This window comes from Pseudophryne corroboree, chromosome 10 (genome assembly GCF_028390025.1).
Source record: "Pseudophryne corroboree isolate aPseCor3 chromosome 10, aPseCor3.hap2, whole genome shotgun sequence".
NCBI classification, from domain to species: domain Eukaryota; kingdom Metazoa; phylum Chordata; class Amphibia; order Anura; family Myobatrachidae; genus Pseudophryne; species Pseudophryne corroboree.
The window spans coordinates 358,218,665-358,362,843 of NC_086453.1; the positions used below are offsets into that span (position 1 = coordinate 358,218,665).

Below are 144,179 nucleotides of genomic sequence, written 5' to 3' on the forward strand. Positions count from 1 at the left end.
ACACAGGCCATGGCGTCTGCTGCAGCCGGGGAGCAGGGAGCGGGGTGCGGGTAGGTGGCGGTGCCTACGGGGTGACTGCGGCCGTGCCCCCAGGCCGAATTTTCCCGGGCGCAGGCACTGCTTGCCCGCACATAGGACCGCTCCTGTACATAGCTGTAGGACACTGCATGCAAATACTGATAGTACAAAGGAGCAGATAACTGTCCGATATTATTATTATACTCACATAATAGCTCTCAAATTACCCCACAGGGCATGTGTAATGTGATTAGATCTAAGCTCTGTTTTTCTAACACAGGTCTGTGACATCTGTTAATAAAAACCAGAATCTCACTGATTGTGAATTCAGCTACAGGACATTCAATACAAGTACTGTCAGTATAAAGGGGTATAAAACTGCCCTGTGTTATTACTACACTTATGTTATAAGCTTTAAAACTGCCCCATATACTATATATATGAGGGATGTGGAATGCGACATGGGCATCAGCATAACATAGTGTCAAAGTCGAAAAATATCGCTATTCACTAATGGCTTATACTAACCCCAATGTGCACGACCGCTGCCCGTGCATGCAGTCTGCCGTACGTGCACATGTCAGCAAATTGCATACACTCGCTCCGGCGATTACGCGCGTGACATGCGTATTTACGATAGAGTTTATGAGCTTATAGCGGGCGACTAATTTATAGCATAGTTAACCCATATAGCGTGTTTTATAGGTAATAGTCCCCTTAATAATTTCTGCGAGTATGTTTAGCGAAAATGGTTCATGGACTTGGAAATTCCTCTTTTCATGATACAAAGGGTCTGACAAATGTTGAACAGTGGTATCTTGTACCTAACTGAAGAGTATTTTATTAGAAACAATCCGGTGTTGGTTAGGTAGAGATTAATCGCTCCTGCGTATAGTTATGTCTATGAGTAGTTTATGGACATTTACTGTATTTGCGGTTCATTATCCATGCGGCGGGAATCCTGAGAATACCTCCCATCTGAGCGGTTTGAAATAGTCACAGCCCACCTGTTCAAATCCACCTATGACCATTTGTTATAGTGCAGAGAGACATTCCTGTGTCCAATGAACAAAGAGATTGTAGGGCCCATTGAATTGTACAGTATGTTGTGTATATAAAGACCCCCATAGCCAGACCAGCCTCACTTCTCTCCATAAAGGTTTTCCCTGTGATGACTGAGAGCTGGTTTCCAGATTGCGCCTGCGAGTCATTCCCATGTGTGTAAGTTCTCTGTGGCCATTTCGTTACTCTGTATGTATGCAATTGTTCTCTTGTAGCTAACCTATAAGTGTTTGCCATTTATTACCTTTCTGTTTATTTGTATTTGCAATCGTTTGCTATTGTGTATATTTCTGTTTAGATATTTCTGTTTAGTTATTAATGTTAGGACTGTAGTGTATCAGCTGTAAACTGTACTTTTCCCTTTTACTCACTAAAATCATCTAGTAAAGGTGTTGGAACCTTAGCAAGGAGTGTGTGTTTTACTAGTTATTATATAGGGTTTCTGAGCATCTTAATCGCTCCAACAGCTTTCATATGATAAGGGTTAATCAGCGTTACATTGTGGTAATATTACAGTAATAAGGTTTACAGCATAAGCATACCCTTACAGTGTGTTGGTAACAAGGTTCTGTGCGTAATTCAGTGAGCGTCTGCACCGCTCGTGTCCCGCTCTCGCAGTACAGCGTCTGCTACGCTAATTGAATACCATTACGGCACCTCGTGCGCCTATTGCGTACATGGGGGTATATTTACTAAGGTCCCGATTTTGACCGAGATGCCATTTTTTCTTCAAAGTGTCATCTCGGTCATTTACTAATCTCAAATCACGGCAGTGATGAGGGCATTCGTATTTTTTTGGAAGTCCAATTAAAAAAATACGAATGAATACACCATCAGTCAAATACGCCAGCAAATTAGTAAAACTCGGTCATTTACTAAAAAGTGCAAATCTCAAAATAGCCAAACACTGCCGTGAAAAATTACAATTCGTAAAAAAGTGCTAAAAAAAACCAGACCTGCTTTTTTGAGCCATGATTGTATAGGCATGCACGGATCCATGAGATCCATGCATGTATATCAGTGGGAACGGGTGGGAAAGTGTTAATTTTCCCCCAAAAAATTGCGTGGGGTCCCCCCCTCCTAAGCATAACCAGCCTCGGGCTCTTTGAGCCGATCCTGGTTGCAGAAATATGGGGAAAAAATTGACAGGGGTTCCCCCATATTTAAGCAACCAGCATCTGGCTCTGTGCCTGGTCCTGGTTCCTAAAATACGGGGGACAAAAAGCGTTGGGGTCCCCCCTATTTTTGAAACCAGCACCGGGCTCCACTAGCTGGACAGATAATGCCACAGCCGGGGGTCACTTTTATACAGTGCCCTGCAGCCGTGGCATCAAATATCCAACTAGTCACCCCTGGCCGGGGTACCCTGGGGGAGTGGGGACCCCTTCAATCAAGGGGTCCCTCCCTGCCACCCAAGGGCCAGGGGTGAAGCCCGAGGCTGTCCCCCCCATCCAATGGGCTGCGGATGGGGGGCTGATAGCCTTTGTTTGAAGTAATGAATATTGTTTTTAGTAGCAGTACTACAAGGCCCAGCAAGCCTCCCCCGCAAGCTGGTACTTGGAGAACCACAAGTACCAGCCTGCGGCGGAAAAACGGGACCGCTGGTACCTGCAGTACTACTACCAAAAAAATACCACAATAAAGACAGAACATACACACCGTGAACGTATAACTTTAATACATACATACATACCAACATACATACATACTTACCTTATGTTCACACGAGGGTCGGTCCTCTTCTCCAGTAGAATCCATGGGGTACTTGTTGAAAAAATTATACTCACAAAATCCAGTGTAGATCGGTCCTCTTCAAATCCATTTGTAATCCACGTACTTCAGAAAATAAAAAAACGAATACCCGACCACGAACTGAAAGGGGCCCCATGTTTTCACATGGGACCCCTTTCCACGAATGCCAGGAACCCCTCTGACTTAAGTCCAAGAGGGTTCCATCAGCCAATCAGGGAGCGCCACGTTGTGGCACCCTCCTGATCGGCTGTGTGCTCCTGTGCTGACTGACATGCGGCACACGGCAGTGTTACAATGTAGCGCCTATGCGCTACATTGTAACCAATGTTGGGAACTTTGTGGCCAGCGGGTGACCGAGAGTAAATGTAGACGGGCAGCGGGGTGACTAGGAGGGATGGAAGCGGCGTCTAACTTTGGACGGGTACCGTGGGGAATAGCGGTGGGGGGGGAGGGTGTCAGCGTTGCAGATGTTCAGCAGGGTGCCCAGGTGTGCTTGCAGACATGGGTGGGGTGTTTCTTGAAGGGTGTGACTGTGCTACCAGAGCTGGGAGCAGTGCCAGGGCGTTGTGTTACTTGTAGTGCCACGGTGAAACATGGAGCGCGTAATGTAGTGGGGTGTATAGCTAGGCGTGTAAATGTAGACGGGCAGCGGGGTGACTAGGGGGGATGGAGGCGGCGTCTAACTTTGGACGGGTATCGTGGGGAATAGCGGGGTGGGGGAGGGTGTCAGCGTTGCAGATGTTCAGCAGGGTGCCCAGGTGTGCTTGCAGACATGGGTGGGGTGTTTCTTGAAGGGTGTGACTGTGCTACCAGAGCGGGGAGCAGTGCCAGGGCGTTGTGTAACTTGTAGTGCCACGGTGAAACATGGGGCGCGTAATGTAGTGGGGTGTATAGCTAGGCGTGTAAATGTAGACGGGCAGCGGGGTGACTAGGGGGGATGGAGGCGGCGTCTAACTGTGGATGGGTATCGTGGGGAATAGCGGGGGGGGGAGGGTGTCAGCGTTGCAGATGTTCAGCAGGGTGCCCAGGTGTGCTTGCAGACATGGGTGGGGTGTTTCTTGAAGGGTGTGACTGTGCTACCAGAGCGGGGACCAGTGCCAGTTGTGTTACTTGTAGTGCCACGGTGAAACATGGGGCGCGTGATGTAGTGGGGTGTATAGCTAGGCGTGTAAATGTAGACGGGCAGCGGGGTGACTAGGGGGGATGGAGGCGGCGTCTAACTTTGGACGGGTATCTTGGGGAATAGCGGTGGGGGGGGAGGGTGTCAGCGTTGCAGATGTTCAGCAGGGTGCCCAGGTGTGCTTGCAGACATGGGTGGGGTGTTACTTGAAGGGTGTGACTGTGCTACCAGAGCGGGGAGCAGTGCCAGGGCGTTGAGTTACTTGTAGTGCCACGGTGAAACATGGGGCGTGTAATGTAGTGGGGTGTATAGCTAGGCGTGTAAATGTAGACGGGCAGCGGGGTGACTAGGGGGGATGGAGGCGGCGTCTAACTTTGGACGGGTATCGTGGGGAATAGCGGGGAGGGGGAGGGTGTCAGCGTTGCAGATGTGCATCCGGGTGCCCAGGTGTGCTGGCAGACATGGGTGGGGTGTTTCTTAAAGGGTGTGACTGTGCTACCAGAGCGGGGAGCAGTGCCAGGGCGTTGTGTTACTTGTAGTGCCACGGTGAAACATGGGGCGCGTAATGTAGTGGGGTGTATAGCTAGGCGTGTAAATGTAGACGGGCAGCGGGGTGACTAGGGGGGATGGAGGCGGCGTCTAACTTTGGACGGGTATCGTGGGGAATAGCGGGGGGGGGGAGGGTGTCAGCGTTGCAGATGTGCAGCAGGTCAGGGTATTGTGTATGTCAGGCATGTCCAAACTGCGGCACTCCAGGTGTGGAGAAACTACACATCCCAGCATGCACTGAAACTATATTGGCCTATATTTATATGTAGATATCTTAGATATATTATCTGACAAAGTAATTAGTGTCGATCTTACTTTTGTCGATCTTGTGTATGTCGACCTATTACCTGTCGAGCCTTTTAAGTGTCGATCTAAGTTTTGTTGCCCTTAGTTTTGTCGATCTTGTGTATGTCGACCTATTACCTTTCAAGCCTTTTAAGTGTCGATTTAAGTTTTGTCGCCCTTAGTTTTGTCGATCTTGTGTATGTCGACATATTACCTGTCGAGCCTTTTGAGTGTCGATCTAAGTTTTGTCTACCAAATGAGCGGTCGGTCTAACAAGTTTCGAACCAAAAGATGTTCGAACTAATGGCAGTCGGCCTATTTAATGTCGAACTAGTTACTGTCGGTCTAACGCAGTTGTCGAACAAACTACTGTCGATCTTAATCCATGTCTAAGTAAACTATTCGATAAAGTAGCTGTCGATCATTTGTTATGGTCGAACAAATACATGTCGAACTAAAAATACTGCCAATATACAGACAGTCGATGAGTTGTATTGTTCGAACTATCGTGGTCGATCAAAACATTGTCGCACAAACGGATGCCGATAAAACGAACCACACGCCTTTTATTTTGATTGGCTTTTTCCATGGCATATAATGGAACGTTTCGGGTGTTGGAATTGGTGGCTTCATGCTAATGAACTAATGCGACCATGTTGCGTGTGGATGCGATCACGGGGAAGAGGTCCTTGCTATGCAGACTGCACCGGTCCAAAAGGGACCAATTGGGTCAGGGTCGTTGGGTCACAATGGTGCCCTCAGGTAATGACCAGGTATGTCCGGTGGCTTTGGTCAACATGTATGTGGAAGTGCGGCCATCCTATGGGGGTCATGGCTTCTACATGTGAATGGTTTGCCACTGACCAAATATCAGTTTGGCTGGATGCTCCGGCGCTGTCTGGCTGATTTGGAGTTTTCTCCCAGGGATTTCGGCACACATCCGTTTAGTATTGGGGCTGCCACCTCTGCTGCATTTGCGGGCCGCTCTGTGGATAAAATTAAGGCTTTGGGATGATGGCGGGCAGTAATAAGTAGTGATGAGCGGGTTCGGTTCCTCGGGATCCGAACTTCCCCGAACTTCACCCATTTTACACGGTTCCGAGGTAGACTCGGATCTACCCGCCTTGCTCTGTTAACCAGAACACCCCCGAACGTCATTATCCCGCTGTCGGATTCTCGTGAGATTCGTATTCTATATTAGAAGCCGCGCGTCGCTGCCATTTTCACTTATGCATTGCAGATGATAGTGAGAGGATGTGCAGCGTTCTCTCAGTTTCTGTGTTCAGTGTGCTGCAAATATCTGTGCTTAGTGTGCATGCAAATATCTGTCCTCAGTGTGCTGAAAATATCTACATTCTCTGCCTGAAAAACGCTCCATATCTGTGCTGCATTGTAGTATATAGTAGGAGGACATTGCAGAATTTTGCTGACCACCAGTATATATATAGCAGTACGATACAGTAGTCCACTGCTCTACCTACCTCTGTATCGTCAAGTATACTACCCATCCATACCTGTGCTGTACTGCTTTTTAGTTGTGCGCAGTATATATATAGTAGGAGGACAGTGCAGAATTTGGCTGACCACCAGTGTATATATAGCAGTACGGTATAGTAGTCCACTACTCTACCTACCTCTGTGTCATCAAGTATACTATCCATCTATAGCTGTGCTGCATTTTAGTTGTGTGCAGTATAGATATAGTAGGAGGACAGTGCAGAATTTTGCTGACCACCAGTATATATATAGCAGTACGGTACAGTAGTCCACTGCTCTACCTACCTCTGTGTCGTCAAGTATACTATCAATCCATACCTGTGCTGTGCTGCATTTTAGTTGTGCACAATATAAATATAGTAGGAGGACAGTGCAGAATTTGGCTGACCACCAGTGTATATATAGCAGTACGGTATAGTAGTCCACTACTCTACCTACCTCTGTGTCATCAAGTATACTATCCATCTATAGCTGTGCTGCATTTTAGTTGTGTGCAGTTTATATATAGTAGGAGGACAGTGCAGAATTTGGCTGACCACCAGTGTATATATAGCAGTACGGTATAGTAGTCCACTACTCTACCTACCTCTGTGTCATCAAGTATACTATCCATCTATAGCTGTGCTGCATTTTAGTTGTGTGCAGTATATATATAGTAGGAGGACAGTGCAGAATTTTGCTGACCACCAGTATATATATATAGCAGTACGGTACAGTAGCCCATTGCTCTTGATATATATTACTGGCATATAATTCCACACATTAAAAAATGGAGAACAAAAATGTGGAGGGTAAAATAGAGAAAGATAAAGATCCACATCCAACTTGTGCTGAAGCTGCTGCCACTAGTCATTGCCGAGACAATGAAATGCCATCAACGTCGTCTGCCAAGGCCGATGCCCAATGTCATAGTAGAGAGCATGTAAAATTCAAAAAACAAAAGTTCAGTAAAATGACCCAAAAATCTAAATTAAAAGCGTCTGATGAGAAGCGTAAACTTGTCAATATGTCATTTACGACACGGAGTGGCAAGGAACGGCTAAGGCCCTGTCCTCTGTTAATGGCTAGTGGTTCAGATTCACATAAGGATGGAAGCACTTATCCTCTTGCTAGAAAAATGAAAAGACTTAAGCTGGCAAAAGCACAGCAAAGTACTGTGCGTTCTTCTAAATCACAAATCCCCAAGGAGAGTCCAATTGTGTCGGTTGCGATGCCTGACCTTCCCAACACTGGACGGGAAGAGGTGGCTCTTTCCACCATTTGCACGCCCACTGCAAGTGCTGGAAGGAGCACCCACAGTCCAGTTCCTGATAGTCAAATTGAAGATGTCACTGTTGAAGTACACCAGGATGAGGATATGGGTGTTGCTGGCGCTGAGGGGGAAATTGACAAGGAGGATTCTGATGGTGAGGTGTTTTGTTTAAATCAGGTACCCGGGGAGACACCTGTTGTCCGTGGGATGAATATGGCCATTGACATGCCTGGTCAAATTACAAAAAAAAACCCACCTCTTCGGTGTAAAATTATTTTAACAGAAATGCGGAGAACAGGTGTCAAGCCATGTGTTGCCTTTGTCAAGCTGTAATAAGTAGTGGTAAGGACGTTAACCACCTAGGAACATCCTCCCTTATATGTCACCTGGAGTGCACTCATCAGAAGTCATTTATAAGTTCAAAAATTATGGGTGACAGCGGAAGCAGTCCACTCACAACTAAATCCCTTCCTCTTGTAACCAAGCTCGCGCAAACCACACCACCAACTCCTTCAGTGTCAATTTCCTCCTTAGACAGGAAAGCCAATAGTCCTGCAGGCCATGTCACTGGCAAGTCTGACGAGTCGTCTCCTGCCTGGGATTCCTCTGATGCATCCTTGAGTGTAACGCCTACTGCTGCTGGCGCTGCTGCTGTTGTTGCTGCTGGGAGTTGATTGTCATCCCAGAGGAGAAGTCGTAAGACCACTTGTACTACTTTCAGTAAGCAATTGACTGTCCAACAGTCCTTTGCGAGGCAGATGAAATATTACAGCAGTCATACTGCTGCAAAGCAGATAACTCAGGACTTGGCAGCTGTGGTGGTGATAAATGTGTTCCCGGTATCCACCGTTAATTCACAGGGAATTAGAGAATTTATTGAGTTAGTGTGTCCCTGGAATCAAATACCATTTAAGTTCCACTTCTCTAGGCAGGCGATACCGAGAGTGTACACAGACCTCAGAAAAAGAGTCACCAGTGTCCTAAAAAATGCAGTTGTACCCAATGTCCACTTAACCACAGACATGTGGACAAATGGAGCAGGGCAGAAACAGGACTATATGACTGTGACAGCCCACTGGGTAGATGTATAGCCTCCCAAGCAAGAACAGCAGTGGCGACACCAGTAGCAGCATCTCGCAAATGCCAACTTGTTTCCAAGCAGGCTACGCTTTGTATCTCCACTTTCCATAAGAGGCACACAGCTGACAACCTGTTACGGAAACTGAGGAACATCATCGCAGAATGGCTTACCCCAATTGGACTCTCCTGGGGATTTGTGACATCGGACAACGCCACCAATATTGTGCGTGCATTACATGTGGGCAAATTCCAGCATGTCCCATGTTTTACACACACATTGAATTTGGTGGTGCAGAATTATTTAAAAAACGACAGGGGCGTGCAAGAGATGCTGTCGGTGGCCCGAAGAATTGCGGGTCACTTTTGGCATTCAGCCACCGCATGCTGAAGACTGGAGCATCAGCAAACACTCCTGAACCTGCCCTGCCATCATCTGAAGGAAAAGGTGGTAACGAGGTAGAATTCAACCCTTTATATGCCTCAGAGGATGGAGGAGCAGCAAAAGGCCAGTCAAGCCTATACATCTACCTACGATATAGGCAAAGGAGGGGCAATGCACCTGACTCAAGTGCAGTGGAGAATGATTTTAACATTGTGCAAGGTTCTGCAACCCTTTGAACTTGCCACACGTGAAGTCAGTTTAGACACTGCCAGCCTGAGTCAGGTCATTCGCCTCATCAGGCTTTTGCAGAAGAAGTTGGAGAGATTGAAGGAGGAGCTAAAACAGAGCGATTACGCTAGGCATGTGGGACTTGTGGATGGAGCACTTAATTCGCTTAACCAGGATTCACGGGTGGTCAATCTGTTGAAATCAGAGCACTACATTTTGGCCACCATGCTCGATCCTAGATTTAAAACCTACTTTGTATCTCTCTTTCCGGCAGACACAAGTCTGTAGAGGTTCAAAGACCTGCTGGTGAGAAAATTGTTAAGTCAAGCAGAACGTGACCCGTCAACAGCTCCTCCTTCACATTCTCCCGCAACTGGGGCAGCGAGGAAAAGGCTAATAATTCCGAGCCCACCCACTGGTGGTGATGCAGGGCAGTCTGGAGCAAGTGCTGACATCTCCTCCGGACTGAAGGACCTGCCAACGATTACTGACATGTAGTCTACTGTCACTGCATATGATTCTGTCACCATTGAAAGAATGGTGGAGGATTATATGAGTGACCGCATCCAAGTAGGCACGTCAGACAGTACGTACGTACGTACGTACGTACGTACGTACGTACGTACGCAGTCCGTACGCAGGAAAAAGAGGCAATTTGGAGGCCATTGCACAAACTGGCTTTATTTTACCTAAGTTGCCCCCCCCTCCAGTGTGTACTTCGAAAGAGTGTTCAGTGCAACCGCTTACCTTGTCAGCAATCGGCGTATGAGGTTAGTTCCAGAAAATGTGGAGAAGATAATGTTTATCAAAATGAATTATAATCAATTACTCCGTGGAGACATTCACCAGCAATTGCCTCCAGAAAGTACACAGGGACCTGAGATGGTGGATTTCAGTGGGGACGAATTAAGAATATGTGAGGAGGGGGATGTACACAGTGAAAGTGGTGAGGAATTGGAGGATGAGGAGGAGGTGGACATCTTGCCTCTGTAGAGCCAGTTTGTGCAAGGAGAGATTGATTGCTTCTTTTTTGGTGGGGGCCCAAACCGAGTCATTTCAGTCACAGTCGTGTGACAGACCCTGTCACTGAAATGATGGGTTCTTTAAAGTGTGCATGTCCTGTTTATACAACATAAGGGTGGGTAGGAGGGCACAAGGACAATTCCATCTTGCACCTTATTTTTCTTTCATTGATCTTTACATCATGTGCTGTTTGGGGACTATTTTTTGAAGTGCCATCCTGTCTGACACTGCAGTGCCACTCCTATATGAGCCAGGTGTTTGTGTCGGCCACTTGGGTCGCTTAGCTTAGCCATCCAGCGACCTTGGTGCACCTCTTTTTTTCTTTGCATCATGTGCTGTTTGGGGACTATTTTTTAAATCTGCCATCCTGTCTGACACTGCAGTGCCACTCCTAGATGGGCCAGGTGTTTGTGTCAGCCACTTGGTTCGCTTAGCTTAGTCATCCAGCGACCTCTGTGCATATTTTAGGACTAAAAATAATATTGTGAGTTGTGAGGTGTTCAGAATAGACTGGAAATGAGTGGAAATTATGGTTATTGAGGTTAGTAATACTATGTGATCAAAATGACCCCCAACTTCTATGATTTAAGCTGTTTTTGAGGTTTTTTTTGTAAAAAAACACCCGAATTCAAAACACACCCGAATCTGACAAACAAAATTCAGGGAGGTTTTGCCAAAACACGTCCGAATCCAAAACACGGCTGTGGAACCGAATCCAAAACCAAAACACAAAACCAAAAAAATTTCAGGAGCACATCACTATTTATAAGTGTTACATTCGGCCACTCTCTCAGTAGTTGTGCTGTTTTATGTTCATTCTGGTTAATGTTTTGTTACTTGGTTTGACCTTGTTTCATCTGTGGTGTTCACGTTTTGTTAATCTTCCCCTGTCCTCCCTACTCAGGGATTAGCTACTCGCCACTGTTGGCAGTGGGGGTCTGGAGTTCTTTAACAATTTTTTACTTGTTCTGACGGACTGAATTTGGTCTACTAAGTTTTATTTCAGCTAATTGACTTTTTAATTATAAGTTCCTCAGCAGGTTTAAAAGTTTCACCTCCAGCTGAGTTCACCTGTGTCTTCCCATCCTCCCCCCCCCCCTATTTTTTATTTTGTCATTGCTCTTCCTCCTGTTTCTTTTTGTCGCTTCTATTTGTCTGAAGCTTGTTTTTTATGGAAATTTCCATCTCACTATTTTTCTTTTGGCAGATCCTCTATTAATGTTTTTGCATGCCTTTCCGTTGCCTAAGCTCTGACCTCTATTTTTACGCCAATTCCCCCTCCCCCCCTCAATTATAGGTGTGGTAACTGATGTTTTGGAGGTCTGGGTGGTTGGACACTCCTTTGTGTTTTGGGCAGCTGAATTTATGCTTTCAGATGGGGCTCCATCTTTGGTTGGTCATGCAGGTGTCCGTTGGATTGGTGTGCGGGGTATGTTGTGGTAGGATTTGAAGCCCAAGCTGCTTAATCAGGTCTGGCATTTTGGGTTACCTAGGATTTTGGTGATTCATATTGGTGGTAATGATTTAGGGAAGGTGTCCTTTTTATAGCTGCCCTTTGACATCATACATGACATACTGCGCATTATGAGGGCTTGGCCATCCTGTACGGTGATTTGGACTGAGATCGTGCCACGATTGTTTTGGTGTGGAGTGGTAGACTGCAGGACTTTAGATGAGGCTAGAAAGAAGGTGAATTCAGCAGTGTCCAAGGTGGTGACAGTCAATGGTGGGTTTGTGGCTAGGCATTCCAGGATCAGGTTTAGGTATTTTTACCTGTTTAGGAGGGATGGGGTGCATCTTACTGAGGAAGGCTTATCTATCTTTGTTGAGGATCTGTTTTTGATGGTTGTCGGTTTGGTTTAGGGGTATGGTGGCGATGCGTGGTTTCTGTTGTCGGAACCTCGTTTGTTGGTGGGAAAGAATGGATTATTACCTGTTGTTGGTTGAGTTTGATAATTGTTTTGGGTGCACTCACCTTCGATGACTGTTATAACATCTGGTGGATCACCTAAAGGGGGGAAGCCTCACCACCCACACGGGTGGGTAGTCAAGTGAAGGATGAGTGGATACCTTTGTTTGGTGTTTTAGTGTTGTTACTTGGCTGGGTTTGTATTGAGCATTTGGTGTGGACTGTTACTGCCGTTCTTTCTTGCCACCATACTCTTAATTTCTTTACCCTCCTTTATTAGATATATTTAGTTTAATACTTATAAATAAATAGCCGTCAAGTTTGTATGCCAAATTCAAATCTCTGGGGGGTCATTCCAACCTGATCGCATGCTAGGATTTTTTGCTGTGGTGCGATCAGGTCAAAACTCGGCAAGGTGCATCGTATGGGTACAAAGCTGATCATTGCTGAGCAATGAAGTTAACAAAAAATACATTTGCACAGCCAATCCCAAAGAGATTGACAGGAAGAGGGCGTTTGTGTGTGCCAGCTGACCATTTTCTGGTAGTGTTTGGAAAAACGCAGGCTTGTCCAAGCGTTTACGGGGTGGGTGTCTGACGTCAATTCCGGACACAAACAGGCTGAAGTAATCACAGCGGCTGAGTAAGTTCAAACCTACTCAGAAACTGCACAAAACTTTTTTGTAGTGCTCGGCTGCACAAGCGTTCACACACTTGCAAAGCTAAAATACACTCCCTCATAGGCGGCGACTATATGATCGCAGCGCTGCAAAAAGTAGCTAGCGAGAGATCAACTCGGAATGACCCCCTGAGTCTTTATTTTAGATGTTAAGTATAATTGTTGTCACTGTTAAGTTTAACTGTACGGCTCTCAGCTGTTAAGGAGTTTATTATATGTGGGTTATTGTAGTAACTACGAGTCAGCTGAGCTTATGACAACAATGGTCCCTGGTGGGTGACAGAACCACTCACAGATCACACATGAATCTCAGACTCTTTAATAACACAGTAAACAGCAAGAGATAATTAATTACTTTATCTGTTGATCAGGTTTTAACATCAGCTCAATATAAATGTACAGTAATATATGTGTTTATTTATTATTAAGGTTTATCATTTGCACATTGTCAGGAAGATCTGGTGTATTTATGTCTATTTGTATCTCAGACTTACAGTAGGGGCTGATCTGAGTCACACGCTGCGGCAGCTTCTGTTGGTGTAGTTGTGTCTGTGTCTATATGATAATGCGGGTAATAGCCCTTCCCCTGGTGTACAATCTGCGTCTGACTGTGCCAGGACTGAGACGCTGACCTCCAGCCTCTGTAGACACTGTAACACCGCTCAGTACATCATTACATGTCACCATCAGTCACACCATAGACACTTACCCCAGCCCATGCTAGGTGTGAGCGTCTAAACGTCTCTATACACAGCCACTTCACCAACATACAGATATGTCCTCATACACCTTTCCTATATCCTGCCATGTATATTATGGTTTGGCATGCCATAGAGTCAGAGATTAGCCATGCTTTATTATGCTACTTTATACATATTCTATTATGGGAAACAATTTTTTTTAAATCCATCCACTCGCTGCACTTAGAAAAAACTTAGCAATGGTATATATAGAAAAGGTGTAAGTGGCCACATCTGTACCTGCAACACTTCCATGACACTCACACACATACCACCCAACATTCTCCATGGTGAAGTAGGGACTCCTGCGCCCAAAAAGGGGATATGGACTTGGAAAAAAGGGGGCATGGCTTCACAGGAATGATATGATTGTGATCCACGCCCCCTGTTTTCAAACCCACACCCCGCACACCCTGCACCCATATAATTATACTTATCACTCTGCTTTCCCAGCACTGGCTGCAGAGCTGCAAAAATCACAGGGAAAGTGTCCACCATGGCCATTATCCTTGTGATTTACGCATCTGCAGTACAGATTTTCCCTGGGAACAAGGTGCAGGTGCCAAGTTCTCAGAGAACTGCACATGCAGAGCAAACTGTGACATGAAGCCAGAGTCTACTGCACTGCCGGAGAGGCGTTGAACCATACAGAAACTGTATATAGGCCCACTCCTCTCTGAAACCACACCTGGGAACACCTAATACATATTCATTACACTTCTATGTGCGTGTGTCAAAAATACTTAATCTCTGTACAAACACAATCAGGATGTATGCACAGTGCAATTCAGACACATGTGCAGTATAAGGAAAATGCTCAACTGCACCAGACACAGCATGTGACTCAGAATCAGGCCCTTATTACTCTCTATGAGCTGCAATAAACATAAATGCCTCATAGTCCATGAGGTCACTATCTGCTGTTTTTTTATGGACTGCACAATGATCAATAACAAACCCTTCATCAGTGAGAACTTTTCTTGCAAATTTCTCATCATATCTGAACATATGTATCTTGTCCTGCCCAACCATCATATAAGTTGTATTTAAAATCCCAAACAATATCAGGTGTCCTTCTGGTTTTAGTAGCTTCACAAATTTTCTGAAATTATTTATATAATCATCTTGGTCTTTGCTGATGAAATCCAAGAGAGCTGTACTGATAACACAGTCTGCTGGTGGGAGCACCTCCGGGTCTGTGAGATTCTCATTGTCAATGTCACATTTCATGATGTTTGTTATTGCCGTCTTCAATGTCATGTCTTTGTCCTGACACTGGTCACTGAAATATACAAACACAATAAGGTTCACTGGGATCTAGGACTAGCCATGCCACCACATGAGAAATAGGATATAGTTTTATATGGAGACTCAATGGGTTGGTAGGTATAATTTAGGAAGGCATTGTTTGTTTTCTAGAAGTTTTCCTCGAAAATGTTAGAGATTGGTCATTATTGTACATTTTCAATCAGACTCCCCTTTAATCTTTCAGGAGCATTTTATATGGCAGTGGTGGGAAACAGGTGGCCATTGGATACCACTATCGGGTACACTCAGCTACTACCTACTTTATTCTCTGCTTAATACACAGCTACAATAAATCATAAAGCAGAGAATAAGACTGAAGATGATCAGATTATCAGATTTCTTTTTTGCTTATCCTCATACAATATAAGTAGTATATGTGGATCTTAGAGCATTTGTGCCACTTTTGTGTTAGAGGAAGCATTTAGTGACATGTACAATTATGATTGGCATGTGGGCTGGTGTGGGGGTTGTAGGCACCCTAGGCAAAATTTTACATCACTGCCCTAATTTCCCAATACACTCCTTCAAAACATTTCCATAAAACCACACTTGGTCTATGACAATTTGGACACAGTCATTTTGCACATCCATTTATCAACTCACCCTCACAGTACCCATTAAAACATTTGTCCACACTGTCAGCACTACCTATCCTCCTGCTACCCAGCACCTACTAATCCAATCACCCTGAGAACTCATTAAGCCCTCTCACAGCACAAATTACCTCCTACCCCACACCCTCCCAGCACATATTAATCATTACACTCCAAGCACTCATTAACCCCTCTCACAGCAAAAATTATCCCCCCCTCCCTTCCCGGAACCTATTTATCCTTTCACGCTCAACACCCATTAACTCTGTCACCCAGCACTTATTAATCCATTCACCCCAGCACTCATTAACTCCCCTTCTCACAGTACCCATTAACCTCAATCACACACAAAGAACCCATTAAAGGTTCCCTTACTTTCCTGGCTCTTGCTGCTCATTCACCTCCTCATTCCTGTATAGCCTGTGGGGCAGAGTTTGCATAATTGGCTGTGCCAGAGGGAAGGGGAGGAAAGGGGGAAAAAGCCTATTCTGCTGGTATTCCGGCACCATCAATTCACTGCCTGTTGGGATTCCGGTGTCGGTATTGTAATCGCTGGGATCCGGACAGGTGGGTTTTTTGCCTCTCTTTTTGAGGTAACGGTAACAGCTTCAGGCGGCATTTCCCACATAATGGGGGGTTACTAATTCTGCCTAATATCTACTTTGGAAATGCATAAATCCTATTTATTTCATTCTGTGTTATAGATTTGATTCAGGAATAATATCATTTTTGGATACAGTCATAGTGAATGGAGAAATAACTAGAATATAATAAAATACATGATATAGGGCCTAATTCAGTAAGGATAGCAAATTGTAATAATCAGCAGAATTTGCTATCCTTTTTCTAGCATACTGACCGGAGCCCCCCCCCCCCCCCACCACCCGCCCCCTTCAACAAGCAGAAATTGTGAGTGATCGCAATATCTGCTTGTTAGCAGAAATACTCAAAGCCTCTGCTGATGCAGCTTATCTGTGACTGCAGGAGACCTGCCACCTTCTCCCTGATCACAGCAACTGTGTGTGACGTCATGCAGCTGCTGTGATCACGTCCATGACACGCCCATGTTTGTCTGACTCCGCCCCGTTTCCGCCGCACCACCCTGCAACACTCCGTCTCCTCCATGGAAACGGAGCGTTGCCCGCCCCGCCGCCCAGCGACCGCCTCTACCTGATTAACAGGCAGAAGCAACTGCATTTTCTGCAGCCCCCCACAAAAAGTGTGGGTGCATGCGCAGGACGGGTACTTTGCATGCGTCCACGGGGCAGTCGTAAAAATTCCGATTGAATCGCAATTTGCAATCCAACCTGAAATAGGCAAAAAATAACAAGTGTGATTTACCTTACCTGCTGAAATTACATAACTACAGTATCTGCGTTATTTTATAGACATATAGAAACATAGAATGTGACGGCAGATAAGAAGCATTTGGCCAATCTCGTCTACCCATGTGTATACACACACACACACACACACACACACACACACACACACACACACACACAAAGGGCCATGGTGGAAATCAAACCCACAACCTACTGCCCAAATTAATTGATTAACAATATCTTATTAGACAGCTGAGGTATGTTATGAACCACAAGATTAGTAGAGTCTTCCATTCAGACAAATTAATTTAAAGTAAAGCACTGCGCTTCTTGTAAACTACAATACACATATAATAAAGTGGCTGCATGCTCAGCAGTAAACATTGGGAGACCTTTACTTTATAAAATATACCTGTACATTTATTTTAAACATACATATTAAAATACAAAGAAATAACACAATAAAATACAAATATAATTGCATGAGACTTGTTCATTATGTGTCCCTGGTGACTTCTAGGACATATACAGTTCATCAATGGTCCTTAATGCTCCCTTGTGTTGTTAATTTATGATAGCAATATACTGTGGAACTGTTGTTTTAATATCTTTTTTGCAGTGGGGTACACTGATATTCCACAGTGAATAACATTGGGATGTATAGTTGGATCTTGATCCGAGGCACCAACAGGCTAAAGCCTTGACTGTTCCCAGGATGCATTACACTGCCTCCTCTGTAGCCCCGCCTCCAGGCACTGGAGCTCAGTTTGTAAGTTGGTGCCTGCAGCTAACAGGTGGTGCTGCGCTAGGCAGTCCTATGCAGTGACCCCACTATAACCACCATGGCAAGGAGCACAGGTCGAGTTTACTAAAAATCCATTTAACATAGACTCCATTATACCTGGTGGTGAGGACCAGCAGGGGGATAAGGCGCTGACCTGTAGCCCCTCCCCCAGCTCCGGGTGCCATCTACTGCTGGTGTTCCCACCCTGGAGCTGAATTTCTCTCTCTCGCCCACTCCCTATCAGCGTTTGGGCACCATTTCATAGAGCTGCCCTGATCCTTGGGACTGCTTGGCACTGTCTCCTTTGTGAAGCCACCTGCGTTATCAGCGCTGTGCATTTACAGACACTTAAGTATTTTACATGTCATTTTAGACAGTGTTAGTTAAGAACAAGTGTACTGCCATAGGAATATATAGTACAAGTATTGTGTGATATACATACAGTGGTCACTGTGCATTGTTATATCTATAGTCATATATATATATATATATATATATATATATATATATATATAATTTACTAGTCCAGTGCAGTTTATTGTTTATCTGTAATACTTCTGTATTGTACTTGTGACTGAATGTGCCTGTAGCTGCAGTGTGGTTTCTATCCGTGTATCCCACTACTTGCTATCACTATAGTTCTACACCCTGGGGAGCTAAGTGAGTCCGGGTCTCATTAATATATATAGTGCTACAAAGCATATACTGTTTAGTATTTTTCACTGTGTATTTCAGTCATCCCATACCGCTCAAATCCTCTGTGTGCTGTATTTGTTGACACATAACTAAGGGGGTTATTTGCAGGTATTATATTTGTCTGGCTATATTGTGCTGCTACGCTCTAAGGCTACATTCACTATAATGTCTGCCTTACAGGGCAGGGAATCCACAGATGCTCCTGCATCAGGCAGTGTTGGCACCACTGATTTACCTGAGGGGGAAATAGCTGAAGGTTCAGACACTGAGTGCTGTACATCTCCCAGTCAACCCGCTGCACCTGTGGTCAACGAAGACCCACCTTGGGCAACATTTTCAAGTTTGCTAAATACACTTGTGACACTTGGCAGGGGTACCAAGGAGGGATTGCACAACCAAGTGTAGGGGGTGGAGTGGTGGTGCCGGTACCCCTGCCACAGAAAGGCAGGGGATACTATTCAACCCTGTTTCTAGTTCCGAAACCAAATGGGTCTTTCCGGCCGGTACTCAACCTCAAATTTAAGAACAAGTTTGTGAGACTGTCCAAATTCTGTATGAAAACTCTGCACTCCATAATACTGGCCATGGAACCCGAGGATTGTATTGTATGCCTGGACATACAGGATGCTTATCTGCATATTCCTATTCCCATATCGCATCAGCAGTATCTGCGGTTTGCTAATGGCAACCTACATTATCAATTCCAGGCCCTGCCATTTTGACTGGCTTCGGCCCCTCGGATTCTCACCAAGGTTACGGCCGTAATGACGGCTCTTCTCTGCTGTCAGGGAATCAGTATCCTGCCATATCTGGATGACTTGTTGATCCTGGCGAACTCCCAAGATGTCCTCCTCAGCCATCTGGATCTGACGGTCAAATTCCAACAAGCTCACAGGTGGCCCATCAACTGGAATAAATCCTCACTGTTTCCTGCTCGAAGCATGGTGCACCTGGGAACACTGTTGGACAAACACAGTCAGAGACTGTTTCTGTCTACAGAAAAAGTCCTGAACCTTCATGACAGGATCAGATACTTCCTATCTTGCCAAAGAGTGTCTGCGATGCAAGTACTAGGCCTCATGGTGTCGGCTTTCGACATGGTGGAGTACGCTCAGTTTCATTCCCACCCTCTGCAGTGGTTAACTCTTTGCAAGTGGGATGGCCTGCCTCACTGGATCAGGTCTCACATGATCTCCCTAACTACAGAAGTTCATCTGTCAATGAGCTGGTGGCTACAGGACCAATAGTTGAGCAGGGGCCGTCCTTTCTGGATTTCCAACTGGGTCCTCCTGACAACAGATGCCAGTCTGAGAGGTTGGGGTGCGATATTGGAGCCACACTCTCTACAGGATCTGTGGACCAGTAAGGAATCTCTCCTCCAGATAAACATTCTGGAAGTGTGGGCAGTGTTCAATACGTTGACACTTGCCCTGCCTCTGATTCAGAACTGGCCTGTTCAAGTATAATCAAACAATGCCACTACAGTGGCATACATAAATAATCAAGGCAGCACTCATAGTCGCATGGCAATGATGGAAGTGTCAAAAATACTTCAATGGGCAGAACGCCATCTGCCAGCAATATCGGCAGTGTTTATTCTGGGAGTCCTCAACTGGGAAGTGGATTTCCTTAGTCGTCAGGACATACACGCCGAAGAGAGGAGTCTTCATCAGGAAGTCTTTCAACTCCTAGTGGACAAGTGGGGTCTACCAGATGTAGACCTCATGGTGTCTCAACACAATCACAAGGTTCGGGTCTTCGGATCAAGGACAAGGGATCCTCAAGCAGCGTTAGCCCTTCTCCTGTCATGAGAACGTGGGTCTATGTAACTACCATCAACCATCTCCCTAACCTGCTACTACATTGGACTGGTTAACGAAACTGAGATCCAGTGCCTGGAGGCGGGGCTATAGAGAAGGTGGTGCAATGCATCCTGGGAACAGTCAAAGCTTTAGCCTGTTTGTGCCTCGGATAAAGATCCAACTCTACACCCCAATGTTATTCCTTGTGGAAACTAGTGTACCTTGCAGAAAGAGATTTAATCTCCTTTTGCAACTAAGTAGCATTTTTGTTGAACTAGAATTTACAAATAAATGAATTACCCCACTGCACCCACAGGCTTTTACTGGTAACAATGTTCTGCTTAGTCAATGCTGGATGCCGGCGTCCCGGCTAAGTTCAGACACAGAATACTGATTACCGTAGCATGGACGCTTTAATAGTTACCCCTGCACACGTGTAGTGATCCTTCCACTGCGATCAAGCCCCCATTCCTCTTCTCTCGGTGGTGAGGCTATCACCGCACTGGGCAGGTAACAGCGCTGGTAAGCATTTAGTTCTATTTGTTTAGCTGCTGGATGTTTGTCGCTGCCAGTGCAGACCACAGTGCCGGGGTAGTTTCAGTCACTTACAGCAGCGTATCTCCCTGTGCTGATGATGCAGTAGAGGTAAGCCAGTGACTGATAGTGTCAACGCGTTTCATCCCACAATGCACTGGGACTTTCTCAAGACTGCAGACTCCTTGGTCCTTTACTCTTTTATACCTGTGACTCCTCATTAATTAATCCCAGATGTATCAACTGATGAGTCTCCATACGTATGTTATCAACATTCATGGATTTCAAAACTAATAAGACTAATACAACATTCATATAAAATCCTCATGGAAATTCTATACCAATAGAATAAAAAATATATCTACTTCAGTAAAAGTCTCCCAACTGTAACAAATGACCTTATTAATTGCTTGCTAGCACCTTTCAATTTATATTCACAAACAGTGTTATTTCCTCTGTGATTTCCAAGAGCTCTTAATTCAAGGTCCCAATATACCATATGCTAGTCCATATACATCCTATATTATCACACATATATTAAAAAATCTCTTAGGAATTTAACATTATAAATATAAGAACACATACCTTATGTGTAATAATTAAAGTCCTCCATTTAGAATGCTAATTTTCCACATAAATAGAAGGGTCTAACTACATCCACAGAAAAAGCTACTAGTTTTTTCAAAGGATATTTTCAACTATTTTACATTATTTTCCCCCTCCTTAGTTTCCCCCCACCCTCAATGAAATCCCCGGTTTGTATATTTAACCTATTATAATGGTTTAGTGGGATAAAAGTATAGAACATCCTGTACCTTTTCCAATATCGTCTTCATCCTATATCCATATTAAACATAATAAGTTACATTGGGTCTCATAGGAGATGGCACATACTTAATTAACAATCTGAATGTGTATAATCTAATGCCTCATTGAGGCCTTTAGGAGTGAGAGTCTCTAGTTTAAAAATCTAAGATGATTCCCCTATACAGAGCTGTCTAAACTTATTACCTCTCCTTTTTGTGTTATTTTTTTCTACTGCCAGAATTCTCTGAACCTGCTCTTAATAGTTCCAGTGGTTTTCCCTACATATTGTAGGAGCAGGGACCCTGGAGAACATACACACAGTAACTATATTCACATTTCATAAATTGTTTCATTTTAAATGTTTCCTCAGTCACACTGGATTTATACTAGTTGATTTATTTACCATAAATTTGTAAGTAAAGCAGAATTATTTATTGCATTAATAGCTACCTACAAATTAATGTGCTAGCCAATTACCTGGACCTCCTTCCTCTATACCAATCTGAGTTTTCAACATACTTGGGTTTAAAATAACATTCTTCAATATAGGATCCTAATCCAATACTGTGAAGTTATCACTAACAATCTTTTTGATTTTCCATAATTTGATGTTATATTTAGATGAAAATATAATATTTTCAGATATCAACCTATTTTTTATTGGCTTTTTCATGTCAACAGCTAAATTCCCCGTCTTTACGTTGCTCAAGCTCTCCCCTTCCACTGTAGTTTTAGCTGTCTTTTCTACACAATTTTCTAGCATAATCGCTCGCATTATTAAGGAGTTTATCCAGATATCCTCTCCCTTCGAAGTGTAACAGCATTATCCCTATTTGGGAAAAAAGTCCTCATCACAAGCACAATTTTGCCATAGGTGCACTATTTATTTTTTGGGGATATTCCTAAACCATGGTCTATGAGGACTGCTAGTATAATGTAGATAGGTAGAGGCACACATGGGCATCATATAATCTATAGAAAATTTACACCATCCCTGGCAGAAAAAGCAACATCCAGAAAGACTACAGTGTCAAAACAAAATGTGTGAGTAAATTGCAAATTAAAATCATTAGTGTTTAAATAATTAACAAATTCCAGTGCTGTGTTGACCCCCCTTCCAAATTATAAAGAAACCATCTATAAAATGGCCATAGAGGACCAGATCATCTCTATATGGACCACTCCATGTAAATTGTTCCTCGAAGCGGCCCATATAGAGATTTGCAAAACTTGGTGCAAATCTGGTTCCCATGGCCATCCCCAGTGTCTGTAAATAATGTGTGATTAAACAAAAATAATTATGTGTTAATATACATAATATTGCATCATTTACAATGTCTTGTCTCTCTCTTGTTATATCCATGCACCATTTAAATAATATTTTATCATCTCAATTCCTACTTCATGTGGAATATTTCTAGATAGGGCTTGGATGTCGAGTGTAAAATATGCCCAACCCTCCATCCAACAAATTTCAGAGACTTTCTGCAGGATATGCTTGTTTTTTTTTAATGTGAGACTTTAGTTTGGTGATGTGGATCTGCAAGTGGGCATCTACAAATTGTGATAAATTAGAAGTGAGGGACCCAATTCCAGAAATAATGGGATGACCAGGTGGTGCACTAAGTTATTTGTGAATTTTATACAAATGATAATAAAATGGGAGTGATAGGATAGGGACACACTAAAAAATTTAATTCTTCCTCTGCTATTTCATCCTCTGCCCGGGCCTAAAATAGTAAGCCATTATATTCAATTTGATAAGGGGAGGTAGGATCACTGGATAACTGTTTATAGTGATCACTGTTATGTAGCTGCCTTTCTGCTACTATAATATAATTAATGCGATCTTGTATAATGATTCCCCCACTCCCTTATCAGCTGGTTTGATGACCAGCAAATTGATATTTTTACTTTCCCTTAGTGCCTGTCTCTGTTGTTTAGATAATTTCTGCCTAAAAGCTAGTGGATAGTCAATGCCAGATTTAGGTTCACATGGGCCTGCAACTGAAATTTATGAAATACCTATTGTGTGCTGACGCAGCGGATGTGGCTAGTGATGTGGGGGGCATGACCAGTGGTGTGGGGGTGGGGCCTGCTTCATGGTTTGTATCTAGAGCGTTCCTTTAATTGCCCTGCATCCTACTCACTTTACTTATACAGATGTAGCAATGGTCATCCATTCTGCAGCTCGGCATATTTGCAGCAATCAAGTGTTCCCACAACTAGGACGCATGTGTGCTTCTAAGAACAAGCACCCATAGGAATACATGAGCAGTGTACTAAGCTGCAGCTCAGCATGGCGTGTGTGCCCATGTGGCCGAGCTGCAGGATGGATGAGTGTGGCTACATCTGTATCTACAGTGTTATATGAAAGTCTACAAACAAAAAAAAACATACTTAACATGACTGTAAAGTAAAAATGGTGCTTAGTGATTATATGAATTTGAAACCTCTCTACTAAAGATCATATGGGTCACTAATACCCCTTTCACACCACTTGAGATGGGTCGCACCCAGGAGCCTGATATGGGAGCTCCCAGGTTATGCCCTCCCTTAGGCACCTCGCTGCTACTGTTTGCCATTCGGCATATTGCTGGGTTTGTGATGTCAGCGGTAATGCGGTGGGGGAGGCACATGGAGATCACATGATTTCCAAGCACAACCCGTACAAAGACACACATTAAATGGGAAACCGGGTAGCATCAACCCGGCTCCCATTCACACTGCACAGTGAGCCGAGTTGAACACGAGGTCAACCCTGCTCACTACCAGTACCGGTAATACCATCTAGATTTTTCCCTTTCAGACCACACATGAACACATGTTACGTGCGCTGATGTGCCAATAACCCGTGTTCATAGCAGTATCCGTTCACATGGTCGACCATGTTATGGTCGACAGTCATTAGGTCGACCACTATTGGTCGACATTGACATGGTCGACATGGACACATGGTCGACACATGAAAATGGTAGACACATGAAAGGTCAACACATGAAAAGGTCGACATGAGTTTTTTAACTTTTTTTTCTTTTGGGGAACTTTTCCATACTTTTTGATCCATGTGGACTACGATTGGAACGGTAATCTGTGCCGAGCGAAGCGGTGGAGAGCGAAGCGAGCCATGCGAGGGGATGTGGTGCACTAATTGGGGTTCCCAGTCACTTTGCTCAAAAAACGACACCAAAAAAAGTTAAAAAATTCATGTCGACATTTTCATGTGTCGACTTTTACTGTGTCGACAATGTTCATGTGTCCATCTGTCCATGTCGACCATGTCAATGTCGACCAATAGTGGTCAACCTAATGGTTCATACCGGAACCATTCATAGCTGGTGGTCTGAAAGGGGTAGAAGCAATATCATGAAGGTGACATCTCTATATACAGTACTGTATATAAAAAAGAGAGCCCTAACCTTATTAATAGCTATACAAAGAAGATACTAGAGCTAGAACCGATAGTGAGAATTTTTTTTAAAAAGCCACTATGTACAAAACTACATGTCACCACTTTGTCATGTGGTATCTTGGTGGTGTAATCTGGTAACGTGAATCCATTACCCCATCTTTCCTCAATTCATAATCAAACACCCATTAGCACATTCATCCACCCACCATATAAGCTCCCACAAAGCTCCCCTCACACAGTACCACCCAAACTACATTCAAACTGCACCCATACTACTCTCACACAGCGGAACCCTTACTATGTCACACAGCACCCACACTATGCTCACACAGCATCACCAATACTACTCTCACACAGCTTCACCCATACAACTCTCACACAGCTTCACCCATACATCTCTCAAACAGCTGTACCCATACTATACAGATATATTTAATTGCCTGCGCTAAGGGATTAAGCTGCTTTCTTAGAATAGATTTTTGTGGTGTTTAAAAGAAAGCGCTAGGGATGTTAAATTAAAAAATTGCACATAATGATTAATAAAAATGTTGATGTGAGAGTAAATGTGAAGCGGTACCTGTAAAAAGAAAGAAAAAATTGTTATTGATAAAATGTTTACACTCTTTTGAGTGAATGTGGAAGAGGAGATTGCCGGCAACACTTTATTACTGCTGAATGTCCATGAATTCCTACCTTTCCCTGTGCTAGACTTCGGTGCCGTGGAGAGCACTGATTGCAGGGACCGCTGGGTGCCAATTCAGAAGCCACTGGACGCCGCTGTGAGCACTACGGCTCTGTTGTTGTTCGTCCGCGGCTGTTGGTATTTGATGGTGCTAGCGGTACTTCCGAGTGCCGCTGAGTCCAGGGCTGGCAATGTTAGCGTGTCCTGCTGTGTGTTCCGAGATGCGCTCCGGCGTGATGTTAGTGGCAGCTTAAGTTGCAGCGGGTTCTGTTTGTGTTGCGGCTGTTGATGGATTTTCCTCTTTGGAGTGTAAATAATGATCACCAACGCGTTTCATGCACTTAAGCTGCCACTAACATCACGCCGGAGCGCATCTCGGACGAACAACAACAGAGCCGTAGTGCTCACAGCGGCATCCAGCGGCTTCTGAATTGGCACCCAGCGGTCCCTGCAATCAGTGCTCTCCACGGCACCGAAGTCTAGCACAGGGAAAGGTAGGAATTCATGGACATTCAGCAGTAATAAAGTGTTGCCGGCAATCTCCTCTTCCACATTCACTCAAAAGAGTGTAAACATTTTATCAATAACAATTTTTTCTTTCTTTTTTACAGGTACCGCTTCACATTTACTCTCACATCAACATTTTTATTAATCATTATGTGCAATTTTTTAATGTACCCATACTATGTCACACATCAACCATACTACACTCATACAGCAACACTCATGCTACTCTCACAGCACCCATACTCTGCTCATATAGCACCCATAAAACATTCACACAGCAGTACCCATACTACGTCACACACCACCCATACTGCACTCACACATCGGCACCCATACTACTTAACACAGTGGTAACCATACTACACTCACACATCAGCACCCAAACTGCGCTCACACAGCAGCACCCATACTACTCTCACAGAGTGGCACCCACACTACGATCACACAGCGGCACCCACGCTATGCTCACACAGCGGCAATCACACTACGCTCACAGAGCATCACCCATACTACTCTCAAACAGCGGCGCGCATACTACACTCACACAGAAGCTCCCATACTGCACTCAGACAGAAGCACCCGTACTACTCTCAAACAGCAGCACCAATAATATGTCACACAGCGGCGCCTATACTATGCTCACAAAGCAGAACCCATACTACACTCACACAGTGGTGCCTATACTACGTCTCATAGCACCCATATTACGCTTACACATTGGAAGCCCTACTACTTAACACAGTGGCACCCATACTGCAGTCACATATCGGAACCCATACTACTTTACACAGTGGCACCCATACTACACTCACACAGCAGTACCCATACTTTGTCACACACCACCCATTCTACACTCACACAGCGGCACCCATACTATTTCACACAGTGGCACCCACACTAAACGCACATAGCAGCACCCATACTAATCTCACACAGCAGCACCCATAGTACTTCACACAGCAGCACCCATAAAACTCTCAAACAGCAGCTCTCATACTACATTACACAGCGGCACCCATACTACGCTCACACAGCATCACCCATACTATGCTCACATAGCGTCACCCATACTACACTCACACGGCAGCACCCATACTACTCTCACACAGCAGCACCCATACTACTTCACACAGCAGCACCCATACTACTCTCACACAGCAGCACCCATAGTACTTCACACAGCAGCACCCATACTACGTCACACAGCACCCATAATAGGATCACACAGCGAGACACGAAATACGCTCACACAGCAGCACCCATAATACGCTCACACAGAGGCACCCATACTACATCACACACCACCCATACTACGCTCAAACAGCAGCAGCCATACTACTTCACACAGTGGCACCCATACTATTCTCAAACAGCAGCACCAATACTACTTAACACAGTGGCACCCATACTATACTCACACAGCAGCACCCATACTATGTCACACACCACCCATACTACACTCATAGAGTGGCATCCATACTACTTCACACAGTGGCACTCATACTATTCTCACACAGTAGCAGCCATAAAACTCTCAAACAGCAGCACGCATACTACATTACACAGCGGCACCCATACTACGCTCACACAGCATCACCCATACTATGCTCACATAGCGTCACCGATACTACACTCACACACCAACACCCATACTACTCTCACACAGCAGCACCCATACTACTTCACACAGCAGCACCCATACTTCACTCACACAGCAGCACCCATACTACTCTCACACTGCGGCACCCATACTACTTCACACATTGGCACCCATACTACACTCACACAGTGGCACCCATACTACTCGCACACAGCAGAACCCATATTATTTCACACAGCAGCACCCATACTACACTCACACAGCAGCACCCACACTATACTTACACAGAGGCACCCATACTATTTCACACAGTGGAACCAATACTACTTAACACAGTGGCACCCATACTACACTCACACAGCAGCACCCATACTATGTCACACCCCACCCATACTACACTCACAGAGCGGCATCCATACTACTTCACACAGTGGCACTCATACTACTCTCACACAGTTGCACCCATACTACTCTCACACAGCGGCATCCATACTACTTCACACATTGGCACCCATACTACACTCACACAGCAGCACCCATACTATGTCACACACCACCCATACTACACTCATAGAGTGGCATCCATACTACTTCACACAGTGGCACTCATACTATTCTCACACAGCAGCACCCATACTACTTCACACAGCAGCAGCCATACTACTCTCACACAGCAGCACCCATAGTACTTCACACAGCAGCACCCATACTACGTCACACAGCACCCATAATAGGATCACACAGCGAGACACGAACTACGCTCACACAGCAGCACCCATAATACGCTCACACAGAGGCACCCATACTACATCACACACCACCCATACTACGCTCAAACAGCAGCAGCCATACTACTTCACACAGTGGCACCCATACTATTCTCACACAGCAGCACCCATACTATGTCACACACCACCCATACTACACTCACAGAGCAGCACCCATACTACTTCAAACAGCGGCACCCATGCTACGCTCACACAGTAGCACCCATAAAACTCTCAAACAGCAGCACTCATACTACATCACACAGCAGCACCCATACTACGCTCACACAGTGGCACCCATACTATGCTCACATAGCGTCACCCATACTACACTCAGACAGCAACACCCATACTACTCTCACACAGCAGCACCCATACTACTTCACACAGCAGCACCCATACTTCACTCACACAGCAGCACCCATACTACTCTCACACAGCGGCACCCATACTACTTCACACATTGGCACCCATACTACACTCACACAGTGGCACCCATACTACTCGCACACAGCAGAACCCATACTATTTCACACAGCAGCACCCATACAACACTCACACAGCAGCACCCACACTATGCTTACACAGTGGCACCCATACTATTCTCACACAGTGGCACCAATACTACTTAATACAGTGGCATCCATACTACACTCACACAGCAGCACCCATACTATGTCACACCCCACCCATACTACACTCACAGAGCGGCATCCATACTACTTCACACAGTGGCACTCATACAACTCTCACACAGTTGCACCCATACTACTCTCACACAACGGCACCCATACTACTTCACACATTGGCACCCATACTACACTCACACAGCAGCACCCATACTATATCACACAGCACCCATACCACACTCACAGAGCGGCATCCATACTACTTCACACAGTGGCACTCATACTATTCTCACACAGCTGCACCCATACTACTCTCACACAGTTGCACCCACACTACGCCCACACAGTTGCACCCATACTACTTCACACAGTGGCACCCATACTATTCTTAAACAGCAGCACCCATACAACATCACACAGCGACACCCATACTACTCTCAAACAGTGGCACCCATACTATGCTCACACAGAGGCACCCACACTACTCTTACACAGCACCCATACTATGCTCACACAGCAGGACCCATACTACTCTCACACAGCAGGACCCATACTACTCTCACACAGCAGGACCCATACTACTCTCACACAGCAGGACCTACACTACTCTCACACAGCAGGACCCATACTACTCTCACACAGCAGGACCCATACTACTCTCACACAGCAGAACCCATACTACTCTCACACAGTGGCACACATACTACTCTCACACAGTAGCACCCCTACTACACTCGCATTTCGGCACCCACACTATGCTCACACAGTGGCACACATACTACACAGCACCAATACTGTGCTCACAGCCCCCATTAACTAGCACCTAGCACTCAGTAACCTAACAATTTCTACATCCCAATGCACATTAACACATTCACCCCATACACCTCACACCCCTATACAAACACACACCTCGCACCCCCATACAAACACACACCCCACACCCCCATACACACACTTCATCCCCCCCAACACACATGACTCACAGACACACCCTTATTCAGTAACTTTTTGTGCCTCACAGGAGCTCCTGGCCCATCTGGTGCTGCAGTGCAATGGAAATCTGATGCAAGGCAAGATCATAGAAATTCTGTTCTTCTAAAACCGCAAGGTCTTGCGATAACCCTACTCAGCCCTTACATTATACAATTATTAAGGAGACAACATGTACAAAATAAAGGAAAAGAACTCTGTACAACAAATGCGCATCTTGTAAATAATCCCAAAATGTGGAAAATTAATAGATCAAAATTAAGGTTGACTAATTGGAGCCATTAATTTGAGCCCCAAATATGAAATAATTGAGAAGAACCTCTCTCTAATGCTGGGTACACAGTGTACACTAGATGATATATCTACTATAGATGAGTGGGTCCAGACAGGGCACCCCTGGAATTTTATGGCAGACATATAGACATAGGTGTGTTTAGAAAATCTAATTTTCTCCGGCAGTTGTAGGATATGTTGAAATGTCACGTTCCACTGGATTATGATTCTGTCTCTTTTGAGTCTTCTGAGTTTGTCTGACTTTGGCCACAAATGTGGTCTCTTCCCACTTTATTGGAAAACACTTTGTCAAATTTGGAATTTCCATTTCTACCTTTGCGGCTATATATTCTCACAAATCTGGTTATGATGTTAAAGCTTGTTTCATATTCTGTACTAGGCTTTAATTTAAACTTTAAACCTAGGATCAAGTTCAGCAGAACCCCTGCAATTATTCGGCAGTACCTCAGGACTTATACAACAGATAGCCAGCACACCTATATTTTTACACCATACAGGACTGGGCTGCAGTAATCTATTACTTTTGCAGCCCCCCTATATTTTTACAACATACAGGATAGGGACACAGCGTTACTTTATGTTTACAGCGCTCGACAGGGAGACAGCATTCCTTTATTTTTACAGCACCGCTATATTTTTACAGAATGCAGGACAGGGCCATGGTGTTCCTTTATATCTATAGCACCACTATATATTTACAGCATACAGGACAGGGCCGCAGTGTTCCTTTATTTTTACAGCACCCCTGTATTTTTACATCATACAGGAAAGAGCCTGAGCACCCCAGGATTTTTACAGCACTCCTGTATTTTTACAGCATACAGGACAGGGCCACAGCATCTGTGTATTTTTACAGCACCGCTGTATTGTTACAGCATAAGAGACAGGGCCACAGCACCCCTATATTTTTACAGCATACAGGACAGGGACACAGCACCCCTGTATATTTATGGTACTCGACAGGGCCACAATGACCCTTTATTTTTACAGCACACAGAACATATTCCCTGTAGAGCACAGGCCTGCAACACTCCTGTACAGCACCCCAAACAGCACAGGACACACCAGATCAGCAACCCTGTACAGCACAGGACAGCAGCACCACTAACAGCACAGTATAGCAGCACAGAACACCACACCAGAACAGCACAGGACAGCAGCACCACTAATAGCACAGTACATCAGCACAGGACACCACCCCAGAAGAGCACAGGACAACAGGACCTATGTACACCACCCACAGACAGACGTCTGCCTTGCTCACTCTCCAAGTCCAGAGTAAAAATAGCAGCAACATGTGGCTCCTTATATGGAATCCAAAACCCATGAGAATCCAAAAGCGGGATGATGACATTTTGCCTTGTACTGGTATCCAAGTGTAGCGGGAAGTCCCAAGCTGGACTGAGATCTGTGCTCAGATCCAGAAGTCTGGGGGGTTTGGATCTCGGAGATCCGAACCCGCTCATCCCTAGTCTTAACAAACATAACTGAGTTTAAATATTTTCACTATCCGCAACTTCTATGACTTTATTAATCAAGGTTTCATCAACATTTCTTACTTCGGCATTTTCCACCAGTTGTATCTTCCATAATCTTGTAGACCTGAGCATAGCCATGTAGAGATTCCCCTGGTTGTTGTTTCCTCACATCAAATTTCATTTTTACATAAGAAATGGTACTACTATCGAAGGTTCTGCTAAACTCTGCAGAATTTGATCAATATTCTTTTGTTCTTCTTGTGGCCATGAATTAACTTCTCGTAATGCATATCCCTTTAGTTGTCCAATTAGAATCATCACTTGCTGACCACCTATTTAGGGGTAGAGATGAAACATACATGTCATGATCCGGGTAACTAGACGCCGTTTCTTACCGGTTAGGTGCCTCCTGAGGTTGGCTCATTGAGCCAGGGCCGGGCTGTAGTTATGTTTTGCCTGCAGCGCTGGTTTTAGCGGGCCTCCTCAGTGTTTGCACTTGCGGTGGTGCGGTGCTCTCAGTCCTGTCGCTGCTGTCACTGCCGCGCCTGTGGTCTCTGACTGGATGAGCGTCCTCCGTGTGCTCCGGCCACCGCTTCCATCCCTGTGGCTGCTGGGCGCGTGGACTTCTGCTGTTGCAGCCTCCGCCATTATTGTCTCACACATGGGTTCTAAGTTCCTATTTCCCCTTCTGCATTTAGTCTATGGGCACAGCCATGATGGATTTGGATCACATGTTATAATTTCACATATTCACAGTGCTGACAGAACCGGAGCCTAATTGTCCACCAATCCCTACTCACCTGCAGGTATAAATATCCTGTCTCAGCACCTAGAGGGTTGGCAGTGCTTCAATTGTCTCCAGCATTTCCATTGTGCAGTCCTCTGTGGATTATCTTGTGGACTCTTTCTGCATTAGCCTGACTCCCTGGTGGTTTCCCTCTGCGGTGCTATTCCAGTCTCCTGTGTTTATGTCCTTCGGTGCAACCTGCCTTCATTGTTCCCGCACCCAGCATTAACTATATTACATGTTATGGCTTCCCAGCAGCCACTGCCCAGTAGTTTACAGTGTTCCTGTGAATCCCAGCTTTATATACAGTTTCCAGCGAACCCCAGCTTCATCTACAGTTTCCAGCAAACCCCAGCTTTATCTACAGTTTTCCAGTGAATCCCAGCTTCATCTACAGTTTTCAGTGAACCCCAGCTTCATCTACAGTTTCCAGCGAACCCCAGATTCATCTACAGTTTCCAGGGAACCTCAGCTTCATCTGCAGTTTTCCAGCAAACCTCAGCTTCATCTGCAGTTTTCCAGTGAACCCCAGATTCATCTACAGTTTTCCAGTGAACCCCAGCTTCATCTACAGTTTCCAGTGAACCCCAGCTTCATCTACAGTTTCCAGTGAACCCCAGCTACATCTACAGTTTCCAGCGAACCCCAGCTTCAACTACAGATTTCCAGCAAACCCCAGCTTCATCTACAGTTTCCAGCGAACCCCAGCTTCATCTACAGTTTTCCAGCGAACCTCAGCTTCATCTGCAGTTTTCCAGCAAACCTCAGCTTCATCTACAGTTTTCCAGTGAACCCCAGCTTCATCTACAGTTTTCCAGTGAACCCCAGCTTCATCTACAGTTTCCAGTGAACCCCAGCTTCATCTACAGTTTCCAGTGAACCCCAGCTTCATCTACAGTTTCCAGTGAACCCCAGCTTCATCTACAGTTTTCCAGCGAACCCCAGCTTCATCTACAGTTTCCAGCGAACCCCAGCTTCATCTACAGTTTTCCAGTGAATCCCAGCTTCATCTACAGTTTCCAGCGGACCCCAGCTTCATCTACAGTTTCCAGCGAACCTCAGCTTCATCTGCAGTTTTCCAGCAAACCCCAGCTTCATCTACAGTTTCCAGCGAACCCCAGCTTCATCTACAGTTTCCAGCGAACCCCAGCTTCATCTACAGTTTTCCAGTGAACCCCAGCTTCATCTACAGTTTCCAGCGAAACCAAGCTTCATCTACAGTTTCCAGCAAACACCAGCTTCATCTACAGTTTCCAGCAAACCCCAGCTTCATCTACAGTTACCCCCGACCCTTATTATTATTTACAGTTTCACCTGCGATCCCCAGCATCACTTACAACTTCACTCATTATTCCCAACAGCACATTATACCTCAATTGGGCTCCCAGGAATTATACTGAACTTTTCATTTACAGTCTGGATACTGGTCTTTACCAGTCGTTCTCTATATTACCTCCTGTGATTTTTTTTTGTTGATTTGCACATTATATGAATTTTTATTTAATAAAACCTGTGAAAGACATTTCCAGTTGTCATGATCACACTTTCAGACATTAATTGCTACTGTCTAGTGCATGTCTAGGAGTTTACTCACACCTCCCAAATTCCGGTATCCATCAGCCCCTACAACTGAGGCTTCCAGATACTGTCACGGGCCCTCAGTTGTGACAATACTTTTCAATTTGTTCTTGATCTCAGAGAGTTGCCGTCAGAATCTAGATCCTCTCCTGTGTAGATTAGGAGCCATAGGGCCCCAAAGTAATAGAGTAGCATTATAGGGTTCAGTTGAGGCATCAAGGGAATGTTTTGTCTTTAACTGTTAGCTGAATCCCCAGACGTAGAACTAAGGTTAGATGTACCTCCTGCCGGCTGCTGGTCCTCTGACATGTTGTCTGATATTAAATGTTCTTAACACTAGTTACTGGATCCTGTTCCTTGTGATGCCAAATTTGAATTATCACACTCAGGTAGGTACTAGAGGTAGCTGTTGGAAGGTAAGTATGTTTTTATAAGTTGCAGGTAAGTACTCAGGCTCTATAGAAGTACCTTGTCTCTTCTTGACTCTACAGATCTCTTTAAGACTCCATTCTTCCCATAGGGGCAAGGATGGTTTCCACAATAAGGACTTCTTGGAATATTTTGCTACGCAGTGTATTTATTAACTGACATCCTCAACCAAGGACTACACAACATAAAGTACTTGCAATAGCAATATGTCTATTAAACAGAATTACATTACACCAATGCAGTAAAGTTAGCCCACGCAAAATCAATAAATAAGATTTATTGTTCCGCAACTCTTTGTCACTGTGTCTTCTTTTACCTGGTTCTACTAGAGCACAGGTTCTCAAACTCGGTCCTCAGGACCCCACACAGTGAATGTTTTGCAGGTCTCCTCACAGAATCGCAAGTGAAATAATTTGCTCCACCTGTGGACCTCTTAAAATGTGTCAGTAAATAATGAATACAACTGTGCACTTGCTGGGTTACCTGCAAAACATGCACTGTGTGGGGTAATGAGGACCCAGTTTACAGACCTAAGTGCTAGAGTATATCAGGCATAAAGGGTTTGTGCAATATCTTTTAGATTAACACATTGCCATACCCTCAACCATATTTATCATACAATGCTTGTTTTGGTCACCACAACAATTTACACTGACTTAGATGTCTATATAATTATTCATGTTCACAGTACAATACCAATATCACAGTCCATCGGGGTACTCCTTCTCTCTTGTTGGTGCACATGTGAAGAATCTTTTGGAAGTTATGTCTCTAGTAAATTAATCTTGTTTTCCTCTGAAACAGTAGCTTGTTACAAGGCTCCAGAGGGTTAAACAAAACTAACTAGGCTTCCTCAATCTCACTTCACTTGTATAAATCCACAGGGATTGAAGGGGTTAATACATTCTGGCAATAATAGCAGATGTATCAATATAACCCTGCTTTATCTCTGCCTATTCACTGAAAGAGTAGAAAAGGGAACAGTAAAATATAGGTCTCCTGACTAACACCGGTAATGTTATGCACACCAGTGCCTGCAGGAATGTACTGGTGTCTGAACTGTTATGCACACCAGTGCCTGCAGGAATGTACTGGTGTCTGAACTGTTATGCACACCAGTGCCTGCAGGAATGTACTGGTATCTGAATGGATAGGGATGCAAAACAAATGAACTCACAGACAGACTGGGGAATATGACATTACGTACACAGAAGGTGATAGGGTAACGAAATAAACACAAGGTGAACAGAGAAGCCCAGAGGCTAAGAAACTGGGTGTCTCCCTAGTATTAGGAATGCTTAGATGGAAAAAGCAAGATGTTGTGTTTTAATACGTAGAGAACCCGAAATGCTGTTGCTAAGGGTACAGCAAAACCCTAAAGGGTTACCAACGGGTGTGGCAGTAAACTCCTTGGTCAGAGATGGAATGATAGACACAAGGAGAGTCTCCACAATCCTAATCCTCACTTGCAGTGCACAGGTTCAGCTTACTGCCACCAAGCTGACACCTGAACACCTTGCACAGTGAGAAAGGATTTAGGCAGGCAAGTCTGAGAATACAGCCGCAAACTTGCTAAGTTCACAGAGTAGCAAAAGAACCCCAGCAAGTTAAACGACTGACTCCTGTCTTACTGCTAGGTCTGGATTGGCAGAGTGTAGCACCAAATCCCCAGGCCTATTTGCAGTAAGCAACAACAAATACAAAGCTACACAGTACTGGCTAACTTTGAGGAACTAACTAACCAACAAAGATTCAGCAGCATCTGCTTAACCTGAGAAGAGGGTTTATAAAGCAGGTGCTGTCCACGCCCCACTCAGACCTCACAGACTGTGAGCACAAAAACCAGCACCGGATCCCCTGCCGTGCACAGAGCCTATAATCACTGCACAGCAAAAGACCCGAACCGGAGTATCAGCTGCGCTCAGGTTACTCCGCTAGTACTTGTCTCCTGGTTGCCATGACGACGTGGCAGCACAGGGCAGGAGACCCTAACAGGTAAGTGCAACTCCTCACAGGAGTATTTGAAGATGAATGGTTTATTAAGAGTTCAGTGCCTATTATCATCAACTTTTTAATCCTGACTGACTCATGAGGTAAATAAGCAGGTGGAAGAAGAAGCTGGCGGTAAATGACAGATAAGAATCATATCTGTTAGTGCTGGCTGCTGAGGAAATAGTTTGGGAATTTGCAGACAATAAATCTTTTATAGCCTGTAGTCTGTTAATTACTTCTTCTGTAATCTTTCTGCCCTTACTGTCTCTGTGCTGTTATTGTGAACTGGAGATAGTGTATCACATTACTACAGCCTAGTTATTAGATGAGAATACTGTCTGCAATAGTACTAGTGCTGACTAAGATAGCTTTATAACATAATAGGTATTAGAACACTGTCTATCTCCTCAATTAAGCTGTGCAGGTGTGGTGTGTGGTGCTTATTGTACTATCTCTACTGTGTACGGAGGGGCCGGGTTGCTGTGAGGCGGTTGTTAGAAGGGGAAGGTGGGGTTCTGTGACAGGCAGTAATTTGCCCAGATTTCTCTGTCCCTGTCGGCGGGGGTGGCGCATGCACAGCACGACATTGGGGTATTTTTGTTACGAAAAATACCCTGATGTTGCTGCGGAGTGTAATCGCAGGGACAGAGCTTACTCACAAGCTTTGTCCCTACATGCAATAATTGATAGATCCCTGCAATGTAATCAATTATCGCAGTGTGAGTTTGGGTGATTTTATCACATGACATCCACACCCAAGAATGCAGATGGTGATAAATAGGCCCCTTAGTCCTCCCTGCATATATCCTTAATTTTCCTTCCCAAAGCTGTCTCTCATTACCCTCTCTATAACTCTCGGTCTCAGTCAGTTCCTTCCATATAACACGGAGCCTCTTAAAGCACTCACTGACCCCCCAGCTCACCCACTGACCCCCTTCCCCACAGTCCACTGACTTACTGCACAGCGCACACTGGCCTCCCTGTACCAACAACAGCACTCACTGTCCACCTCAGATACACCCTCACTGTCCCCTTACAGCATTCACTTTCTCCATCACAGTCTACTATGTGTTACCCTTGTGCCTTTCATAGTTCACCTCACAGCCCTCCCCTTTCCTCTACTATCCACTTGACCCCGACCCCTCAATGGCCCTCATTCCGAGTTGTTCGCAGCTGTTTACTGCATCGCAATCGGCGAAAATTTGCAAATGCGTGTGCGTGGGTTCCACATTGCGCATGCGCAAAGGCAGCATTACGACGCTTGTGCAAAAATACAAACTGACTTTTAGTACATAATACTCTACCGAAAAGAGGGTGTGATGGAGGAGGTGCAGAGGCTTGCCTTCGCAATCTAATGAAATGGGCATGAAAGTACGTGGCTAGTGTGGGAGTATGCAAATGGCAGTAGGCGTGTTTTGTGCAAAAATGCGTAGCAGATGCTTATAAGTACACAACAAATGTTTGCTAGTTGAACGCAGCTGAGGAGTAAGTCTGCAGCTACTCAGCCCTTGCGAACTACTGCTACAAGTGTGTCTGCCCAATTTAGCAGTTATTTGGCAAGTTAATTCACCTGTTGAGCCATTACTTGCCAAACACTGCAGTTACAAATGACTGTTGTCAGCAATTGTTTTTACACATCCCAATTTAACATTTGCCATGTCTAAATCTGACACACTCACAAATAATGTATTTTTGTATTGTTGTTGCAAATAATTTGATGTTACCAGCATGTTTTTAAAAGTTTTACCCTTCATCAAGTGTGAATAAACCAACTTATAAACTACATCAGCTAAATGGCAACATGCCATGTTTTCTGCTTTGCCATCTTCCTTTGTACATACCAAACAACATGAGCCACATAATGCAGCCTACACTTAATGTTACTTAATAACACACACTTATTTTAGTTTTGGAACATGTGACACTTTGTAATACTATGGCATGTTGATCTAGTAACCCCAGTTGTTTTCAAATGTTGTTTTTACTTCTTGGCACAATTAAGTGTTGTGAAAGGCCTAAATATAGTAAATTTGAGTTTACAATGTTTTTAAGAATATTCTATGTCTATCTTGTCAATATGCAATTTACTGTTCACATTTTTCAATAGTGCATAACCTTAAAAAAAAAAACCACAAGCATTTTTTTGCAAATTTTGCTTTACAGAAAGTATATATAGAGCAGCTTTCCGTCAAAGTGACAGGTACCACACACCCTTTCTCCTGGGGCACGCCCCTTTAATATTAAATTATAGTGTTTGATATCACTTTTATATAAAATTTGCTATAAAATTTATAGAGTTCGATATTAAACTTTACTAAAAGATAATGGCTTTGAAAAGGATATCACTTAACAACAGTCTAGATAATAACTTTGAAGTTGTAGCACATCATAGAAAATCTGACAGATAATCAGCAATTTATTATATTAAATACACCACTGTTAATATTAACTTCAGCACAACAGTTAAAAATTAATGTCATGTCACGCAATTTATTAGATGTACAGAAACAGATGGTTTCACACATTCCAACAGCTAAAAAAAAAAAGAATGGGTTCTGACATTCCATTGTCACACACGGTACTGATTTTAAAGTGTATTGATTATAATGACCGTGACCATGCATTCTTAGATGTACGGAAACACAAATGGTTTCACACATTCCTGATTTAAAAGCGTATTGATTGTAATGACCGTGACCATGTGTTCTTAATTTTAATGACCGTGGCCATGCATGATTAATGATGACAGAGCAAATTTCAAAATATGCCTGACGGACGCCAAGCATGTAACAAAAACATCTGGTTATTATTCATGTACACAATGTGTTTATCTCTGCAAAAGAACATTAGTACCACCTACAGGTCTATGTATTGCCTCAAAATTACATCTTAATTTGAAACAGGGCTGTAACACGTTATGATGTGATTTTATATATATATATATATATATATATATATACATACACAGTAGAAAAACCACAGCACTCACCACACCAGAAGCGGGGCACAGCTATGCACTTACCACTCACAGGGTGGGGTGCATGTAACACTGCACTCTCCACCACATAAGCAGGGTACACAGCTGTACTTACCACTTACAGGGCAGGATGCATGTAGCCCATGACCACATCGCTCTAATAAATACAAACAAGAAACCCCGCACTCACAGACTCTGTGATACTGTAGGACCTGCATGAAGGTGGGGTACCTTGAAAATTGGTATGCAGGCTTCCGTGCATTGGCCAATCCACCAACTAAACCCCCATCATTTATTTATTGAAGTGTTGAGGATAAGTGAGTTTACTTTGGTGAGTGCTGGGTTTCTTGTTTGTATATATATATATATATATATATATATATTCCTCCAACTCCAGCACTCCGCTGACATAAATCACATACTGCACCCGGTGCCTTCCACATGTAAGCTTGCACGGCTCCACGTAATATATCCCTCCAAAGGCGGCACTCAAAGGTTCAAAAAAATGACACAAGTCGGCTATTTTTAAGGCAACGTTTCAGCGCCATTCAGCGCTTTTATCAGATGAGTGGATCAGTGCGCTCGTCAATCTTACGTAATATCTCACTGTAAAAAGTGCAATCTGCAGTCCAGAATAAATAGGTCAAATGACCAGTCCAATAAGTTAGTTTTGTTCAACTAGTTCAAGGTATGGTTAGTCAAAAAGTCCACACTCTCCCCGTTTTAACGGGTGGCTGCTCAGTTCTTCAAAATGTGCCACTAGGTATTCGTGACCCAAACGGAAATCTGTAAGTAGAGGAAGAAACAACAGAGCGCCTATAGTGTAGTATCCTTTAGTAAAATTTTTTGTCACATGCAAGAATAATATTGCGTACCGGATTACGGCTTGACACAATGCCTGTCGATCCCCTGGTCTTTTGAGTCCAATCTTCTGTCGGAGTCTATATAGAGTCAGGAGACAAGGAATCGCTATATAGCGTAGTAATTTTACTCAGTTAGTGTGGTCAAGTTTAGTATGTCACATAAGCTTATATGCGTACCAGATACAGCAATGATTCATGCATATCAGTATTGGTGTATACTATCTTGGTCCTTCTCAGAGTGATGTTTTCATAGGATAGCCTTAGGACAATATATCAAAGCTTCAGTCACCACTTCATGTAAAGAAACTGATTTATTAAGTGAACAAAAAAAGGTATATAAGAAATAAATAAATAAATAAATAAGTAAATAGCTTAGCTTAATTGACAAAAATGTCAGCTGGGGTAGATCAGCTAATCAGCAGGTGACTCTCCCAATCGGTCAGCAAAATCAGCAAGTCAGTCTCAACGCGTTTCGCCCATTTTGGGGCTTCATCAGGAGATTCTATTATTCTCTATTGAGGTCCTATTTATACCTGTGTCAATGAGCCATGTATTATGCTAATTACTTCCGGTTCGCGTCATCGGCGAAACCGGAAGTACTCTATATTGATACCAAAGTCATAAAATAGTGTCGTGGGTGATTATTATTGGCTACCTTGTAACCACAGCTTAAGTTATGCTGAGAGTATGTAAACCAGAACCCCTGTTTTCTAACACAGGGGTCTGTTTACATTCTGTTCCGTTCGGCGTCTGACTTCCGGCGGAAGTGCGTCTCCGCCGGAAGTGACGTTCCGCGATCGTCCATATCCGCCCTTACATTGCCCTGCAGTCGTATGTGGCAGGGACCAGTAGAAGGGAGATGACCCTGCCGCATGGCTCATTAGCATATGTAAACATTACATGTGTTTCTTTTGCGAGGACGGCTCTTGTTGTTATAACTGGTTTGACAGATCTTTTGGCAGTAGATTAATAGTATAGGAACAACAGGGAGTATAGACAAAGGTATGAATTAATAGATGTAGCAAGTTATAAAAATAAATTATAAAATATATATATGCAAATTAAGTATAAATACATGTAAAATACAAGTCATAGATAATAAAAACATTACTAAAAAACAATAGTGGGGGAGGCATCAATATGTGTATACCGCATATGTATAGCCGGCGCATGACCCCAGGAATTATTGGTAATAATTTTCTGCTGACATCGGGAATACGACAATGCACAAAGCCATAATAAAAAAGAACATAATAAAGAGTGTATGCATAAAAGTTGAAAAAGAACAGTAATAAAAGGACAAGCATAATGGTTAGAAACATCCATTCTATCTATGTGTAGCTGGGGTTTAAAAACGAATAAAATAGCTATTATTTATAAAAATGGTGCTATTTCATAGCCTTCGTTGTGTCCATTGGGAGTCATAGTGTTCAGGGTAAAAATCCAGTACATCTCACGTTGTGAGAGTTTTTTTAGGAGGTCACCACCGCGTGGTCCTAATTTCACGTGTTCTATTGCTTTGAAGGTGAAGGTATCTGTATTTGAGCCGTGTGCCATAGCAAAGTGTCTAGAGAGAGGATGACTCTCAATTTTGTTTTTGATATTCCTCACGTGCTCTTGGATTCGTAATTTTAGTGTTCTTTTAGTCTTCCCTATATATTGCAAATGGCATCCACATTCAATCATGTATATCACAGACGATGTATTGCAGTTGATGAAATCCCTCATTTTGAACTCCTTCGTGTTGTTATTATTGTGGAAAATTCTCCGACTTGGATGAACAAATTTGCACATATTGCAGTGCCCGCATTTGTACATGCCCGTACATTTCGGAAGGCCTGTGGGAATGCTACGTGTGCACCTTAGCATACTTGGTGCTAGAATTTCTTTCAGGTTTTGTGCTTTTCTGAAAATAATTTCTGGACGTTCAGGGAGCAGTTCTTTGAGTACTGGATCCATTTTTAAAATATGCCAGTGTTTAGAAAGCACTTTCCGAATTTTTGTTTCTTCACTGTTATATTTAGTGATGAAAGGGGCACACATTTTCTTCTTATCACCCTTCAATGTCTCCTTTGGTTTTAAAATTTCCTCTCTGTTTAGTTTCGCACCTCTTTCGACCGCTTCATTAATAATATGATCCGGATATCCTCTTTTTTTAAATCGTTTAGCGTAGATTCGGGACTGTTCCGTGAAGGTCTCAGCCGTACTACAATTTCTTCTGATCCTGTACATCTGTGAGTAGGGGATGTTATTTTTCCACTTATGGGTATGACCACTCCTATAGTGTAGATAACTATTCGTATCTACAGGTTTGATGACGTTCTTAGTAATTATCTTATCTCCATCGTACGATAGTACTAGATCTAGAAATTCTACTTCAGTTTTGTTGGTGGTACAGGTGAATTTCAGGTTAAAATCATTATTATGGATATATTTCATAAATTCACTGAAATTCTCCTCTTCTCCATTCCAAATTAGAATGATATCGTCAATATACCGTTTATAAAATCGGATATTATTCTTGAACTGGCCATTTCCATAAATAAATTCCTTCTCCCACATTCCCATCAGAATATTCGCATAACTTGGCGCAAAAACCGTACCCATGGCTGTGCCACGGGTCTGAAGGTAAAATGTGTCCATGAATTTGAAATAATTATGTTTTAAAATGAACTCAATAAGGGTGCAAATAAAATCACGATGTTCCCTTGTAATATTTATATCTGTCTCAAGAATTTCACGGCAAGCTGCCAGTCCTTTTTCATGTGTAATGCTTGTATAAAGCGATTGTACGTCAATCGTAGTCCAGAGAAAGTCCTTTTCCCACTTTAAATCTTTTAGAAAATTTAACACGCTCGTTGTGTCCTTCAAGAAGGAAGATAAATTCTGGACATGTGGTTTTAGAAACACATCGACGTATTCGGATAGATGTGCGGTTAGTGAATCTATCCCTGCTATAATAGGCCTGCCTGGTGGTGATGTTAAGCTCTTATGGATCTTAGGGAGGTGGTACATGATTGGGATGATTGGATTGTTATTCAGGAGGTATTGAAATTCATCTTTCGAGATTATATTTTTATAGAATGCTGGGGTCAGTACTTCTCTGAGTTTCTCGATGAATTCCTCCGTTGGATCCTTCGGTTGTAGTTTGTATGAAGAAGTATCGTTTAATAAACGTTGTGCTTCCTTGATGTAGGTTTCCTTATCCTGTATTACCAAACCTCCCCCTTTATCAGCTGGTCTCAAGACAATGGTTTCGATCTCCCTCAACTCTTTCAGAGCATGTTTCTCATGATTGGTCAGGTTGTATTTCTTTACATTAAATTCCTCCCCATCAATCAAATCCTTTTTAACCAAATCATAAAAAATATTGATATGCGAACCCTTAGACTCTAGAGGGTAAAATTTTGATGGGGGTTTAAGGCCTGATTTGGTAGGATTATAGTTCGCAAGGATAGCATTGTCTCTTCTTGCAAAATGTCTCTTGAGGGTTAGATTCCGCACATACTTGTTTAGATCAATGAACATTTGAAATTTGTCCGGTTTGTGTGTGGGAGCAAATGTGATGCCCTTACTAAGTAGGGATATTTGTGGTTGAGTTAAATTGTGGGAAGAAAGATTGAAAATGCCTTTGTCTTTAGGATCGGTTAACGGGAGTTTCTTTTTCTGGGGTTTTCTTCTTCCTCCTCTCTTTCCCCTTCTTGTAACCTTCTTTTTAATGGAGACGCATGGTGGATATTTTCTTTGATCTTTTCTTGGTATTCCTTGTCTCTGTGTAGTTTTGCTTGTCTGTGGCCTAAAAAACTGTCCTCATGAACTTCTTCGTGTGCTGTACTAGTTGAGGGACGGTCAAGGATTGTATAGCGGTTTCCTCCTCTATATGAATTTTGTCTCGGACGGGATCCTTTGAAAGAAGTGGATCTATGTCTTTGTTCAGTCCGATTCCAACTTTGGTCCTTCGATCTACTTTGTAGTCTGCCTCTTCCCCTGTCTTGAGCTGTGTTCCTGGTCCATTTCTTTACTTTATCGTTTTCATAATCCCTTTTGTCTCTTAGGAATTTATGTTCTTTGTTTTTGATCACCTCTTCCTCAATTTTTTCCAATTTTTTGTTCAGGACTTTTTCATTAATCTTGAATTCCTCCTTATCCTTATGTTTGCTCAAATTGCTGTCTTTGTTTTTCAGCAGTTCCTCTATGTCCGCAAGATCTGTCTTCTTTTCTTTAACAATTAATTTCATAAGGTTAATCGAGCAGTCATGGAGGATTTTATCCCATTCTTCCATAAATGCCTGTCTGTCAGTACCGAATGTGGGATTCTTAAGGAGCCTAAGGCCTCTTGGAATTCTGTCTACTTTGAGGTAGTGTTCCAGCCCTTTAATATCCCACCATATTTTTATTTCTTTTATCAAAGTTTTTTCTATGTCCCAAAAAAGGGAATCTATATTGTCAGTTACCACCACCCTGTTTATGGATTTTTCCTCATTAAACACCTGTTGGCATAAATCGGACCTTTTTTTGTTTAACCCACACAAACGTAGCATTTTCCTAATATACAGTAAGATTAGTCCAAAGAAATTGACAGCTGCTCTAATCACAAATACCAAGAGTAGCAACAAATATTTACAGATGAGTGGATCAGTGCGCTCGTCAATCTTACGTAATATCTCACTGTAAAAAGTGCAATCTGCAGTCCAGAATAAATAGGTCAAATGACCAGTCCAATAAGTTAGTTTTGTTCAACTAGTTCAAGGTATGGTTAGTCAAAAAGTCCACACTCTCCCCGTTTTAACGGGTGGCTGCTCAGTTCTTCAAAATGTGCCACTAGGTATTCGTGACCCAAACGGAAATCTGTAAGTAGAGGAAGAAACAACAGAGCGCCTATAGTGTAGTATCCTTTAGTAAAATTTTTTGTCACACGCAAGAATAATATTGCGTACCGGATTACGGCTTGACACAATGCCTGTCGATCCCCTGGTCTTTTGAGTCCAATCTTCTGTCGGAGTCTATATAGAGTCAGGAGACAAGGAATCGCTATATAGCGTAGTAATTTTACTCAGTTAGTGTGGTCAAGTTTAGTATGTCACATAAGCTTATATGCGTACCAGATACAGCAATGATTCATGCATATCAGTATTGGTGTATACTATCTTGGTCCTTCTCAGAGTGATGTTTTCATAGGATAGCCTTAGGACAATATATCAAAGCTTCAGTCACCACTTCATGTAAAGAAACTGATTTATTAAGTGAACAAAAAAAGGTATATAAGAAATAAATAAATAAATAAGTAAATAGCTTAGCTTAATTGACAAAAATGTCAGCTGGGGTAGATCAGCTAATCAGCAGGTGACTCTCCCAATCGGTCAGCAAAATCAGCAAGTCAGTCTCAACGCGTTTCGCCCGTTTTGGGGCTTCATCAGGAGATTCTATTATTCTCTATTGAGGTCCTATTTATACCTGTGTCAATGAGCCATGTATTATGCTAATTACTTCCGGTTCGCGTCATCGGCGAAACCGGAAGTACTCTATATTGATACCAAAGTCATAAAATAGTGTCGTGGGTGATTATTATTGGCTACCTTGTAACCACAGCTTAAGTTATGCTGAGAGTATGTAAACCAGAACCCCTGTTTTCTAACACAGGGGTCTGTTTACATTCTGTTCCGTTCGGCGTCTGACTTCCGGCGGAAGTGCGTCTCCGCCGGAAGCGACGTTCCGCGATCGTCCGTATCCGCCCTTACATTGCCCTGCAGTCGTATGTGGCAGGGACCAGTAGAAGGGAGATGACCCTGCCGCATGGCTCATTAGCATATGTAAACATTACATGTGTTTCTTTTGCGAGGACGGCTCTTGTTGTTATAACTGGTTTGACAGATCTTTTGGCAGTAGATTAATAGTATAGGAACAACAGGGAGTATAGACAAAGGTATGAATTAATAGATGTAGCAAGTTATAAAAATAAATTATAAAATATATATATGCAAATTAAGTATAAATACATGTAAAATACAAGTCATAGATAATAAAAACATTACTAAAAAACAATAGTGGGGGAGGCATCAATATGTGTATACCGCATATGTATAGCCGGCGCATGACCCCAGGAATTATTGGTAATAATTTTCTGCTGACATCGGGAATACGACAATGCACAAAGCCATAATAAAAAAGAACATAATAAAGAGTGTATGCATAAAAGTTGAAAAAGAACAGTAATAAAAGGACAAGCATAATGGTTAGAAACATCCATTCTATCTATGTGTAGCTGGGGTTTAAAAACGAATAAAATAGCTATTATTTATAAAAATGGTGCTATTTCATAGCCTTCGTTGTGTCCATTGGGAGTCATAGTGTTCAGGGTAAAAATCCAGTACATCTCACGTTGTGAGAGTTTTTTTAGGAGGTCACCACCGCGTGGTCCTAATTTCACGTGTTCTATTGCTTTGAAGGTGAAGGTATCTGTATTTGAGCTGTGTGCCATAGCAAAGTGTCTAGAGAGAGGATGACTCTCAATTTTGTTTTTGATATTCCTCACGTGCTCTTGGATTCGTCGTTTTAGTGTTCTTTTAGTCTTCCCTATATATTTCAAATGGCATCCACATTCAATCATGTATATCACAGACGATGTATTGCAGTTGATGAAATCCCTCATTTTGAACTCCTTCGTGTTGTTATTATTGTGGAAAATTCTCCGACTTGGATGAACAAATTTGCACATATTGCAGTGCCCGCATTTGTACATGCCCGTACATTTCGGAAGGCCTGTGGGAATGCTACGTGTGCACCTTAGCATACTTGGTGCTAGAATTTCTTTCAGGTTTTGTGCTTTTCTGAAAATAATTTCTGGACGTTCAGGGAGCAGTTCTTTGAGTACTGGATCCATTTTTAAAATATGCCAGTGTTTAGAAAGCACTTTCCGAATTTTTGTTTCTTCACTGTTATATTTAGTGATGAAAGGGGCACACATTTTCTTCTTATCACCCTTCAATGTCTCCTTTGGTTTTAAAATTTCCTCTCTGTTTAGTTTCGCACCTCTTTCGACCGCTTCATTAATAATATGATCCGGATATCCTCTTTCTTTAAATCGTTTAGCGTAGATTCGGGACTGTTCCGTGAAGGTCTCAGCCGTACTACAATTTCTTCTGATCCTGTACATCTGTGAGTAGGGGATGTTATTTTTCCACTTATGGGTATGACCACTCCTATAGTGTAGATAACTATTCGTCTCTACAGGTTTGATGAAGTTCTTAGTAATTATCTTATCTCCATCGTGCGATAGTACTAGATCTAGAAATTCTACTTCAGTTTTGTTGGTGGTACAGGTGAATTTCAGGTTAAAATCATTATTATGGATATATTTCATAAATTCACTGAAATTCTCCTCTTCTCCATTCCAAATTAGAATGATATCGTCAATATACCGTTTATAAAATCGGATATTATTCTTGAACTGGCCATTTCCATAAATAAATTCCTTCTCCCACATTCCCATCAGAATATTCGCATAACTTGGCGCAAAAACCGTACCCATGGCTGTGCCACAGGTCTGAAGGTAAAATGTGTCCATGAATTTGAAATAATTATGTTTTAAAATGAACTCAATAAGGGTGCAAATAAAATCACGATGTTCCCTTGTAATATTTATATCTGTCTCAAGAATTTCACGGCAAGCTGCCAGTCCTTTTTCATGTGTAATGCTTGTATAAAGCGATTGTACGTCAATCGTAGTCCAGAGAAAGTCCTTTTCCCACTTTAAATCTTTTAGAAAATTTAACACGCTCGTTGTGTCCTTCAAGAAGGAAGATAAATTCTGGACATGTGGTTTTAGAAACACATCGACGTATTCGGATAGATGTGCGGTTAGTGAATCTATCCCTGCTATAATAGGCCTGCCTGGTGGTGATGTTAAGCTCTTATGGATCTTAGGGAGGTGGTACATGATTGGGATGATTGGATTGTTATTCAGGAGGTATTGAAATTCATCTTTCGAGATTATATTTTTATAGAATGCTGGGGTCAGTACTTCTCTGAGTTTCTCGATGAATTCCTCCATTGGATCCTTCGGTTGTAGTTTGTATGAAGAAGTATCGTTTAATAAACGTTGTGCTTCCTTGATGTAGGTTTCCTTATCCTGTATTACCAAACCTCCCCCTTTATCAGCTGGTCTCAAGACAATGGTTTCGATCTCCCTCAACTCTTTCAGAGCATGTTTCTCATGATTGGTCAGGTTGTATTTCTTTACATTAAATTCCTCCCCATCAATCAAATCCTTTTTAACCAAATCATAAAAAATATTGATATGCGAACCCTTAGACTCTAGAGGGTAAAATTTTGATGGGGGTTTAAGGCCTGATTTGGTAGGATTATAGTTCGCAAGGATAGCATTGTCTCTTCTTGCAAAATGTCTCTTGTGGGTTAGATTCCGCACATACTTGTTTAGATCAATGAACATTTGAAATTTGTCCGGTTTGTGTGTGGGAGCAAATGTGATGCCCTTACTAAGTAGGGATATTTGTGGTTGAGTTAAATTGTGGTAAGAAACCAAAACCAAAGGAGACATTGAAGGGTGATAAGAAGAAAATGTGTGCCCCTTTCATCACTAAATATAACAGTGAAGAAACAAAAATTCGGAAAGTGCTTTCTAAACACTGGCATATTTTAAAAATGTATCCAGTACTCAAAGAACTGCTCCCTGAACGTCCAGAAATTATTTTCAGAAAAGCACAAAACCTGAAAGAAATTCTAGCACCAAGTATGCTAAGGTGCACACGTAGCATTCCCACAGGCCTTCCGAAATGTACGGGCATGTACAAATGCGGGCACTGCAATATGTGCAAATTTGTTCATCCAAGTCAGAGAATTTTCCACAATAATAACAACACGAAGGAGTTCAAAATGAGGGATTTCATCAACTGCAATACATCGTCTGTGATATACATGATTGAATGTGGATGCCATTTGAAATATATAGGGAAGACTAAAAGAACACTAAAACTACGAATCCAAGAGCACGTGAGGAATATCAAAATCAAAATTGAGAGTCATCCTCTCTCTAGACACTTTGCTATGGCACACGGCTCAAATACAGATACCTTCACCTTCAAAGCAATAGAACACGTGAAATTAGGACCACGCGGTGGTGACCTCCTAAAAAAACTCTCACAACGTGAGATGTACTGGATTTTTACCCTGAACACTATGACTCCCAATGGACACAACGAAGGCTATGAAATAGCACCATTTTTATAAATAATAGCTATTTTATTCGTTTTTAAACCCCAGCTACACATAGATAGAATGGATGTTTCTAACCATTATGCTTGTCCTTTTATTACTGTTCTTTTTCAACTTTTATGCATACACTCTTTATTATGTTCTTTTTTATTATGGCTTTGTGCATTGTCGTATTCCCGATGTCAGCAGAAAATTATTACCAATAATTCCTGGGGTCATGCGCCGGCTATACATATGCGGTATACACATATTGATGCCTCCCCCACTATTGTTTTTTAGTAATGTTTTTATTATCTATGACTTGTATTTTACATGTATTTATACTTAATTTGCATATATATATTTTATAATTTATTTTTATAACTTGCTACATCTATTAATTCATACCTTTGTCTATACTCCCTGTTGTTCCTATACTATTAATCTACTGCCAAAAGATCTGTCAAACCAGTTATAACAACAAGAGCCGTCCTCGCAAAAGAAACACATGTAATGTTTACATATGCTAATGAGCCATGCGGCAGGGTCATCTCCCTTCTACTGGTCCCTGCCACATACGACTGCAGGGCAATGTAAGGGCGGATACGGACGATCGCGGAACGTCACTTCCGGCGGAGACGCACTTCCGCCGGAAGTCAGACGCCGAACGGAACAGAATGTAAACAGACCCCTGTGTTAGAAAACAGGGGTTCTGGTTTACATACTCTCAGCATAACTTAAGCTGTGGTTACAAGGTAGCCAATAATAATCACCCACGACACTATTTTATGACTTTGGTATCAATATAGAGTACTTCCGGTTTCGCCGATGACGCGAACCGGAAGTAATTAGCATAATACATGGCTCATTGACACAGGTATAAATAGGACCTCAATAGAGAATAATAGAATCTCCTGATGAAGCCCCAAAACGGGCGAAACGCGTTGAGACTGACTTGCTGATTTTGCTGACCGATTGGGAGAGTCACCTGCTGATTAGCTGATCTACCCCAGCTGACATTTTTGTCAATTAAGCTAAGCTATTTACTTATTTATTTATTTATTTCTTATATACCTTTTTTTGTTCACTTAATAAATCAGTTTCTTTACATGAAGTGGTGACTGAAGCTTTGATATATTGTCCTAAGGCTATCCTATGAAAACATCACTCTGAGAAGGACCAAGATAGTATACACCAATACTGATATGCATGAATCATTGCTGTATCTGGTACGCATATAAGCTTATGTGACATACTAAACTTGACCACACTAACTGAGTAAAATTACTACGCTATATAGCGATTCCTTGTCTCCTGACTCTATATAGACTCCGACAGAAGATTGGACTCAAAAGACCAGGGGATCGACAGGCATTGTGTCAAGCCGTAATCCGGTACGCAATATTATTCTTGCGTGTGACAAAAAATTTTACTAAAGGATACTACACTATAGGCGCTCTGTTGTTTCTTCCTCTACTTACAGATTTCCGTTTGGGTCACGAATACCTAGTGGCACATTTTGAAGAACTGAGCAGCCACCCGTTAAAACGGGGAGAGTGTGGACTTTTTGACTAACCATACCTTGAACTAGTTGAACAAAACTAACTTATTGGACTGGTCATTTGACCTATTTATTCTGGACTGCAGATTGCACTTTTTACAGTGAGATATTACGTAAGATTGACGAGCGCACTGATCCACTCATCTGTAAATATTTGTTGCTACTCTTGGTATTTGTGATTAGAGCAGCTGTCAATTTCTTTGGACTAATCTTACTGTATATTAGGAAAATGCTACGTTTGTGTGGGTTAAACAAAAAAAGGTCCGATTTATGCCAACAGGTGTTTAATGAGGAAAAATCCATAAACAGGGTGGTGGTAACTGACAATATAGATTCCCTTTTTTGGGACATAGAAAAAACTTTGATAAAAGAAATAAAAATATGGTGGGATATTAAAGGGCTGGAACACTACCTCAAAGTAGACAGAATTCCAAGAGGCCTTAGGCTCCTTAAGAATCCCACATTCGGTACTGACAGACAGGCATTTATGGAAGAATGGGATAAAATCCTCCATGACTGCTCGATTAACCTTATGAAATTAATTGTTAAAGAAAAGAAGACAGATCTTGCGGACATAGAGGAACTGCTGAAAAACAAAGACAGCAATTTGAGCAAACATAAGGATAAGGAGGAATTCAAGATTAATGAAAAAGTCCTGAACAAAAAATTGGAAAAAATTGAGGAAGAGGTGATCAAAAACAAAGAACATAAATTCCTAAGAGACAAAAGGGATTATGAAAACGATAAAGTAAAGAAATGGACCAGGAACACAGCTCAAGACAGGGGAACAGGCAGACTACAAAGTAGATCGAAGGACCAAAGTTGGAATCGGACTGAACAAAGACATAGATCCACTTCTTTCAAAGGATCCCGTCCGAGACAAAATTCATATAGAGGAGGAAACCGCTATACAATCCTTGACCGTCCCTCAACTAGTACAGCACAAGAAGAAGTTCATGAGGACAGTTTTTTAGGCCACAGACAAGCAAAACTACACAGAGACAAGGAATACCAAGAAAAGATCAAAGAAAATATCCACCATGCGTCTCCATTAAAAAGAAGGTTACAAGAAGGGGAAAGAGAGGAGGAAGAAGAAAACCCCAGAAAAAGAAACTCCCGTTAACCGATCCTAAAGACAAAGGCATTTTCAATCTTTCTTCCCACAATTTAACTCAACCACAAATATCCCTACTTAGTAAGGGCATCACATTTGCTCCCACACACAAACCGGACAAATTTCAAATGTTCATTGATCTAAACAAGTATGTGCGGAATCTAACCCTCAAGAGACATTTTGCAAGAAGAGACAATGCTATCCTTGCGAACTATAATCCTACCAAATCAGGCCTTAAACCCCCATCAAAATTTTACCCTCTAGAGTCTAAGGGTTCGCATATCAATATTTTTTATGATTTGGTTAAAAAGGATTTGATTGATGGGGAGGAATTTAATGTAAAGAAATACAACCTGACCAATCATGAGAAACATGCTCTGAAAGAGTTGAGGGAGATCGAAACCATTGTCTTGAGACCAGCTGATAAAGGGGGAGGTTTGGTAATACAGGATAAGGAAACCTACATCAAGGAAGCACAACGTTTATTAAACGATACTTCTTCATACAAACTACAACCGAAGGATCCAACGGAGGAATTCATCGAGAAACTCAGAGAAGTACTGACCCCAGCATTCTATAAAAATATAATCTCAAAAGATGAATTTCAATACCTCCTGAATAACAATCCAATCATCCCAATCATGTACCACCTCCCTAAGATCCATAAGAGCTTAACATCACCACCAGGCAGGCCTATTATAGCAAGGATAGATTCACTAACCGCACATCTATCCGAATACGTCGATGTGTTTCTAAAACCACATGTCCAGAATTTATCTTCCTTCTTGAAGGACACAACGAGCGTGTTAAATTTTCTAAAAGATTTAAAGTGGGAAAAGGACTTTCTCTGGACTACGATTGACGTACAATCGCTTTATACAAGCATTACACATGAAAAAGGACTGGCAGCTTGCCGTGAAATTCTTGAGACAGATATAAATATTACAAGGGAACATCGTGATTTTATTTGCACCCTTATTGAGTTCATTTTAAAACATAATTATTTCAAATTCATGGACACATTTTACCTTCAGACCCGTGGCACAGCCATGGGTACGGTTTTTGCGCCAAGTTATGCGAATATTCTGATGGGAATGTGGGAGAAGGAATTTATTTATGGAAATGGCCAGTTCAAGAATAATATCCAATTTTATAAACGGTATATTGACGATATCATTCTAATTTGGAATGGAGAAGAGGAGAATTTCAGTGAATTTATGAAATATATCCATAATAATGATTTTAACCTGAAATTCACCTGTACCACCAACAAAACTGAAGTAGAATTTCTAGATCTAGTACTATCGCACGATGGAGATAAGATAATTACTAAGAACTTCATCAAACCTGTAGATACGAATAGTTATCTACACTATAGGAGTGGTCATACCCATAAGTGGAAAAATAACATCCCCTACTCACAGATGTACAGGATCAGAAGAAATTGTAGTACGGCTGAGACCTTCACGGAACAGTCCCGAATCTACGCTAAACGATTTAAAGAAAGAGGATATCCGGATCATATTATTAATGAAGCGGTCGAAAGAGGTGCGAAACTAAACAGAGAGGAAATTTTAAAACCAAAGGAGACATTGAAGGGTGATAAGAAGAAAATGTGTGCCCCTTTCATCACTAAATATAACAGTGAAGAAACAAAAATTCGGAAAGTGCTTTCTAAACACTGGCATATTTTAAAAATGGATCCAGTACTCAAAGAACTGCTCCCTGAACGTCCAGAAATTATTTTCAGAAAAGCACAAAACCTGAAAGAAATTCTAGCACCAAGTATGCTAAGGTGCACACGTAGCATTCCCACAGGCCTTCCGAAATGTACGGGCATGTACAAATGCGGGCACTGCAATATGTGCAAATTTGTTCATCCAAGTCGGAGAATTTTCCACAATAATAACAACACGAAGGAGTTCAAAATGAGGGATTTCATCAACTGCAATACATCGTCTGTGATATACATGATTGAATGTGGATGCCATTTGAAATATATAGGGAAGACTAAAAGAACACTAAAACTACGAATCCAAGAGCATGTGAGGAATATCAAAAACAAAATTGAGAGTCATCCTCTCTCTAGACACTTTGCTATGGCACACGGCTCAAATACAGATACCTTCACCTTCAAAGCAATAGAACACGTGAAATTAGGACCACGCGGTGGTGACCTCCTAAAAAAACTCTCACAACGTGAGATGTACTGGATTTTTACCCTGAACACTATGACTCCCAATGGACACAACGAAGGCTATGAAATAGCACCATTTTTATAAATAATAGCTATTTTATTCGTTTTTAAACCCCAGCTACACATAGATAGAATGGATGTTTCTAACCATTATGCTTGTCCTTTTATTACTGTTCTTTTTCAACTTTTATGCATACACTCTTTATTATGTTCTTTTTTATTATGGCTTTGTGCATTGTCGTATTCCCGATGTCAGCAGAAAATTATTACCAATAATTCCTGGGGTCATGCGCCGGCTATACATATGCGGTATACACATATTGATGCCTCCCCCACTATTGTTTTTTAGTAATGTTTTTATTATCTATGACTTGTATTTTACATGTATTTATACTTAATTTGCATATATATATTTTATAATTTATTTTTATAACTTGCTACATCTATTAATTCATACCTTTGTCTATACTCCCTGTTGTTCCTATACTATTAATCTACTGCCAAAAGATCTGTCAAACCAGTTATAACAACAAGAGCTGTCCTCGCAAAAGAAACACATGTAATGTTTACATATGCTAATGAGCCATGCGGCAGGGTCATCTCCCTTCTACTGGTCCCTGCCACATACGACTGCAGGGCAATGTAAGGGCGGATACGGACGATCGCGGAACGTCACTTCCGGCGGAGACGCACTTCCGCCGGAAGTCAGACGCCGAACGGAACAGAATGTAAACAGACCCCTGTGTTAGAAAACAGGGGTTCTGGTTTACATACTCTCAGCATAACTTAAGCTGTGGTTACAAGGTAGCCAATAATAATCACCCACGACACTATTTTATGACTTTGGTATCAATATAGAGTATATCCGGTTTCGCCGATGACGCGAACCGGAAGTAATTAGCATAATACATGGCTCATTGACACAGGTATAAATAGGACCTCAATAGAGAATAATAGAATCTCCTGATGAAGCCCCAAAACGGGCGAAACGCGTTGAGACTGACTTGCTGATTTTGCTGACCGATTGGGAGAGTCACCTGCTGATTAGCTGATCTACCCCAGCTGACATTTTTGTCAATTAAGCTAAGCTATTTACTTATTTATTTATTTATTTCTTATATACCTTTTTTTGTTCACTTAATAAATCAGTTTCTTTACATGAAGTGGTGACTGAAGCTTTGATATATTGTCCTAAGGCTATCCTATGAAAACATCACTCTGAGAAGGACCAAGATAGTATACACCAATACTGATATGCATGAATCATTGCTGTATCTGGTACGCATATAAGCTTATGTGACATACTAAACTTGACCACACTAACTGAGTAAAATTACTACGCTATATAGCGATTCCTTGTCTCCTGACTCTATATAGACTCCGACAGAAGATTGGACTCAAAAGACCAGGGGATCGACAGGCATTGTGTCAAGCCGTAATCCGGTACGCAATATTATTCTTGCGTGTGACAAAATTTTTTACTAAAGGATACTACACTATAGGCGCTCTGTTGTTTCTTCCTCTACTTACATATATCTTTTTTTATTTAAAAAAACACAATAGTTTAAAAATAATCAGAAAAGACTTTATTGAACATGCGCACTCACGCACACAAGGGATTCTATGTGGTACAATGCATCGCTAAGCAGCAACATGAATGTAGGAATACAGGGTATAAGAAGGGGTAAAAACATAGCAAACATTACACATATGAGTTCATACTGCGCTTTGCAACTGTACAATAGACTCAAATTATTAGACATATTATGCATGTATGCCTAAAAACGAAGGATGCAATGCCAGCCATCCACTGTCAACTAGAACTCATGCAATACATATAATACAGAATGGTAAATTATAAGTATTTGGTATATTTTTGAAGTGCGGAGTACAACGTTTAAGAATCCGCTAACAGATTATATTTTCATTGTAACTGAAAATAAGTATCAAACTTAATAAATTATACATCCAAAGTGTATATTTTTAAAATCCCCACCCCCACCTCTTGGAAATGTGGAACGGCATATCACAGGTTGGTTGGGGCCAGTTGGCTCATAGACATGACTATAAGAATGAGTCACAGCTTTGAAGTTGGACACAGCACTGAGAAGGATTTCCAACTGAAGTTACATTGCTATTCACACACACAACATCATGGTAAGTTTTATTATTATTATTACTCTAACTGGTCTGTGATGTGGGCAATGCCTTGTAATTATTATTATTATTATTATTATTATTATCATTATTATTGATCTAATGCTTGGGTTGTGAGGTGAGTAAAATTATTATTATTATTATTATTATTATTATTATTATTATTATTATTATGGATCTAATGCTTGGGTTATAAGGTGAGTAAAATTATTATTATTATTATTATTATTATTATTATTATGGCATTAATGCTTGGGTTGTGCTGTATATCGTTTGAAGACAGATGCTATAGGTTGTTTTATATTATACAAACGTTATATTTTTATTATTACTCTAAATGGTCTGTGATGTGTGCAATGCCTTGTAATTATTATTATTATTATTATTATTATTATTATTATGGATCTAATGCTTGGGTTGTGAGGGAGGTAAAATTATTATTATTATTATTATTATTATTATGGATCTAATGCTTGGGTTGTGAGGAGAGTAAAATTATAATTATTATTATCATTATGGCGCTAATGCTTGGGTTGTGCTGTATTTCGTTTGAAGACAGACACTATAGGCTGTTTTATATTATACAAACGTTATATTTTAAAGATATTTTAACTTATTTACATTTTAATCTAGTTTAAAAGAACACTGGTATTAAAATTTTAAAATAAATTATTTATATATATATATATATATATATATATATATATTGGCTCACGCCGTATCATATTTTACAAATATGGTTGTGAGGTAGGCATAATTGTTTGTAGCTTACTGATGGATGATTAAATATGTGGTAATAGTGCCATCTAGCGGCGCATTTTGGAAATGCATTTAAATATATATATATATATATATATATATAAACTTGGGTAGACCTAATGAAGGTGCTAAGTATGGAGCTCAAATTCAAGACGTACTCCCTGTTAGATGGAGTACAAAAGTGCAGATAAAAGAAAAGGGGGTGTCTTAAGGGAGCTTAATCAAGGTATTATCTTCCAGGATTTGAACACAGTTCACTTAAAAAACTCCAATTTATTTGTATAAAAGTGTTAGTGAATCACATTGAATAACAAATGGCTGACATATTTAAAATACAGACATCAGATATAAAACAATATAATGTGGACAGTTTGTTAATCCGAAGATGCTCTCTTAATTAATATATATCCGATGCTCTCATATCCGAACCAAAACCCTAAATGCATTTAAATATATAAATATATATATATACCCACACACACACACACAATTTAATGTTATTGTATTATTTCATGTATATCGTTTGAAGACAGATGCTTTAGTCAGCCTCATATTATACAAACATTATATTTTAAAGACGTTTTAACGTATCTACATTTAATATAGTTTAAAAGAACATGGGTATTAATCATATCTCATTTTCATTATTGGTTTAGCGACAGATAATGCAGAACATCACCAACAAAGATAACGATATGTGCACATCCGTCTCCGAAGATGATGTTTTACCAGGTTATCAAATGAACCATGGTTAGCTATGTCTATAAAAACCATTGACACGCTTTTATTTATTTTTAAAAGTTTAAATAGTACGAACTTATATCCAAAGCCTACAAATTTGTTCATTTTTACTTATTTTTAAAAGTTTAAATAGTATGAGCGTACAACAAGTTGGATAAAAAAATTGTTAATGGATTTATTAAAAATTTAATTACTCACAATGAAACTACAGATGCCACAAACACAGAGAGTTTCGATGATGTTGGAGGAAATCCATTTGGTTCGTATTACAATGTCGGGCCTGATCTTACTTCGATGCTGGGATTTCCGGAGTCCTGTGAGTAGCATGTAGCAACCAAAATAAATTAAAAATAAACCTTGTACCATTGTGCTAATTTGTTGCTACCTGTACACACTTTATGTTCTCAATAATGCAGATCTATTTCATCTTATTGCAATTTTTTTACCGTATGTATTAATTATTATTATTTAATTATTATTTTTTATATTTTTTTCACCGGCTGAAGATTCCACAATAATGGATAACGCGATGACAGACAGAATTCTTCGTGATATATTGGAAATACCTACACCATCAATCTTTGAGTCTGCAACAAGCTGTCACAACGCAGCTATACAGACCGGCAATGCGGCTGATGAGCGACCGTTTTTTCACCGATCGACAGGGGGCCGGGCTCAAACATTCGAAAATAAACCAGGTGTGTAATCAAACACAGTTATATGGTATATTGTTATGCAGTGACTTAAATGCTGATTTACGTGTATCTGTGTTTATATTTATTTTATAATATATGTATTACATATAATGCTGTAGCAAGACGATATGATCCAACGATACCAGGAGGCCATGATACAGTCGCGCAAATACACAGACCTAGTACGAGCAGGGAAACAACATTTCACATAACCATTGCTGAAACGGAGAACCAGCAATTCGCAAAGCCGTCAATCATACATAACCGCCTAAAGGAGAATGGTAGGCCATCGGTTATGGGGATGCATCACGGCTGTATCAACCTGAACAAACGCAGTCTGGCTCGACCAAGAACGAAGGAGAGAGGTCATAATTCAGCATTTACCGATCTTAAAAGAAAATGGTTGTATTCCGAAAATTATATGCCGCAATGAAGAAGGATTGCATTACAAACTGTATCAAGCGTAATTAACGAGGTCGATGTAACATCAAAACACACATCATTTGCAGACCGGGATGTCGCTGGTAATACAAAGACTGTAAAGGTTAAGAGGGCATCGCGCCTCTCAAGAATGAAAGTTAAGCAAATGTCGCAATCCGATGTAATCATAATTCCTGATACACAGATTATCGCTGAAACAGAAACACGACACATACTGTAGTTGGTAGTGGTGTGTTATCAAAAATTGACTCAAGAAGTAATGTTAAGCATTTGTCGCAATCCGGTGTAATCATAATTCCTGATACACAGGATTGCTCTGAAACAGAAACAAGACACATCGCTGGTAATGATGAGTTATCAAATATTTGTGAAATAAATGCTCAAGAATTTATTAATCCCTGTGTAGAGTCAATAACTCAAGAACAGCAGAATAGTTCTGATGAATTGTTATTAGCAGTTGCAGGAATTCCGGGTAATACTAACACTGATGATTGTGTAACAACAAAGCCCAATAATTTTACAACGTACGCCATGGCAAATGCATCGGCAGATGCGTATATGCTCCGGCGCACGGGATAGCGTCCGACATAGTTGATGGAAGTCAAAATACAGAACAAGTAGGTGAAGACGCTGAAATACAATTTTACGCGTTGATGAGTAAGATACGGGGAGATGTTGAGAACTTGGGTGTAAAAGCCGGGTATTTGTTAAAATACATTAAAGGTGTGAGCCACGGTGTTAAATGTAAACAAGACATTGTTAAAGATGTTGTTGAGACGTATATGAATGTCATGTCAAAATACATAGATCGGTCATTTAAGACAACTGAGTTTATTAAAGCCAACATACATCATTTTGCAGAAATAATAGAAACTGAATCGTGACTAGACATGTTAGGCAATGGTTTGAAACATGTTTTAAATTTAAATGCTTGTAAAAAAAACCACACGATTTAAACCTTGTGTAACATACAAAATCTCACAGTTATTCCGACGTGCAAAGGTGAAACAGGCTGTAACAACATTAACCAGATAGAGAAAGCGCAAGCGGCACAGGGAACGGGTGGTAGGCCGTGGGCCGAGTGCGGAGTTTGTAGACTTAGAACATTCAACAACCCGGGAACATGTGGTAGGTGGGGAGCAGAGCGCGAGGCATGTAGATTTAGAACAATTTCCACCCCAAGCATTACCGATTGACGAATCACAACATGACAATATTGAGCGCATTGCAAACCCCTTATATAATGAGGCACGCGGGGTTGAGTCACCCGGTGATGATGAAGGGCGGCAGCATGGATACTTAGAAGCAATTAACAGTTATGAACGACAACGACCAAATTTCAGAGCTATGGAGTACCACAACCACTATCGGTTTGTTAATTTGGACAGGGTTACATCATTTGTAGAGGGAGTTTACGCCATTCACACGGCTATACAGGCCATGCTCAATGTCGTCCTTGCTGGCGTGGATCCTTCAAACCGCGTTCAGCTTAGATTGGAGGGGGGTGGGTTACACACTGCCATCTATTCGCACCGTAAGCCGCAAGAAACATTAGATGCTGCCAGTTTTTTTTAACCAGATTACAAACGCGCTTCAAAGTAACGCTGAATTCTTATTATCCACAGGTTTAAGGTTTGTGATCCGTGATTTATGAACAGGTTGGGCGGGATTTTGGCAGGCAGAAGCTTACGCCGCCCACCATATAGTTTATTAATTGACAAGCGTAAAAGACACTTGTATGATTTCAGAAATATCGGTAATAACCTGTGTTTGGCCGCTAGCGTCTGTAAACTTCTGGATTAAGGTAACAACGCCAATGACCATGTAATACAGGAGAGAGCGATCCAACTACATAAAGCTTGTATCTGCTGATTGATAAAGCGGTCAGCTTTAGTGATGTTGTATTTTTTGAAAATTACTTACACGTTACAGTTAAGGTCCTTTATTACAATCAAGGGTATTGGAAATATTACTGCACGGACAGCCCTTACAAAGACACGCTGTTTGTGTTATATCACGATTGTCACTTTTATGGGCAACTCGATATCAAAGCGTTTCTTGGTGCCCAAAATTATTGCAGCCGTTGTCATAGCGCTTACCATCATAGAAATAATCACGATTATATTTTCTTTTGTAAGGCTTGTCACAGGCTGGATTGTATTGACAACGGTGTGACTGCGTTATGGTGTTCAGTGTGTAGGGTATTTTGTCGATCAAACTAATGTTTAGAGCTACACAAAGCTTTAGCTTTTGATCGCAAGATATCCTGTCTTGAACATGTATATTGTGAAAAGTGTTGTCTCTACCGGCGAACAGACCATAACTGTTGAGACCTAAAGTGTCCCATCTGTAAGGTGTCCGTTGATGGGTTTTCGACCCATTTGTGTTATATACAAACCATCAAGCCGGAAGAGCCCACAAAGAAATACATCTTTTATGATTTTGAGTGTATGTAGGAGACAAGGGTGCACATACCAAACTACTGTTAAGCTCTAACATTAACGGGGGAGAAAGACTGGGAGTTTAAGGGTGTTGCGTGTATCGATTATTTTGTGAAGACGTTCATGAAACCAAAATTTGCGCATTACACATTCATAGACCATAATGAATGTTGTTATGATGTGTATTTTGTGCTGCTCCAGCTGATTAAAGAGAAATTAAAGATGGATTTATTATTTAGAGGTAGCAACATAATGTGCATCACTGTAAAAGATTTGAAGATAAGGTTTATCGACTCTTTAAATTTTTTACCCATGCGGCTTAGCAAGTTACCAAAGGCGATGGGGTTTGACGGTACCAAAGGTTATTTCCCACATTTTTTTTAACACCGCTGATAACCAAAATTACATAGGTGCCATGCCCTCAATAGAGTATTTTGGGGCACAATACATGATGAAAGATGAGTTGTCTGATTTTACAGATTTGTACAATGCCAGTTTACACAAGCCATTTAACTCTCAAAAAGTGCTCGTATGATACTGTAAAGATGATGTGAAAATATTACAAAAAGCTTGTGGTGCTTTCAGGTCAGCTGTTACAGCCATGACAGAACAGGAATTTCTAATAACAAAGGAGAAAAATGAGGTTGTGGTTAAACGGTACATCAAAGCTTTTCAACTAGTCACGTTGACATCCATCTGCATGGCCATGTACCGTTGTAAATTTTTACATGAAAAGACACTGGCCCTTGTACCGGGTGATAACTATCAGAAGACTCAGAAGCGTTACTCAACGCCTGCAAATACAGTGGTTAATGTACATAGAGCACAAAGAAGGTGTGAGTATAAGACACGCTTTACAAGGGGACGAGAAGTAAGTTAGTAAATACAGCCTGGATGGTTACGCCGTGATTAACGGCGCACCCACAGCTTTTTAATTCCAAGGTTGTTTTTATCACGGCTGTGGTGCTTGTTACAACGCCAGTGATGAAAACAAACGGACTAAAATGACCTAAGGTCAACTGCGACACAAGATGCAGGTGAAGTTGCATTACCTTAAACGATGTGGATTTCAGATACATGAAATCTGGGGTTGTGAATGGGTGGCTATGCTAGAGTCTGATGAGGATCTACAGGATTTACTTAAGTGTAAAGAGATACTCGAACTCTTGGAACCACGTGATGCTCTTTATGGCGGACGCACGAACGCCATAAAGCTGTATCACAAAACAGCTTGTGATTAAAAAATTCACTATTATGACTTTACCAGCCTGTATCCTTTTGTCAACAAAACCAAAATGTATCCTATACAACACCCGTGCATCATTTATATGGATTTTGGTGATGTCACAAAGTATTTCGGATTTGCCCGGGTTAAAGTTTACCCGCCTTGTGGTATATTCTTTCTGGTTCTGCCGGTTAAAATGGGCGGTAAGTTAATGTTTCCATTATGTCGCACATGCGCCAAGTCTGGACAGACTGAGCCGTGCTTTCATGATTCAGAAAAACGGGAGCTCGTCGGTATTTGGTGTACCGTGGAACTAAATTTGGTTGTAGAAATGGGGTACAGACTGTGTAAACTCTATGAGGTGTGGCATTTTGATGAGAGATCTGACAATTTGTTTTCAGGTTACATTAAAACGCACCTCAGGGATAAACAAGAGGCCTCTGGTTATCCCGAATGGTGTACAGACTCCATGAAATGTAAAGAGTATTTAGACGCCTATCAAAAAAATGAAGATGTGTCTTTACATCCCGATCACATAGAAATTAACCCCGCCAAAAGACAAATTTCAAAATTGTTTTTAAATTCCTTATGGGGTAAATTTGGCCAACGTAGCAACATGCCCAATACGTGTCTAGTGACCGATCCCGACAAGCTTTTTGAATACGCGTTCTTATCATATTATGATGTGTCCGCTTTGGACTTTGTTGATGATGATACCGTTATGGTAAATTGGAGGTATGCCAAAGACTATTACACCAAGGGAGCAATTTCAAATGTAACTATAGCCATCTTTACAACTGCTTATGCTTGTGTTGAACTGTACAAACTATTGGATAGATTACAAGATAGATTTCTGTATCACGACACAGATTCTGTAATTTTTGTCAGTAGACCCGGTGACTGGAACCCACCAGTGTGTGATTATCTAGGCGAGTTGACTAGTGAGCAGAATTTGTCTAAGCCGGTTCCAAGTCATACGGCTATCGACTAAACAACGAAAAGACCTGTTTAAAAGTTAAAGGTATAACGCTCAATGTTGATAATGCGCAGCACGTTAACTTTGAAAGCCTGAAAGAACTGGTCTTAGATTATCCTTTAAACCCCGAAGGCGACGACCAGAGAAAGGTTGTGATCTGTCAACCCGGAATAGTACGTGTGAAAAAGTGCTGGCAGATAGAGACGCATACTTTGCAGAAGACGCAAAGGTGTGTTTATACTAAACGGTCTCTAACTGACAACTTCACAACACTGCCGTTCAGCTATTAAGATGGACACCAGATTTCAGCACCCTTTCTTCTGTATTTTAGCGGGACCGTCTAATTCGGGTAAAAGTTATTTTGTGAAAACGCTGTTGCAGCACGCTGCAACACATATGACTCATGTACCTGATAATGTTGTTTGGTTTTACACCTGTTGGCAGCCTATATACGACCAACTTCTGCGTGATTACCCCGGTACGCGTTTTATAGTGGGTTTACCAGAGTCTTTTAGCGATGATCAACGTTTTCCCCCTGATAAGATTAATTTAACAGTGATTGATGATCTGATGGACGACGCTAGTAATAATTCTGAGGTTGAGAAAGATTTCACAAAGTATGTACACCATCGTAATCTCAGTATCCTGTACCTTGTCCAAAACATATTTTGTCAAGTTAAAAAGAGCAGGACTATACATTTAAACATAAAATATATGGTCCTGTTCAAAAACCCCAGGGATAAAATGCAGGTGGGCATTCTGGCTAGACAAATGTACCAATCGAAACATTGTTATTTTCTCAAATCCTATGAATCTGTGACGGAGATCCCTCATGGGTATTTACTGGTTGATTTAAGAAACAATGCTCTTGACGATTACCGTTTACGAAGCGACTTATTCCCATCAGACACACCTGGCACTTTTGTCATTAAGAAGCGCGGTTCTATAAAGCTATAACCGTACAATCTTTAGTCATTTGTTGTCATTCTAACAATGGTGTACATCGGGATGGATAAGACGTAATTGGGCACTTTTAAAAATGTTTATTAAAGCAACCACAACCCAAAGAAACGCTATTTTATCCAATGCTTCAAACGATTTAGTCATGGCTATTTGTGAGATAGCGCTCAACACGCTTAAAGGTAAAATACCGCTGTCTCAACAAAAGTGGAACTATCTTAAAAAGAAGCGAGAGCTTATAAAATCACTTTGTAATAAGAAATGTGCCACTGGAAAAAAGAAGAGGTTGGTTAAACAGTCGGGCGGTTTTATCGGTATGCTGCTTGGTTTTGTTATACCGCTAATTACAGCACTATTGTCTAATCGCTGATGGAGTATGCTGAGAAAATGTATCTGGTGCCTCAGAATCAGGTAGACCGTTTACATAACAAACCGAACAGCGACAACATACGTAAAACAGCAACGCACTGTCTAGATGTAGAGTTCGTGAAAATACTAAAGAATAACGATTTATCAGAATATGAAAAAGCAAAGCGCTATACAACGTTGTTCCAGAGATATCTGGTGTTAAGTAAACAGGCTGATAGTGAAATGTCAACTTTAGATCTTTTATCCCACGTTGCAAAATCTGTTGATGAATCAAATAATACGACACAACCTGTTGCGACTGATGCTGTTTATCATGAGCTTTTGAGCGGTGTTAATGACCGGTATAAAAAAAAACTGTGAAATACTATTGAGTAAAATGACACGTTCTAAACACATCACAGACTGGAACAGTAAAGGGGAGTTTCTGTACAAAGGCAGCGCTGCACCAGGTTCCAACATGTTAGATTTAATAAGAAGCATCACGCAAAGCCACGGTGTGTCGAGCCGTAATACACCGAATGGTTGGCCTGAATTTATGCGGACTATGTCTGAATTAAATATTCCCTCAACCATCATAAGCAATGCGGCAAATAGAATGTACCTAGATCGCTTGAAAGCCGAGAAGTAGGAAAACTCTGATGGCACTGTGACATCGCCCATGTTGCTACAAACCCTTAAAAAAAGTTGAATAAATGTTTTAAGTCCCCCAGGGTTAACAACGCCGCATGGGTACTTACTGCCTAGGAAAAGATCCGTAAATCTATCTCAGGATTCACAGTGGCTGAAACTATAACATATAACTAATTTATACTATTTTTATACACTGTATTTTGTGTTGCCATTTTGCGCCACAATATTTAACTCATGTCAATAATATTTTATGTAATAATTTAAATGTGTATCTTTACCGTGTTATATATATATATATATCAATAAAATATACTTATGATTTATAAAACGTTTTGTTCTTTTTTTTCTATTGCTGTAAACGGAGAAATTTCAAGCACGCGATATAAAGTTTAATAAACAACGTTGTTTATTAGAAAAACATCATAGATATGATACGTTGTACATAAAACGCATCAAACAGAATATTGATTACAAGTTACACAAACAATACAGCATTGTACGTAATACGCTTCACACACAACGTTGTGTGTGAAACATTTTATGTACAACGTGCCATAGTTATGCCGCGTTGTACATAAAAAGCTTCACACACAACGTTGGTTACAAGTTACACAATTCTGTATATATATATATATACAGCACATCACGCCTTTGATTAGTCTCGATTATGTTATCAAATAGAGCATACTGTATATTGTCACATTGACTGTCCGGTCCAATGCTTCTGCAAAGCGGAATTCGGCATGTAGATTGCCTGTTCTTGTCAGGAAAGGTGTTCTCCACACTCCTGTTCAGGTGAAAGATCAAAAGCAAATAGCGTGTAGCCTCTGAGGTACTCTTCGCGGTCAATCAGTATACCATTGTCAGATTTCTGTTTATTTGTGATCTGTATGAGTGACATATACTCTCTTACAGCAGTACCACGTTCAAAGTCGGGTTGAAATGGTTTGGCGGGGTGCTGTGTTCCATCCAGATAAAGGGACGCAAAACTTACATTTTTATGTTCAAAGCAAAGGGGATTCCGGTTATGGATTCCTGAAAATGATTCGTTATCCACAAAGCTGGCTATAACGGTTTTCGGCACTTGACCTAAACATAGATTTTCTAGATTAAATACTCCTGCTGGAATGCTGTAGATTTTCATCCCAACGTGGTGAATCGCGTATTTCGCGTTACCATTTAACAGGGCCTGCGCGTGCCCAATCTGCACAGCCAGTGAGACCTGCACTCTTTTCATGAACAAGGACGCGGATGTGATCTGTATTTTAAAGGCATCCGCTTCAGACGACATTAAGCAGAATGTGTCTTTGTTTCTGGTTAGTTTAATCTTCAGATCAACGGTGTTTAAAATAAGTTTATGTTGATGGAAAAGGTCGCAGAGAATCGGTCCTAGCAATTCAACCGTGCGACTCTGCTCTGTTGCACCTGCTCGTTTTTTGAACCCCGTATTCGGGCCGTCCAGTGCCGTGTTGTTAAATTCTCCAGCCGAATCTTTGTAAAATAATCCTGTTGTGTGCTTTGTTGACAAAGCATCCGAGCTGTAGTTCAATATAATCTCAACGTACGCGCGGTACGCGTAAAGATTGTTGGATTGTGATATGAGCCTGTCGCCCAAAGTTACATCCACTTGGTTGATTAAAGTCACTATGGGGTAATTAATAAGTGCGGTATCAGTTTGTAATCGGTTCGTACGATCTTGCACATCACGTACAACAGCGTGTTGTTCAGATCGTAGTAGTGTTCACCGCTGGCAGCTTTATAAAATTCAAGCGGAGCTGTGTCGGATAACGCCGCTAAAGTTTGAACTTCGACGTATAGACTTTTCTCTATGCTAGTTTGTGTCAAAAAGATCCAGCTCTGTATTTGCACTTTCGACGGATTCGTGGTGTATGAAAGACATGTTTAAAAAAATCACCAATGGTGCGCTTCGGCTTTCTCTTCTTCTTTGAGTTGCATCGTCTCTGGTTTTTATTTAAAAAGGGTATGTCCCAAGGTGGAAGCGCTATCATACGCTTCCACTTTCTTTTAGACACACCTTTTTTGTATATATTAGTCCTGAACCATCTTGTTTTGCTTGGTTCGCTTTGTGTATCTTATTCACCATGGCCGTTGTGGCTTGTCCGATAACATCTTTCGCTATATTATGTGTCGCGGTCTTCTTATGCGATTTAGCTAACTCTAAACCTCTCCAGAAAAAAGGAACAGCATTTCTGAAAAGACTTCGAAAAATACCATCTAAACCACAGCCATACATGTACGCGCTGCCATGAAAACCTGGTAATCCATTACCGGCTTGAGATTTATAATATTGCGCGTAGAGGCCCGTATCGCCATAATTTTTAACAGCAACCATTCTGCTTAGTCAATAAAATTCAGTTTTGCAGCATCTAAAGTGTAGCTTCACGATCGCTTTCCCAAACTTAAATGCCATGTTCTCGTTCTGGTCGGTCTTTATCTCTATGGCTATCATGTCAAAATGTGTTTTGCACAATGGTACGTAATCGGGCTTCTCGTATCATATTGTGATCACTGCATTGTTATAACCCTTCATTTCAACAGTATGAAGTAGCGGTACATAACTTTCCCCGACCCGCTGGTGCTCGATAATGTCTGTGTACACGTACATCGTATATTGGCCACCTTTGATGTCGGCGCATGGTTTAGAAATCTTAATTTTAGGTTGTAAACCCAGTATCCATGTCAGCTTAGAACTGGCGTGGATTTAATACAACAGCTTACTGTCACATGTTACAACACATGCAAACTGATTGTACGTTAGTCTTAATCCAACGTCCAGTTTCAGTTGTACAATTTCAGCATTGATTACGTTCAGTAGCGCTTCGATTGTTTCATAAAAACCGGGTTTAATGCACAAACTTGCGACTCTCGCCACCGGCTGATCCGCCATTCCATCCCATGATAATTGCAGTCTACAATCTTGTAAATCCAATGTATCCCACGTGTGCGGATATTGTATCTCAGTAAGTGCTACTTCCCATTCGCCATTTAAGTCTATCGGTTTAGCCAATTTTGTCGTAAAGTTAGAAATCTTATTTTGCGGGAAAGTAACCGCCGAGGCGTTGCTGGGTAAGGTTATATACGACTTGTCATCCATCGCTCGTCTTGTTTAGATAGTGATGAGCTTTATATGTATTTTATCACAGATGCCGCGACCCAACTGTTATATTTTGGGGTACCCGCGCCACTTGACTAACGCGTATTTTCGGCTTTGGACCGTCTTATTTTTTAAAATCTTTTCCACTTTGTAAACCCGGTTATAGTTTTTTGGTATGCTTTGAAGCTCTTCGGGGTAAAAACTACCTGTTATAACTTCACCGTACAGATCTGTCAACTTATAAAGCGGCTTAAGCCCATTAGTGTTCATACTATGTACAACAAATATCTAATCAGAAAATCTGTTCGTAGCCTTTCTGAAATATGCCCTTATATTTAGAAATACGGACGTGATCACCGATTCCTAAACAAACGGGGGCTTTCTTACTTCTAAAGTAATCACCGTAGGTCGTTTTGAAGACACTCAATGCGTTACAGTCATTCACATCGTTTGGAGCGCATTTAATCGTTCTATGGTATGTGTTATTATAGCTGCGTATAAAGTCTTGTAGAACGTCTATATATCTGTAGGTATTCTTTGCCCTGAAATAGTGCCACATTCGTGTTTTTAAAGTCCTATTGTAGTGCTCTATAGCAGCCGCTTTCACATTGTTATTGGTTGTGAAATGATTTATAACATATTTTTCTAACACCTTTTTTAGTTTTCTGTTTAGAAACTCTTTACCATTATCAGTTTGTAGCTTCAGTGGCACAGCACCCTGCTGGAATATTTTTTCAAAAGCGTTAGCGACTGCTGCGGCGTTCTTAGTGGTCTGACTTTCAGCCCAGGCCCTCTTACTGAATATATCGATGACTGTTAATATGTATTTACAGGTTGAGTATCCCTTATCTAAAATGCTTGGGACCAGAGGTATTTTGGATATCGGATTTTTCCGTATTTTGGAATAATTGCATACCATAATGAGATATCATGGTGATGGGACCTAAATCTAAGCACAGTATGCATTTCTGTTTTATATACACCTTATACACACAGCCTGAAGGTCATTTTAGCCAATATTTTTTATAACCTTGTGCATTAAACAAAGTGTGTCTACATTCACACAATTCATTTATGTTTCATATACACCTTATATACACAGCCTAAAGGTCATTTAATACAATATTTTTAATAACTTTGTGTATTAAACAAAGTTTGTGTACATTGAGCCATCAAAAAACAAAGGTTTCACTATCTCCCTCTCACTCAAAAAAGTACGTATTTCAGAATATTCCGTATTTTGGAATATTTGGATATGGGATACTCAACCTGTAATACCATTGTTGTATTTTGACAGATCTATCAGCGAAACCAAATCACATTGCCACTGTTGATTTACTCCCGATACACAAATCCTGTTCCTTTTACAGTTTTTTCTTGCCTGTTTGTGCAACGTGTATGCATCTTGTTCTTGTAACCAATGTAACTTATGTCGGATCTTTTAAATTTATTTTTAACCGACCCATAATATTTATCAATGCTGCTAAAACTACCTGGTTTTAACACTGTGTAATATGCATCTTTCAGCCGCTTGATTTGACGGGCTGCGTTGCGTGACATTCTGCAACTGGTGTTACGTGACATTCTTTTCAAAGCCATTATCGTTTAATACAGTTTAATATCGAACTCTATAAATTTTATATCAAATTTTATATAAAAGCGATATCAAACACAATAATTTAATATTAAAGGGGGCGTACCCCAGGAGAAAGGGGGTGTGGTACCTCTCACTTTGACGGAAAGCTGCTCTATATCTACTACTGAAGAAATTATAGCAATTGAAAAAGCCAACATGGCTAGAAATTTGCATTAAAAAATATAGTCCTAGCAACAAACAGCTGCCAGTGGTGATTTTTACATAACAGAACCCAGTACTGTGGTGCCCCCATCTACTGGCAAAATTCAATTTGTAATCATAACAAAAAATATGTTTTGAACCACCAGCCATAGGATACTTTTTTGAAAACTGAGGTAGATTCTGGACACAAACCCAAACATACACAGCACGCTAGGAAGAGGAAGATGGATCAAGTCTACAGGAAAATATTTCACATGCTACAAAACAAAAAACAATACAACAGAACACTTTCATCATGAGGGAGTTGTCCATTCTGGCCACACAAGCCAAAAACAAAATACATTAAGGCAACATGTCAAACATGGGTGCTGGGCATCTGGAGAGACATTACTTTCTCTTCTTTTCCCCGCCTGATGTTGTTGGTCATGGCTCGGTCTACGAAGTGACCTTCGAGGGCCCTGCCCAGTGGGATCTTCTTCCTGGGCAGGGGGAGGGGAGGGAGCAGGTGTGGCTGGCTCCCTGCTACTGTGGGCAAGGTGACCAGCGATGTCCTGGAGCCCTTGCACAACAGAGCTGGTGAGTTGTTGGAATGAGGAGGCGAGTTCGGCTTGTCCCTGCCTGAGCTCTGCCAGACCTTGGCAGGGTTGAGCTACACCTTGCCCAACACAGGTTGTGTGTTCAGTGAGCCGGACAGGTATCTGGCCTACCTCCGGGATCATCCTGTCCTGAAATTGTGTCAGTTTCTCACCATAACTGGCAATTTCAGACAGGGATAGAAGAGGGTTGGGTGGGGGGGGTCAGTTGGAATCTGGACCGGTGAAATCTGGGGACCCACACTGGCGGACTCACTAGGTCCCCCAACCTCAGCCTCAGCCAGATAACCCTCCTCTGACTCTACCTGCTCACCTTCCTGTACTGTGTTGTGTTAAAAGCAAATAGAAAAATGAGACAAAAAATTACACAAATAACATGAAAAAGTCAGAACTTGAAAATCATTTTTTTTTGTAAAAAAAAAAGTGTGTTAATTTACCTGGCAAGTCATGTAGATTAACAATTTCAGGCAGGTCCGTGTCCATATGAGACATTGGGCATGAAATTGGATGCCAATATACACTTACCATCTTCTAACTTCCTGTGGGGTGCGGACAATTGAGCCGACTTAATTTACAGAAAGTTTAATGTCCCTCCAGATGCGATCTTTGGTTGCAGCACCCATGTTTTTGCTGCCTCGATCTATTTTGTCCATGGCTTGTGTGACCAGAACTCTAAGCTCCCTCTTAGAAAATGTGGGCTGTCTATTTCATTTTTTGACTGTAGCCTGTGAGGTATCATCCTGTACCTCCTCACCATTTTCCTTTTCACTTGCTGGTTGTGTCATTTGAGTTTGTGATCGTAGTCCAGAATCTACCTCAGTTTCCCCAGTAGCTGTGTCTGGCAGGGGACTCACAACATACCCCTGTGTATCAGAAGATGGGGTTGCCCCAGTACTGGGTCCTGCTCTTTCAACAGCACCACTGGCAGTTTGTAGCATCTGATTCCATAGCGCTAATCTGCGATATGTCAATGCTGTCATCTGCTGCTGCAGCATCTCCAACTCTGCAGCTATTTCCTCAGGTGTAGCAATGTTGCTGGAGGCATGTGTGTTGGCACAGCTGTCTGGCGATTTATAGCTGAGTGTGTTTCCATTGTGGTAATTCGCACAGGTGCGCCAATTATGCTAATTTTTCCAGTAATTGCAGTACTATTTAAAGGCCTTGCATGCAGCCTGAGTGCGTGGGTGCATGGTATGACACAATACAGACAAGGCGGATGTGTTGGGAAGAATATTTACGAGTGAGTTATTTAGCAGTATATTGCATACTAATGTGCGTTTTCTAGCTTGCAAATTTTAATTTGTTGCTTTGCGGATGCCTTGTTTTAATCAACTTTAAGAATTTTTGTAAGTTAGTCAGTATATATCAGCAAATGGTATCTAGAAGGTAGTACTGTTTTTTTTATTTTTAGTTTTTTTAGGTTATTCTCTGTGTATACATGTAGTAACTAATAGTTGTGTAACATGTAATTCGCAGCGTTACCGTTCTAGGGGTGACAGTGTGTTTCCTCCTATTCTGAGGGAAAGTTGCCATTTTTTTTCCTTTCTTGAAGTTTTTTTTCCCCTTTTCAGAGCAGGTAAGTGGTTTGTCCGTGGGTGGGATGGTGTTCTAGGGGTGACAGTGTGTTTGCTCCTGTTAGCATTGTTTTTAGTGTTTTTTTTTTCTTAATGTCAAAAGTTGGTGTGCCAAAGTATGCAGTTTGTTGTGTTATTCCTTTGCGGGTTTTTTATTTTTTGTTTGTAAGTTACATGTCGTTCCCATTGTTTTTCTAATTTTTTTTTTCTTTTAAATATTCTGGGTTTGTTGGTTGTCTTTCTTTAATTTATTTTAGATTGTTTTTCATCAATGTTGTAGGTACGTAGGTAAATGTGGTTTAATGCTTTTTTTTGTTTATTTGTTCCGGCTTTTCATCAGGAAGCTATGGAGTACGCTCCTGCAGTAAGTGTTTGACCTGCCATATACATAATTGTTTATTTACCAATTTGTGTTGTTAATGGATGGTGTGTTTTAATGTTTCCTACCTTCATTTGAAGTTGGTGATGTCCGTATATGTTGGTGCGGAAGCAATCCCACCCCAACAGGCGGAAGCCCTCCCACCAAAACTGGCTCCTCATCCTTCACGGCAATGGAGGCGTGCAAGGCCACCAATTTCCAGAACCCGTGTCACCCTTTTTGGGATGATTGATGATGTAGTATTGCGCAGATACAGGCTGCCACCTCATCTAATCCTAGACACTCTCTCCATAATAGAGAGTGATCTAGAACAATCCATTAGGTATCCTACAGTAATAACAGCATTGACACAATTCCTTGCTGTATTACATTTTTTGGCCACAGCATCATACCAGCATGTAGTTGGTGACCTGGTTGGCATGTCGCAGGGCCAGTTCAGTAAGGTCCTGCGGCGTGTCAGCCAAGTATTTATCTGACGAGTAAAGCAATTTTTATCAATGCCTTTGGATGCTGGTGCCCTGGCTGTGGTGAAGCGACAATTTCAGGAAGGGGGTAGTCGCTTCACACACGTTATTGGGGTTGTGGATGGGACACATGTTGCCATAGTTGCACCAAGGCATAATGAAGAAATCTATAGGAACAGGAAACTGTTCCACTCTCTGAATGTGATGGTTGTTTGTGGCCCATCCCTCCAGATCCTGTCCCTGAATGCTAAGTTCCCCAGGAACTCCCATGATGATCATGTCATTTCACAATCAGGGATATGGCAAATATTAAGAATGATGTAAGGCCAAGACATGTGGATATTGGATCAGTGTTGTTTTAGGTGTTTTTGATCATGCAAGTCTTTTTTTAGGTTTTAATTGTGCTTATCTCCTTTTTCTCTTCTCATATTCGAAAACCGTAGATCGTTGATATCCTTGCACCCCCTGGCTCATGACTCCTTACAGCAAACCTAGGCAAAGACCAAAGTCGGCATTTAAATCCGCGCTTACTGCCACTAGGCAGCTGGTGGAGCACACAATTGGGGTTCTTAAAGGGAGTTTTCGTGTGCTAAACCGCCCCGGTGGGGACAGCATGTATTCGCCAGAGATGTTGAGTAAAATTGTGGTCCTGTGCGCTATTCTACATAACATTGCTGTAAGGAGTCGCGTAGAGCTTCCCCACATGCAGTAATTGCCGGATGAGGATCCAGGGGTTGGACGGGCCTTCCGCGGGGGGGAGTGCTAACCAGCATGGTCATGCCGTAAGGGCTCAAATTGTGCGGGATTATTTCAGGTATGTTTATGTTATGTTTTTGTTTAGTTTTTTTCCAATCTGTCTGTACGTGTTTTTTTTTTTTTTGTTGGACTGATGGCATTTAGCTGTCTTGGTAAAGTTCTGAGTGTGTTGCTAGTGTTTTGTGAGTATTTTATAGTGTCTGAGTACATAATTTATCTTTAATGTTCTCCTTATCATGTTTGTTGTATAATATTGTTTTATACAATGGTATTACGGTTTCATTCTTATTTATTTGATTTTTTTGTGTAACTGTGTTATTAACCAACAATAACAGCAGCCTTTTTTCTATTGTTTTTGTATGTTTGGCTTGTGCATCTCTTTACCATACAAATGCCACAACATCTGTTCCTACAAAAAAACAATTTTGTGACTTTGTGTAGCTGATTGTTCCAGCAAAATGTGGTGAGTAAACTGAAGAAATAACTTTTTTGTGCTTTTCCTGATCCCATAAAAAACGATCTATCTATATGTGTGTGTGTGTGTGTGTGTGTGTGTGTGTGTGTGTGTATCTGTCTTTCATTTTCTCTCTCTCTGTCTGTCTCTCTCTCTCTCTCTCTCTCTCTCTATATATATATATATATATATATATAGAGAGAGAGAGAAAAAGAGGGGGAGAGGTACAGCGCCACTTGTGAAGTACGATCTCAGTAAAAAGTATTATACTAAATAATCTAAAATGAGATTAAGATTACATAAAAATTACCATAAGAAAAGACACATGACCTCATTAAAGGTGTCTGCCGGGCCCTAAGAATGTAGTGCCGGTACCGTACCGCTGGACGTATGGAAAGCTGAAGAGATAGGGTTCGGCGCTCAGTGTTGCTAAGAAATGGTAAATTTAAAAGCCAAAAAATATATATATGTATAAAACTTAAAAAAATGTTTTTAATATATATGAGTAAGAATTTTTTTTTACACAAAGTACATAAAAACATAAAAGAATGGACCAAGTAAATATTACAAGGATAAGGAGATCAACTTAGCTTAAAAAACAGCAGGGGATTAGTGCAGGAAACCCAATGCATTTCGTCTCATCAGACTTCTTCAAATGGTAGGGATATAATGAGCTTTCCTGTCTATTTATAGCCAGAGTACCTGGTAAAGGGGAAGCTCATCATTAGATGAGCTAGACATGTCTAGCTCATCTAATTTCATTGCACTGAAAAGTATTTGAAAAGCCTTAATCGCATCATGTGACCAACAGTGATGTCACAAATCTGGGTCACTCCAGATGTGAATGAATCCCAGCATGGTGTGGTACACTTTGAACATGTTTTATAATTTAAAAATACATTGCTGAACATGCTTGTGTGTTGGTCTGCTACTATTTTTTCATTACAAGAACCATGATGTAGTGACTTTGCCATTAAAGTGTGCTTTGTGGCTTGCTTGTGTAATATGTAATGTGAGTAAGTTAGTCATTTTTTTTTTTTGCTCTTCATTTCAGCTGGTGCAGTTGGAGATCCCACAAGCCTGCCTGGCATCCTGGCCAGCTTAAAGGGGAACTTGCGGGCCATGCTGGCCGATGTTGAGCGTCTTCAACAATTTTTTTAAAGTTTACATTTTTTTATGTTTAACAAAAAATAAAACATTTTTTTTATGTTCACCAATAAAACATTTTGTTTACAGTTAAGCGGTTGTTGTGTTTATTAATGCAATAAATGAACAGCATATTGCCTAGCAGAAATTGGTTACCTTAAAAAAATCACACATCAAATTTAAGATTAGTAATTTTATAAAAAATTTTAAGCAAAAAAAATTACAGTAGCTTATTGTTTAGTAATTCATGTGAACATATTTAGTCACACCCTACACCTCCACACAAATAGCTGCAAATTAACATTAGGCCAGGCAAAGTTTACACATCTATTTCACTTATTTAAAAAAAAAAAACATGGTAATGGTCAATTATGCCTACGAAGTGTTCTGCAGGTATTCTTTGAAGACTTAATTGGTCATGAACATAATCATTCATTACACTAATTGGAATCGTAATTGAGGAAGGCTTGTTGAGTTTGAATTGAAAGGTGTAACATAACTTGAAAAAAACACATTGGCCCTCATTCCGAGTCGTTCGCTCGTTAAATTTCTTCGCATCGCAGCGTTTTTCTGCTTAGTGCGCATGCGCAATGGTCGCACTGCGACTGCGCCAAGTAAATTTGCTATGAAGATAGTATTTTTACTCACGGCTTTTTCTTCGCTCCGGCGATCGTAGTGTGATTGACAGGAAATGGGTGTTACTGGGCGGAAACCCGGCGTTTTATGGGCGTGTGGATAAAAACGCTACAGTTTCCGGAAAAAAACGCAGGAGTGGCCGGAGAAACGGGGGAGTGTCTGAGCAAATGCTGGGAGTGTTTGTGACGTCAAACCAGGAACGACAAGCACTGAACTGATCGCAGATGCCGAGTAAGTGTGAAGCTACTCTGAAACTGCTAAGTAGTTTGTAATCGCAATATTGCGAATACTTCGTTCGCAATTTTAAGATGCTAAGATACACTCCCAGTAGGCGGCGGCTTAGTGTGAGCAACTCTGCTAAATTTGCCTTGCGAGCGATCAACTCGGAATGAGGGCCATTGCTGTGCGTTTTTTAGCAAAAGCGTGTGCAATTTTAAGAAGAATGTGTAAATCTACGAGAAGTTTGGATTTATAAGATGAGGTTTGTGGTAATGCAATTGGATTGCATTAGTGCAATGTCATTTGGCATACACCTTCTTGTGTAATACTGCATATGAAATAGCAAACATACGTTGGGGGCGTATATTCGCTATTGTGCAACGTTTTCGCAATATTGCGTATATCTTGTGCGAACTAAAAAAATAGCGAACAACTCGGAATATCCACTCACAGCACTCCCATGGAAGCCTTTACTTTCCTTCCCAAGCACTCACCACCTTTAATAACTACATTACAGCCCCCCTGCCTCTCAAATGCACACCACCCAGCACTCGCCCTCTTTCCATGCCCACGTCAAAGTACCCATCCCCATTTTTCTGTCCAGCTATCACAGACCTCTCCCCTCACTATCCACCCAACACAGCACCCCCCTACAATGTCCATCTCACATCACTTCATAACCCTTCCAATGTCCACCTCACAGCATCTCCCTTCAATGCAATTTCCCCCTTCAACAACCTCCACACATCAACCCCTTACTCAGAACACCTCAGTGTCCACCCCACAGCACTCTTTCTCTCCCCCACACAGTCCACAGCAATCTCCCTGGATCCTCCAATAACCACCCCTCAGCAGCACAAACTTACCTGCTCTACTTTTGCCTAGTCTCCTGTGGCTCCTCAGCTCTTCTTGTCTGATGATGGCAAGCTCCACAGCAGTGGCACGCAGCAGCCCAATGCACATGCATAGTCACAGCTGACTGTCAGTGAGGGAGGAGCTCAGGGGAAGTAGAGCTGCCTGGCTATCTTATCTTTTTGTGTTATAGTGCAGAGCTGCCAGGCAGGGAACATCCTCTCTAACTACCTCCTTCCTGCCTCCCACAGCTGGCCATGTGCAAGCAGAGCATGGATACAGGTGGCCCAGGAGCTAAGATGGCACCATGTCCCCCATCCCAGCCCACCACTGGCTGCATTTAACCTATAAAAGTAGATGCCAGTACTGTAATTGATCTGACTTAATAATATGTTAATTCATTGACCACAAGAGGTCAATAACGAACACCCAACAGAATGGTTTCCGATACTGCAGCCAGACTCATTACGGGTATGTGCTATAAGGCTCCTTTTGATTAATTCATGTCTATATTCTGCAAAGAGCAACTTCATGTCCCTCAGTAAAGGGTTTTTATTTTTACCCTTTGCTCTCCTTCAGGAGAGAAGAGAAGAAGAATCCAAATGGATTTAGGCGATGAATGAAATTGAAACCCAGGGATTTGGGCAAGTTGTTTATTTCAAATGAAAGAGTTACACAGTAATGGGTTTAGTAATATTATCACTGGGCTGCGTTTTTTGCTGTCCTGTGATCAGATTGTCAGCACCTACAGGGGAGTGTATTTTTGCTATTCAAGAGTGTGAAACTATGTGTACGCAGAGCTGCTAAAATTCTGTGTGTGCAGACTCTGCACAGCCCAGGACTTACTCTACCAGTGCGATTGGGGCCAGAGCTGACATCAGAAACCCTCACTGAAAATGATTAGGAATGCCTGCGTTATCTAGAACACTCCCAGAAAACGGTCAGTTATCACCCAAAAAATGTTTTCTCCTGTCAATTACCTTGCGAACGCCCATGTGAATGGATTTTTTTGCAACTTATTGTCTCTGTCCGATGATCCCCGTTATTGTTGTCCGACGTGCATGCGCATTCCAGCGCATACGCATGTGCAGTTAGGATCTGATCGCCCACTGTGCAAAAACGCACAGTAGCGATCTGATCTGAATCACACCCAATGGCATGAGCTGTACAACAGATATTTCTTTCATCCCAGGATAAATGACTCCCAGTGTAAAGCATTTGGAATAGGTTACTGAGTACTGACACTGGGTTTACAGTACACTTGATAGATGTTTTGGAAAATATGTTTTCTTACCTGTTTCCTTCTAGGCATTTAATATATGGCATTATGTGAGACCAATCAAATGCTCCGGTACGTGTGTTAATCCATTTGCTCAGCTCCATAATACATTGCTCAGAGACCTTCAGCACAAGGATCTGGTTGAAATATCCACTGGCTGTATATAGATGATGAATGTAGGATCCAAAACTGATGTCAATCAAAAGGTCTCCCTTAATGTGACCTGCAATGAAAGATCCCAGTGATTACAGAGTGCAAAATACTGTAATATGTAGCATCTACAGTACTCTACTATGCATCATTCTGTAATGTCCTGTTACAGGTAGAGATGTGCGGGTTCGGATTGGATCAAGTTTGGATTTATCCAGATTTATCTTGTTGGTTATCCAAAAGAAGAGAGAACCCGTACATCCCTAGATACAGGTAAGCCTCTTCCTCACAGCACACCTATGTATGAGGTAAGTAAGTTCTTCTTTGATCAGCATTTCCAGTAACTGGGGCCACTTTAACCAGCATAAACACATAGACATTTATACCCCTTTTACAGTGACAATTTTATCCTGGGATTTTGCACGTGAACACACATTTTTGTCAGTGTAAAAGGGTACACTTTCAATTTCCCGGGATGAGCATCCCAGGATCTCAACCCAGGTCTCGACCTGGCTTGAATCTGGGACCATCCCGAGAAGCTGTGCAGTGTAAATGGGTATACCGTGTAAAGGTGACCCAGCACCCTTCTCTGCATAGGAGGAGGCAGTGCTTGGAGAAGATTATCTCCAAGCACCGCCTCCGGGAGAGTCAGCGTTGACGTCACCGACTAGCTAATGTAAAAGGGTCATTCCCGGGAATGTGTCCTGGGAAATATCTGGGACACATTCCCGGGAATGACCAGAGCCTGTGAGTGTAAAAGGGGTATAACAGACCTCAGAAGTGTCATAAAGCAGTCTGAGGGCTGCATAAGCTAGAATCCACATAAGTGCCCTGGTTTTTGTGACTATTGTTAAGGACAGGGCAGTGCTAGCATTAGTGATGTCATTTTTAAGTCAGGTGCCTTTGTCTGCCTATAAGTGAACTTGTAGGAGGAGTTGTTAGATTAGTACTTATAGGCAGGTCTGGGAGCCATCTTTCTCTTTGTCATTTGGAAGCAGTGAGTATATGTGCCTTCACTGTGTTGCATATTTAGGGCATATTATTTTTCCCATTACTCTCTCTTTCCACTTGTTCCCCTTTCATCGTGTGCCCTTTCATTGTGTGCTTCCCTCATTTGCCTCCTACCTACAATGCCCCGTCCTCATATGTCTGCGCGCCCCCTGCCCCCACGCCAGGCCGAGTCCACCCGCTTACCGCTGCGGGATATCGTTGGCCTTGTGTCCGGGTGGTCCCCTCCTCCCCTGCCTTGCTTGATGCACCTGCCAGGTCTCGGCTGCGGCCTGCCACTGGTTTCCACTCCCCCTCTAGCGACCGTGGCGGCTGGTGGTGGGCGTGGCTCAGCGGTCTTGCATGCCGTGGATGGGGCTCCACTGGATCTGGTGCTGCCCCTGGCTTTATCTCCCACCGCATGCCTGGCCGACGCATTGCGTGGTGCTGCAGGCGATGCAGTCCCTCCCATGTGCAGGTTGGTGGGCTCCCCTGCGGTTGACTGGGGTTTAGGTGGGATTCTTTCATTCCCCACTCTGGGTCAGGGTATAGCACAGGATTCAGTTGCTGGGCTGCCACTTGGTACTAGTGGTGTGTCCAGCATGCTGTTTTCCCATACTGGCGCGATCAGTTTCTACTGACCAGCACTTCTTAGGGGTTCTTCTGGGGTTGCTTTCAGATTCCCAGTAGCCGACCTGTACTGACGTGATGGGGTCCTGCACCACAGACCCATACCTAGTATTAGGGACCCCCAGTGATGGAGATGTCTTGCTGATCGGCCTGGGGGCTTAACCCTATATCTGCAGATATAAGCAGCTAAGATCTCCGTATTATTGGATTACTATGTAGTATTATTTTTCACTCAGTGTGCATTAGGGAACACAAATTGTTTTTTTCTTACACAGAATTACCCCTCCCTTTTAGCACCTGAGTGACATCACAATCTGATTGATCAGCTTGCCACTATATGTGCATATATTCATACAACACATAAATTACACTTAGACAAAACATGTCCAGCACTAGACTTGTATTATATTGTATTTATATAATAGAATGTAAAACCAGATATATTTGTATTATTGGGCAGGAACAAACTAATTATATCATGCTTAGTGTCAAAATGGTCAGAAGGATGTGTGGATTAATTTGATAGCTATGGGTAAATTGTAGCACATTGCGATGATTGGTTGTGAACAAATGTATGAAACATAAAGTCATTCTTATGAGAACAAATAACTTCCTGAGAAAGCATGTTGGCCGAATCCCAGTGATTAAGCCCTGTATCTGCATCTTCAAACTGGACATTGCTTACATACAGTATTAACTGACAAATAACACACAATGGGGCAGATGTATTAACCTGGAGAAGGCATAAGGAAGTGATAAACCAGTGATATGTGCAAGGTGATAAAGGCACCAGCCAATCAGCTCCAATATGTAAATTAACAGTTAGGATCTGATTGGCTGGTGACTTTATCACCTACCACATATCACTGGTTTATCATTTCCTTATCCCTTCTCCAGGTTAATACATCTGCCCCAATGAGTGAGAAACCTCCCTCTCCTGGGCCAATGGAGGAGACCGAAACCAATAACCTGTTAACGCCCACTGTTTTATATATGCAGTTTTTAAGGCATAGTTAGGTAGTTGCTTCCTGTGAAGAAGACATGGAGGAATGTTCTATGGGATAGGGTGTTGTATACTGGCTGTATCTGTTTATTTTGTAACTGTCATTCTGTACCACTTACCTAGGCTTATACATGTTATACTGAATGGTATACTGTGCATATGTTATTTTGTATGCATAACCTTTTAATATCAAATATATATATATATATATATATATATATATATATCTGAGCGTTGAACCTCAATATACCATGTGTGTGAATACTTGCTTTCTCTTAAGGGACATAATGTTGTGATGTTCAGTGCACTATATCATATATGGTAATAAGATGCTGGTATGTAAATGTTTATTTAAAATAATGGAAATTATCAGTTGGGGGCTCGCAGCCAGGATATCACATACTTAATGATTAGCAGTACAGACGTGTTGTGGGCTACCGGCTAAGGATGGTCACAGCTAATGCTCATGAACCACATCTATTTTTGGTGCTATCAGTAAGGCGCTGATATGACTCAAGGGACAATAGATTTCTTTGTTGCTTGTGAGGGCGACAAAAACACACAATACAAGAATTGTTACAGTGTACTCTATATTGTTGCTAACGAGGTTCAATAAGTCATATTGTGTTTGATTCAGATTGGATTGTTTATCTGTTAATTAAATTTAAAGAGCGTTTAAAAGTTGGTGCATGTATCTAACTCACATTGTACAGATTTAGCTTGGTTACCATACTGCATCCTATTCGCATAGTGCTAACACAGTCCTGAAGTAACAAAGCTTCCTTTGCGCTGAAAAAGATGTACCGTGTGGAAACTTTGTTACCATGCAGTGGGAATTGTCCATCAGGGCGACTTCCGGTGCTTGTATAATTTGGGATTTACTTGTGAAAAAAGATAGAGCTAGTGTTTGTGGAACTGGCTGCATGGCTTGGACTCCATTTCGTGTCCAAGCACAAGGCTTGGAGGTTGGGGAGCAGTGGCCATTTTAGGTCTAATGTAGTAACATCTGCACAACCTGCATTGGTCTTATCAAAACCAACATCATTTAAAGCCACTACTTACCCAACTAGCTAATAGCTGACTTTCAGCTGTTCCTGAAAGCCATTGTTAAACAACCTGTAGCCTTTGTCACAAGTAAACAATATATATGTACAAGTCCATCACATTTAAAAGCTACCAATGATTTTAACTAACCCATGCCATAGTTGATTATAAATAGTGTTTTTTTAGCTCTAGTGAGATTAATAGTGAGATTAATACTTAGCTTGATGTAAGAAAAATACATTCAGATAAGAAAGTAAGCATGATTTGTCTTAGAATTGGAAGATACTGAGTGTGTAAGATGAGCCCTTTAACCTAGAAAATTGAAATTTTAATTAACTTATTCAACTACTCTGAAACAGGAGTAGAGTATGTAGACATCTGTTGAGATGCAATTTAGGCTGCTGTGGAAACTACATTTAGTATATGTGTATTAATATATATGCTGTGTGAGGGTTTCATAGAGTAATAAATTAGTGTGTGTGTGTGTGTGTGTGTGTGTGTATGTATGTATATATATATATGTTATATTATTATTATTATTATTATTATTATTATTATATGGATATATGTATATTTATATCATTGTAGGTTCTGCAAGGTAGCTATCCAATCTGAATCATAGCATTTAAATTATAGTCAATAGCCATATTGAATTGAATTGTAATACCTCTAGGGGGATGTTATCAATCACTGGTAAATGATTCCTTTTTCTGTACAGAAAATATTGTGAATTTGTGTGGGTTGAAAGTGTGAGTGGATTGAACCCCAAAAAGCGGGATCCCGTCGGTGAGGCACTGAGTAAGCAGAGTCTTGGTGGTGTGGAGGTTAGCGACCTCACATATTTATTGGTATTGAGGCACGTGTTGTGTGTGATTTTAAAGGTAAGACGTGCGCCCGAGCGTGATTTTTGGTGTCACGCTCCAGCTTTGGAGCCCAGCTAGTGAATTCGACTCCCGTGATCGTAGGGCTTATAGATAACAAGTATCTATAAGCTGTTCGATTGGACCGCACATGTGGGTATGTGATACATGGTGCAACGTGATACTATTTACATAATTTTGTGCAATTGCGGCATGTGTTAGCATATGCATACACGATTTGTGTAAAGAGAAGGAATTTTTGCTAACTCTCTCAGGAAATATTGCTGGTGGAACTCCACTGGAAGGCTTGCTGATGTTTTCCAAGTGGAATTCCTGTGGAAAGAAACCAAAAATATCAGGCGTTTAACCTCCACTGAAAAAGGTGGGGAATTAATTTATTGCTGTTAATACTTCATACTTCCAGTGCTGAGGGGTCTGGTAGGGTCCTCACAGGGTACATGTGGAAATCACTACAGGAGTTGACCATGGTACTGTCCAGAGGAGACGGAGTGAGTGAAAAGTGCTCAGAGGACCTTTCACCGTCATCTTGCATTGGCCACTTAGTGCTTGTGTTTAAAAAGTCCACAAGGGGAGCTAAGTGTGCACGCGAGAGGCATTCAAGAGCCAGGGTTTAGGCTGAGGAGCAGGGTCCGAAAGGATCCGCTGGTTATATTAAGTTCAGGGGTCGAAAGGGTTCGCTGTTTATATTATGTGTAGGAAGTAAGTTCCGGTGGAAGTCAGCTAGATGGGGTGATCGATAAATTGTTTCTCACCCAGAATTCTAGTGGAACAAAATCCTAAGTAACATTAACAGGAAGCATGGTTGCTTACACGGAGGCTTTTAGTAATGATTGGGTAAAAATGACTATGAATGAGTAAATTTAAATTTCCAGTGATTGCTGGTTTTGATGCGGAGGTATTGCAGGTAGTATGAAAACAAATATGTTTATGTTATGCACACCAGTGCCTGCAGGAAAGTACTGGTGTCAGAACTGTTATGCACTCCAGTGTCTGCAGGAATGTACTGGTGTTTGAACTGTTATGCAAAACAAATGGACTCACAGACAAACTGGGGAATATGACATAACGTACACAGAAGGTGATAGGGTAACAAAATACACACAAAGTGAACAGAGAAGCCCAGAGGCTAAGGAACTGGGTATCTCCCTTGTATTAGAACTGCTCAGATGGAAAAAGCAAGATGTTGTGTTTTAATACGTAGAGAACCCGAAATGCTGTTGCTAAGGGCAACAGCAAAACCCTAAAGGGTTACCAACGGGTGTGGCAGTAAACTCCTTGGTCAGAGATGGAATGATAGACACAAGGAGAGTCTCCACAATCCTAATTCTCACTTGCAGTGCACAGGTTTTAGCTTACTGCCACTAAACTGACCCCTGACACCTAGCACAGTGAGACAGGATTAGACAGGCAAGTCTTAGAATACAGCCGCAAACTTGCTAAGTTCACAGAGTAGTAACAGAACCCCAGCAAGCTAAACGACTGACTCCAGTCTTACTGCTAGGTCTGGATTGGCAGAGTGTAATACCAAATCCCCAGGCCTATTTGCAGTAAGCAACAAACAAATACAAAGCTACACAGTACTGGCTAACTTTCATGAACTGACTAACCAACAAAGATTCAGCAGCATCTGCTTACTCTGAAAAGAGGCCTTATAAAGCAGGTGCTGTCCACGCCCCACTCAGACCTCACAGACTGTGAGCACAAAAACCAGCGCCGGATCCCCTGCCGTGCACAGAGCCAATAACCACTGCACAGCAAAAGACCAGAACCGGAGTATCAACTGCGCTCAGGTTACTCCGCTAGCACTTGTCTCCCGGTTGCCATGACGACGTGGCTGCACAGGGCAGGAGACCCTAACAGTACCCCCCCTCTGACGAGGGGTCAAAGAACCCCTACCACCGGGTTTATCGGGGAACTGCGAGAAGAAAGAGCGTATCAGTCTGGGGGCATGAAGATCACAACTGCGCACCCACGACCGCTCCTCCGGGCCATACCCCTTCCAGTGCACCAAAAATGACAGCCGACCCCGAACCACCTTGGAGTCAAGAATCCTTTCAACAACAAACTCCCTCTGGCCACGTATCAGAAGAGGGGAAGGTCTTCCACTGGAAGAAGGATTACTAATCGCCCGTTTTAAAAGGGAACAATGAAATGTTTTATTGATACCCAAAGAACGGGGCAGATCTAACTGAAATGCCACCGGATTGATAACCCTGGTGATCTTATAAGGGCCGATGAACCGGGGGCCTAACTTATGAGATGGCTGTCTCAACTTCAAATTCTTGGTAGACAACCAGACGAAGTCTCCTAATTTGAAGCTGCAGGGTCTTTTCCGCTTATCAAAAACCCTTTTGGTCACTAATGACACAGACACAAGGGCTTTCTTCACTTTCCGCCAAATACCTCTAAGGACCGAAACCACAGAGGAACCACCAGGCGTGGAGTCCAGGGGTTCAAAAGAATTGGCCTTAGGATGATGCCCATACACACAAAGGAAGGGAGAGATCCCTGTAGCAGAGTGAGCCGCATTGTTATAGGCAAACTCCGCCATGGACAGATGAGCAACCCAGTCAGTCTGACACTTGGAGACATAACACCTGAGGAACTGCTCCAAGGACTGGTTCACCCTTTCAGTCTGCCCATTAGACTGCGGATGGTAGCCTGACGACAAGCTGACAGAAATCTGGAGATCGGAACAAAATGCCCTCCAGAATTTGGCCACAAACTGGGATCCGCGGTCAGAGACCACATCAAGTGGCAACCCGTGGAGACGCACAACATGCAGCATAAATAATTCAGACAGGCGTCTGGCTGATGGCAGCCCAACCAGTGGAACGAAGTGCGCCATCTTCGAAAACCTGTCAACGACAACCCAGAGGGCTGTCATCCCCGAGGATTTGGGCAAGTCCACCACAAAATCCATTGAAATGTGGGTCCATGGCTTAGATGGAATAGAGAGTGGATGTAATGGGCCAACAGGAACCCCTCTAGGAGTCTTATTTCGGGCACAGATGTCACATGCCCGAACCCACTGATCCACATCCTTAGCCACCGAGGGCCACCACACCGCCCTAGATAGCAACTCCCGAGTTCTTGCAATACCCGGGTGACCTGCCGACTTCTTGGCATGGAATTCCAGGAACACTCGCTGTCTTAACCTAGGAGGCACAAACAAAAGACCTACCGGAAGGTCTGGAGGAGCCTGCTCCTGTGCTCTAAGGACTAATGATAAGAGGTCCTGGGTAATGCCCACTTTAATACATGATGGGGAAACAATGGGCAACGGCTCCTCGGTGGTCTCCTGGATTGGAGCAAAACTCCGCGAGAGCGCATCAGCCTTGATGTTTTTTGACCCAGGGCGATATGTTATCAAAAAATTAAAGCGAGCAAAAAACAAAGCCCATCGTGCCTGCCTGGCATTGAGACACTTCGCTGACTGTAAATATGCCAGATTCTTATGGTCAGTGACAATTGAGACCACAAACTTAGCCCCCTCAAGCCAGTGTCTCCACTCCTCGAGTGCATCCTTAATAGCCAACAATTCCCGGTTACCCACGTCATAATTCATCTCGGCAGGCGAAAATTTACGGGAAAAGTAAGCACAGGGATGAAGGCGATTATCAGACACTCCCATCTGAGAAAGCACTGCCCCAATACCCATCTCAGAGGCATCCACCTCCACCACAAAAGGACGCTCTGGATCTGGGTGTCGCAGCACCTTGGCCGAAACAAATGCCCTTTTGAGACGGGCAAAAGCCGCTTTAGCCTCACAAGACCAGTGAGCAACATCCGCCCCTTTCTTAGTGAGTGCCACCAAGGGCGCCACTATAGACGAAAATCCAGCGATAAATCGTCTATAAAAATTTGCAAAGCCCAGGAAACGCTGAAGCGCCTTCAAACTAGTGGGCTGCACCCAATCCAGGACTGCCTGTACCTTGGAACCCTCCATTTGGAAACCTTCTGGGGAGATAATATATCCTAGAAATGCGATTTGCTGAACTTCAAATTCGCACTTCTCCAGCTTCGCCCCAAGCCGGTGGTCTCTGAGTTTCTGGAGGACTAAGCGTACATGCTTCCGATGTTCCTCCAGGGAATGGGAGAAGATTAGGATGTCATCTAAGTATACAACTAAGAATCTATCCAAATATTCCCTGAGCACATCATTCATGAAATCCTGGAAGACTGCCGGGGCATTACAGAGCCCAAAAGGCATCACCAAATATTCATAATGCCCTGAGTGGGTATTAAAGGCAGTCTTCCATTCATCCCCATCTCTTATTCGGATTAGATTGTACGCACCGCGTAGGTCAATCTTAGAAAAAATGGTGGCAGTACGAAGCTGGTCAAACAAGACCGAAATGAGAGGCAGTGGGTATGAGTTTTTAATCGTGATACGGTTCAATTCCCTGAAGTCGATGCAGGGTCGCAACGAACCGTCCTTTTTACCCACGAAGAAGAACCCCGACCCAACTGGAGACTGTGAAGGTCTGATAAATCCCTTAGCCAAGTTCTCCTGAATGTACTCTGCCATAGCCTGAGTCTCAGGACGTGACAGGGAGTACAACCTGCTCTTGGGAAGCTTAGCATTTGGCAACAAATCAATGGCACAGTCATAGGGGCGATGGGGAGGTAGTACCTCTGCAACTTTTTTGGAGAACACGTCCGCAAAATCTGCATAACACCCTGGCAATCCTGGCAAACTTAGCTGCGAGAGCCTGACTGAAAGGCTCAAGCAACTCCTGAAACAATCAGTACCCCAACTAAGAATCTCCCCAGAGACCCAGTCAAATTGAGGATTGTGGGCCCTTAACCAGGGTAACCCCAACACCAATGGGGCAAAAGTACAGACAGTCACATAAAAAAACAATTTTTCAGAGTGTGTGGCTCCAATAAACAAAGAAATCTGGCTAGTGCAAGAGGTAATTTTACCTTGGGATAATGGTTCCCCGTTTAACCCACAAATCTCAATTTCCGATGCCAAGGGTACTAAGGGAACAGAGTGTTTCAGGGCGAATTGGCGGTCCATAAAAACCCCGTCGGCCCCACTGTCCACAAAGGCCTCAGTCTTGACAGTTTGACCGAGGATCTTCAAGGTCACCGGAATGATAAAAGTCTTCTTGGGAAATTCTGACTTCTGGCCTGACAGGATATTTCCCATCACCCTCAGGCCCTGAAGTTTTCCGGCTTTTCTGGGCATGATACTACCACATGACCTTTATTCCCACAGTACAAACACAACCCCTGCTGTCTCCTCCGCGTCTTCTCACGCGAGGAGAGGCGGGTAGCCCCAATCTGCATAGGCTCCTCAGAAAATTCCTCAGAGTCTGAGGTTCCCTTGGGAAGGAAGGAAATCTCAGTCTCCCTTTCAAGCCTACGCTCTCTCAGCCGTCTATCCACCCGGATGGATAACTGCATGAGCTGATCCAAGCTATCAGGCAAGGGATATTGTACCAGTTGGTCCTTTATCTGGTTAGAAAGACCTCTTCGGTACTGGTGTCTCAGGGCTGGGTCATTCCACTGGGTATCATGGGCCAACCTCCGAAACTCCGTACAGTAAACCTCAACTGGCCTTCGCCCTTGCTTAAGGATCGAAATCTGAGCCTCGGCTGAGGCCGTCTTGTCAGGGTCATCATACAACATGCCCAGTGCCGTAAAAAAAGCATCAACACTTTTAAGCGACGGACAGTCAGGCTGCAACCCATATGCCCAGACCTGTGGGTCTCCTTGTAGCAAGGAAATCACTATGCCCACCCGCTGAATCTCCGACCCAGAAGACTTAGGCCTAAGCCGGAAGTATAGCTTGCAGCTCTCCTTGAAACAAAAGAACTGCGAGCGATCTCCAGAAAAACGATCCGGGAGATTTACTTTCGGCTCCTTAACCCCTGCAGGTGCTGCTGCTGCGGGAGCTCCGCCAGCAGCCTGGGAGGTGTGCATTTTAATGGACAAATCATTAAATTGTCGAGTCAGGACCTGCACCTGATCGACCACCTGTTGCAACGTATTTTGAGGGGTATGCTCCATATTCCCACAAAATTTCAACAGGAGTATTGGGCTGCTGAATATGTTATGCACACCAGTGCCTGCAGGAAAGTACTGGTGTCAGAACTGTTATGCACTCCAGTGTCTGCAGGAATGTACTGGTGTTTGAACTGTTATGCAAAACAAATGGACTCATAGACAAACTGGGGAATATGACATAATGTACACAGAAGGTGATAGGGTAACAAAATACACACAAAGTGAACAGAGAAGCCCAGAGGCTAAGGAACTGGGTATCTCCCTTGTATTAGAACTGCTCAGATGGAAAAAGCAAGATGTTGTGTTTTAATACGTAGAGAACCCGAAATGCTGTTGCTAAGGGCAACAGCAAAACCCTAAAGGGTTACCAACGGGTGTGGCAGTAAACTCCTTGGTCAGAGATGGAATGATAGACACAAGGAGAGTCTCCACAATCCTAATTCTCACTTGCAGTGCACAGGTTTTAGCTTACTGCCACTAAACTGACCCCTGACACCTAGCACAGTGAGACAGGATTAGACAGGCAAGTCTTAGAATACAGCCGCAAACTTGCTAAGTTCACAGAGTAGTAACAGAACCCCAGCAAGCTAAACGACTGACTCCAGTCTTACTGCTAGGTCTGGATTGGCAGAGTGTAATACCAAATCCCCAGGCCTATTTGCAGTAAGCAACAAACAAATACAAAGCTACACAGTACTGGCTAACTTTCATGAACTGACTAACCAACAAAGATTCAGCAGCATCTGCTTACTCTGAAAAGAGGCCTTATAAAGCAGGTGCTGTCCACGCCCCACTCAGACCTCACAGACTGTGAGCACAAAAACCAGCGCCGGATCCCCTGCCGTGCACAGAGCCAATAACCACTGCACAGCAAAAGACCAGAACCGGAGTATCAACTGCGCTCAGGTTACTCCGCTAGCACTTGTCTCCCGGTTGCCATGACGACGTGGCTGCACAGGGCAGGAGACCCTAACAGTACCCCCCCTCTGACGAGGGGTCAAAGAACCCCTACCACCGGGTTTATCGGGGAACTGCGAGAAGAAAGAGCGTATCAGTCTGGGGGCATGAAGATCACAACTGCGCACCCACGACCGCTCCTCCGGGCCATACCCCTTCCAGTGCACCAAAAATGACAGCCGACCCCGAACCACCTTGGAGTCAAGAATCCTTTCAACAACAAACTCCCTCTGGCCACGTATCAGAAGAGGGGAAGGTCTTCCACTGGAAGAAGGATTACTAATCGCCCGTTTTAAAAGGGAACAATGAAATGTTTTATTGATACCCAAAGAACGGGGCAGATCTAACTGAAATGCCACCGGATTGATAACCCTGGTGATCTTATAAGGGCCGATGAACCGGGGGCCTAACTTATGAGATGGCTGTCTCAACTTCAAATTCTTGGTAGACAACCAGACGAAGTCTCCTAATTTGAAGCTGCAGGGTCTTTTCCGCTTATCAAAAACCCTTTTGGTCACTAATGACACAGACACAAGGGCTTTCTTCACTTTCCGCCAAATACCTCTAAGGACCGAAACCACAGAGGAACCACCAGGCGTGGAGTCCAGGGGTTCAAAAGAATTGGCCTTAGGATGATGCCCATACACACAAAGGAAGGGAGAGATCCCTGTAGCAGAGTGAGCCGCATTGTTATAGGCAAACTCCGCCATGGACAGATGAGCAACCCAGTCAGTCTGACACTTGGAGACATAACACCTGAGGAACTGCTCCAAGGACTGGTTCACCCTTTCAGTCTGCCCATTAGACTGCGGATGGTAGCCTGACGACAAGCTGACAGAAATCTGGAGATCGGAACAAAATGCCCTCCAGAATTTGGCCACAAACTGGGATCCGCGGTCAGAGACCACATCAAGTGGCAACCCGTGGAGACGCACAACATGCAGCATAAATAATTCAGACAGGCATCTGGCTGATGGCAGCCCAACCAGTGGAACGAAGTGCGCCATCTTCGAAAACCTGTCAACGACAACCCAGAGGGCTGTCATCCCCGAGGATTTGGGCAAGTCCACCACAAAATCCATTGAAATGTGGGTCCATGGCTTAGATGGAATAGAGAGTGGATGTAATGGGCCAACAGGAACCCCTCTAGGAGTCTTATTTCGGGCACAGATGTCACATGCCCGAACCCACTGATCCACATCCTTAGCCACCGAGGGCCACCACACCGCCCTAGATAGCAACTCCCGAGTTCTTGCAATACCCGGGTGACCTGCCGACTTCTTGGCATGGAATTCCAGGAACACTCGCTGTCTTAACCTAGGAGGCACAAACAAAAGACCTACCGGAAGGTCTGGAGGAGCCTGCTCCTGTGCTCTAAGGACTAATGATAAGAGGTCCTGGGTAATGCCCACTTTAATACATGATGGGGAAACAATGGGCAACGGCTCCTCGGTGGTCTCCTGGATTGGAGCAAAACTCCGCGAGAGCGCATCAGCCTTGATGTTTTTTGACCCAGGGCGATATGTTATCAAAAAATTAAAGCGAGCAAAAAACAAAGCCCATCGTGCCTGCCTGGCATTGAGACACTTCGCTGACTGTAAATATGCCAGATTCTTATGGTCAGTGACAATTGAGACCACAAACTTAGCCCCCTCAAGCCAGTGTCTCCACTCCTCGAGTGCATCCTTAATAGCCAACAATTCCCGGTTACCCACGTCATAATTCATCTCGGCAGGCGAAAATTTACGGGAAAAGTAAGCACAGGGATGAAGGCGATTATCAGACACTCCCATCTGAGAAAGCACTGCCCCAATACCCATCTCAGAGGCATCCACCTCCACCACAAAAGGACGCTCTGGATCTGGGTGTCGCAGCACCTTGGCCGAAACAAATGCCCTTTTGAGACGGGCAAAAGCCGCTTTAGCCTCACAAGACCAGTGAGCAACATCCGCCCCTTTCTTAGTGAGTGCCACCAAGGGCGCCACTATAGACGAAAATCCAGCGATAAATCGTCTATAAAAATTTGCAAAGCCCAGGAAACGCTGAAGCGCCTTCAAACTAGTGGGCTGCACCCAATCCAGGACTGCCTGTACCTTGGAACCCTCCATTTGGAAACCTTCTGGGGAGATAATATATCCTAGAAATGCGATTTGCTGAACTTCAAATTCGCACTTCTCCAGCTTCGCCCCAAGCCGGTGGTCTCTGAGTTTCTGGAGGACTAAGCGTACATGCTTCCGATGTTCCTCCAGGGAATGGGAGAAGATTAGGATGTCATCTAAGTATACAACTAAGAATCTATCCAAATATTCCCTGAGCACATCATTCATGAAATCCTGGAAGACTGCCGGGGCATTACAGAGCCCAAAAGGCATCACCAAATATTCATAATGCCCTGAGTGGGTATTAAAGGCAGTCTTCCATTCATCCCCATCTCTTATTCGGATTAGATTGTACGCACCGCGTAGGTCAATCTTAGAAAAAATGGTGGCAGTACGAAGCTGGTCAAACAAGACCGAAATGAGAGGCAGTGGGTATGAGTTTTTAATCGTGATACGGTTCAATTCCCTGAAGTCGATGCAGGGTCGCAACGAACCGTCCTTTTTACCCACGAAGAAGAACCCCGACCCAACTGGAGACTGTGAAGGTCTGATAAATCCCTTAGCCAAGTTCTCCTGAATGTACTCTGCCATAGCCTGAGTCTCAGGACGTGACAGGGAGTACAACCTGCTCTTGGGAAGCTTAGCATTTGGCAACAAATCAATGGCACAGTCATAGGGGCGATGGGGAGGTAGTACCTCTGCAACTTTTTTGGAGAACACGTCCGCAAAATCTGCATAACACCCTGGCAATCCTGGCAAACTTAGCTGCGAGAGCCTGACTGAAAGGCTCAAGCAACTCCTGAAACAATCAGTACCCCAACTAAGAATCTCCCCAGAGACCCAGTCAAATTGAGGATTGTGGGCCCTTAACCAGGGTAACCCCAACACCAATGGGGCAAAAGTACAGACAGTCACATAAAAAAACAATTTTTCAGAGTGTGTGGCTCCAATAAACAAAGAAATCTGGCTAGTGCAAGAGGTAATTTTACCTTGGGATAATGGTTCCCCGTTTAACCCACAAATCTCAATTTCCGATGCCAAGGGTACTAAGGGAACAGAGTGTTTCAGGGCGAATTGGCGGTCCATAAAAACCCCGTCGGCCCCACTGTCCACAAAGGCCTCAGTCTTGACAGTTTGACCGAGGATCTTCAAGGTCACCGGAATGATAAAAGTCTTCTTGGGAAATTCTGACTTCTGGCCTGACAGGATATTTCCCATCACCCTCAGGCCCTGAAGTTTTCCGGCTTTTCTGGGCATGATACTACCACATGACCTTTATTCCCACAGTACAAACACAACCCCTGCTGTCTCCTCCGCGTCTTCTCACGCGAGGAGAGGCGGGTAGCCCCAATCTGCATAGGCTCCTCAGAAAATTCCTCAGAGTCTGAGGTTCCCTTGGGAAGGAAGGAAATCTCAGTCTCCCTTTCAAGCCTACGCTCTCTCAGCCGTCTATCCACCCGGATGGATAACTGCATGAGCTGATCCAAGCTATCAGGCAAGGGATATTGTACCAGTTGGTCCTTTATCTGGTTAGAAAGACCTCTTCGGTACTGGTGTCTCAGGGCTGGGTCATTCCACTGGGTATCATGGGCCAACCTCCGAAACTCCGTACAGTAAACCTCAACTGGCCTTCGCCCTTGCTTAAGGATCGAAATCTGAGCCTCGGCTGAGGCCGTCTTGTCAGGGTCATCATACAACATGCCCAGTGCCGTAAAAAAAGCATCAACACTTTTAAGCGACGGACAGTCAGGCTGCAACCCATATGCCCAGACCTGTGGGTCTCCTTGTAGCAAGGAAATCACTATGCCCACCCGCTGAATCTCCGACCCAGAAGACTTAGGCCTAAGCCGGAAGTATAGCTTGCAGCTCTCCTTGAAACAAAAGAACTGCGAGCGATCTCCAGAAAAACGATCCGGGAGATTTACTTTCGGCTCCTTAACCCCTGCAGGTGCTGCTGCTGCGGGAGCTCCGCCAGCAGCCTGGGAGGTGTGCATTTTAATGGACAAATCATTAAATTGTCGAGTCAGGACCTGCACCTGATCGACCACCTGTTGCAACGTATTTTGAGGGGTATGCTCCATATTCCCACAAAATTTCAACAGGAGTATTGGGCTGCTGAATATGTTATGCACACCAGTGCCTGCAGGAAAGTACTGGTGTCAGAACTGTTATGCACTCCAGTGTCTGCAGGAATGTACTGGTGTTTGAACTGTTATGCAAAACAAATGGACTCATAGACAAACTGGGGAATATGACATAATGTACACAGAAGGTGATAGGGTAACAAAATACACACAAAGTGAACAGAGAAGCCCAGAGGCTAAGGAACTGGGTATCTCCCTTGTATTAGAACTGCTCAGATGGAAAAAGCAAGATGTTGTGTTTTAATACGTAGAGAACCCGAAATGCTGTTGCTAAGGGCAACAGCAAAACCCTAAAGGGTTACCAACGGGTGTGGCAGTAAACTCCTTGGTCAGAGATGGAATGATAGACACAAGGAGAGTCTCCACAATCCTAATTCTCACTTGCAGTGCACAGGTTTTAGCTTACTGCCACTAAACTGACCCCTGACACCTAGCACAGTGAGACAGGATTAGACAGGCAAGTCTTAGAATACAGCCGCAAACTTGCTAAGTTCACAGAGTAGTAACAGAACCCCAGCAAGCTAAACGACTGACTCCAGTCTTACTGCTAGGTCTGGATTGGCAGAGTGTAATACCAAATCCCCAGGCCTATTTGCAGTAAGCAACAAACAAATACAAAGCTACACAGTACTGGCTAACTTTCATGAACTGACTAACCAACAAAGATTCAGCAGCATCTGCTTACTCTGAAAAGAGGCCTTATAAAGCAGGTGCTGTCCACGCCCCACTCAGACCTCACAGACTGTGAGCACGAAAACCAGCACCGGATCCCCTGCCGTGCACAGAGCCAATAACCACTGCACAGCAAAAGACCCGAACCGGAGTATCAACTGCGCTCAGGTGACTCCACTAGCACTTGTCTCCCGGTTGCCATGACGACGTGGCAGCACAGGGCAGGAGACCCTAACAGTTTAACCAAAGTCATATAAGATAAAAACGAAAACATAATAACTGATTGAACTCGAAGCAACAATGGGGAGAAGTAAGTAAAAAGAGAAAGCAAATACATCACAGCCTCCATATGTGGATGTGGAAGCAATTACAGCCAGTATACAAACTATAGAAAATAAAAAAATAAAAAAATAAAATATGAATGTAACCTATAATATGTACTAATGAATGTCAAACATTTTATTCAGGAGGAGATGGTGACCCGACTCTGGTTTCAGCCATTTCTCATGCACTCAGAGGAATAATATCCAACAGGTAAAAGAGGAGCTATGGCCTGCAGGCAAAGTGGCTGAGACCAGTGAAACTGGTAAGTATGGTGCCATTCAAGAACATATATAATAAGAACCAACCAAAAAACAGGAAAGTAATAACACAAATGGAGAATATCCTGTCCACACATTAGTATTTCATAGTAGGAAAGTGGACAGAGAAGGGGTAACCCCCACAGTACTTCTTTTTAACTATCACATAAGAAGTATTAATTTCTAGAAAATGGGTCATCGAGATGAGGGCAGCTAGGAATGCCCTTGCCTAGATAAGCTTGGTAAATTTTTGATGGACCATGTACAGATCCTTAATACGGGATGAGAAGGATTAAATGAATACTTTGCATGATCTAGAAGCATTTTTTTTGTAGTACTGGAAAATTATCTGTTGGGATTGAAGATCACAGGTAAACACTAATTTGGCAAATGGGAAGAAGTGCAAAATTACCCTTTGACAAAACCTGTTGAAGTTATGATTGGGTCTCTATGATGCTAAACCCTTTTCTTTTCTCCTAGCAGCAGTGGCCCCTTACTAACTTAATCAACAGAGATTTTGTTATGTAAATTGAAATGCGAAATACATATATTGTACTCACGCTCAGGAAGTACAAGGTATGTTAGATACTCCTCAAAGACTAATGTTGCATTCCACTGTTATAGATTCATGTCCATCACAGGTAGAGGAAATTATCTCGCAGATACCAGGTTCTCTATGAATTTAGGATGGACAGGACACTGGATCGATGGCTGAGGTAGTCCAAGTAGTGACACAGCAAGCACAAAAGGGGGGTAAACCAAAGTAGTTAAGTTATTCTAGTTGACTAGTGAGTTGGTAGCGCATTTCTTTGCCATCTTCCAATAAATAGATAAATCTACGTCAGACAATAAATACCTGTTGACCTTTTAAATCTAGAAGTTGGTGTCTGTGTCAATATTTCTTAGTGCTAAGCTAGATCAAGTGTGTATATGTATGTGTATATATATATATATATATATATATATATATTAGTTCTCCGCGAACTGAAGCCTACCGAACTTCACATGTCATACACGGGTCCGAGCCAGGCTCGGTTGTTCCCACCTGACTCAGAAAACCTGAACGAGGCAAAACATCATCATCCCGCTGTCGGATTCGGATGCCATATAAAGACCGCGCGTCACCGCCATTTTCACTCATGCATTGTAGAAGGTACAGAGAGGACGTGGATACGTTCTCTCAGTGGCAAATCTCAGTATCAGTGCTTATTGCTGCTCAGTAATACTAGTACAGTGTCTCTCTTGTGCTGCATCTAGCTGCTGTAGGGTGCTGTGGTAGTAGTGTCCTGTGACTGCATCAGTCATCATCATTCCAGTCACAGTGGTATCTGGGGGGGTGACAATTCCAAAGTGCTTTTGTGCTGCTCACAAATACACAGTGTCTTGTGCTGCTCAGTGTCAGTTCTCCGTAGTATCATCAGTGCTCAGTATCATCAGTGCTCAGTATTAGCAGTGCTCAGTATCACTGCTCATTGTCTTGTGGTGCTCAGTAATACTACATTAGTAATACTAGTACAGTGTCTTGTGCTAACCGTGCTGCTCAGTGTCAGTTCTCCGTAGTATCATCAGTGCTCAGTATCATCAGTGCTCAGTATTAGCAGTGCTCAGTATCACTGCTCATTGTCTTGTGGTGCTCAGTAATACTACATTAGTAATACTAGTACAGTGTTTTGTGGTGCTCAGTGTCAGTTCTACGTAGTATCATCAGTGCTCAGTATCAGCAGTGCTAAGTATCACTGCTCATTGTCTTGTGGTGCTCAGTAATACTACATTAGTAATACTAGTACAGTGTCTTGTGCTAATCGTGCTGCTCAGTGTCAGTTCTCCGTAGTATCATCAGTGCTCAGTATCACTGCTCATTGTATTGTGGTGCTCAGTAATACTACATTACTAATACTAGTACAGTGTCTTGTGCTGCATCTTGCAACTGTAGGGTGCTGTGGTAGTGTCCTGTCACTGTGCATAGGTCATCATCATTACAGCCACAGTGGTATCTGGTATCTATCTAGTGGTATCTAATTCCAGACATTACCGCTGTCTAATTCCAGATATATTACTGGCATATAATTCCACATATTAAAAAATGGAGAACAAAAATTTGGAGGGTAAAATAGGGATAGATCAAGATCCACTTCCACCTAGTGCTGAAGCTGCTGCCACTAGTCATGGCAGAGACGATGAAATGCCATCAACGTCATCTGCCAAGGCTGATTCCCAGTGTCATAGCATGTAAAATCCAAAAAGCAAAAGTTAAAAAATATCAAAATTAAAATCGTCTGAGGAGAAGCGTAAACTTGCCAATATGCCATTTACGACACGGAGTGGCAAGGAACGGCTGAGGCCCTGGCCTATGTTCAGGACTAGTGGTTCAGCTTCACATGACGATGGAAGCACTCATCCTTACGCTAGAAAAAATGAAAAGAGTTAAGCTGGCAAAAGCACAACAAAGAACTGTGTTTTCCTCTAAATCACAAATCCCCAAGGAGAGTCCAATTGTGTCGGTTACGATGCCTGACCTTCCCAACACTGTACGGGAAGAGATGGCTCCTTCCACCATTTGCACGCTCCCTGCAAGTGCTGGAAGGAGCACCAAGAGTCCAGTTCCTGATATTCAAATTGAAGTTGTCACTGTTGAAGTACACCAGGATGAGGATATGGGTGTTGCTGGCGCTGAGGAGGAAATTGACGAGGACGATTCTGATGGTGAGGTGGTTTGTTTAAGTCAGGCACCTGGGAAGACACCAGTTCTCCGTGGGATGAATAAGGCCATTGACATGCCTGGTCAAAAAAAACCTCTTCGGTGTGGAATTATTTTAACAGAAATGCGGACAACAGGTGTCAAGCCGTTTGTTGCCTTTGTCAAGCTGTAATAAGTAGGGGTAAGGACGTTAACCACCTAGGAACATCCTCCCTTATACATCACCTGGAACACATTCATCAGAAGTCATTGACAAGTTCAAAAACTTTGGGTGACAGCGGAAGCAGTCCACTCACAACTAAATCCCTTCTTCCTCTTGTACCAAAACTCCTGCAAACCACACCTCCAACTCCCTCAATGTCAATTTCCTCCTTAGACAGGAACACCAGTAGTCCTGCAAGACATGTCACTGGCAAGTCTGACGAGTCCTATCCTAACTGGGATTCCTCCGATGAATCCTTGAGTGTAACGCCTACTGCTGCTGTTGCTGCTGGCGCTGCTGTTGTTGCTGCTGAGAGTCGATCGTCATCCCAGAGGGGAAGTCGGAAGACTACTTGTACTACTTCCAGTAAGCAATTGACTGTCCAACAGTCAAATATCACAACAGTCATCCTGTTGCAAAGCGGATAACTATGTTGGTGTTAGACGTGCATCTGGTATCCACCGTTAGTTCACAGGGACTTAGAGAATTGCTTGAGGTAGTGTGTCCTCGGTACAAAATCCCATCTAGGTTACACTTCTCTAAAAAATGCAGTTGTACCACTGTCCACTTAACCACGGACATGTTGACAAGTGGAGCAGGGCAGACTAAGGACTATATGACTGTGACAGCCCACTGGGTAGATGTATTGCCTCCTGCAGCAACAACAGCGGCGGCACCAGTAGTAGCTTCTCGCAAACACCAACTCGTTCCTACAGGCTACGCTATGTATCACCGCTTTCCATAAGAGTCACACAGCAGACACCTCTACCGGAAACTGAGGAACATCATCGCAGATTGGCTTACCCCAATTTTACTCTCCTGGGGATTTATGATATCGGACAACACCACCAATATTGTGCATGCATTACATGTGGGCAAATTCCAGCACGTCCCATGTTTTGCACATATAATTCATTTGGTGGTGCAGAATTTTTTGAAAAACGATAGCGGCGTGCAAGAGATGCTGTCGTTGGCCCGAAAAATTGCGTCCAACTTTCGGCATTCAGCCATTGTGTGCCAAAGACTGGAGCGCCAGCAAACCCTCTTGAGCATAGCATTCCATTAGCTGAAGCAAGAGGTGGTAACTAAATGGAATTCAACCCTCTATATGCTTCAGAGGATGGAGGAACAGCAAAAGGCCATTCAAACCTATACATCTGCCTACGATATATAGGCAACGGAGGGGAAATGCACCTGACTCAAGCGCAATGGAGAATGATTTCCATGTTGTGCAAGGTTTTCCAACCCTTTCAACTTGCCACATGTGAAGTCAGTTCAGACACTGCCAGCCTAAGTCAGGTCATCCCCTCATCAGGCTTTTGCTGAAGCAGCTGGAGAGATTGTAGGAGGAGCTAAAACGGAGCGATTCTGCTAGGCATGTGGGACTTGTGGATGGAGCCCTTAATTTGCTTAAGCAGGATTCACGGGTGGTCAATCTGTTGAAATCAGAGCTCTACATTTTGGCCACCGTGCTCGATCCTAGGTTTAAAGCCTACGTTGTATCTCTCTTTCCGGCAGACACAAGTCTGCAGATATTCAAAGACCTGCAGTTGAGATAATTGTTAAGACAAATAGAATGTGACACGCCAACAGGTCCTCATTCATTTTCTACCGCCACTGGAGCTAACAGGAAAAGGATAAAATTTCCAAAACCACCCACTGGCAGTGACGCAGGGCAGTCAGGAGCAAGTGCTGACATCTAGTCCAGACTGAAGGACCTGCCAATGATTACTGACATGTCTACTGTCACTGCATATGATTCTGTCACCATCGAAAGAATGGTGCAGGATTATATGAGTGACAGCATCCAGGAAGGCATTTCAGACAGTCCATACGTATACTGGCAGGAAAAAGAGGCAATTTGCACAAACTGACTTTATTTTACCTAAGTTGCCCCCCCTCCAGTGTGTACTCTGAAACAGTTTTTAGTGCAGCCGGTCACTTTGTCAGCAATCGGCGAAGGAGCTTACTTCCACAAAATGTAGAGAAGATGATGTTCATCAAAATGAATGATAAATTCCTCCATGGAGACATTTACCAGCAATTGACTCCAGGAAATACACAGGGACCTGTAATGGTGGATTCCAGTGGGGACAAAATAATACTCTGTGAGGAGCAGGATGTACACAGTGAAAGAGCTGAGGAATTGGAGGATGAGGATGAGGATGAGGTGGACATCTTACTTCTGTAGAGCCAGTTTGTACAAGGAGAGCTTGATTGCTTATTTTTTGGTGGGGGCCCAAACAAACCAGTCATTTCAGCCACCGTCATGTGGCAGACCCTGTCGCTGAAATGATGGGTTTGTTAAAGTGTGCATGTCCTGTTTATACAACATAAGGGTGGGTGGGAGGACCCAAGGACAATTCCATCTTGCACCTCTTTTTTTATTTATCTTTGCATCATGTGCTATTTGGGAATTATTTTTTTAAGTGCCATCCTGTCTGACACTGCAGTGCCACTCCTAGATGGGCCAGGTGCTTGTGCCGCCCACTTGGGTCGCTTAGCTTAGTCACCCAGCGACCTCGGTGCAAATTTTAGTACTAAAAATAATATTGTGAGGTGTGAGGTATTCAGAATAGACTGTAAATGAGTGGAAATTATGGTTATTGACGTTAATAATACTATAGGATCAAAATTACCCCCAAATGTAAGCTGCTTTTGAGGGTTTTTTTTTTTTTAAAACCCAAATCCAAAACGTATCCGAATCCGACAAAAATCCGAAAGTGTGGTTTTGCCAAAACGCGTCCAAATCCAAAAAACACAACCGCAGAACCAAATCCAAAACCAAAGCACAAAACACGAAAAATGCCCGCTGCACATCTCTAACTATATGTGTATATATATATATATATATATATATATATATTTATATGTACAAAAGTGATAGGACCCAGCGCCTTCAGTTATGTACGTTAACCCATAGTAGATATTAAAATCAATCTCAATATGCGTACAGGAAACCAATAGATTTTCGATTAGTACATAATGCCTCTCTGTATCCTAGTGATCCGGTCTTCCAGAGTTTCCATTGATCCAGTACGCCAACCACGGTATAGAAAACAAATAGATGGACAATGATAGTGTAGTATTTTGGCTACGTAGAGAAGTGGTGATGATTATATTTGCTGCCGTGAACGTGCTTTAAACCATGCAATATTTAGTGCAAGTGCACCCCTCTTGTGAAAATCCAGTGAGGGATTAAAGGTATTCTTATCCAAGTGGAAGAGATAATTATATATAATAATACATTCAATAATGATATAACTTGCATATATGAATTCTCTGAGAGGTCTTCTCCAGCATTTGTGGCGAGTACCTTAAATATGAAACTCCCAGTGGGAGAGAATAATACTCATAGTGTAGTATTTATAAAAAAGGGTTTAATGGCATATAAAATAAAACAAGGTAAAAAGGTGGACTCGTACAATATATAAAAAGATATAATCGCTTATCTGCTTATCCTTGAGGAGGAGTGGAGTGTGTAACCAATGCGTTTCGTCCTTTATGCTTTTTGGCAGGACTTTATCAAGGAGTAAGTAGGTATACACTGTATGTGTAAGCTATATAAAGGAAGGAGTGCAGGTACTTCCGGCATTTTTAATGTGCTACTGCGCATGTGCGGGATTTAGTTTTCCCTCTATTATTAGTGCGGCCACGCGGGATTAATTCTATCCCGCGATGGTAACAATATATTGCGCATGCGCTGGCATATCTTTGTATTAGCGCAAGATCTTAACCGCTGCTGTGGTTATCCACAGCGGCATGACCTCAAGTTACTATGGTAACAGAATCAAAAGCATAACAGGATGTGTTACTATGGAAATGGGAATGTGGTGACGCGTTTAAGAACTATCGCGTCACTTCCAGAAGAACTATGCAAATATTAAGGCGCCATCTTTATGTAGCCCATAGTCATTTTCCACGAGTGTATTTTTACAATAAACAATCAATATATATGCAAAAAATGTAGGGTCTAGTCGTATAATCCTATTGTATAGCATAATATATCATTATACATTATAAACATCATACAATGACAAGAATAATTAGTACGGATCTACTTAAACAATTGCAAATCCTCCATAATGAGCTTATTATAAATATAATCACAGTATGAATTATATGAAAAAATAAATAAATATATATATATATATGTATATATATATATATAAATATAAATATTCAAATATTCAAGGAATATGTATTGTATGGGTACCCGGGAGACTTAGTAAAGAGTTTTAAAAAGCATCTTTGAGTTATTGACATGTTTATGGGCTTAAACTCACTAGTGATTGTAATCTTGTGTACTCAGAAATTGTAGCAGTAGAATTTTACATATATTTATATTTATAGAGCGCTTAATTTTTACGCCTGAATATTTATTTTAAGATAGGTAAGATTCTTATTACAGAAAATGGACCAATATCAGATGATTATTCAGGCCCTTCAGTATCATAGTATCATTTTCATTATAGAAACGGGGCCAATTCAAAGTAGTCATTCAGGCCCTTAGGTGTCATAGTGTTCAGGGTGTGAATCCAAAACATCTCCCTTCTCGCAAGTTTTTTGTCTAGATCTCCCCCTCGTTCTAGGAGTTGAATGTGTTCGATGGATTTAAAACTTAGTTCTAGAGGATTGCAGTTGTGGACTTCACTGAAATGTCTGGGTACTGAATGAGTTAATACTTTGTTTTTGATGGATCTCACATGTTCCTGTATCCTGATTCTTAGGGATGTTTGGTTTTTCCCACATATTTCAATCCACATTCTAGATCTTCTAGAATGTAAATGGGGATTGAAGTATGATACTGAAAGGCCTGAATAATCATCTGATATTGGTCCATTTTCTGTAATAAGAATCTTACCTATCTTCAAATAAATATTCAGGCGTAAGAATTAAGCGCTCTATAAATATAAATATATGTAAAATTCTACTGTTACAATTTCTGAGTACACGAGATTACAATCACTAGTGAGGTTATGCCCATAAACATGTCAATAACTCAAAGATGCTTTTTAAAACTCTTTACTAAGTCTCCCGGGTACCAGTACAATACATATTCCTTGAATATTTAAATATATATATATATATATATATATATATATACAGGTTGAGTATCCCATATCCAAATATTCCGAAATACGGAATATTCCGAAATACGGATGTTTTTGAGGGAGAGTGAGATAGTGAAACCTTTGTTTTTTGATGGCTCAATGTACACAAACTTTGTTTAATACACAAAGTTATTAAAAATATTGTATTAAATGACCTTCAGGCTGTGTGTATAAGGTGTATATGAAACATAAATGAATTGTGTGAATGTAGACACACTTTGTTTAATGCACAAAGTTATAAAAAATATTGGCTAAAATTACCTTCCGGCTGTGTGTATAAGGTGTATATGTAACATAAATGCATTCTGTGCTTAGATTTAGGTCCCATCACCATGATATCTCATTATGGTATGCAATTATTCCAAAATACGGAAAAATCCCATATCCAAAGTGCCTCTGGTCCCAAGCATTTTGGATAAGGGAGACTCAACCTGTATATATATATTTTTTTCTTCATATAATTCATACTGTGTTTATATTAATAATAAGCTCATTATGGAGGATTTGCAATTGTTTAAGTAGATCCGTACTAATTATTCTTGTCATTGTATGAAGTTTATAATATATAATGATATATTATGCTATACAATAGGATTATACGACTAGACCCTACATTTTTTGCATATGTATAGATTGTTTATTGTAAAAATACACTCGTGGAAAATGACTATGGGCTACATAAAGATGGCGCCTTAATGTTTACATAGTTCTTCTGGAAGTGACGCGATAGTTCTTAAACGCGTCACCACATTCCCATTTCCATAGTAACACATCCTGTTATGCTTTCGATTCTGTTACCATAGTAACTTGACGTCATGCTGCTGTGGATGACCACAGCAGCGGTTAAGATCTTGCGCTAATACAAAGATATGCCCGCGCATGCGCGATATATTGTTACCATCGCGGGATAGAATTAATCCCACGTGGCCGTACTAGTCATGGCGGGAAAACTAAATCCCGCACATGCGCAGTAGCGCATTAACAATACCAGAAATACCTGCACTCCTTCCTTTATATAGCTTACACATACAATGTATAACCACTTACCCCTTGATAAAGTCCGACCAAAAAGCATAAAGGACGAAACGCGTTGGTTACACACTCCACTCCTCCTCAAGGATAAGCAGATAAGTGATTATATCTTTTTATATATTTTATGAGTCCACCTTTTTACCTTGTTTTATTTTATATGCCATTAAACCCTTTTTTATAAATACTACACTATGAGTATTATTCTCTCCCACTGGGAGTCTCATATTTAAGGTACTCACCACAAATGCTGGAGAAGACCTCTCAGAGAATCCATATATGCAAGTTATATCATTATTGAAGGTATTATTATATATAATTATCTCTTCCACTTGGATAAGAATACCTTTAATCCCTCACTGGATTTTCACAAGAGGGGTGCACTTGCACTAATTGTTGCATGGTTTAAAGCACGTTCACAGCACCAAATATAATCATCACCACTTCTCTACATAGCCAAAATACTACACTATCATTGTCCATCTATTTGTTCTCTATACCGTGGTTGGCGTACTGGATCACTGGAAACTCCGGAAGACCGGATCACTAGGATACAGAGAGGCATTATGTACTAATCGAAAATCTACTGGTTTCCGGTACGCATATTGAGATTGATTTTAATATCCACTATGGGATAACATACATCACTGAAGGCGCTGGGTCCTTCCACTTTTTTACAATTTTCACTTGGACTTTGAACTAAAGTCCTTCCATAGAGGACTTTCTCACAGCAGCCATCTTTATTTAGGAAGTGATTTATAAATGCATTAATTTTAATTAATTTGTCTTATTGGTTTATCTATTTACTGTACACATTCACAAAATTGTTAGACTTGGCTAATAGGTAGCAGCGCTAATTACACACACACATATATATATATATATATATGTATGTATATATATATATATATTTATATAATGTTTAAGTGTGTCACAATAAAGTTATGGGCGACTTATGTGCCATAATGTAAACTCTTAGGAAACATGCACACTTAGATATCACTGATGCCTGGAGTGTGGGAGTTACCAGTTCCCTCTGCTAGTGTCTATTGCAATGCAATAACGCAATACACCTAGCCCGTACCAGGAGAGTGTGATTATTAATATGATATGCAACACTTGTATATCTGTGAGCAAATGAGTCTGTATGTGAAGCACAACAGAACTTGGCACGGAAACAAAGTGTTGCCACTGCATTGTAGCACTTCAATAACAGATTTACAAACTCATTACCTGGACACAGGCTTGTCCGAGGATTCTGACAGAGACCTGGGCCAGCTGTTGAGAAGGATGAATGCTTCTGTCCATATTGTATGCATAGCGTTCCTCTTTCATTTTTTTTGAGGTGCATGGTCATACCTTCCCAGCCCTTCCCGTCTCAGCTCTACACTAGGTAGGAAGCTTTTTGAGCATTGTTTTACATCCTGTTATGGGGACCATGCAGCTTAAGGGGGGGCTAAAACGGTAAACCCTGCACCCTTTTCTTTACTTCTTTACCAAACCCAGCAAACTCTCCTCCTAGGTCTTCTTTCCCACACTCACTGTTTACCCCATTCTGTGTCATCCTTGATACTAGTTTTGTCCTGGTCAACGCAACCTAAATTTTAGTTGGTCTTCTCTGAGGATATTTCAAGTGCTCAATTTGCCCTTCTAGCCCTTGTCATCTGACAGTGTGATTACACAGGGTTCTGCAACACTCACTCAATACACTGTAACTACACTATGTAAGTGGGCAGATCTAATGATATTATACATACAGATGGATCCTCGCTCATCTATCCGTCTCTGGCTTTTGGCGTATGGCATTACTGGCGAGTGTAATACTAGTAATCATCCACCAGATTTTGCTTTTAGAAATCACTGTTGCGCATGCATGAGGTGTCCAATAAAATACTATAGTGCAAGAATCACCATTGTGCATGCGAGAGGTCTCCATTGAAATACACTATAGCGCAAGAACTACTTTACTGTACAGTACTGTATGTTACATAGACATGTCAGTGGGCAGATATAATGATGTAATGCATAACACTCAATGGCAATCAGTATGTACTGTACACAGTCATGTTCCATCATCAAAGACAGAGTCATAGGCATTGCATTTAGCAAATTAAAAAAGTAATTCTTCACTATAACAAATGCATAGAAATATATAATCTTGGATCCATCATAAAGTATCATTATTACAATTTATTTATATAGTCCAAACATTTTATACAGCGCGGTACAGAGAATATATTTGTCATGCACATCAGTCCCTGCTCCATTAGAGAATACAGTCTAAATTCCCCAACACACAATCATGTACATGCAATCACTCACACTAGTGTAAGTTGGTCAGTACAGTAAACATACTGTCAGTATAATATACATACCCTCACTGAATAAATGGTGTAAAAATTCCATTGGAAATTTAATTGTGTCTTCTCCAAAGGCCATGTCTGGTTTGTTAGATAAATATGTTTCCAGATGTTCTCTAGAATCAATGCCGTGTACAGGATAGAATTTATGGTCGCTGGAATCCATCATGTATTACTGTGTCACAGGCTGTCTGACTCTCACGTCTATTAATTTACTGGCTCAGGAATTCTGTTTATAGTCACTAGGATCCAGTTATTTATATTCATAAGTAACCAGGATATCAGTGTTATCACATGATGGGTTATCAGCCTCACGAGGTGTCATGGGAATGCAGGCGACAGTGTGATCATCTTCTTAAGCAAAATAAATCATAATACAGGTTGAGTATCCCATATCCAAATATTCCGAAATACGGAATATTCCGAAATACGGACTTTTTTGAATGAGAGTGAGATAGTGAAACCTTTTTTTTTTTTGATGGCTCAATGTACACAAACTTTGTTTAATACACAAAGTTATTAAAAATATTGTATTAAATGACCTTCAGGCTGTGTGTATAAGGTGTATATGAAACATAAATGAATTGTGTGAATGTAGACACACTTTGTTTAATGCACAAAGTTATAAAACATATTGGCTAAAATTACCTTCAGGCTGTGTGTATAAGGTGTATATGTAACATAAATGCATTCTGTGCTTAGATTTAGGTCCCATCACCATGATATCCCATTATGGTATGCAATTATTCCAAAATACGGAAAAATCCCATATCCAAAATACCTCTGGTCCCGGGCATTTTGGATAAGGGAGACTCAACCCGTACTGTACTAATTATTTTTAAATTTATATTTAAAATTTTGTAAAAAATGTAAGCAATTTAATTAAAATATTTCTAGTGCAAACACACACTGTATACAGATATTCGGCATGTCATTGTTGTGCAAGGTTTTCCAACCCTTTGAACTTGCCACATGTGAAGTCAGTTCAGACACTGCCAGCCTAAGTCAGGTCATTCCCCTCATCAGGCTTTTGCTGAAGCAGCTGGAGAGAATGAAGGAGGAGCTAAAACGGAGCAATTCCGCTAGGCATGTGGGACTTGAGAACAGCAGGGAAAAGGTCCAGCGCTCATGGGTTCATACCATTATTCCTATAAACATATTCAGAGCCGGCAAATATATATATTAAAAAAACAATTTGTTTTTATTTATACTTATAATAACATCTGTAGTTGATAATATTAAAATTTTAGATATACTTTATGTAATAAATTAATACAATAAAATAATATTGCTTGCTGGCCAGCGGTTGTATTATTGGCAAGAGAAACTCTGCTTCCCTCTGTGGGGAGTATTGTGTTACAGAGGCTGTGTTGTAACACTATCAGTGTTGGCAACTTTGTATCAGTTCATATAATAACTGTTGCACATGAGTGATGTAGTGGCTGCATCATGTGCAACAGTTATTATATGAACTGATACAAAGTTGCCAACACTGATAGTGTTACAACACAGCCTCTGTAACACAATACTCCCCACAGAGGGAAGCAGAGTTTCTCTTGCCAATAATACAACCGCTGGCCAGCAAGCAATATTATTTTATTGTATTAATTTATTACATAAAGTATATCTAAAATTTTAATATTATCAACTACAGATGTTATTATAAGTATAAATAAAAACAAATTGTTTTTTTAATATATATATTTGCCGGCTCTGAATATGTTTATAGGAATAATGGTATGAACCCATGAGCGCTGGACCTTTTCCCTGCTGTTCTCTATTGTTTAAATTAGGGGTGTATACAGCCCCTTGAGTCAAGCGAACGTGGGCTCAACCATTAATATTTAAAGACTAATAATCTATTCTATACTGACACAGGCGCTTCATATATTTTCTTTTCTTTGCTCTATTTCTATATGTGGGACTTGAGGATGGAGCCCCTAATTTGCTTAAGCAGGATTCACGGGTGGTCAATCTGTTGAAATCAGAGCTCTACTTTTTGGCCACCGTACTCAATCCTAGGTTTAAAGCCTACGTTGTATCTCTCTTTCCGGCAGACACAAGTCTGCAGATATTCAAAGACCTGCAGTTGAGACAATTGTTAAGACAAGCAGAACGTGACCCGCCAACAGGTCCTCATTCATTTTCTACCGCCACTGGAGCTAACAGGGAAAGGATAAAATTTCCAAAACCACCCACTGGCAGTGACGCAGGGCAGTCAGGAGCAAGTGCTGACATCTAGTCCAGACTGAAGGCCCTGCCAATGATTACTGACATGTCTACTGTCACTGCATATGATTCTGTCACCATCAAAAGAATGGTGCAGGATTATATGAGTGACAGCATCCAGGAAGGCATTTCAGACAGTCCATACGTATACTGGCAGGAAAAAGAGCCAATTTGGAGGCCCTTGCACAAACTGACTTTATTTTACCTAAGTTGCCCCACATCCAGTGTGTACTCTGAAACAGTTTTTAGTGCAGCCGGTCACTTTGTCAGCAATTGGCGAAGGAGCTTACTTCCACAAAATGTAGAGAAGATGATGATCATTAAAATGAATGATAAATTCCTCCATGGAGACATTTACCAGCAATTGACTCCAGAAAGTACACAGGGACCTGTAATGGTGGATTCCAGTGGGGACAAAATAATACTCTGTGAGGAGGAGGATGTACACAGTGAAAGGGCTGAGGAATTGGAGGATGAGGATGAGGTGGACATCTTACTTCTGTAGAGCCAGTTTGTACAAGGAGAGCTTGATTGCTTCTTTTTTGGTGGGGGCCCAAACAAACCAGTCATTTCAGCCATCGTCATGTGGCAGACCCTGTCGCTGAAATGATGGGTTTGTTAAAGTGTGCATGTCCTGTTTATACAACATAAGGGTGGGTGGGAGGACCCAAGGACAATTCCATCTTGCACCTCTTTTTTTATTTATCTTTGCATCATGTGCTATTTGGGAATTATTTTTTTAAGTGCCATCCTGTCTGACACTGCAGTGCCACTCCTAGATGGGCCAGGTGTTTGTGTTGCCCACTTGGGTCGCTTAACTTAGTCATCCAGCGACCTCGGTGCAAATTTTAGTACTAAAAATAATATTGTGAGGTGTGAGGTATTCAGAATAGACTGTAAATGAGTAAAAATTATGGTTATTGACGTTAATAATAGTATAGGATCAAAATTACCCCCAAATGTAAGCTGCTTTTGAGGGTTTTTTTTTTTAAAACACCCAAATCCAAAACGTATCCGAATCCGACAAAAATCAGAAAGTGTGGTTTTGCCAAAATGCGTCCAAATCCAAAAAACACAATCGCAGAACCAAATCCAAAAAAAAAGCACAAAACACGAAAAATGCCCGCTGCACATCTCTAATTATATGTGTATATATATATATATATATGTACAAAAGTGGTAGGACCCAGCGCCTTCAGTGATGTACGTTAACCCATAGTAGATATTAAAATCAATCTCAATATGCGTACAGGAAACCAATAGATTTTCGATTAGTACATAATGCCTCTCTGTATCCTAGTGATCCGGTCTTCCGGAGTTTCCATTGATCCAGTACGCCAACCACGGTATAGAAAACAAATAGATGGACAATGATAGTGTAGTATTTTGGCTACGTAGAGAAGTGGTGATGATTATATTTGGTGCCTTGAACGTGCTTTAAACCATGCAATAATTAGTGCAAGTGCACCCCTCTTGTGAAAATCCAGTGAGGGATTAAAGGTATTCTTATCCAAGTGGAAGAGATAATTATATATAATAATACCTTCAATAATGATATAACTTGCATATATGAATTCTCTGAGAGGTCTTCTCCAGCATTTGTGGTGAGTACCTTAAATATGAGACTCCCAGTGGGAGAGAATAATACTCATAGTGTAGTATTTATAAAAAAGGGTTTAATGGCATATAAAATAAAACAAGGTAAAAAGGTGGATTCATACAATATATAAAAAGATATAATCGCTTATCTGCTTATCCTTGAGGAGGAGTGGAGTGTGTAACCAACGCGTTTCGTCCTTTATGCTTTTTGGCAGGACTTCATCAAGGAGTAAGTAGGTATACACTGTATGTGTAAGCTATATAAAGGAAGGAGTGCAGGTATTTCCGGCATTGTTAATGCGCTACTGCGCATGTGTGAAATTTAGTTTTCCCGCCATTACTAGTGCGGCCACGCAGGATTAATTCTATCCCGCGATGGTAACAATATATCACGCATGCGCTGGCATATCTTTGTATTAGCGCAAGATCTTAACCGCTGCTGTGGTTATCCACAGCGGCATCACGTCAAGTTACTATGGTAACAGAATTGAAAGCATAACAGGATGTGTTACTATGGAAATGGGAATGTGGTGACGCGTTTAAGAACTATCGCGTCACTTCCAGAAGAACTATGTAAACATTAAGGCGCCATCTTTATGTAGCCCATAGTCATTTTCCACGAGTGTATTTTTACAATAAACAATCTATACATATGCAAAAAATGTAGGGTCTAGTCGTATAATCCTATTGTATAGCATAATATATCATTATATATTATAAACTTCATACAATGACAAGAATAATTAGTACGGATCTACTTAAACAATTGCAAATCCTCCATAATGAGCTTATTATAAATATAAACACAGTATGAATTATATGAAAAAATAAATAAATATATATATATATATAAATATTCAAATATTCAAGGAATATGTATTGTATGGGTACCCGGGAGACTTAGTAAAGAGTTTTAAAAAGCATCTTTGAGTTATTGACATGTTTATGGGCTTAAACTCACTAGTGATTGTAATCTCGTGTACTCAGAAATTGTAGCAGTAGAATTTTACATGTATTTATATTTATAGAGCGCTTAATTCTTACGCCTGAATATTTATTTTAAGATAGGTAAGATTCTTATTACAGAAAATGGACCAATATGAGATGATTATTCAGGCCCTTCAGTATCATAGTATCATTTTCATTATAGAAACGGGGCCAATTCAAAGTAGTCATTCAGGCCCTTAGGTGTCATAGTGTTCAGGGTGTGAATCCAAAACATCTCCCTTCTCGCAAGTTTTTTGTCTAGATCTCCCCCTCGTTCTAGGAGTTGAATGTGTTCGATGGATTTAAAACTTAGTTCTAGAGGATTGCAGTTGTGGACTTCACTGAAATGTCTGGGTACTGAATGAGTTAATACTTTGTTTTTGATGGATCTCACATGTTCCTGTATCCTGATTCTTAGGGATGTTTGGTTTTTCCCACATATTTCAATCCACATTCTAGATCTTCTAGAATGTAAATGGGGATTGAAGTATGATACTGAAAGGCCTGAATAATCATCTGATATTGGTCCATTTTCTGTAATAAGAATCTTACCTATCTTCAAATAAATATTCAGGCGTAAGAATTAAGCGCTCTATAAATATAAATATATGTAAAATTCTACTGTTACAATTTCTGAGTACACGAGATTACAATCACTAGTGAGTTTATGTCCATAAACATGTCAATAACTCAAAGATGCTTTTTAAAACTCTTTACTAAGTCTCCCGGGTACCAGTACAATACATATTCAATGAATATTTGAATATTTATATATATATATATATATATATATATATATACAGGTTGAGTATCCCATATCCAAATATTCCGAAATACGGAATATTCCGAAATACGGACGTTTTTGAGGGAGAGTGAGATAGTGAAACCTTTGTTTTTTGATGGCTCAATGTACACAAACTTTGTTTAATACACAAAGTTATTAAAAATATTGTATTAAATGACCTTCAGGCTGTGTGTATAAGGTGTATATGAAACATAAATGAATTGTGTGAATGTAGACACACTTTGTTTAATGCACAAAGTTATAAAAAATATTGGCTAAAATTACCTTCCGGCTGTGTGTATAAGGTGTATATGTAACATAAATGCATTCTGTGCTTAGATTTAGGTCCCATCACCATGATATCTCATTATGGTATGCAATTATTCCAAAATACGGAAAAATCCCATATCCAAAGTGCCTCTGGTCCCAAGCATTTTGGATAAGGGAGACTCAACCTGTATATATATATTTTTTTTTTCATATAATTCATACTGTGTTTATATTAATAATAAGCTCATTATGGAGGATTTGCAATTGTTTAAGTAGATCCGTACTAATTATTCTTGTCATTGTATGAAGTTTATAATATATAATGATATATTATGCTATACAATAGGATTATACGACTAGACCCTACATTTTTTGCATATGTATAGATTGTTTATTGTAAAAATACACTTGTGGAAAATGACTATGGGCTACATAAAGATGGCGCCTTAATGTTTACATAGTTATTCTGGAAGTGACGCGATAGTTCTTAAACGCGTCACCACATTTCCATTTCCATAGTAACACATCCTGTTATGCTTTCGATTCTGTTACCATAGTAACTTGACGTCATGCTGCTGTGGATGACCACAGCAGCGGTTAAGATCTTGCGCTAATACAAAGATATGCCCGCGCATGCGCGATATATTGTTACCATCGTGGGATAGAATTAATCCCGCGTGGCCGTACTAGTCATGGCGGGAAAACTAAATCCCGCACATGCACAGTAGCGCATTAACAATGCCGGAAATACCTGCACTCCTTCCTTTATATAGCTTACACATACAATGTATAACTACTTACCCCTTGATGAAGTCCTGCCAAAAAGCATAAAGGACGAAACGCGTTGGGTCCACACTCCACTCCTCCTCAAGGATAAGCAGATAAGCGATTATATCTTTTTATATATTGTATGAGTCCACCTTTTTACCTTGTTTTATTTTATATGCCATTAAACCCTTTTTTATAAATACTACACTATGAGTATTATTCTCTCCCACTGGGAGTCTCATATTTAAGGTACTCACCATAAATGCTGGAGAAGACCTCTCAGAGAATTCATATATGCAAGTTATATCATTATTGAAGGTATTATTATATATAATTATCTCTTCCACTTGGATAAGAATACCTTTAATCCCTCATTGGATTTTCACAAGAGGGGTGCACTTGCACTAATTGTTGCATGGTTTAAAGCACGTTCACAGCACCAAATATAATCATCACCACTTCTCTACATAGCCAAAATACTACACTATCATTGTCCATCTATTTGTTCTCTATACCGTGGTTGGCGTACTTGATCACTGGAAAATCCGGAAGACCGGATCACTAGGATACAGAGAGGCATTATGTACTAATCGAAAATCTACTGGTTTCCGGTACGCATATTGAGATTGATTTTAATATCCACTATGGGATAACATACATCACTGAAGGCGCTGGGTCCTTCCACTTTTTTACAATTTTCACTTGGACTTTGAACTAAGGTCCTTCCATAGAGGACTTTCTCACAGCAGCCATCTTTATTTAGAAAGTGATTTATAAATGCATTAATTTGTCTTATTGGTTTATTTATTTACTGTACACATTCACAAAATTGTTAGACTTGGCTAATAGGTAGCAGCGCTGATTACACACACACACATATATATATATATATATGTATATATATATATATATATATATATATTTATATAATGTTTAAGTGTGTCACAATAAAGTTATGGGCGACTTATGTGCCATAATGTAAACTCTTAGGAAACATGCACACTTAGATATCACTGATGCCTGGCGTGTGGGAGTTAGCAGTTCCCTCTGCTAGTGTCTATTGCAATGCAATAACGCAATACACCTAGCCCGTACCAGGAGAGTGTGATGATTAATATGATATGATATGCAACACTTGTATATCTGTGAGCAAATGAGTCTGTATGTGAAGCACAACAGAACTTGGCATGGAAACAAAGTGTTGCCACTGCATTGTAGCACTTCAAAAACAGATTTACAAACTCATTACCTGGACACAGGCTTGTCCGAGGATTCTGACAGAGACCTGGGCCAGCTGTTGAGAAGGATGAATGCTTCTGTCCATATTGTATGCATAGCGTTCCTCTTTCATTTTTTTTGAGGTGCATGGTCATACCTTCCCAGCCCTTCCCGTCTCAGCTCTACACTAGGTAGGAAGCTTTTTGAGCATTGTTTTACATCCTGTTATGGGGACCATGCAGCTTAAGGGGGGCTAAAACGGTAAACCCTGCACCCGTTTCTTTACTTCTTTACCAAACCCAGCAAACTCTCCTCCTAGGTCTTCTTTCCCACACTCACTGTTTACCCCATTCTGTGTCATCCTTGTCTATTTCCCCCTCCCATTTAGAATGTAAGCTCTCATGAGCAGGGCCCCCTACCCTCATGTGATTTTCCTTCTTTTACATAAACTATCTTCTACTCCATGCTCCCTGGTGATTGTACATTCTCCTCTACTGCTCTGGTAGCATCATGGTGGCCCTGGTTCTGTCACTGCCCTGACTTTGAGCTCTGAAGGGGGGATCCAGATGGTGTAACCAGAAATTACATCCAACAAGGGAACCAGCTGGTGAGTTTCAGTAGCTTGCACATGGGCTGGTGGCTACACATGGGTGAGGAGATCCTGCATCATGTCTTGGGGTCTGGTGCTGTGCAGCCGGGGATCCTGTGACCCTGAAGTAAGACCTGGGATTGTCATGGCTGCCATGGATCCTCCCACCCAACTATAAGACCTGGGGGTATCATGGCTGACAGGGATCATCCCACCCTACTGTAAGACCCCTCTGTTTGCAGTGTACTCTGTCCTTTATAAAGTGTGGTAGGGAGGAGGAATGATATTAATTTTATGTCAGAAAGGGGATTCCTAAATTGCTGCCATTTCCTTGGTGACAAAAATCCTAGTTTTGTCCTGGTCAACGCAACCTAAATTTTAGTTGGTCTTCTCTGAGGATATTTCAAGTGCTCAATTTGCCCTTCTAGCCCTTGTCATCTGACAGTGTGATTACACAGGGTTCTTCAATCCTCACTCTATACACTGTAACTACAGTATGTAAGTGGGCAGATCTAATGATGTAATACATACAGATGGAGCCTCGCTCATCTATCCATCTCTGGCGTTTGGCGTATGGCATTACTGGTGAGTGTAATACTAGTGATCATCCACCAGATTTTGCTTTTAAAAATCACTGTTGCGCATGCATGAGATGTCAAATAAAATACTATAGTGCTAGAATCACCATTGTACATGTGAGAGGTCTCCATTGAAATACACTATAGCACAAGAACTACTACACTTTACAGTACTGTATGTTACATAGACATGTCAGTGGACAGATATAATGATATAATGCTTATTCCTATCACACAATGGCAATCAGTATGTACTGTACACAGTCATGTTCCGTCATCAAAGAAAGACTCATAGACATTGCATTTAGCAAATTAAAAAAATTATTCTTCACTTTAACAACTGCATAGAAATATATAATCTTAGATCCATCATAAAGTTTGCAAGTTATTTATATAGTCCGAGCATTTTTTACAGCGCTGTACAGAGAATATATTTGTCATGCACATCAGTCCCTGCTCCATTAGAGAATACAGTCTAAATGCCCTAACACACAATCATGTACATGCAATCACTCACACTAGGGGTAAGTTGGTCAGTACAGTATACATACTGTCAGTATAATATACATACCCTCACTGAATAAATGGTGTAAAAATTCCATTGGAAATTTAATTGTATCTTCTCCAAAGGCCATGTCTGGTTTGTTAGATAAATATGTTTCCAGATGTTCTCTAGAATCAATGCCGTGTACAGGATAGAATTTATGGGCGCTGGAATCCATCTTGTATTACTGTGTCACAGGCTGTCTGATGCTCACGTCTATTAATTTACTGGCTCAGGAATTCTGTTTATATTCACCAGGATCCAGTTATGTATATTCATCAGTAACCAGGATGTCAGTGTTATCACATGATAGGTTATCAGCCTCAGGAGGTGTCATGGGAATGCAGGCGACAGTGTGATCATCTCCTAAAGCAAAATAAATCATAATACTGTACTAATTATTTTTACATTTATATTTAAAATATTGTAAAAAATGTAAGCAATTTAATTAAAATATCTCTAGTGCAAACACATACTGTATACAGATATTTGGCCTGTCATTGTGGACGTAAAATGTAAAGCCATAGTCATTTGTTTAAAAAAATTTATTTTACGTTTGAACAGTGAAAGTAGAATACTAATAATAGATACAGATGGAGGCACGGTCATCTTGGCTTCTCTGCTGCGCCTAGGCACACCATTGTTTATTAGCATAAGCCCTTCATCTCTCAGCTGCAATACAACACAGAGAGAACAATACATCAGGGGATTACGTCATTACAGCAGGGGATTAAGGGGGTCATTCTGAGTTGATCGCTCGCTAGCTACTTTTTGCAGCGCAATGAACAGATAGTCACCGCCTATGGGGGAATGTATTTTAGCTTTGCAGGTGTGCGAACACTTTTCCAGCCAAGCGGTACAAAAAAGTTGCCCAGAATGTATTCAGCCGCTGCGATCACGTCGGCCTGTTCATGCCCGGAAATTGATGTCGAACAGCCGCCCTGCAAACGCTTGGATATGCCTGCATTTTTCCAAACACTCCCAGAAAATGGCCAGTTGACACCGACAAACGCCTTCTTCCTGTCAATCTCCTTGCGATTGGCTGTGCGAATGGATTGTTCGATAAAACAATCACTCAGCAACGATCCGCTTTGTACCTGTACAACGCGCCTGCACATTGCGGTGCATACGCATGTGCAGTTTTGCCGAGTTTTAACCTGATCGCAACGCAGCGAAAAAATACCTAGCGTGCGATCAGGTTGGAATGATCCCCAAAATCAGACTGCCCTGGCTCAGTTTATCCTATTAAAGGCCAAAATAAAGGTGACTCCATCTGTATATGCCAACCAGCATATAATTGTGAGAGAGAGAGTAGAAGCAGGTGGGGAATACAAAAAGAAGAAAAAGGGAAAAAGAGAAGGAAGATGAAAAAAGAAAGTAGAAATAGAAAAGAAAAAAAAAAAAGAAGAGAAAGTGTATATTCAAATAATATAATAAAAATAATACCCAAGAGAATACAATAAACCTTAATTTTGGTTCTCAACCATCTTTTTTTATAAGTGAACATAAGCAAGTCCCTTGCTGTTTTGGCAAGCATGTATTTAGCTTTTTTTATCAGTATACTACTGTACCCCCTCTTGCATAATATCTTAGATTTTAATGTTGAGATCATTGGAGCAATTTCTTCATAATCTTTTAACTTTACCCTTCAGCACATTTTGTATTGGTGGTGGAAAATTATGTCTTTTGTACTGAAGAAGGCTGTTGTTGCCTATATAGGTGAGAAAAGAGATTGGCGTCTACATAAATATTAAGTAAGAGGTCTAGAAAACGAATGGCATAGATGAATTTCCTGTTGAGCTTCATCATGTAGTCATTGAATTTCCAATCAGTAAAATGTCACTGATGTAATGAATAGACATTGGTATAAGTGTGGAAAATTCATCATTGGCATCATTGAAGACATAAACATGTTCCTGCCACCATATGAACAGATTTGCATAAGTGGGTGAGCATGCAATGCCCTAGTTTGGAGAAAAAAAATTGTTATTGAAAACAAAATAATTCCTGTTTACTACTAAAAAAATTGATAGCTTCAATTTCCTGTAGATGAATGCTGATGCTATAGAGGGATTTGATGTCTATACTGGCTATCATGTGATCTTTGTTGAGTTTGAGGTTGTTTATCCTCTTGAGAAAGTCTGCGGTATCCTGGGCATAAAAGGGTAAAGTGGTTACATGATGCCTGAAATGTGTATCCACAAGGATGTTCACCTGTTTGGAGAGTCCCTCTATACCAGACACAATTGTTCTACCTGATAGTCCGATGATAAATTCATACATCTTTAGCAGGAAGTAAAATGTGGGTATCTTGGGGTGGGCTACATGGAGAAATACATTTTAAGCTTTTGTTGTAATGTTGACAGCTTAGGCTTTATTCATGATCTGATTATAGAGGATGGAGAAATTCTCAGTGGTGTTAAAGGTAATGTGTCGGTAACACGAGTTGTCCTTTAATTGATGTTAGTCTTCCTTGAGATACAGTTCTGTGGGCCATAATACAACATTGCACCCTTTATCTGAAGGTTTTATCACAACATGTTTTTGTTTAATTAAGGCAGCCGTGGCCAACCTGTGGCTCTGAGCCGCATGTGGCTCTTTCTTTATTCAAATGTGGCTCCCGACACTCAGTCACCTGACCACAACAGATCCTGGAAACTGGTGCACTCTAACCAGACACACAGCAGCACTACAGCGACTGAAAACTGAGGGAGCCAGATACTGGGTTGTAGTGACATATGAGGGTGGGCTGGAGTGACACAAGGGGGTTCTGGCTGGAGTGACACAGAAGGATCCTAGCAGGAGAGACTTAATGGGGGAGCTGACTGGAGTGATAAAGGAGGGTGCTGGCTGGAGTGACAAAGGAGAATCCTGGCAGGAGAGACACAATGGGGAGCTGACTGGAGTGACACATGGGGGAGCTGAAGTGTATTATGTGAATATGGCTGTTTCAGTATATTTTATGTGGATCTGGATTTTAAAATTATTTTATGTGGAAGTGTCTTTTTCAATGTATTTTATGTGGATCTGGCATTTTCATTGTCTTTTATACCAGGGGTGTGGCCTAGCAGGCACAAGGTCACACCCCATTTTTGCCCAAGCGCCTTTGGCTCGATGACGGCTCTTTGGCGTACCTAACAAGATTTTTTGGCTCTTTGTCTCTGACTGGTTGGCCACCCCTGAATTAAGGGCTTTCTGTTCTCCTCTTAAGACTGTGAATCTTATAAGCTCAAGATCTCCTAGTCCTATTTATTAGAATATTGTTTATGTAAACATTAAATTAATATACTCACTTCTGAACAGAGTTTTTTTGGGGGTACAATGAGAATTTTCTTTGGAATTTAAGTCATGGATCTGTGGAGGGTTCTGAAAATGTTGGTGTCGGTGAAGCTCCTCTATATTCCTCCATGGCTTCAAGTTCCTCAGCAGAAGTTAATAATAATTCATGGGTAGAAGATTCTGAACGAGAAAACCAATAATCAATTGCTGTTTGCTTAATATAGGGATAGATGTATTAAGCAACAGTGAAAAAGAAGTGACATTGAGACTATAGATACCACTTCCCTATCCTCCCTGCTCGACTCCACTCTCTCTCCTAAACTGTCTCTTTCGGAAAATCCACTTCCTGTACAATGATTCACTTACTGTACTTCTGCTCTTAACTCTGTCGCTCCACAAACCACCATTCACCTTCACAGAACAACACCTGAACCCTGGCACACCAAATGCTCCAGATATATTTGCAAAAATGCTCATGTACTTCTGAGGGACAGTGGAGGAAGTCATGCTTGAAGGCAGATTTACTCCATTTCAAACTTAAGCTCTCATCCTTCGGTGCTGTCATTTTCCTTGCTAAACAGTCATAATTCAAGAACCTTGTCTCCTCCTAGTCTTCAAACCCATTGGTGCTACTCAGGGGCGGATCCAGAAGAAAATGATAGGGGGGACACCATGGAAGGGGCAAGTACATTTGCGTGCGGCTTCGGTGCATGGTGCAGTGTGCAGGGGGCAGCGTTTGAGGGACAGGGGGCAGCGTGTGAGGGTCAAGGTGCAGGGGACAGTGTGTGAGGTGCTGGGTACAGGGGGCAGTGTATGAGGGGCGGGGGCAGCGTAATAATGCCCACAGTAGTAGCACCCTGTAATACACATAATGCCCACCACAGTAGCGCTTCTTATACAATGCCCACAGTTGTAGCGCTCATTATGCAATGTCCATTGTACTGATAGTGCCCCTTATATACACCCCATAGTAGTGATGCCCCTTATGCAATGCCCGTATTGCCCCCAGTAGTAATGTTTCCTGTAGTAATACCCCCAGTCATTTAGCACCCTAGTAGTTATGCCCCCAGTGGTAATGCCCCTGCAGTTATGACCCCAGTAGATTACCCCCCTTTAGTTTAGCCTCCCAGTAGTAATGCCCCCAGTAGTTTGCCTGCTTGCAGTTTTGCCACCAGTAGTAATGCCCCCCTGTAGTTTGCCCCATTGTAGTTTAGCCCCTGTAGTTATGCCCCCCTTGTAGTTTAGCCCCCAGTAGTAATGTCCCCAGTAGTTTGGCCCCTGTAGTTATGCCCCCCTTGTAGTTTAGCCCCCAAGTAGTAATGCCCCTGTAGTTACGCCACCAGTAGTAATGCCCTCCTGCAGTATACCCCCAGTAGTTAGCCCTTTGTAGTTTGCCCCCTTGTAGCTTACCCCCAGTAGTTTGCCCCTTTGTAGTTGGCCCCAGTAATAATGCCCCCCAGTAATAATGTCCCCCAGTAGTTTGCCCCCAGCAGATGCCCCCAGTAATAATGTCCCCCATTAGTTTGCCACCAGTAGATGCCACCCAGTAAAAATGTCCCCCAGTAGCTGCCCACAGTAGTAATGCCCCAATAGATGACCCCCCCAGTAGTAAGGCCCCCAGTAGATGCCACCCAGTAATAATTCCCCCAGTAGTAATGCCCCCCAGCAGTAATGCCCCTTCTTGATGTCCCCCCAGTATTAATGTCCCCCATAATTTGCCCCCACTGCACTAAGAAAGATAAAAAACTACATACTTACCGAGCCCCGTTCCCGCTTCCAGACCTCCTCCTGGCGTCCTCTCCTCAGCACTATGAGAGAGACGTCATGACTGACGTCTCTCCCATAGCGCACGCCGCACAGTGACAGCGCCGGAAGCCGCAGCTCAGTACTGAGCTCCTGCCTCCGGCTGCCGCTGTGCAGGGAGACGGGCGCCCGCTGGTAAAACAATCTCAGCGGGCGCCCGTCATCTCCCTGTGCGGCGGGGACGGACGGAGGGAGGACGGCCACAAATGACAGGGGGGGCACGGACCCGAGTGACCCCCCCCCTGGATCCACCACTGGTGCTACTTTGACACCCACAACTTCCTCCTCTGCCCTACCCCACCTCATCTCCCCTCCTCAATATCTGCTCTTGACTTTGCCACTTACTTCACCTCCAAAATAGATTCCAAAAGTCAGGACATCACATCTAACCAAACCATCGGCAAACAGCCACCTCCTCTCCCTTGCCATTCATCCTCATCCCCCTTACCAACTCTGACATCTTTCTCCCATGTATATAGTGAGGAAGTCATGACCCTTATCCATTCGTCCCCACTTCACCTCCTCACCTGACCCTATCCCCTCATGCCTCCTCCGCTACCTCTGCCTGTTCCCATCTTGCCCACCACTTCAATCTCTCTCTCTCATCTGGCACTGTCCCCTCTGCTTTCAAGCATGCACTTTTCTCCCTTTTACTTAAAAAACATACACTTTATCCACACATTCTCTCCAACTATAGACCCATCTCTCTCCTCCCTTTTGCCTCCAAACTCCTTGAATGTATTGTCTACAACCGCCTTACTGCCTTTTTATCTTCCCACTCACTGCTTTACATTTAGTGTACACACTGGACGAGATTGTGAAAGCTTTCGCTAAGATTGTCCATTCTGAGCAAGATCTTTCAAAATCCCTGGTTCAATGCCCAGCTCAGGCAACTTCGTCGAGCCAAAGAGGAGTCCTATTGCAGTGGTGACAGAGCACTATACAACCGTACTAGGAACTCTCTGACTAAAGAAATCGGGCTAGCAAAAAAGCGGTTCTCGGACAAGTTGACAAATGACCTCTCCACCAATGACCCTGTATCTGTATGGAAAGGAATGCAATCTATAACCAACTATAGGAAAACATCAAAGTCCACCACCATGCACAAAGACCTAGCAGACGAACTGAACCACTTTTATTGCAGGTTCGCAAAAGAAGTCCCCTGCAACACAAACAATCACCTCTACGATTCCCCAAACACAGACAGCCAACCCCAGGCACTGCAAATCGCGCAAGAAGAGGTGGAGGCATTGTTCAAAAGGGCCAAACACAGGAAAGCTCCAGGTCCTAAGAGCATGTGCGGGTCAGCTCACCCCCATATTCACCAAGATCTTCAACAAATCACTGGAGCTACAGAAAGTCCCTTCCTGCCTCAAAAGGTCTACTATCGTCCCGGTCCCCAAGAAACCCTCTATCACGAACCTGAACGAATACAGGCCAATAACACTGACGTCTGTGGTCATGAAAACGTTTGAGCGTCTGGTTTTGAATCACCTGAAAACTGTGACTTGCCCCCAACTGTACCCCCTGCAGTTCACCTATCTATTGAATCGGTGTGTCGAGGATGCAGTCAACCTAGGCCTGCACTACATTCTACAGCACCTATACATTCCCGGTACCTACACGAGGGTCCTGTTTGTTGATTTCAGCTCAGCCTTCAATACAATCGTCCCCAGCATCCTCCACCCCAAATCACTTCGCCTAGGGGTCCCAGAAGCTACCTGTTCCTGGATAGTAGACTTCCTGACAGATAGGACACAGGTGGTGAAAGCGGGGGAATTCACCTCTCAAGCTCGGTCCATTAGTACAGGGGCCCCTCAGGGCTGTGTCCTCTCACCCCTGCTCATCTCCCTGTACACAATTGACTGTACCTCAGTAAAGATTATGAAATTTGCCGATGACACCCCCATCATCAGCCTCATCAAGGACGGGGACGAATCGGCCTATAGACGGGAAGTAGACCGGCTGGCCCAGTGGTGCATCCACAACAACCTTGAGCTCAACCCCCTCAAAACTGTCGAGATGATAGTGGACTTCAGGAAGAAGTCATCTAGTGCACCTCCGCTAACGATTGCTGACAGTGTGGTATCGCTAGTGGACTCCTTCAAGTTTCTAGGGACCACAATCTCCTGAGACCTTAAATAGGGGTCTAACGCTGACGCCACTGTTGGGAAAGCGCAGCAGAGGTTGTTCTTCCTCAGGCAACTAAGGAAGTTCAACATCCCACAGAAGCTTCTGCTCCTCTTCTACTCTGCGATTGTGGAGTCGGTACTGTGCTCCTTGATACTCGTATGGTACAGCTCCGCCAGCGCGAGGGACAGATGCAGTCTCCAAAAGGTGGTCAGAACCGCAGAGAAGATCATCGGGGCCGACCTTCCCTCAGTCCAGGACCTGTACCTGTCCAGAGCTAAAAAGCGGGCAATGAAGATAGTAAAAGATCAGCTACACCCGGCCACAGCATGTTTAACTTGCTTCCTTCAGGCAGGCGTTATAGGGCTGTCCCCGCCAGGTCCACCAGAAGCATCAAAAGTTTCTTTCCCCAAGCGGTCCGCCTGCTGAACTCCTGAACATTGACTGACTAGACGTACATGTAACTAACTTTTGTCCCTACGGTATACCTATCTGTGTGACTTTACTTGCCCCCCCCCCCCACCTGCTTATCTGTTACCTACTTGTCTGTTGCATAGCAAACCGAAGACAAATTCCTAGTATACACAAGTATACCGGGCCAGTAAAGCTGATTCTGATTCTGTTTCCTCTCTTACAAGCCCTTCACTGGCTTCCCTTCCCCTTCAGAATCCATTTCAAGGTGGCAAACAGGAGGTGATTGCCCCCTACATCCACGATCTCTGGGAGGCCCCTGGCCAGAGCTCCCCCAACCCATTTTTAGCTGATGCCCGGTCTGATGATTATGACCAGGCTCCATACCTTCACCATTGCAGAACACAGGCATAAAGGGTCTGTGATCACCTGGCACAATAACTTTTTCTCTAACATCCATAAGGGATACTGGGGTTTACTTAATATGATGGGGAACAGATGGAGTCCAAAGGAAACAGTTGTTATGCACACCAGTGCCTGCAGGAAAGTACTGGTGTCAGAACTGTTATGCACTCCAGTGTCTGCAGGAATGTACTGGTGTTTGAACTGTTATGCAAAACAGATGGACTCACAGACAAACTGGGGGATATGACATAATGTACACAGAAGGTGATAGGGTAACAAAATACACACAAAGTGAACAGAGAAGCCCAGAAGCTAAGGAACTGGGTATCTCCCTTGTATTAGAACTGCTCAGATGGAAAAGCAAGATGTTGTGTTTTAATACGTAGAGAACCCGAAATGCTGTTGCTAAGGGCAACAGCAAAACCCTAAAGGGTTACCAACGGGTGTGGCAGTAAACTCCTTGGTCAGAGATGGAATGATAGACACAAGGAGAATCTCCACAATCCTAATTCTCACTTGCAGTGCACAGGTTTTAGCTTACTGCCACTAAACTGACCCCTGACACCTAGCACAGTGAGACAGGATTAGACAGGCAAGTCTTAGAATACAGCCGCAAACTTGCTAAGTTCACAGAGTAGTAACAGAACCCCAGCAAGCTAAACGACTGACTCCAGTCTTACTGCTAGGTCTGGATTGGCAGAGTGTAATACCAAATCCCCAGGCCTATTTGCAGTAAGCAACAAACAAATACAAAGCTACACAGTACTGGCTAACTTTCATGAACTGACTAACCAACAAAGATTCAGCAGCATCTGCTTACCCTGAAAATAGGCCTTATAAAGCAGGTGCTGTCCACGCCCCACTCAGACCTCACAGACTGTGAGCACAAAAACCAGCACCGGATCCCCTGCCGTGCACAGAGCCTATAACCACTGCACAGCAAAAGACCCGAACCGGAGTATCAGCTGCGCTCAGGTTACTCCACTAGCACTTGTCTCCCGGTTGCCATGACGACGTGGCAGCACAGGGCAGGAGACCCTAACAGTACCCCCCCTCTGACGAGGGGTCAAAGAACCCCTACCACCGGGTTTATCGGGGAACTGCGAGAAGAAAGAGCGTATCAGTCTGGGGGCATGAAGATCACAACTGCGCACCCACGACCGCTCCTCCGGGCCATACCCCTTCCAGTGCACCAAAAATGACAGCCGACCCCGAACCACCTTGGAGTCAAGAATCCTTTCAACAACAAACTCCCTCTGGCCACGTATCAGAAGAGGGGAAGGTCTTCCACTGGAAGAAGGATTACTAATCGCCCGTTTTAAAAGGGAACAATGAAATGTTTTATTGATACCCAAAGAACGGGGCAGATCTAACTGAAATGCCACCGGATTGATAACCCTGGTGATCTTATAAGGGCCGATGAACCGGGGCCCTAACTTATGAGATGGTTGTCTCAACTTCAAATTCTTGGTAGACAACCAGACGAAGTCTCCTAATTTGAAGCTGCAGGGTCTTTTCCGCTTATCAAAAACCCTTTTGGTCACTAATGACACAGACACAAGGGCTTTCTTCACTTTCCGCCAAATACCTCTAAGGACCGAAACCACAGAGGAACCACCAGGCGTGGAGTCCAGGGGGTCAAAAGAATTGGCCTTAGGATGATGCCCATACACACAAAGGAAGGGAGAGATCCCTGTAGCAGAGTGAGCCGCGTTGTTATAGGCAAACTCCGCCATGGACAGATGAGCAACCCAGTCAGTCTGACACTTGGAGACATAACACCTGAGGAACTGCTCCAAGGACTGGTTCACCCTTTCAGTCTGCCCATTAGACTGCGGATGGTAGCCTGACGACAAGCTGACAGAAATCTGGAGATCGGAACAAAATGCCCTCCAGAATTTGGCCACAAACTGGGATCCGCGGTCAGAGACCACATCAAGTGGCAACCCGTGGAGACGCACAACATGCAGCATAAACAATTCAGACAGGCGTCTGGCTGATGGCAGCCCAACCAGTGGAACGAAGTGCGCCATCTTCGAAAACCTGTCAACGACAACCCAGATGGCTGTCATCCCCGAGGATTTGGGCAAGTCCACCACAAAATCCATTGAAATGTGGGTCCATGGCTTAGATGGGATAGAGAGTGGATGTAATGGGCCAACAGGAACCCCTCTAGGAGTCTTATTTCGGGCACAGATGTCACATGCCCGAACCCACTGATCCACATCCTTAGCCACCGAGGGCCACCACACCGCCCTAGATAGCAACTCCCGAGTTCTGGCAATACCCGGGTGACCTGCCGACTTCTTGGCATGGAATTCCAGGAACACTCGCTGTCTTAACCTAGGAGGCACAAACAAAAGACCTACCGGAAGGTCTGGAGGAGCCTGCTCCTGTGCTCTAAGGACTAATGATAAGAGGTCCTGGGTAATGCCCACTTTAATACATGATGGGGAAACAATGGGCAACGGCTCCTCGGTGGTCTCCTGGATTGGAGCAAAACTCCGCGAGAGCGCATCAGCCTTGATGTTTTTTGACCCAGGGCGATATGTTATCAAAAAATTAAAGCGAGCAAAAAACAAAGCCCATCGTGCCTGCCTGGCATTGAGACGCTTTGCTGACTCTAAATATGCCAGATTCTTATGGTCAGTGAGAATTGAGACCACAAACTTAGCCCCCTCAAGCCAGTGTCTCCACTCCTCGAGTGCATCCTTAATAGCCAACAATTCCCGGTTACCCACGTCATAATTCATCTCGGCAGGCGAAAATTTACGGGAAAAGTAAGCACAGGGATGAAGGCGATTATCAGACACTCCCATCTGAGAAAGCACTGCCCCAATACCCATCTCAGAGGCATCCACCTCCACCACAAAAGGACGCTCTGGATCTGGGTGTCGCAGCACCTTGGCCGAAACAAATGCCCTTTTGAGACGGGCAAAAGCCGCTTTAGCCTCACAAGACCAGTGAGCAACATCCGCCCCTTTCTTAGTGAGTGCCACCAAGGGCGCCACTATAGACGAAAATCCAGCGATAAATCGTCTATAAAAATTCGCAAAGCCCAGGAAACGCTGAAGCGCCTTCAAACTAGTGGGCTGCACCCAATCCAGGACTGCCTGTACCTTGGAACCCTCCATTTGGAAACCTTCTGGGGAGATAATATATCCTAGAAATGCGATTTGCTGAACTTCAAATTCGCACTTCTCCAGCTTCGCCCCAAGCCGGTGGTCTCTGAGTTTCTGGAGGACTAAGCGTACATGCTTCCGATGTTCCTCCAGGGAATGGGAGAAGATTAGGATGTCATCTAAGTATACAACTAAGAATCTATCCAAATATTCCCTGAGCACATCATTCATGAAATCCTGGAAGACTGCCGGGGCATTACAGAGCCCAAAAGGCATCACCAAATATTCATAATGCCCTGAGTGGGTATTAAAGGCAGTCTTCCATTCATCCCCCTCTCTTATTCGGATTAGATTGTACGCACCGCGTAGGTCAATCTTAGAAAAAATGGTGGCAGTACGAAGCTGGTCAAACAAGACCGAAATGAGAGGCAGTGGGTATGAGTTTTTAATCGTGATACGGTTCAATTCCCTGAAGTCGATGCAGGGTCGCAACGAACCGTCCTTTTTACCCACGAAGAAGAACCCCGACCCAACTGGAGACTGTAAAGGTCTGATAAATCCCTTAGCCAAGTTCTCCTGAATGTACTCTGCCATAGCCTGAGTCTCAGGACGTGACAGGGAGTACAACCTGCTCTTGGGAAGCTTAGCATTTGGCAACAAATCAATGGCACAGTCATAGGGGCGATGGGGAGGTAGTACCTCTGCAACTTTTTTGGAGAACACGTCCGCAAAATCTGCATAACACCCTGGCAATCCTGGCAAACTTAGCTGCGAGAGCCTGACTGGAAGGCTCAAGCAACTCCTGAAACAATCAGTACCCCAACTAAGAATCTCCCCAGAGACCCAGTCAAATTGAGGATTGTGGGCCCTTAACCAGGGTAACCCCAACACCAATGGGGCAAAAGTACAGACAGTCACATAAAAGGACAATTTTTCAGAGTGTGTGGCTCCAATAAACAAAGAAATCTGGCTAGTGCAAGAGGTAATTTTACCTTGGGATAATGGTTCCCCGTTTAACCCACAAATCTCAATTTCCGATGCCAAGGGTACTAAGGGAACAGAGTGTTTCAGGGCGAATTGGCGGTCCATAAAAACCCCGTCGGCCCCACTGTCCACAAAGGCCTCAGTCTTGACAGTTTGACCGAGGATCTTCAAGGTCACCGGAATGATAAAAGACTTCTTGGGAAATTCTGACTTCTGGCCTGACAGGATATTTCCCATCACCCTCAGGCCCTGAAGTTTTCCGGCTTTTCTGGGCATGATACTACCACATGACCTTTATTCCCACAGTACAAACACAACCCCTGCTGTCTCCTCCGCGTCTTCTCACGCGAGGAGAGGCGGGTAGCCCCAATCTGCATAGGCTCCTCAGAAAATTCCTCAGAGTCTGAGGTTCCCTTGGGAAGGAAGGAAATCTCAGTCTCCCTTTCAAGCCTACGCTCTCTCAGCCGTCTATCCACCCGGATGGATAACTGCATGAGCTGATCCAAGCTATCAGGCAAGGGATATTGTACCAGTTGGTCCTTTATCTGGTTAGAAAGACCTCTTCGGTACTGGTGTCTCAGGGCTGGGTCATTCCACTGGGTATCATGGGCCAACCTCCGAAACTCCGTACAGTAAACCTCAACTGGCCTTCGCCCTTGCTTAAGGATCGAAATCTGAGCCTCGGCTGAGGCCGTCTTGTCAGGGTCATCATACAACATGCCCAGTGCCGTAAAAAAAGCATCAACACTTTTAAGCGACGGACAGTCAGGCTGCAACCCATATGCCCAGACCTGTGGGTCTCCTTGTAGCAAGGAAATCACTATGCCCACCCGCTGAATCTCCGACCCAGAAGACTGAGGCCTAAGCCGGAAGTATAGCTTGCAGCTCTCCTTGAAACAAAAGAACTGCGAGCGATCTCCAGAAAAACGATCCGGGAGATTTACTTTCGGCTCCTTAACCCCTGCAGGTGCTGCTGCTGCGGGAGCTCCGCCAGCAGCCTGGGAGGTGTGCATTTTAATGGACAAATCATTAAATTGTCGAGTCAGGACCTGCACCTGATCGACCACCTGTTGCAACGTATTTTGAGGGGTATGCTCCATATTCCCACAAAATTTCAACAGGAGTATTAGGCTGCTGAATATGTTATGCACACCAGTGCCTGCAGGAAAGTACTGGTGTCAGAACTGTTATGCACTCCAGTGTCTGCAGGAATGTACTGGTGTTTGAACTGTTATGCAAAACAGATGGACTCACAGACAAACTGGGGGATATGACATAATGTACACAGAAGGTGATAGGGTAACAAAATACACACAAAGTGAACAGAGAAGCCCAGAGGCTAAGGAACTGGGTATCTCCCTTGTATTAGAACTGCTCAGATGGAAAAGCAAGATGTTGTGTTTTAATACGTAGAGAACCCGAAATGCTGTTGCTAAGGGCAACAGCAAAACCCTAAAGGGTTACCAACGGGTGTGGCAGTAAACTCCTTGGTCAGAGATGGAATGATAGACACAAGGAGAATCTCCACAATCCTAATTCTCACTTGCAGTGCACAGGTTTTAGCTTACTGCCACTAAACTGACCCCTGACACCTAGCACAGTGAGACAGGATTAGACAGGCAAGTCTTAGAATACAGCCGCAAACTTGCTAAGTTCACAGAGTAGTAACAGAACCCCAGCAAGCTAAACGACTGACTCCAGTCTTACTGCTAGGTCTGGATTGGCAGAGTGTAATACCAAATCCCCAGGCCTATTTGCAGTAAGCAACAAACAAATACAAAGCTACACAGTACTGGCTAACTTTCATGAACTGACTAACCAACAAAGATTCAGCAGCATCTGCTTACCCTGAAAATAGGCCTTATAAAGCAGGTGCTGTCCACGCCCCACTCAGACCTCACAGACTGCGAGCACAAAAACCAGCACCGGATCCCCTGCAGTGCACAGAGCCTATAACCACTGCACAGCAAAAGACCCGAACCGGAGTATCAGCTGCGCTCAGGTTACTCCACTAGCACTTGTCTCCCGGTTGCCATGACGACGTGGCAGCACAGGGCAGGAGACCCTAACAACAGTGCACTTTAAATTTCTTCAACTGGGTGTGCTGGTTCCTCCCTTCTATGCCCCCTCTTACAGCCAGTTTTGAAAAATGTGCCCTCAGGAGAGGATGCACACTCTGGAGCTCCAAAGGATTTTTTCTTCAGTTTATTTTAAACTTTGTTATTTTTGGTATACTGTTTTGGCAACAGTATACCAGCACCATGGGCGTTATGGGGGGACCGGTCTCTTCAGGCCTCAGAGCCACTTCCCCGCAGCATGACCACCATCTTGAGAGGCTGTTGGTACCGCAGGGCATTACGCCTTAGTGAATGCAATTGCAGCACGCTGCACACCCCTAACAAAGACTGAAGGTGAGACGAGTGGCGAGTACAACCGAGGGCCCTGCTAGGGTTTCCCCCGGTTTTTGGTTCATAGCAATCACAGGGGTGACACACAAACCCCCCTGGGGGATCTGCTATAGCCCCCATGTGTACACTGGACGAGATTGTGAAAGCTTTCGCTAAGATTGTCCATTCTGAGCGAGATCTTTCAAAATCTTGTCTAAGGTGTATGGGGCTTATCTCGTCCTGGATGTCCCAGCACTTTCTTAAACTTAACATAGCTTATACAGAGCGGATCATCTTCCCAACATCTCATCTGAGCTCCCACAATTTTGTTGTCTATTGATGATATTACTATCTCCTCTAGCCTCTATGTATATATTTTTTTTATTAATCCTTGACTCCTCCCTCTCCTTCAACCACACATTCAGCATCTCTCTCAAACCTGTCATTCTCATATCAAACATATTTATAGGATCAGACCATTTCTCAACCAGGATACCACTAAGATACCTATCCACTCACTGTTCATCTCCAGACTAGACTGCTGTAATCTTCTATCTGGTATCCCTGGCAAATGCATTTCTCCACTCCAATCTATGCTTGCTGCTGCTGCCCAGCTCATCTTTCTCACCAACTGTACTGTGGACACCGAAGTGGATAACCGAGCGGCCGGAAAGAGAATGACGGAGGCCCTCATGTCGGCCCTAGTAGAAGGACCTTGGCTCAGAGGAGAGGCTGTCGCGCAGGCGCCTTATTGAGGTGGCGGCAGCGAGCACACCGGTCTGCACTTCCTGCGATCCTGCTTTCGAATGTCCGCTCACTGGCAAACAAGATCGACAAATTGTCCCTCCTTCTGGGCAGCGCAGGATCAGGCATTACAGGGTCATCCATCCTCTGCTTTACGGAGACGTGGCTGGACGACCATAGTGCGGACAACCCGATGTCTCTTCCAGGCTTCAGTCTCTTCAGGGCCGATCGCTCCACGGTTCTCTCAGGAAAAACGAAGGGTGGTGGCATCTGCTTCTACATCAACGACAGATGGTGCACTACTGTATCAACTGCAACCCCTTCTATTCCCCACGGGAATTTTCCTCAATTGTCCTTGTGGGAGTGCACACCCCCCCCCCCCCTCGCCTGCGTGAACGAAGCCCTGCACCACCTGGCCATATGCATATCCGACATAGAACAAAAACAGCCAGACTCTCTTCTTATAGTACTGGGCGACATCAACAGAACTAACCTAAGCAAGGAGCTACCTAAGTACAAACAACAAGTCACGTGTCCCACTAGAGAAGGGCGCACCCTTGTTCACTGCTACACTACCCTCAAGTCTGCCTTCCGGTCTATCCCGCGTGCTGCACTCAGCCTATCTGACCACTGCCTCATCCACCTACTCCCTACCTATACACAGAAGCTGAGAGCGGATAAGCCTGTCGTCAAGACTGTTAAGAAATGTACCAATGAGGCCAAGATGAAGCTCCAGGCCTGCTTTGACTGCACAGAATGGGGGGTCTTCGAAGCCTCTGCAACCGACCTGAATGACCTGACAGACACTGTCACATCCTACATCAGCTACTGTGAGGACATGTGTGTACCTACCAAGACTTACCGCATTTACAACAACAACAAGCCCTGGTTCAATGCCCAGCTCAGGCAACTTCGTCGAGCCAAAGAGGAGTCCTATCGCAGTGGTGACAGAGCACTATACAACCGTACTAGGAACTCTCTGACTAAAGAAATCGGGCTAGCAAAAAAGCGGTTCTCGGACAAGCTGACAAAAGACCTCTCCACCAATGACCCCGTATCTTTATGGAAAGGAATGTCCACCACCATGCACAAAGACCTAGCAGACGAACTGAACCACTTTTATTGCAGGTTCGCAAAAGAAGTCCCCTGCAACCTAATAAATCACCTCTACGATGCCCAAAACACAGACGGCCAACCCCAGGCACTGCAAATCGCGTGAGAAGAGGTGGAGGCATTGTTCAAAAGGGCCAAACACAGGAAAGCTCCAGGTCCTGACTGAGTATCACCATCTGCCCTAAGAGCATGTGCGGGTCAGCTCACCCCCATATTCACCAAGATCTTCAACAAATCACTGGAGCTACAGAAAGTCCCTTTCTGCCTCAAAAGGTCTACTATAGCCCCGGTCCCCAAGAAACCCTCTATCACGAACCTGAACGAATACAGGCCAATAGCACTGACGTCTGTGGTCATGAAAACGTTTGAGCGTCTGGTTTTGAATCACCTGAAAACTGTGACTTGCCCCCAACTTTACCCCCTGCAGTTCACCTATCTAGTGAATCGGTGTGTCAAGGATGCAGTCAACCTAGGCCTGCACTACATTCTACAGCACCTATACATTCCTGGTACCTACGCGAGGGTCCTGTTTGTTGATTTCAGCTCAGCCTTCAATACAATCGTCCCCAGCATCCTCCACCCCAAATCACTTCGCCTAGGGGTCCCAGAAGCTACCTGTTCCTGGATAGTAGACTTCCTGACAGATAGGACACAGGTGGTGAAAGCGGGGGAATTCACCTCTCAAGCACGGTTCATTAGTACAGGGGCCCCTCAGGGCTGTGTCCTCTCACCCCTGCTCTTCTCCCTGTACACAACTGACTGTACCTCAGTAAAGATTATGAAATTTGCCGATGATACCACCATCATCAGCCTCATCAAGGACGGGGACGAATCGGCCTATAGACGGGAAGTAGACCGGCTGGCCCAGTGGTGCATCCACAACAACCTTGAGCTCAACCCCCTCAAAACTGTCGAGATGATAGTGGACTTCAGGAAGAAGTCATCTAGTGCACCTCCGCTAACGATTGCTGACAGTGTGGTATCGCTAGTGGACTCCTTCAAGTTTCTAGGGACCACAATCTCCTGAGACCTTAAATAGGGGTCTAACGCTGACGCCACTGTTGGGAAAGCGCAGCAGAGGTTGTTCTTCCTCAGGCAAATAAGGAAGTTTAACATCCCACAGAAGCTTCTGCTCATCTTCTACTCTGCGATTGTGGAGTCGGTACTGTGCTCCTCGATACTCGTATGGTACAGCTCCGCCAGCGCGAGGGACAGATGCAGTCTCCAAAAGGTGGTCAGAACCGCAGAGAAGATCATCGGGGCCGACCTTCCCTCAGTCCAGTACCTGTACCTGTCCAGAGCTAAAAAGCGGGCAATGAAGATAGTAAAAGATCAGCTACACCCGGCCACAGCATGTTTAACTTGCTTCCTTCAGGCAGGCGTTATAGGGCTGTCCCCGCCAGGTCCACCAGAAGCATCAAAAGTTTCTTTCCCCAAGCTGTCCGCCTGCTGAACTCCTGAACATTGACTGACTAGACGTACATGTAACTGAATTTTGTCCCTACGGTATACCTATCTGTGTGACTTTACTTGCCCCCCCCCCCCACCTGCTTATCTGTTACCTACTTGGCTGTTGTATAGCAAACCGAAGACAAATTCCTAGTATACGCAAGTATACCTGGCCAGTAAAGCTGATTCTGATTCTGTTTCCTCTCTTACAAGCCATTCACTGGCTTCCCTTCCCCTTCAGAATCCATTTCAAGGTGGCAAACAGGAGGTGATTGCCCCCTACATCCACTCTCTCTGGGAGGCCCCTGGCCAGAGCTCCCCCAACCCATTTTTAGCTGATGCCCGGTCTGATGATTATGACCAGGCTCCATACCTTCACCTCTGCAGAACACAGGCATAAAGGGTCTGTGATCACCTGGCACAATAACTTTTTCTCTAACATCCATAAGGGATACTGGGGTTTACTTAATATGATGGGGAATAGATGGAGTCCAAAGGAGACAGTGCACTTTAAATTTCTTCAACTGGGTGTGCTGGTTCCTCCTTTCTATGCCCCCTCTTACAGCCAGTTTTGAAAAATGTGCCCTCATGAGAGGATGCACACTCTGGAGCTCCAGAGGATTTTTTCTTCAGTTTATTTTAAACTTTGTTATTTTTGGTATACTGTTTTGGCAACAGTATACCAGCACCATGGGCGTTATGGGGGGACCAGTCTCTTCAGGCCTCAGAGCCACTTCCCCGCAGCATGACCACCATCTTGAGAGGCTGTTGGTACCGCAGGGCATTACGCCTTAGTGAATGCAATTGCAGCACGCTGCACACCCCTAACAAAGACTGAAGGTGAGACAAGTGGCGAGTACAACCGAGGGCCCTGCTAGGGTTTCCCCCGGTTTTTGGTTCATAGCAATCACAGGGGTGACACACAAACCCCCCTGGGGGATCTGCTATAGCCCCCATGTGTACACTGGACGAGATTGTGAAAGCTTTCGCTAAGATTGTCCATTCTGAGCGAGATCTTTCAAAATCTTGTCTAAGGTGTATGGGGCTTATCTCGTCCTGGATGTCCCAGCACTTTCTTAAACTTAACATAGCTTATACAGAGCGGATCATCTTCCCAACATCTCATCTGAGCTCCCACAATTTTGTTGTCTATTGATGATATTACTATCTCCTCTAGCCTCTATGTATATATTTTTTTATTAATCCTTGACTCCTCCCTCTCCTTCAACCACACATTCAGCATCTCTCTCAAACCTGTCATTCTCATATCAAACATATTTATAGGATCAGACCATTTCTCAACCAGGATACCACTAAGATACCTATCCACTCACTGTTCATCTCCAGACTAGACTGCTGTAATCTTCTATCTGGTATCCCTGGCAAATGCATTTCTCCACTCCAATCTATGCTTGCTGCTGCTGCCCAGCTCATCTTTCTCACCAACTGTACTGTGGACACCGAAGTGGATGACCGAGCGGCCGGAAAGAGAATGACGGAGGCCCTCATGTCGGCCCTAGTAGAAGGACCTTGGCTCAGAGGAGAGGCTGTCGCGCAGGCGCCTTAGTGAGGTGGCGGCAGCGAGCGCACCGGTCTGCACTTCCTGCGATCCTGCTTTCGAATGTCCGCTCACTGGCAAACAAGTTCGACAAATTGTCCCTCCTTCTGGGCAGCGCAGGATCAGGCATTACAGGGTCATCCATCCTCTGCTTTACGGAGACGTGGCTGGACGACCATAGTGCGGACAACCCGATGTCTCTTCCGGGCTTCAGTCTCTTCAGGGCCGATCGCTCCACGGTTCTCTCAGGAAAAACGAAGGGTGGTGGCATCTGCTTCTACATCAACGACAGATGGTGCACTACTGTATCAACTGCAACCCCTTCTATTCCCCACGGGAATTTTCCTCAATTGTCCTTGTGGGAGTGCACACACCCCCCCCTCGCCTGCGTGAACGAAGCCCTGCACCACCTGGCCGTATGCATATCCGACATAGAACAAAAACACCCAGACTCTCTTCTTATAGTACTGGGCGACATCAACAGAACTAACCTAAGCAAGGAGCTACCTAAGTACAAACAACAAGTCACGTGTCCCACTAGAGAAGGGCGCACCCTTGATAACTGCTACACTACCCTCAAGTCTGCCTTCCGGTCTATCCCGCGTGCTGCACTCGGCCTATCTGACCACTGCCTCATCCACCTACTCCCTACCTATACACAGAAGCTGAGAGCGGATAAGCTTGTCGTCAAGACTGTTAAGAAATGTACCAATGAGGCCAAGATGAAGCTCCAGGCCAGCTTTGACTGTACAGAATGGGGGGTCTTCGAAGCCTCTGCAACCGACCTGAATGACCTGACAGACACTGTCACATCCTACATATGCTACTGTGAGGACATGTGTGTACCTACCAAGACTTACCGCATTTACAACAACAACAAGCCCTGGTTCAATGCCCAGCTCAGGCAACTTCGTCGAGCGAAAGAAGAGTCCTATCGCAGTGGTGACAGAGCACTATACAACCGTACTAGGAACTCTCTGACTAAAGAAATCGGGCTAGCAAAAAAGCGGTTCTCGGACAAGCTGACAAATGACCTCTCCACCAATGACCCCGTATCTGTATGGAAAGGAATGTCCACCACCATGCACAAAGACCTAGCAGACGAACTGAACCACTTTTATTGCAGGTTCGCAAAAGAAGTCCCCTGCAACCTAATCAATCACCTCTACGATGCCCCAAACACAGACGGCCAACCCCAGGCACTGCAAATCGCGCGAGAAGAGGTGGAGGCATTGTTAAAAAGGGCCAAACACAGGAAAGCTCCAGGTCCTGACGGAGTATCACCATCTGCCCTAAGAGCATGTGCGGGTCAGCTCACCCCCATATTCACCAAGATCTTCAACAAATCACTGGAGCTACAGAAAGTCCCTTTCTGCCTCAAAAGGTCTACTATCGCCCCGGTCCCCAAGAAACCCTCTATCACGAACCTGAACGAATACAGGCCAATAGCACTGACGTCTGTGGTCATGAAAACGTTTGAGCGTCTGGTTTTGAATCACCTGAAAACTGTGACTTGCCCCCAACTGTACCCCCTGCAGTTCACCTATCTAGTGAATCGGTGTGTCAAGGATGCAGTCAACCTAGGCCTGCACTACATTCTACAGCACCTATACATTCCCGGTACCTACGCGAGGGTCCTGTTTGTTGATTTCAGCTCAGCCTTCAATACAATCGTCCCCAGCATCCTCCACCCCAAATCACTTCGCCTAGGGGTCCCAGAAGCTACCTGTTCCTGGATAGTAGACTTCCTGACAGATAGGACACAGGTGGTGAAAGCGGGGGAATTCACCTCTCAAGCACGGTTCATTAGTACAGGGGCCCCTCAGGGCTGTGTCCTCTCACCCCTGCTCTTCTCCCTGTACACAACTGACTGTACCTCAGTAAAGATTATGAAATTTGCCGATGATACCACCATCATCAGCCTCATCAAGGACGGGGACGAATCGGCCTATAGACGGGAAGTAGACCGGCTGGCCCAGTGGTGCATCCACAACAACCTTGAGCTCAACCCCCTCAAAACTGTCGAGATGATAGTGGACTTCAGGAAGAAGTCATCTAGTGCACCTCTGCTAACGATTGCTGACAGTGTGGTATCGCTAGTGGACTCCTTCAAGTTTCTAGGGACCACAATCTCCTGAGACCTTAAATAGGGGTCTAACGCTGACGCCACTGTTGGGAAAGCGCAGCAGAGGTTGTTCTTCCTCAGGCAACTAAGGAAGTTTAACATCCCACAGAAGCTTCTGCTCATCTTCTACTCTGCGATTGTGGAGTTGGTACTGTGCTCCTCGATACTCGTATGGTACAGCTCCGCCAGCGCGAGGGACAGATGCAGGCTCCAAAAGGTGGTCAGAACCGCAGAGAAGATCATCGGGGCCGACCTTCCCTCAGTCCAGGACCTGTACCTGTCCAGAGCTAAAAAGCGGGCAATGAAGATAGTAAAAGATCAGCTACACCCGGCCACAGCATGTTTAACTTGCTTCCTTCAGGCAGGCGTTATAGGGCTGTCCCCGCCAGGTCCACCAGAAGCATCAAAAGTTTCTTTCCCCAAGCGGTCCGCCTGCTGAACTCCTGAACATTGACTGACTAGACGTACATGTAACTGACTTTTGTCCCTACGGTATACCTATCTGTGTGACTTTACTTGCCCCCCCCCCACCTGCTTATCTGTTACCTACTTGGCTGTTGTATAGCAAACCGAAGACAAATTCCTAGTATACGCAAGTATACCTGGCCAGTAAAACTGATTCTGATTCTGTTTCCTCTCTTACAAGCCCTTCACTGGCTTCCCTTCCCCTTCAGAATCCATTTCAAGGTGGCAAACAGGAGGTGATTGCCCCCTACATCCACTCTCTCTGGGAGGCCCCTGGCCAGAGCTACCCCAACCCATTTTTAGCTGATGCCCGGTCTGATGATTATGACCAGGCTCCATACCTTCACCTCTGCAGAACACAGGCATAAAGGGTCTGTGATCACCTGACACAATAACTTTTTCTCTAACATCCATAAGGGATACTGGGGTTTACTTAATATGATGGGGAATAGATGGAGTCCAAAGGAGATAGTGCACTTTAAATTTCTTCAACTGGGTGTGCTGGTTACTCCTTTCTATGCCCCCTCTTACAGCCAGTTTTGAAAAATGTGCCCTCAGGAGAGGATGCACACTCTGGAGCTCCAGAGGATTTTTTCTTCAGTTTATTTTTAACTTTGTTATTTTTGGTATACTGTTTTGGCAACAGTATACCAGCACCATGGGCGTTATGGGGGGACCGGTCTCTTCAGGCCTCAGAGCCACTTCCCCGCAGCATGACCACCATCTTGAGAGGCTGTTGGTACCGCAGGGCATTACGCCTTAGTGAATGCAATTGCAGCACGCTGCACACCCCTAACAAAGACTGAAGGTGAGACGAGTGGCGAGTACAACCGAGGGCCCTGCTAGGGTTTCCCCCGGTTTTTGGTTCATAGCAATCACAGGGGTGACACACAAACCCCCCTGGGGGATCTGCTATAGCCCCCATGTGTACACTGGACGAGATTGTGAAAGCTTTCGCTAAGATTGTCCATTCTGAGCGAGATCTTTCAAAATCTTGTCTAAGGTGTATGGGGCTTATCTCGTCCTGGATGTCCCAGCACTTTCTTAAACTTAACATAGCTTATACAGAGCGGATCATCTTCCCAACATCTCATCTGAGCTCCCACAATTTTGTTGTCTATTGATGATATTACTATCTCCTCTAGCCTCTATGTATATATTTTTTTATTAATCCTTGACTCCTCCCTCTCCTTCAACCACACATTCAGCATCTCTCTCAAACCTGTCATTCTCATATCAAACATATTTATAGGATAAGACCATTTCTCAACCAGGATACCACTAAGATACCTATCCACTCACTGTTCATCTCCAGACTAGACTGCTGTAATCTTCTATCTGGTATCCCTGGCAAATGCATTTCTCCACTCCAATCTATGCTTGCTGCTGCTGCCCAGCTCATCTTTCTCACCAACTGTACTGTGGACACCGAAATGGATGACCGAGCGGCCGGAAAGAGAATGACGGAGGCCCTCATGTCGGCCCTAGTAGAAGGACCTTGGCTCAGAGGAGAGGCTGTCGCGCAGGCGCCTTAGTGAGGTGGCGGCAGCGAGCGCACCGGTCTGCACTTCCTGCGATCCTGCTTTCGAATGTCCGCTCACTGGCAAACAAGTTCGACAAATTGTCCCTCCATCTGGGCAGCGCAGGATCAGGCATTACAGGGTCATCCATCCTCTGCTTTACGGAGACGTGGCTGGACGACCATAGTGCGGACAACCCGATGTCTCTTCCGGGCTTCAGTCTCTTCAGGGCCGATCGCTCCACGGTTCTCTCAGGAAAAACGAAGGGTGGTGGCATCTGCTTCTACATCAACGACGGATGGTGCACTACTGTATCAACTGCAACCCCTTCTATTCCCCACGGAATTTTCCTCAATTGTCCTTGTGGGAGTGTACACCCCCTCGCCTGCGTGAACGAAGCCCTGCACCACCTGGCCGTATGCATATCCGACATAGAACAAAAACAGCCAGACTCTCTTCTTATAGTACTGGGCGACTTCAACAGAACTAACCTAAGCAAGGAGCTACCTAAGTAAAAACAACAAGTCACGTGTCCCACTAGAGAAGGGCACACCCTTGATCACTGCTACACTACCCTCAAGTCTGCCTTCCGGTCTACCCGCGTGCTGCACTCGGCCTATCTGACCACTGCCTCGTCCACCTACTCCCTACCTATACACAGAAGCTGAGAGCGGATAAGCCTGTCGTCAAGACTGTTAAGAAATGTACCAATCAGGCCAAGATGAAGCTCCAGGCCTGCTTTGACTGCACAGAATGGGGGGTCTTCGAAGCCTCTGCAACCGACCTGAATGACCTGACAGACACTGTCACATCCTACATCAGCTACTGTGAGGACATGTGTGTACCTACCAAGACTTACCGCATTTACAACAACAACAAGCCCTGGTTCAATGCCCAGCTCAGGCAACTTCATCGAGCCAAAGAGGAGTCCTATCGCAGTGGTGACAGAGCACTATACAACCGTACTAGGAACTCTCTGACTAAAGAAATCGGGCTAGCAAAAAAGCGGTTCTCGGACAAGCTGACAAATGACCTCTCCACCAATGACCCCGTATCTGTATGGAAAGGAATGCAATCCATAACCAACTATAGGAAAACATCAAAGTCCATCACCATGCACAAAGACCTAGCAGACGAACTGAACCACTTTTATTGCAGGTTCGCAAAAGAAGTCCCCTGCAACCTAATCAATCACCTCTACGATGCCCCAAACACAGACGGCCAACCCCAGGCACTGCAAATCGCGCGAGAAGAGGTGGAGGCATTGTTAAAAAGGGCCAAACACAGGAAAGCTCCAGGTCCTGACGGAGTATCACCATCTGCCCTAAGAGCATGTGCGGGTCAGCTCACCCCCATATTCACCAAGATCTTCAACAAATCACTGGAGCTACAGAAAGTCCCTTTCTGCCTCAAAAGGTCTACTATCGCCCCGGTCCCCAAGAAACCCTCTATCACGAACCTGAACGAATACAGGCCAATAGCACTGACGTCTGTGGTCATGAAAACGATTGAGCGTCTGGTTTTGAATCACCTGAAAACTGTGACTTGCCCCCAACTGTAACCCCTGCAGTTCACCTATCTATTGAATCGGTGTGTCGAGGATGCAGTCAACCTAGGCCTGCACTACATTCTACAGCACCTATACATTCCCGGTACCTACGCGAGGGTCCTGTTTGTTGATTTCAGCTCAGCCTTCAATACAATCGTCCCCAGCATCCTCCACCCCAAATCACTTCGCCTAGGGGTCCCAGAAGCTACCTGTTCATTGATAGTAGACTTCCTGACAGATAGGACACAAGTGGTGAAAGCGGGGGAATTCACCTCTCAAGCACAGTCCATTAGTACAGGGGCCCCTCAGGGCTGTGTCCTCTCACCCCTGCTCTTCTCCCTGTACACAACTGACTGTACCTCAGTAAAGATTATCAAATTTGCCGATGATACCACCATCATCAGCCTCATCAAGGACGGGGACGAATCGGCCTATAGACGGGAAGTAGACCGGCTGGCCCAGTGGTGCATCCACAACAACCTTGAGCTCAACCCCCTCAAAACTGTCGAGATGATAGTGGACTTCAGGAAGAAGTCATCTAGTGCACCTCCGCTAACGATTGCTGACAGTGTGGTATCGCTAGTGGACTCCTTCAAGTTTCTAGGGACCACAATCTCCTGAGACCTTAAATAGGGGTCTAACGCTGACGCCACTGTTGGGAAAGCGCAGCAGAGGTTGTTCTTCCTCAGGCAACTAAGGAAGTTTAACATCCCACAGAAGCTTCTGCTCATCTTCTACTCTGCGATTGTGGAGTTGGTACTGTGCTCCTCGATACTCGTATGGTACAGCTCCGCCAGCGCGAGGGACAGATGCAGGCTCCAAAAGGTGGTCAGAACCGCAGAGAAGATCATCGGGGCCGACCTTCCCTCAGTCCAGGACCTGTACCTGTCCAGAGCTAAAAAGCGGGCAATGAAGATAGTAAAAGATCAGCTACACCCGGCCACAGCATGTTTAACTTGCTTCCTTCAGGCAGGCGTTATAGGGCTGTCCCCGCCAGGTCCACCAGAAGCATCAAAAGTTTCTTTCCCCAAGCGGTCCGCCTGCTGAACTCCTGAACATTGACTGACTAGACGTACATGTAACTGACTTTTGTCCCTACGGTATACCTATCTGTGTGACTTTACTTGCCCCCCCACCTGCTTATCTGTTACCTACTTGGCTGTTGTATAGCAAACCGAAGACAAATTCCTAGTATACGCAAGTATACCTGGCCAGTAAAGCTGATTCTGATTCTGTTTCCTCTCTTACAAGCCCTTCACTGGCTTCCCTTCCCCTTCAGAATCCATTTCAAGGTGGCAAACAGGAGGTGATAGCCCCCTACATCCACTCTCTCTGGGAGGCCCCTGGCCAGAGCTCCCCCAACCCATTTTTAGCTGATGCCCGGTCTGATGATTATGACCAGGCTCCATACCTTCACCTCTGCAGAACACAGGCATAAAGGGTCTGTGATCACCTGACACAATAACTTTTTCTCTAACATCCATAAGGGATACTGGGGTTTACTTAATATGATGGGGAATAGATGGGGTCCAAAGGAGACAGTGCACTTTAAATTTCTTCAACTGTGTGTGCTGGTTCCTCCCTTCTATGCCCCCTCTTACAGCCAGTTTAGAAAAATGTGCCCTCAGGAGAGGATGCACACTCTGGAGCTCCAGAGGATTTTTTCTTCAGTTTATTTTAAACTTTGTTATTTTTGGTATACTGTTTTGGCAACAGTATACCAGCACCATGGGCGTTATGGGGGGACCGGTCTCTTCAGGCCTCAGAGCCACTTCCCCGCAGCATGACCACCATCTTGAGAGGCTGTTGGTACCGCAGGGCATTACGCCTTAGTGAATGCAATTGCA

General features: G+C 43.1%; 1 protein-coding gene across 1 annotated transcript; it reads right to left on the reverse strand.

The window, feature by feature from the left end:
• Positions 1–14,435: 14,435 nt before the first annotated feature.
• On the reverse strand, positions 14,436–107,888 carry LOC134965645 (nicotinamide N-methyltransferase-like). Its single transcript, XM_063941981.1, has 3 exons — positions 107,738–107,888; positions 79,169–79,376; positions 14,436–14,857 (listed from the first exon to the last, which is right to left on the reverse strand). The coding sequence occupies exons 1-3, from the start codon at positions 107,886–107,888 to the stop codon at positions 14,437–14,439; spliced, it is 780 nt and encodes a 259-aa protein (XP_063798051.1). The 3' UTR covers position 14,436.
• Between the last annotated feature and the right edge of the window lie 36,291 nt (positions 107,889–144,179).

Coding starts and splice junctions, on each gene's coding strand:
- LOC134965645 (XM_063941981.1), bottom strand. CDS start 107,888: ATGGATTCCAGCGACCATAAATTCTATCCTGTACACGGCATTGATTCT. Junction 79,377..107,737: donor ACACCATTTATTCAGTGAGG/GTATGTATATTA, acceptor CTTTCATTGCAG/GTCACATTAAGGGAGACCTT. Junction 14,858..79,168: donor AAATGCCTAGAAGGAAACAG/GTAAGAAAACAT, acceptor TGTATATTTCAG/TGACCAGTGTCAGGACAAAG.